Genomic DNA, 144,179 nt, shown 5'->3' on the forward strand with positions numbered 1-144,179 from the left:
CTTTGATTTCTGACACTTTGAAATGTAAGTAGATCTAGTCAGTCTAGTGCTTTAAGTATACTAGTATAATACTAGTATACTGTTTTGTTTTGTTTTATTTTTTAATGCTTTAAAAGGACATGTTGATGATAATATACGTGCATAAATGCTAATTTTTTATCTAAATCTTGATATACAGATTTTATTATTTAAAAAAACCTTGTCACGCTAACTTTATGTTTTAAAATTAAACGAATAGGGTTTGTTGGACTAGTCCGTTTCGTTTCTTTGATTAAAAAGTATTGGGCCGGAAGTCGCTTTTTTCCCTATAATATCTTTGTATTTTTCAGTTCTCTTTTTAAATTAAACTGACATTATTATGCTATAATTTTAAGTGTACCTGATAGAGAGAAAAATTCTGCACAAAAATACGGGTAGTTGGGATATAACCCGATAGAGGCTATAAAAAGAAAAGACCTGAAACTAGCGCGTGAAACTACACATTTACAGTACTTTATTTGATGAGTATTTTACCCAAGATCTGTGTTGTTTTTTTAGGACTAGCTTATTTCATGTACCCGGCATTTTCCTATACACAATTTCATACACAAAATGATTGTTGAAAAAATTGTAGTGATTTTAAACTTTAAATGATTACTTAAAAGGTGTTACTGTAATCAATTTTGAATATTATTTTGTTATGAATGTCACTGTTTATTTTGTGTCTGTTCTAGTTTCTTAATTTTTTCTTGAGTAAAGGGGTCGTTTTTCTCTAAATGGGTATACCTGATTTCTCTAAGCAGCCTTTGTAAAATATTGGTCCTAAATAATGCTATGTTTATAAACGAAAAATCGCATGGCTGCATTATGATGAATGTACGTGTTAGTTCAATATATTTTATATTACTTGGTAACTATAAATAACCGCATAAATAGACGTAAGTTTAATTTTTTTTCTGTTAGATAAAGTCATATGGCAAATTTTTGTTTATATCCTAATTCTAAAAAGGAATAGTAATAGAATTAGACAGTAAAAATAATCACTAAGTTTTTCTTTTAATAGTTTTGAAAGTCTAACTGAGTTAGTGTTTTTGCAGATGTACACAAGCTACAATATAAGTCAGTCCATTTCTTCTAATTGTTTAGAAATGAGTGTAAAAATGTAGGCTTCGATATTTTTAGCCTGAATTTAAGAAGTTACAAACTTCAAACAACTAATATATTGCCTCTTCCATAAAACTTTGTACTTAAAAAATTAATTTATCCAATGCTCGAAATCCTGCTTGTATATTTAGGCCCTATTTAAATCGATCCGGTATTAAGTAGCAATAACCTCGCAAAAAAATTAAATGAAAGAAGATTGAGATATACATATATTTTTGTGACGGTACGCACCGGTACAGGGTAACGGCACATTTTTTCAATGTCGGGAAAAATTATTACTTTTCTAGTAATTCAACGTTAATTGCTAATTTATTATTAGTTGAAAGTTAGACAATCTATCACTGAGTACCGGAGCCTCTTTTTTATTTTTACAAAAAAAAAAAAAGCAATATACTTTCAGCCGACATGCCGTATTATTAAAAACACCTCTATGTGAACTTCTCAATCATCTAGAGTCTTAGACAGTCATTATTTTAGACTAGATTTAAGTAGAGTCTAGACCTAGATTTAGTAGACCTATTATTATAAAAAAAAATAATAAATAATCAGTCATTATAGACATCATTCGCAATTTTATTATTAGGTCTAGGCAGTGAAAAGTAAATCTATTAATAAACTATAATAGATCTAAGTCTAAGTACTACCTTTTTAAATAAGTAATTGTATAGATCTAGATTGATTAGATTATAGATAGATCTATAGATAGATCTCTAGTTTAGTAGATTAAGTATAGAGTATAGTAAACGTATTACAGTATTATCAGATCTATGTCTTATGTCTATACCTCATAATTACAAATTTTTAGTCTTTATTAATATCTAGACTTTTTTCTAATAAAAACTGACTATAGGCATAACATAGGCTAGACTCGGCAATCTAGTCTCAAGATAGAATCTATACTATTACTAGATCTATTCGATTTTTATATATAGATCTAGACTAGTATTAGATAATAGATCTAAATATAATAACGGAGAGATGATATGAGGTGTTAGCGAATAGCGTTGCACAAGAAACAAACCTGGGTTTTTCTAAACTCTAATACTTGGTATGTAATAGTAAAACAGCACCTACCTAAATAAATCGTAACTAGCAATCAAAAACCTATATTTATGGTAGTATATATAGGTCTGTGGTTGTATTTTATATAGCCTTCGTAACTTCTTCTATAGAGAAATGACTTTTGTAATTTCTTTTACTGAAAATTGGGCTATTCGCGTCTGACACATATATAATTTTTATGTTCAGCAACAAACTCTATTGAATTCTTAGTGAAACGTACAACACGTATCGGTATGTATCTCTCCAATGAAGAAGAAGTAATCTCAAACATACCGCTAATAATACTGAACCTAAATAAACGCAATGTAAATACGAAAGAGAATGTACATTTTTATAATTTTACATCATTGTAAAAATTTATTCAATTTGTTTTACATGTATGGTATGTTTAAACGTTTATTCCTTAGCGATACCACGCTTATTTTAACTGTATAGTATTTGATGGAAGAAGGTTTTTCTTCTTATGTGTAATTTAAATAATAGTAAAAAGACACAATTAAATACATTTTAATTTATAATCTGAAGTAATACGAAATGTTTACTGATTCATTGTACTACTAACTTCCAAAAACATTGGTAAGATTTCATGCAGATAGATAAAGTAAAAGTACTTATATGTCATTTTGTAGCCTGTAGGTAAGGCTTCATGATCTTATATACAGATACTTATAGGATGGGTAAAAGCTACTAAAACACCCCACCCATTGTCTTCTATTTAATCTTTTTAAAGTCTGGGGAATTGCACGTTTTCTTGGACTGTAAGTTTAAAATTGTTTTTTTACGGCTACAAAGAGATGACACATTTTTTTTTGCATCTTTAGGAAAGTTTTAATATCGGGCTGGGTGAATTTAAAACCGATCATAAAGTACGTCGATCACCACAAGAATTTGTGAGGGAAATTATCAAATGTTGTAAAGTGTCCATAAAAAATGCTATGTTTGTATAGTTGCTATTTACATTTTTCGTAATTCATTTATCGCTAAAATTATAGTAAGATCTAAACTAGGCCTACTAGACAAAGGCATGGACAAATAATCAAAAGCATTTTTTTTCTCTAAAGTTTCCTATTTTCAATGTAATAAATACTATTAGTAAAAACTATACAAATAAGTAGGGAGGTTAGGGTTAGGAATGGGAAATGATGTTGTATTCACTTCTTTTATATATTGTTTACTGGACACTTTTAAAAAATGATTTCACCTTGTAAGCATTACATTTAAATGTAAAGACCAAAAAAAATGTGTAAAACATGACTCTAGATATATTTTTAAAAATAATGTTTTACATCGTTTTAAAATAAACCAACAACAAAATAAACAACACAATTCATGGTATTCTACAGAATGTCCCGCAGATATTCACGTTGTGAATCAAGATGTAGCAGGAGTTATTCTTCCTGTAGTGACAGTAGTGAAGAAAGAGAATATAGCCGACACAAACGTTTTGACAAGTTTTCCAATGAGCGGGAAAAGTATGACACGTTGAGTTCAAGTCGCAAAAGACAATATTCATCCACATCTTCAGACTATAGTTCTAGTGGGGAACCAATGTCTAAGAGAACAAACACAGGTAAGAGAGAGAATTTTTAGATAGTGTTTACATTCTAAATATACAGATTGTTGTAGTTATAAAATGTTTCAATAATCTGATAATATAAAACACGTTAACAATTTTCAAAGTGTCGTATTACATTTCTCGAATTAGAATATCGACTGACTTCCTGTAAAAAGTAGTGCCATTATTTATGACATCTACAAACCGGAAAAAAACTTCCGAAACTTGGAATTAGTTGTTTTTTTTTTACTATTTAACTAAGTGAAATAAGAACTTTAGAGTGTAAGACTCAAATGTCAGCAGTCAACTGTCTCGTTACCAAGTCATTACTCTCTTAGATCGGTATTCTTGGCTGAGAGACATAAAACACATCGCTGAAGGGGTTGAGTTCAAATCCTGAATCGAGATAAGTTATGCTTATTGACCGCTTTATGGCAAAATTAAAACATTCATCCGCAATTGGTATGCCCACAAAAGAAAAAAGTACTTTGGCATATTGTGCTTGCTATCGCGAGACAAATTACTACATAAAAGCAACACAAAAATAAAATAAAAGAACTAATAAATGAATCAAAATTTATTATTCAATTCAATCACTGGTTCCAATTTAGTCTTTCCTAATAAAATCAAAAATAAAATTAATTATTAAAAAGAAAAAGTTTAAACTATTCATAGTTAATGTTTTATTTATTCATTAATAATTTTTTTATTTAATTTGTTCAGATCAAAGTTCTCATAATGTTAACTCCCCTGGAGTAAAACTGAGGCTCGAGACAGACTCTCCCTGTCAAATCTCTCTAAAATTGAACAGTGTCAGCTCTAGCCAGACTGATGCCTCAAAGGTCTTGCCCAAACCAGACCATAAACCAAAGACACAGAAAAGAAATCGTCACAAAAGACAATTACGTAAAAAGGGAAAGCACTATGAAGGTAAGATTTATCACAACATTAGTCTAGACATTAAGTGAATTTAAGTTAAGTGTACATTAAGAGACACGTTAGCAACAAGTATAGTACAATTGTCTAGATAAAATCTATGAGAACTATTACCACCAAATCAATGACTTGATTTAAAAAACATAGTCAACAATTTTTGTTTTATAGGTTTTACCTTTACCTTTACCTATCCCTTAGTCTGTTGGACCGTTGGGGCACCAGGCAAGATTTGCCGACCGTCTTTCTCCATTCCTCCCTTTTTTTTTTTGCCTTATTTAGAACCTGTCTCAATGGCAGGCCTGTCCATTCTTTAATGTTGTCCTCCCATCGCTTTTTCTGTCTGCCTCTTCTTCTTTTTCCTGGCACTGTTCCCTGAACGAAGGTCTTTGCAAGCCCCGTAGATCTTGTAATATGGCCAAAGGTTTTAAGCTTTCGTCTTTTCACAATAGTTAGCAGGTCGTCATGGGTAGAGAGTGGAACTATTTTTTATTGTACTTTTACTGATGGTCATACCTCAACCTAACTAAGATTTTATAATTCGTAACATTAACTATCGAAAGTTTTTTAAAATAAAGTTAATGTATACCCCATTAGTGTAGCGTTTTTCAAATTTATATTTTTCCGGGCTATGAAAATAATTTATAGCATTATAACCAAATAATATTTACTTCAATAGCTTTTGTGATTTCTTAATCATATATTTAATTCAATTCAATTAGTTCTTTGCCTATTTCATTATTTTAGATAGACAAGATACTTTGAGACATCAGTATAACACAGTGTACCCCAGAGAGAACGAAAGAGTTAACATGCGCGATGATCTACCAAAGCATGAGTCCAGATACAGCAGAGAGTTTAGAAGAGATAACATGGCTGATCATCTACCCAGGAATGAGTCTAGTTATAGCAGACAGAATAGCAGAGACTTGTCTGATCCTATTCCCAAACATGAGTCTAGCTACGGCAGAGAGTATAGCAGAAATCAGTATGATTATCTACCCAAGCATAAGTCTAGTTACAAGCAAGAGAAAACTGAAGGTAAAAAATCTGAAGGTAAAAAATCTGGCAACAGCCGAGAGAAGAAAAGAGACACCAAGTATGAAGATGACAGGTATCCCAGGTATGACTTCAGTCGAGAGAACAATAGAGTAAATGTCAGTGCCTTTAGATCTAGTTCAGAAAGTGACCAATCAGAACATGACCAATGTTATCGTAGAAAAGACTACAAGTAATTAGTATTTTTTATTTCTGTCTTGAATCTGTATTGTGATAGTACCAATAATACGAATGATTTGACATTAGACTTTTTCAGGACAGCTCTTGTTTTAAACATGAAACTCATTTTGTGTTATTTTTAAACTGTCTATGGATTAGTGAAATATTTTATTATTAAATTTCCCATATTTTTAAAACAAGTATCAAAATGTTAACTTGTATTTTTCTTCATAAGTTATTTCGAATATAGCTGAGTCTGTTTTTATTACTGCAGATTTTATGTCATATGTATATTTGTTGCACTTATTTCTGGAACAAAGTATGTAGACAAATAAAGATGAATTTTAAACGTTTTTCTAGTTTTATTTTGTATAGTCCTGAATATGGAATAAATATTGATTCTGTCATTAAACTATGTATGACATTGAAGTTAAGCCTAAGAAAAATAGTTAATATTAAACAATCAACTCAATAAAAAAAATGTAATACAAAAAATAATGCTTTGTCAATAACTAAATAGAATAAAACTGAAGTTTATGCCATATTGCTTGTTAAAAATATTCACAAAACTTTAATTTACAAGTTTAAATTTTCTTATTAAAAATAACGGGTTGCCTGAATCAGCCAAAAAAAAACAACAATGTCTTATTAGAGTTTAAATCACTGATCAACATGCTGGACTAGATGGACATATGGAATGCGTAGGACGTAATTATGTTCTCTTTGATGTAATGTCTGTGATCTATAAGAGGAAGATGTTGATTAAATAGAATATGCTAAATGGATAAAGATCCGATAAAAGCTTGCGTTATAAATTAAATCAAAATAAACAGCATAAATAGATCGGAGAATGCACATTTAAAGAACCACTAGTTGATGAAAGGTGATCTACAAGAAATTATTTAGTAAATCGATAAGTAATACCGTTCTAGTGTAGCCTACAAGAAAAAGATTAATTCGTGAGTTGATAGTACTTTAGGAAAGTAAAACAGTGACATTGTGGAACAAAAAATATGTATGGGTCTCGAAAACAGCACTTACACTTCTCTAGAAACTCAACAGTTTATGTATATTTTTGGGAAAAAACTACTAGTTAATTTAGAATGCATAGAAAACTCTGTTGTGATAGTTCTACATTTCAAAGTGTAATCATCTTCAAGTTATCTTTCAATTACGTCTTGTTATTCTGAACACGCGTCTATGGGAATTTCCGCAAGTATTTTATACATTTTTGGATAAATAACTAGACATTCATGAATAGTCTGCGCACCATCATATGTAGATATCTTTAGCTGGACTGCTAGAATTAATTTCTAACACTATATAGTAATATATTTATGCAATTTATTTATACACAGTATCATTTCTATAAGGCTATACATATATTTAGATCCGGCATAGCAATGTAAACAGGTTCTATATCACCAAACAAGAATTTCTAGAATTAAAGAATTAAACGTGGGTTTATCTGGATTTTTGTTTTCGTAAGTGTGTAAACTTTATACAATTCTAAAAACTGGCCTTTAGATCTAGACTTAGAAGATAATGCGCAAAATGTTCCTAAACATTAATGTATTAAACTCTTCAATGACTAGGGTGTTACAAACAGAAATACCCGAGGAGGTTCAGTCTATTCAAGAGCAATATTTTCTCGTTCTCTGACCAAATTTAAATTTATTTTGAATTTTTACTTTATTAACAAACTATTACGGTCTTTTTTGTCCAGTGTCGCCAACAAGCTAGTAATTATTTTCCCAACGATATAAAGCAACTGTAAAATTTCTAGAAAATTAGTTAGAGCCGTTTTCGATATTCCTGTTTACATTTTGAGCCCACCTAACGTAGAAGAGTTAAGGTTCTATGAAGTTGAGTTGAATAGAGGCATTTAAAAAATATATACCTATCCATAGCAGCTGAGATTGCATGAAAATTGTGTTGATGCTTTGTAGGTCCGCTGGAACCAGGACTCTGCATGGAAGGTGATATTTAAAAAACGGTCCTAACGATTTTCTTAGAATGTAATTAGTGGATGTATATAGCTGAGAACAGAATTACTAGTTCACTGGCCACGGGGCGAAAACTCGAGTTTGGCGTTATCATGTTTGAAGTAAAAATGAAATAAATTTAAATTTGGATATCAATTGGAGCGAAGAAAAAAAACATGGCATAGTAAGCAGTGATCTACTGATCACTGAGATGTTTATTAAATTTTAAGCTGCTTAAAGTTTATTGATGATCATCTAAGCTTTGTAAAATTTATATTTAAATCTAAAATAGATCATGTCTTGATTGTAGATCTAGAAGTAGCTTTTTGTGTGTGTAAATGTGACACGCATCTTGAGTTCTCTTCCCTGTATCATTTAGTTCAACAAGTCGAACTTCTGAGTTAAGCCAGCTCCAAAAAACTTTTAAATTAAAATTAAAAAATTGCATTTGGCATTGGGGAAGAGGACACTCGCTATCAAACATTCCCACTGCAATGCCAAGTATCAGCTTCTGTTGGAGTGTAAAGAAAATGATAAAACATATCATTTATCTAAAGTTGATCTTTAAAAATAATGATTCCATAAAATGTATTGAGTTTAATTATTGATATTTATTTCAAAACGTTTTTTTCAGATAAACAAAAAAGAATATTTGAAAAAGAAAAAAAAAGTATAAAAATGTGTTTAAAGTTTTTTTTTAAACAACTTATTAACACATCTACAAAAACATTAGACAATTTAATAGACAAATTGTAAATTAAAGTTCCACTATATAAACAAATTAGCAAATTATGATCAGCTATTGTGGCAATTAGAAAAAAATGTTGGAACTAACATGTTAGTTTTCTACTTAATTAGTTCTAGAGTATATTAAAAAAAAAAGATTCGACTATCGGGTCCTAACTTCAGATGTTTGTATTGTCCACGGGTCAACTAGATAAACATTGACACAGAAGCGACATTAGCTCGCGTGGTTTTCAAAGCGGTGCATTTGTAGTCACGCCAGGTCACGCTTGAGTAAACAAAGACCTACTTCTCAACTGTTGTGTTGAACAATAAACCAGCACAAGTTTTTTTTTCTAGCCAATGCTGCGATAATTGAACAGAGTTATAAGAGACTTTGGTCTTGGCTTTGTCGTTTTCTCCTCAAATATTTTGTTTCGGTGACGTTTGTATTATATTAAAGAACACAAGTAAATACTGGACATTTCGTTAAAATCATGTTGGTAGAGCTCAAGGAATCAATGTGCCTTTATTTTTATTTTTTTTTACTATATGTAAGCATGAGTATGTGTGTGTTCAAGTAAGTCTTGGTGTGTGCACGGGTGTGCTTCTGCTGGAAAATGTGTGTGTATGTCTATAAAGGAAAAAAGAAAACTAAAAAAAAATACCACTCCTGTTATTGTAATTTTGAATGTAAAGAAATCTGAACCTATAGAGTTGTGTTGCACAATACACCTGCACATATTTCTTCTTCTAGCCAATGCTACGATAATTGAACAGAATGACTTGACCAAATGCCTTTACGAGGTGAAATAATGTGACTTTTGAATTTTCCAGATGTCGTAGGACTCGATATCAGATAAAGGTTATTATTTTGTGCATACATTTTACAGAATAATTTGAATTTTTTTTTCTAATGACGGGAAATTAATACACATGTATCACCTACAAAATATTTTCAAAAATGAAGATAATCACGCTTGCATTTTTAGAATTAGGATTCGGTTTACATTTGTATTTAAAAAAAAAATAAAAATAAAACATTTAGAAAGAAAAAGAATAGTTTTAGAGTTATAAATAATATATAAAGAAATGTGAGGAAAATGTAAGGACAATGTGACGCATGAGTAAACAAAGACCTACTTCTAAACTGACACTGATTAGGGACTTTGTTCTTGGCTTTAATACTTTGAAAAAAAAAAAGATTCGTCTATCGGTCTAAGCTTCAGATGTTCGGGTCAACAAAATAAACATTGACACAGAAGCGACATTAGGTCGCGTGGTTTTCAAAGCGGTGCATTTGTAGTCACGCCAGGTCACGCTTGAGTAAACAAAGACCTACTTCTAAGCTGACACTGACAAGAGACTTTGTTCTTGGCTTTGATACTTTGTCTCTTTCTTCTCAAATATTTTGTTTCGGTGACGTTTGCATTATATTAAAGAACAAAAGTAAAAACTGGACATTAGGTTAAAATCTTGTTTGTAGTGCTTAAATAATCAATGTCACTATGTCTCTTAAAGACGGTCTGACTGAAAACATTTGTTCTTTGTTATTTATTTTTATTTTACTATATGTATGTATGAGTTAATGTGTGTGTGTCTCCCAGTATGTCTTGGTGTATGCACGGGTGTGCTTCTGTTGTCAAGTGTGTATGTCTATCAAGGACAAACAAAAGAAAAAAAAAACTACTTAGTTATTCTAATTACTAGTTTTGAGAGATTCGAACATATAGAAATGTATTGCTCACTGAGACTTCACAACATTACTATATATGAGTATTAGTGGTAGTAGCTGTGATAGACCTGAAGAAATGGACTTTATCAAATTCACTTTGAAAGCGAAACAAACTGAGTTTTGAATTGTGTGCATGTCTTAGGCTACGATATCAGATACAATTTTTATTTAATACGTACATTTTACAAAATAATGGGGATTTTTTTTTCAATTACGGCAAATTTACATATTTTTTTATTTTACAATACAGAATACATAACTGTACAGTAGTGTTACGTTCCTTAGCTTTTTGGCTTCTTGCAAGATGTCATTGTTTTTCGTGTGTTTCTTTGTTTTTGTCTATTTCTTCCGTTTGCTTCATAGGAATTACAGTGCAGCCTTAGTTGAAATGTGTTTGTGTAGATGATTTATGCAGATGTATGCAGATACTTTCTCAATTTTTCTTTTTCTCTTACATCTTCACCAAAATGTCTCCATATTTTTTTTTTTTGATGTAAGGCTGAAGCTTTCCAAATAAAGTTAAATTGCACTTTTAGACATCAAAACTAAGAAATTAATCAATGGACGACCCTTTTCTTTCTTTATTATTCAGTTTGTGTATCACCTATAAATGATTTTCAAAATTAAGATAATCACGGTTTCGTCTTTATGTTTGCGATTCTGTTTACAATTGGGAAACTTTAGGGTTCAACGATAAATACACTTAGAAAGAAAAAGAATTCTTAAAGAAAGAAAGTAACGTGGGGACATTGTAATGGACAAATGATAGATAGATAGAGGAATTTTTTAGGTGATGTGGTGGGCGGGTAAAAAGTCAAAGTTAAATCCTGCTTACATTCGATGTATTGTTAGTCATAAAATCTCCATATGTTTACTAAGTACTCCAAAATTATTGTCACCAATTTCGACTATGGTTTATAGAAGGCGCTTAAACATTACTATAGAACTATAAATCTATAAGAGGCTCTGTACAGAGAAAAAAAATCAGTTAAACTTTTAAAAGAATATAAAAAAGTTATGTGTACAATCTTTGAGACCGAACATTCCTTACAACTAAAAGTTTGCAAGAACTAATAATAGAAATATAACGAGAGCACTGGCGGATCCAGGGGGGGGGGGCTACTAGGCCGACCCCCCTCCCCCGAAGGGGGGGGGGCGGACGAATTTTAGTATAGAATTCACACAATTTGTATACGAATTCATTACTTATGTTAATAATTATATTTCAACCTATTTTTAGATTATTTCGCCCCCCCCCCCCTCTAGTATGTTGGCCGATTTGGTGGGGTCGGGAGGGGGCGATTGTATCAATCCCACCCCCCCCCCCCCATAAACTTTCGAGTGTGGGGGGGGGGGGGCGGTCCAATTTCTTTGTAGAAATCACAGCTTGCTAACAGAATCAATTACATATCTATGTGATTAAAACTTGTTATTGATATTTTAACCGATCTTTGTATTATGTCGTTCCCTGTTTGCCAATTTATCTCTACTGCCCTTCCCACTTAAACCTTTTGAGGGGGGGGGGCGGTCCTACTTTAATGGAGAAATCATAGTTTGTGAACAAAATTAGTTGAATTAATATATAGATTTATATTATGTCGCTCGCCTTCTTGTATCTTGGCCGTTTCGGTGAGGTTGGGGGAGGGGGAAATTGCATGTAATGCCCTCCCCACTCTAGCCCTCTGAGTGGGGGGGGGGCGATCCTATTTTTGTGGAGAATCATAGTTTGTGAACAAAATTAGTTGAATATCTATATAATATAAACTACATATTGATATTTGAACTCATTGTATATTATGTCGTACCACACTCTAATCTCAAATTTTATCATTAGTAAAATTTAAATGAAAAAGGGTTGTACCAGGTGGGAGGGGCGATTCATGCAATCGCCTTTCCCCCATCGGACAAACCAATACTTTTTCTTTTTGTATTACAGTTAGGAAATTACAAAGCAAAAACATCTGTCACTAATATAATTTATATATACTATAAATTAAATTCTTACATCGAGTCGCCACACCCCTATTCTTTAATGCCAAATGCAATCTTTAGCAGAAATTATTAAAGGTGCGAGGATTAATCGTTTTCACTCTACCGCCCCTCCCATTTCCAGACAGAGTTTATGTAATTTCACATGAATTTATCATAACTATTTTAAGAAAGACTTTGCATTCAAAAAATTAGAATTCAAACGAAATTTTTCAGTATAAGAGTCACGATTGAGATGAGTTCTAAACCCAAATCATTTTTTCATAGTCGCCTTTTTCTAACCTTTACTGAATCTGATATTTTTCTAGTTAAATAAATTTGGGACTATAACTCACAATTTATACTTTGATTTTATTGAATATTATTTATCGAATAATTTTTTTTCGGGGAGATCCTCAAAGCCAAAATCTAAATAAGTGGGGTATCTTATCTTTTCAAGGAACAAATCGGATTTTTTGCAATGTATTAAGGACCTATAAATTCATATTAGAATATTATAAGTACAACATTATTCAAAAGGTCCTTTTTAATAGTATGAATAATGAGTTTTAGGTCAGGAGAATATCTTTCTTCTGTGAAGTATGCAAGAAAACTCTTTTGGCGGCGGGGCTTCACCCCGAACTCCATGGATGAATAATGAGCTGTAGATGTCAGGAGAATGCGTTACTGCAATGAAGAATGCAAGAAAACACTTTTGGCGTCGGGGCTTCGCCCCGAACTCCATTGATAAATAATGAGTTGTAGATGTCAGGAGAATGCGTTTCTACAGTGAAGAATGGAAGAAAACGCTTTTGGCGGCGCGGCTTCGCCCCGAACTCCACTGATGGATAATGAGCTGTAAATGTCAGGAGAATACTTTTCTGCAGTGAAAAAAGCAAGAAAACGCTTTTGTCGTCGGGGCTTCGCCCCGAACTCCATTGATAAATAATGAGTTGTAGATGTCAGGAGAATGCGTTTCTACAGTGAAGAATGGAAGAAAACGCTTTTGGCGGCGGGGCTTTGCCCCGAACTCCATTGATGAATATTGAGCTATAAATATCAGGAGAACACTTTTCTGCAGTGAAAAAAAGCAAGAAAACGCTTTTGTCGTCGGGGCTTCGCCCCGAACCCCACTTGAAAACCTTATAGCGATGCCCCAGTTGTTTTGTTTTTCATCAAAGGTTGAGAAATTCTTACACATATATATATAGATATATATATATATATATATAAATATATATATATATATATATATATATATATATATATATATATATATATATATACATATATATGCACGTTTATGCATAGGGTTAGGGTTTACTGGGCATTAGGGTTAGGGTTTGGAAAAAAATCGCCACCCCACTCAAAAGTTCTGGATCCGCCAGTGAACGAGAGTCTTAAGTTTTACAATATTTTCAACATTGCATTATTTTAGTTGTAAGAAAATTAAAGAATGAAAGTTTTCTTTTAAGGCTTTAGTATTTGCATTTATACTAAAATATTCATACACTATTCAGTTTCTTTTCATTCCATTTCATTTACATTTAGTTTCATAAAGGCATTCAGTGACAGGATAAAATTCTGTAATATTACTTCCTCATTATGCAAAAAAAAAAATAATAATAAAATATCGCTGTAAAGATTAACATAAAATTTGTTTGTATTTTGTTTTAATACTTTTTTTTTCAGATTTTTTTTTCTTTAAAACGATAGTTCTGCCAACCTTTCAAAATAATCCTACATAGTAACCCTAAGGCAATGCAACATCACTTAGGAGGCTGCATTTCTAGACAACTTTTTTGCAGAAAAAATACGTTACCTTTCGTTGTTTACTAAATTAGATGTATATCCGAATGTAAACTAGTCTAGATGGATTTACTGCTATAGATGTATCTTCCAATATATACAAGCTTACTAGTCTAGATGTATTTTCTAACGTATAATAGTCTACATGTATCCTTCACCTTTTATAAAATATCTTTTCGGGTTTTTATCTTAATAATTTAAAATCGTGCAAGCATTTATCTCCAACCTTGACAATGGTGAATCAAAATGGCAAACTTGAGGTTAACTTTGTCGCTTGTTCTGTTCTATGGTTTACCTATGAAGCGTAATAAAAGTATTTAGATTATAATGTCATAATAATTTGTTAATTATTAATTTATTCAAAATTTTCGCATTACAGATATATTTCTATAAGACTAGCGTTTGTTTGTTTCTAAATGGCTAAATTTAATTATCTGAAGCCAATCAAACGACAGCTTTCAATAGCTGAGCGGTCATTGCTTGACTGACCATTGGTCTCCATTAGTGGAGGGGATAAATAGAGATCCACGTTCGCTTGTACATATCACTTGTTTCATTCAGTGACTGTAATTGTTTCATTCAGTGACTCAAATTGTTTCAATCAGTGACTCAAATTGTTTCATTCAGTGACTCAAATTGTTTCATTCAGTGACTCAAATTGTTTCATTCAGTGACTCAAATTGTTTCATTCAGTGACTTTTGTTTTCTTTGGACTCAATTAGATCGTGTTTGTTCTTATAATGTTTCTTAGTGCTTTGATTTCTGACACACAGAGAACATGTAAGTACATCTAGTCAGTCTAGTGCTTTTTTAAACTGTTTCTTTTTTAAATACTTTAATAGACCTACAATGATGACAATAGAAGGGCCTACATCTTAATTTGTATATAAATCCCGATATAAAGACTATTATTTAAAAAAAAAACTTTATCACGCTAAACTATTTGTTTTAAATTCAGCTAATTGAATTCTTAATGAACGTAAAAAAAAAAACGTATTAGTATTATAACTATAAAGAAGAACAATTAGTTAATCTCAAACAGATCGTCACTATTGCTTGACCTACATTATCGCAATGTAATTGCTAACGAGATTGGACTTTAATTTTTACATCAAAGTTAAACTTTATCCCATCATCTCTGTGTGATATTAATAGTAACAAGACAAAGTTACATAAATTCTAATTATAATCTGCAATAATCTGGGATGGGATATTTACTGAACATATAACACTATAATGCATTTTACGGATGACATCCAAAAATATTGGAAGAGTTCATGCCGGTAGATAATGTTAAAGTACTCATATTTCATTGTGCAGCCTGTATGTAGCCTTTATGATCTTATATACAAGGCCGGCCCTAAAAATTGCGGGGCCCTATGTGAAACGACAGGGCCCAGTCTGTGTAGGGATAAGCATAATGTCAAAATTAAGGATTTGTACTCAGAAAATTAAATTTGTCTTAGCAATAAATTTTTATTAAATGAAAGCTGACAATGCCGTATTTTTTTATTTTAATTTTTTTTTACCGCAAAATGACAATTTGTCTAATTTTGGAGAGATTTTTTTTTTTGAGTTTTCAGGAGATTTTTAATTTTAGAAGATTTCCAAGACTTTTTCGTATATTTTACAATTACATGACATTTTCAGGAGCCATGAAAAATCAGAAAGCCGTAGAATTTCTGTTAATATTTATTAGTTATAATGATTTAATAATTTACACCTAGAATTAGCGCGGGGCCCACTGCTTATATACAGATAATTGTAGATGGCTAAAAGCTAATGAAACTTTTTAGTCTAGCTAGGCCGTGTGACGTAGTGTTTTTTTTCCCTCTGACGTTATATGGAATTAATTCTTCAAATGAAATGAAAAAAGAACTCGGTATAGTAATGTTTATTAAGCCTCGTTATGTGACTCGCGTTTAAAAAAGGAATGATATCTTGATTTGGATCTAATCTAGATTTTTTAAACTAGATCTAGATTTTTATTACAGTATATCTAGATCTGGATTTATTTTCTAATTAAAATTATTTTAAAGTCTATATCTAGAATTTCTAGATCTAGTTTAGACTAAAATAGACTAGATTAAGATGTAGAATTTCAATTTCTAAACTTAAAGTGTAAAAAAAAAAGTGTAGATTTTCATTTCCAAACGTTTTGATCAATATTGTAATGTTTTAATATACTAAAACTAATGTACTATTTTTTATTTAATTTAAATTTACGGCAAATGAATCTTTGAAACATTATTACTTTTGACCATCGGATGGCTGCCTGGTCGTGCGGTTTGTGCGCTGGACTGTCGTTCAGATTTATGGATGGTCCAGGGTTCAAACGCTGCCCGCTCCCATCCCCCGTCGTCCTGCGGGAGGTTTGGACTAGGAAGTAATTATCTTCAACTCTGAAGGAACATCCGAAACATGTAAAACATTTTACATCAAAATTAAATCACCTCTTGAATATTATTTGCGAATATGCAGATCCGACAGGGATCCGACTTCGACGGGGGCCGCCTCTGAGTTTGTGTAACACAAACTCTCTTTGTAATCTTGTTTCTTATAGGTACAGAATGAAACAATTGTATTGAACTTTTATTGATGGACATTCTTCAACCTAACTAATACAGGATTTTATAATTCGTAGCGATAATTAACAAATGAAGTTTTAATATTTTCTATGGATAGAGATGAATAATTATTATGACTATATAGTTACTTTTTAGTGGTTAAACCGAATATTGGTGGCGCGGTGGCTGAGCGGTAAAGCGCTTGTATATCTTTGGGCGCCTCTGAGTCCACCCAATTTTAATGGGTTGGTCGTTGTCCTGGCCACATGAAACCATCATAAACCGTAGGCCACAGAAACAACAACTGCCCTATAGACCACAAGATCTGAAAGGAGAATTTTAAAACCAAATATCATTTAATTCGATAGCATCCCAATGTAACTTAGAGCTTGCATTTTTTGAGTTACTTTTGTGTTACTTTTGAGTTACTTTTGTGTTAGTCTTGATATATTTGTTAACTAGTTTGTTTTGTTTTGACTTTAGAAAGACAAGATACTTTGATACATCAGTTTGACACAGTCTACTCCCGAGGGAATGAAAGATTTAAAATATGCGATGATCTACCAAAGCATGAGTCCATATACAGCATGGAGTATAGCAGAGATAATATGTCTGACCATCTACCCAAACATGAGTCTAGATACAGCAGAGAGTTTAGAAGAGATATAACACGACTGATCATCTACCCAGGAATGAGTCTTGTTTTAGCAGACAGAATAGCAGAGACTTGTCTGATCATATTCCCAAACATGAGTCTAGCTACGGCGATCCCTTACCCAAGTATGAGTCTAGATACAGTAGAAAGTATAACAGAGCTTGGTCTGGTCATCTACCCAAGCATAAGTCTGGTTACAGCCAAGTTCATTTCCTGCAGGACAACCAAGAGAAAACTAGAGGTAAAAATCTGGCAACAGTCGAGAGAAGAAAAGAGACACCAAGTATGAAGATGACATGTATCCCAGGTATGACTCTAGTCGAGAGAAGAAAAGAGACACCAAGTATGAAGATGACATGTATCCCAGGTATGACTCTAGTCGAGAGAAGAAAAGAGACACCAAGTATGAAGATGACATGTATCCCAGGTATGACTCCAGTCGAGAGAACAATAGAGTAAAAGTCAGTGCCTTTAGATGAAGTTCAGAAAGTGACCAATCAGAACATGACCAATGTTATCGTAGAAAAGACTACTAAGTAGCCAGTCTGTATTTACCCTTTCCATCTTGATTGTGTATTTATTCTTTTCATATTAAATGTTTTTTTTTTCCACCTTTAATCTGTAAATTTTGTTTCCATCGTGAATTTGTAGTTATTCTTTCCATCTTGACTGTGTATTGTGATTGTGATAGCAATACATTTTACCTACGCAAGTGTATCATGATATTCAAATGTCAAATCCCTAATTTATTTTTTTAAGCACTTTTTTTTATTTTTTTTTTTGTTTTACTATTTGTTGATGAAGGAAATATTTTATTATCCAAGTGCCCATATTATTTCTTGCTATCGAGACATTTTCTTTTTGAATAGTGAACCAGTTTGTCTGAGTTCAGAATTAATTTTTTCTTTGTGTATTCTTTTTTGTATTTGATGTAGTATACTTTTTTCCCGTCTTTCTTGTGAATAATGAAGTATAATTATACAACTGACATGTTAAAAAAAAACAACTAATTCAGATTTATTCTTGGTATTTCCTTTTTATTAATAAAAAATAACTTTTTAAAATATCTGACATGTCAAAATGTTCAATGTTATTATTCCTAGTGATAATGTTGGTATGCGTAATTTATTTTGTCGGAGTACATGTCCCGCAAACCTCATGCGACGCTCTGTCACAAACTCACTAAGTGGTCGACTCCCAGTTCGGCATAGGATTTCCTTGTTTGGGAACTGATCTCTATAACCGACTTCTAAAATCCGTCTTAGCCATTTTTGTTGAACCACATTTAGTATTTTCTCAGTTTTAGCAGATGACTTCCAAGTCTCACATACATATGTTGCTACTGGGATGACGACATCGTTAAAAACACACATAAAAAACAACAACATTAGATCATAAAAAGCTGTACAAACTGTATGCTGCGTGTTGGTTATTCCAGCCAAATTGTATTGTCTGACTCAATCTCTTGTGGATTTGTTCACCTTCCCTGCCCCCGCACTTCTATAGTTGGAGTAAGACATTCTAACAAGGACATTTCAAGAGAATTTAAAAACAACACGATGGCTGAGCAATGACTATGACATTTTTTTCTTAGTTTATATGTGATTAATTGATACAACCTTTAGGTGAACATAGTTTATCAAACTGTAAAGTCTGTTTTTAAAGAACACTATGATGTCAAGAATTGTGTTTTATATATATATATATATTGTTATAGACCTGGTGGTGGCACAAATGGGGGTAGTGGTGTGTGTGTAGTCAGCCGACGCAAATCGCCCCAGGCCAGCGCTAGACGAGCGGTCAACCGTGACGAGGTACGACTGTCAGCCGAGTCGTGTCAACAGGACGGTTCGGGAAGGATCGCAGCGTCACGAGAGTTGTAGTCACCTGACCACCTAGAAACGTCGAGCGGCGTTCTGTCCGGTTCTAGAAGGCCAGTAGGGACCCTATATAAAGAGCGGAGGTGTCGCAGTCAAGACGGTTCTCGACAGAAGGTCTACGACAGGGCTCAGAACACGGTCGACTACAGCACAGTTCAACGGTGTGGTTCTGTACGGAGCATTACGACGGTTCAGTGCGGAGTACTGTCAAGTACAGTTGAGACGACTGGCGTCTTGATCTTGGTCTGCGATCGAGTCCGACACAACGAGCCCAAGTGTGTGAAGTCAGTCCCGAACTGTTAAACCCAGTGCAAGCCCGGAACAAGACGGAGAGGCCAGTGCAAGACTTGATACGGTGGAACGGTGTTATTGGAGAGATATTTGTTATCGCAGAGCTATTTGTACTGTTCTACGTGCTGCCAATAGTACAGTATTGGCTGTTATTTATGGACATTAAACCTTTACGTTATTTTGGAGCCCTGACTTGTCAAGTTCTTTAAGTTGGTGGTGTATGGTGCAGTTTGCAGAGAGCCTGGATAGTGAGATTCGTAGCAATATATATATATATATATATATATATATATATATATATATATATCACTGAATTAGTAGATATGTAGCCTTATTGTATCGTTTTTATTTCTTTAAATATTGAAAGCACGGGGATGGATTTATATCAATGTTGACAGTGCATCCGCCCTCAGAAAAAGCTCCAAATACTAAAACAAACTTACACTTACAAATATTTACAAACATTTTTATACGAATGAAAAGAGAACAATGATGACTTTATTCACCATGAAAAGTAGCCGACTAGAATGTATGGATAAAGTTCATTTAACTTGGACGGGAGCGTCTATGAGAATCCTGAATAGCCCCCCCCCCCATTTACAGAGGCTTAGCTTGGTGGCTGAGTGGTAAAATCCCCGGCTTTCTAGAGGTCCCGGGTTCAAATCTCGGTGAAGACTGGATTTTAGGTAGCATCAGAGTTCACCCAACTCTAATGGTTCCTGAATTTAGTTCAGGAAAGTAAAGCTATAGGTAGTTGTGCTGGCCACATGACACTTTAGTTAAACGACGGCTATACAAATGGATGACCTTTACATCATCTGCTCTATACATCGTAAGGTCTGAAAGGGGATACTTTCTATCTTTTTTTATATTCACTTACTTATATCCATTTCTTCGTATGCAACAAAAAAAGTTCTGACATGAAGACGGTCGAGATTTTTTTTTATTCTTTTCATTAGGTTGTTAATACTTCTACAATTGTATTTATTCAGCGGTAGCTTAGAACTTTTCGAATGACCTCTGGTCAACTAGATAAATATTGACACAATAGAGGTTTGGACTCGGCGGTTATCAATGAGGTGCGGCTGAAGTCACTCGGCTGGCACGCCACGGTTAAGGAAACAATGAACATCTTCCAGGCTGACACTCATTAGAACACATTGGGTTTGATATGAAGTCTCTTCAAATATTGTGCTTCAGCCGCTTTAGTCTTTTAGTTTCAAAGATTTCCTACGAAGGTGTACAAAAAGGTGTAATTTTTTTAATTTGTTGTTAGATTATAGTAGAGATCCATCTAACTTTTCTTCAAGGCAATCTGTACTATTATTCTGTATTGTAATTTTTCATTTTCTATCATTCTTACAAGACATGTTGCTTTTAAATGTGTGTGTGTCATGATCAATGTCGAGTCTGAATTTTCTTTTTACTTTTTCTACTTCTTGCCACCACATGAAACTAAGCAACTTAAAAACTAAATAACTAGTTAAAGTTTTTGTTGTCTTGTTTCACTTTAACATTGAACTGTAAAATTATTGTTTTTTAAAAAAAAAAAAAACAACAACCTTATCTCTAAACACACACACACACATTCTGATAAATCAAAAAGACAACAACTAATAAAGAGATCTATTTAAAAATTAAGAGGGGGTGGGGTTTGGGTCATCACTATCACTCAATCAAGAATATCTCTTATATATATATATATATATATATATATATATATATATATATATATATATATATATATATATATATATATATATATATATATATATATATATATATATATATATATATATACAGAGCCGGTCTTAGACCACTGCGGTCACAGTGGGTCCTACGCTTTCATAGGCCCCGCGCTATTTAATTAAACCATTATAACTTATATATAATAAGAAGGTTTCCACGGCCTCATGATTTTCAGGAAATTTCCCGAAATTATTAAAGTCTCCTAAAAAACGGACAATATTGTCATATTTCGGGTGCCATTAAATAAAAACAGCATTAGAGAGCTTTCATTTAATTAAAGTTTTTTGCAAAGACGAAAATATTTTCTAACTAAAATAATCTTAATTTTATCATTATGCTTATCCCTACCCAGACAAGGCCCCGCGCAATCCGTTTCGCATAGGGCCCCGCAATATATAAACACTTTCATAATTACTAAGTGTACCAAAAACAAATAGATTTCGTTCAATCGTTTTGTATGAAATCTCGTTGCGTTATAGAACTTATTAGAACTTATAGAAGTTTTGCAGAGTTCTAGAAAAATGAACATAGGAAAGTAATAAGGCTAGTTGGGAAAGTAATAAGGCTAGTTGGGAAAGTAATAAGGCTAGTTGGGAAAGTAATAAGGCTAGTTGAGAAAGTAATAAGGCTAGTTGGGAAAGTAATAAGGCTAGTTGAGAAAGAAATAAGGCTAGTTGGGAAAGTAATAAGGCTAGTTGGGAAAGTAATAAGGCTAGTTGAGAAATAATAAGGCTAGTTGGGAAAGTAATAAGGCTAGTTGGGAAAGTAATAAGGCTAGTTGAGAAAGTAATAAGGCTAGTTGAGAAAGTAATAAGGCTAGTTGAGAAAGTAATAAGGCTAGTTGAGAAAGAAATAAGGCTAGTTGAGAAAGTAATAAGGCTAGTTGGGAAAGTAATAAGGCTAGTTGGGAAAGTAATAAGGCTAGTTGAGAAAGTAATAAGGCTAGTTGGGAAAGTAATAAGGCTAGTTGGGAAAGTAATAAGGCTAGTTGAGAAAGTAATAAGGCTAGTTGAGAAAGTAATAAGGCTAGTTGGGAAAGTAATAAGGCTAGTTGGGAAAGTAATAAGGCTAGTTGAGAAAGTAATAAGGCTAGTTGAGAAAGTAATAAGGCTAGTTGGGAAAGTAATAAGGTTAGTTGGGAAAGGAAGGGTGGGAGTTCAACCCCCCAAAAAGAAAATTTAATAACACTCTAAAATGGCACTTAATAATGGTGTCAATTTAAACAGAGCTAAGTTTTGGTGTAAACCTAAAGTAAAGTTTCACTTTCAGACCTTGCGATCTATAAGGCAGATAATGTTTAGGTCATCTGTTTCTTTGGCCAACGGTTAACGAGCAGGGTGTCATGTGACCACCATAACGACCAACCGCCTTTATTTTCCTGAATTAAAGTAAAGTACCCATTAGAGTTGCGTGGATTCAGTGGGGCCCTAAAAATCTCGAAGTTCAAAATCCAAGTCTACACCTAAATTTGGATTCATGAACGTAAGTTCGGCCAACCACTCAGCCACCATAAATTTAAAGAGAGCTAAGCATTTGGATTGGTATCTCATCACAGTGGTTCAAGTCTTACTGTTGAAATGTTGCATTTAAATTCTGACTAGAACTGTCAAATATTCATGTAAAAGTATAAGCACAACATTATGATCTGCGATATTTTATTTTGAATTTCCTGTTTTAAGCCACTTTGACGCGGGTGGTGGAGAGTATAGAATGGAAACAATCAGTTGCCGCCCCTCTTCTCTTATGTATGTAATTAATTGAATATTGCAGAAGGGGCGATGCCATGTTTTAAAAAATCAATAAGTGTATACACAATTTAACACGATAAATAATTTCGTCTATAAAATCTCCCCAATCCAGTCCAGCGTGAAGTTTTTTCTTGCACAGCTGCAAAATGTATTATTATGGCGACTACAGTGCATTACTCAGCCTAAAAAAAATATTTAAATGACAGGTCAGTTTCTCCGGTACAGCAAGAGATACGCAAGTCTGAGGGGTGGTCATGGTAGATGGTGTGTAGCTACTTCTCTAGTTGGCCTGAATGTCCTAAAATCAGCGTCCTGTAATGCGAGTCGTGTTGTGGCGAGTCAGCTGAACGACGTTACGAAGTGCAGGAGATAATACGGAAATACTTCATGAGGTAACAGCCCCCCACCTCTCCATTTTAAGTTATGATTCGTTTAAAAATTTAAAATGTATTTGTAAGGGGGGGAAGGGAACACAATATTAGAATGAGTTAAAATATTAATCAAATGAGCAATAGTTGAGATGAGTACCTTTTTTTTTCCACGTGCCAGTTTTTTTAAAGGGAGGGGGGGTGCGCCCACCGTCTAACCTCCACCCCTTGGATTCTACAGTGATCTTACATGGTGAAAAAGGGAATCCCAGAAAGCTCAAACTTACATTAACAAAATTGATTGAAATCTAATAGAAACTAAAATATACAATGGATGCAACTAATGTATTTATTTTATTTTAATGAGAAAATTTAATGACCATAACATTTAAAAGACTAAAAAAGTCTAAACAATTAAGTGCGACAGATTCTAGTGAAAGCAAAAGGGAACCAATCTCAAACATTTAGATTAGTTTAGACTTTTCCAATAGAGAAACCAAGATAAGTTAAAACTTTTTTTCTGTCTCCTCACTAAGCATTGAGATAGACTGGGCGAGGCACGGGGTACTCTGTATGTCGTTCTTAAGTCTGGCTCGTAGACTTTCGCTGGCTCGCAGTTTGATCTACGTCATTATTACCTGTAACCTCTCCCCTAAAATCCATAAATCACTAAACAGTTTAGTTATTGAACTTTTCTCGTTGAGCTTGTAAACATTGGATATGGATTGAAAAGAAAAAGTGTTTTTAAAAATGGAGATAGGCGTTGTGTCAGTTTTAGTTTTGGTAAGTTACCTTCCTACTAGAAATAGTAATAACATGTTGAACTATGTTTAGTTTTGGTAAGTTACCTTCCTACTAGAAATAGTAATAACTTGTTGAACTATGTTTATGTTTGGTAAGTTACCTTCCTACTAGAAATAGTAATAACTTGTTGAACTATGTTTATGTTTGGTAAGTTACCTTCCTACTAGAAATAGTAATAACTTGTTGAACTATGTTTACGTTTGGTAAGTTACCTTCCTACTAGAAATAGTAATAACTTGTTGAACTATGTTTATGTTTGGTAAGTTACCTTCCTACTAGAAATAGTAATAACTTGTTGAACTATGTTTATGTTTGGTAAGTTACCTTCCTACTAGAAATAGTAATAACATGTTGAACTACGTTTAGTTTTGGTAAGTTACCTTCCTACTAGAAATAGTAATAACTTGTTGAACTATGTTTAGGTTTGGTAAGTTACCTTCCTACTAGAAATAGTAATAACTTGTTGAACTATGTTTAGGTTTGGTAAGTTACCTTCCTACTAGAAATAGTAATAACTTGTTGAACTATGTTTAGGTTTGGTAAGTTACCTTCCTACTAGAAATAGTAATAACTTGTTGAACTATGTGTATGTTTGGAAGGAATTATAGAGACAAGACACCTGCAATGTAGTGTACATTTAGTGCTTGACTGTTCGTTTATTATATAAACATCTTATTGATACATGGATAGAAAGACAGAAAGATAGAGAGACAGACAGACAGACAGACTGATAGATAGATAGATAGATAGATAGATAGATAGATAGATAGATAGATAGATAGATAGATAGATAGATAGATAGATAGATAGATAGATAGATAGATAGATAGATAGATAGATAGATAGATAGATAGATAGATAGATAGATAGACAGACAGAAAAATAGACCGACAGACATTCAGACAGTCAGGCAGATAAAGAGACAGACAGACAGAAAGACATATATAAACAGTTAATAAGTCTGTGTGTTATGTATGGCGTATGAATGTTTGAAAAGTGTGTATGTAATAATAAATGTATGTATGTCCATTTTCTTTCAATGTAATTTATAGTTCAACAGAAAAGGACAGATCCTAGATCTATATACATATAATTCTAGGCTACTTTATCGAGGATGTACGTTTTTATACCAATGGAGAAGAGAATGTTTACTTCGAGTTTCAGTTTAGCTTCTGTGCTCCACACCAATGGCGTCACTACAGTGGGTGTCACCAGGTGCGGTAACCTAGGGGTATCATCCTCCCACCTCAAGGAAAAAAATCTCCCACCAAAAAAACAAAAACAACAAATAACCATTATGGTTATTTTGTTTCGTTATGTTGGGCAATAATTCTGTTAGCTAATGAATTGGATGGCTCGTATGGTTTTCTTATAACATTTTAAAATGTTGGTGTTTTTTTAAATAGTTTATCAAAAGTTACTACATACATTGAAAATATACAAATATTGAATTTAGAAACCTTAAATTGAACATATTTTTATTAGTGATTATTTAAGACCTCCTACGAAAAAATGTTTTAAATTATACTAGTGTTTCTCAGCTACTTCTGAAAAGACAAATCAAAACACTGAACAGGTTTACGTCCTGCTAAACATCGCCGAGCAAAGCCTGGAATACCAACCAAGTTTTGTAGATTAAAAAAAAAAGTTTCATTGCGTCCATTGGAATCATACTGGAAAAAAATAGACAGACAATAAGGAATCTGGTAACAATTTGTCCAGATTCAGCGACATGTCTAAAGGAAATCAAGCTGTTGTGTCACAACAGACGGTGGTATCTTATCTCCATTTCTCGTTCTTGTAGTCATCGATGATGTCATAAAAATACATTAAATAGGCTGAATTCGTGTACACATGGCGTGAACCAAACCGAGTTAGATTTTGCTTACGACATAGCAATACTTTGAATTACAATTAAATGTATAAACGAGATGACGGATAAAGACGCCCTCAAAGTTATGCATACTGGATGCAGGTTACCCGGCCGGTATCCCATCAACATGGGTACTACATATCTTACAAAAATAGACCAGTTGACCTATTTAGGCTGCAGTGTTATCTCAAGCGATGGTGATGCATATCGTGGGGATGCATGTCGTATTGGAAAGCAGGATCCGCTATCAATAAGTCAAGCCTATCTGAAAAAAACAAATCAATTAGCCTGGAGATTAATCCACCTACTAAAGACAATAACTTTCCCAATGGCCACCTAAGCTTCGAGACGTGATAGGCTGAAAAGAGGCTGAGCAGTGATGGTTGAGACAGATCCTAAAAATGACATACCGAGATAATGTTACCAATAGAGAAATCCTTTCCCACACATGCATTCGCTGTATCAGGAAAGAGGCAACAGAACGTTGATTGACATTTGTGAGACATTTCATTAGACAAGACAAAACACGTTTACCAAAGTCAGCCGTCCACGTCTAACATGGCGTCACACCTTTTGGAGGTCGTGGGCATCACCTGGGCAGTGGTTGTGAAAGTTACCTTAGACTGATTTCTGTGGAGAGACTTTGCAGCCCTCTGCGTCGAATGGCCCTTGAGGGGCTTAAGTTTATGTGTTTCTCAACATTTTAGAATAAAAAATGTTACGTTCGCCACTCAACTGGTCAGATTAGATGTTTGGGGGAGCTATAAAGCTCACTCAAAGTTGTTCGGGGTGAAGTCCCGGACGCTAAGCACCCATCGCACCTTCTCCACTGGGCAGAAGGGAAACATTTTCTTAAATAACCTAACCCAACATTTTGTGTCAACTAAAGATTACATTTATCATAAGACATAGACACGAATAATTCTCGAATTTTTAAAATACTTTTTTGACTAAACTTATTGAAATTGTTAATATTTCAAAAAAAAAATACTCAGTACTTTAAAATTATTTTGTAGGTAATTTCTCAAGCAGTACAGGTAAGGATATTTTCTTGACTTTTTCATGTATTATTTAAAGTCCATGTTATTATTATCTTTAACAAAAAAAGCAAGAATTACATTTTTACGAAATTTTCCTTTCTGGTTGTAATTGACTAATTTTTTTTTTTTAACTACCTTAAAATTCAATTGTAGTTTGTTTGTTTTTTAATTTTTTGAACATATTTCTTGCGTAAAATGTTATGCACATTTACATCGGAAACATATGAGTTAGTCCAGCAGAAACAACCTGACTTGAACGTTTTATCTTTCTATTATTCTAGGTACTCTCTGGTAAGTAAACGTTACTTCACACTCTTTATAACAACAATAAATGTAATATTTATCTTATGTTAAAGCATTATAATGTATAGGTTTCTCTTTAACGATTTCCAAACTTGGTAGTGCTCAGAGATCATTGTTAGGTCATGGTTTTAATCATATCAATACAATAAAAATACATTTATGTTTATTTATTGCAATTTGTAATATCGTTCGAAGAGGGGGGTAACTATTGACTTCATGAACATCTTCCAGGCCTGTGAAGATTCTGACTTAAATGTCTCTATCTGCATACCAAGCTGAAAAATATTTCATTGTGAACAAACTGCCAATGGATCTGTATTGAATTTGTTTTCTGTGACCAATCTTTGTCAGTCAGATTAAATCATAGGATTTTAAAAAGATTTGACATATATTCATTAGGAAAGCTCCTTTTGAATAGTTTCTGATTTTTTTACAATCTAGCTCAGTTGATATTGATCTGGAATGACCAAAAAACGCTGTGAATAGCATAGAGAGCTATATTGACTTGGTGTAGGTCCAGTTCAGTTTATTATGTATTGACTTAAAGGCTCAAATATCACGAAGACTTTCCGGTTATCCAGACAAAGGAGAAAGAGTACATGATGTGCTATGAAAATGTTGACAGTGCCTCCTGAAAGACTTAAGGCGCTGAACTCAAATTAGTGGAAGATATATAAAAAAAAAAACCCATAGGCATTAACTATTAATACATGCTCTGAGGCTGTAGCAGGACATTCCGAGCAATAATGGGCCTCACTATCAACAAGCGAAGACATACCTTGTTAAGCCATCGGGCTTATGAAAAACAAAAGTAGAACTAGTTCTTACATAGAACGATAGACGAAGAAAGTCACCTAGAGCTTTCTACTCAACATTTGTAATATTTGAATGAAACCATTTCTATGAGTATAACGTACAAGTCTACTCCTATTCTGGCAGTTCAAGTTAGTCTACAAGGTCCCATAAACTGCTATGGAAAACAACAATAACAAAAAAAGATACGAGATAATTAAGAAAGGTGTAAGAGCAGAGTAGAACTGTGACGAAATATACTTTTATAAGTTGTATAAAAAATTTGTTTTGCAAATACACATTCACTAAGTGATCTCACATGTCAATACTTTCCTAACACAAACTTTTCTTCTATTTATTTTACTAGGAATCTTTTTTTTAATGAAATGCATACAGTATAGTGAAATACTTTCCGTTTCAGTTATTACTATTTCTGGGGGCAGTCGATGTAGAGCTCATTAGTCCCCATGGCCTACGGTTAACGAGGGTTACCTTGATTAAAACGTAACTATTGCCTGCGTCGATTTACAGACTTTGTTCATTGAAATGACTTAATACTTATAAACAACACAAAGTTCTAGACAAAATCTGTGAAAACCTAACTCAAGGGGCCATGTCCTTAAAATAAGCAAATAAATATATCATGCTTCAAGTAGAACAGAGACAAAACATAGACGGGGAGTATTATGTATTTAAACGCTATAAATTATTTTTAAAAAACATCATTACGTCACTTTCTATTAATACTCTTATGCACACGTTAAATGTCCACGTTTTCTCCCCCACCTCTCTTTAGTACTGCTTTTTGCTTTCTGCAGTCGTAAAGACAGTTTAAAAGTATGTTCTCAGCAGAAAAGAGTTTAAAAGTGTTGGGCCTGGTCACGGATCATCGCCTGGCCTACTTATGCGTACGACGAAGATACCTGGAGCCATTAAACAGTGCCACACCGTCAAATAGATAGGGTCATTCAAAGCACTACGTTAGTTTTTTCAAAGCAAACAAACGTGAAATAAACCGTAAGCCAGTTCTATACAGGGACAGTGTGAGAGAGGGTGACGGGAGGTTGGGGGGGGGCTATTGGTACAAGATTTCTTGATATAGATATAGGTATGATATACTTAGGTCCACAGTGTGTGTTGTACTAGTTTTAAAATCAAAATACTGTCCTAGAGATCCAGCTAGAAGCTCAAACAGTGTTGTGTTCAGGGGCGTAGCTAGGAATTTGAAATCGTTTGGTGGCCCGGGGGGGGGGGGCCTTTGCTTCTTTTGGGGCCCCTGCATTTTGCGTAATATTTAATTTTTGATGTAAAAAAACACTCATTTGGAGGCCACCCTCAAGTGGGGGTCAGGGGGAATATTCGAATTCTCCCCCCTCCTCCCCCACCCTAGCTACGCCACTGTGTTCTAAAAATAATATAACGTTAGAATGAATAGTTGATTGATACAGAAAGTAGTAAGCGTATTATTGTAAAACCACTTGATAGAAATATTAAAGCTAAAAAAAAAATTACAATTTACAAAGACAACTTTTATCGACAGAAAGAAAATAAGGGACAGACAAGGTGGAAAGACAGAGAAAATGAGAAGATAAATAGTGAAGACTAAACAATTACCACGAAGTGATACGATTTACACTTAATTGTTTTTTCCATGCCAAACTTAATTAGATACATTGAAAACAAAAACAGAGAAATATACAATAAAATGTCAATAGCTATTCCCAATATCAGGTTTTTTTTTTAATTCATAACAATGCCTCTCTCTCTCTCTCTCTCTCTCTCTCTATATATATATATATATATATATATATATATATATATATATATATATATATATATATATATTACTAGACATGTATTACCCGCGACCCGCGGGTCTTTATTTGCGCATTACTTTCGATATAGTCACTGAGAGTGTTTTGTAAAAAATTAAACGAAATAATAATGTAATAAGTAAAGCGAATGTGTCATGTAAAAATAGTGTGAATGAAGCTATCAAATCAAAATAGCTAATAGGTTTGAATCCATTTTTTTTTTTCAAATTAAAACATTTGCTTGTAGGCCTACATATATTTGATTAAAATTTGAGATGAATAGACTAAATTTTGTATGTTCATGTGTTAAAGTATAAAGTAGATCTTAAGGTAGACATAGATCTAAATCTACACTAATCTAGAGTTAAAAATTGGCTTTTATAGAGTTCATTCTGTGCTCCGCATGCGTGACCTTTTTTTTCATGAATGAATATAGGCCTATCTCAACACGGCTACGCAGCTTTAGCGAACAGCGAACGAATGTATTAAAAATGCTTTAGAAAAACAAATTTGAATGCTAATTTGATTAAAATATGAAATGAATGGACAATAATTAGTATGTTTATGTGTTAAAGCATAAAACTATCTTTGCGAAAAGAAGTTTTATCATCTTAGAGTTCAATAAGAGTTTTAGACCTAGGCCTAGGAATAAACTCAGTAGAGAGATGTGTTAATGTGTAACCATTTGGTAATAGTAATGTCTAATGAAAGAATGTTCACCAGGAAATCAGTATTTATACAGATATCAGGAACTAATTTATGTAAAAAATGCTTTTGAATAATCTAGTGGATTGGATTTATATGTATGTTAAACGTAGCTAATGATCTTTTTACGTTATTTCTCTTTCGCTACGAAAATAAAATTAGTTTTGCGAAAATGGGTTTACCCAAAGTCGATACATTCTTATCTATTAAAAACGAAAAGAGCGATAGCTTTGTTAAATGAATGGGATTATAAAGTGAACAATTAAACGAAATAATTTTTAGTACGCGATTCATGAATGAATATAGATCTAGGCCTATCTCAACTCGGCTTCGCAGCTTTCGTAAACGAATGTAGCTTTAGAAAACCAAATTTGAATGTTTATTTGATCAAAATATGAAATGAATGGACTTTAATTAATATGTGTATGTGTTAAAGTATAAAACTATCTGTGCGAAGAGAAGTTTTATCATCTTAGTGTTGAATTAGAGTTTTAGATCTAGGAATGGGATTATAAAGTAAACAATTAAACGAATTAATATTTAGTACGCGATTCATTACGGTATTGTCTAATGAAAGAATGTTTGTCAGGAAATCTGTAGTCACAGATATAAGAAACTAATTTATGTAAAAAAATGCTTTTGAAACACAAAATTGAAGGTTAATTTGATTATATAATGAAATCAATGGATCTTCTTTTGTATTTTCATGTGTCAAAGTAAAAAACTATCTGCGCAAAGTGTTCTTAAAATTAGATCTAGGTCTAAATCCTTTCTATTTTTTCTCATGTCAACATTGTAGACATGGCCTAGATCCATAAAATACTTTAGCTGTAATAGAGTCGGACAACTTTATTTTTTTTTTAGGGTCTTAAGTTTGTTTTAGGGCTACAATACATACACTAAGCTCTAAGTTAGTACCCAAGGAACATTCCTGCCTAGTTTAATCAAGATTGGCCAAGCGGTTTTGATGTCTATAAGTAACATCCATCCATACATACATACATACATACATACACCTCACATTCTACTTTATAATATAGATAATACACATTTGAGACCAAACGAGAATCCGCTTCCGAGGACAGATGTAGACGGCGAAAAGAAAATCTTAATCGACCACCGGTGGACAATGGTTATGCTTGCCCTAGATATGTCAAAATATGTAGGTGACAGCTGGTGCTGCGTAGCCACGGGAAACACTGCATTCCTCATGAAACTTCGGACTCGAAGACAAGCTTTATTATATTATTAAAGTGATTCCAAGTTCCAGAATAAAAGCTTTGTATTTATTTATAGAATATTTCAGTTTAGAATTTATACTTTGAAGAAGTATCTCGGCATCACGATATTGAGAAGTCTGGAATTGTGTAATAGGAAATACGCTACAAAAATAGGGCACGCATTGTCTGATCGACACAATCTTATCGTAACATCAAACAAGACATCGTAACATCAAACAAGACATCGTAACATCAAACAAGACATCGTAACATCAAACAAGACATCGTAACATCAAACAAGACATCGTAACATCAAACAAGACATCGTAACATCAAACAAGACATCGTAACATCAAACAAGACATCGTAACAACCAGCCGCAAAAGTATTTAGTCATCTGGCACTCAAACATATCGTCCAAATATACATAGTATAGATAGCTAGATATGTAAATCATCTCATCATATATATGCGTGTATCATATTATATCATTATATCATCATATATCATATTGTGTGTGTATTGCCTATATCAGCGAGTCAAGATCGATGCGCCAGTTATGAATGTCGCAATGGAGGCACATGTATCTCTGTGGATGAGACTCCTAGTTGTAACTGTTTACCTGGATATTTTGGGGCCCAGTGTGAGTGTAAGTACATCAACATCTGGCTGATCAATCTCCTACAATCTTAGCCCTTTATCTTAGCACTCTATCATAGCACTCTATCATAGCACTCTATCTTTGTACATTATCCTAACTCTTGCTCGTAGCACTCTGTCGGACCTGAGCTAAGGTAAGACTTGTCAGAACTGTGGCTGTTAGTGTGTCAACAAAACTAATATTAGGTCATTCAGATCTTAAGTTTCGCCAATTGTTTGTAACCAAATTGACTTTACAATTTGAGTGTTAATTCATAGGAAGAAATATCCCTTATTATTATCATTATTATTATTTTGTCTCACTAGATAACAGTGACCCGTGTTATAACTATCGCTGCTTAAATAAAGGCGAGTGTATTGCCCCATCCGGCACACCTCGTTGCATATGTCCACCGGGATTCAGTGGACTTAGATGTGAGACCCAAGCCAATGGACAATGTCCGGTAAAATTATTTATTTGACTACAAATATTTCGATTTAATTATTACACGACTGACTTCATCTTGACTTTACATTTATATCTGCTACCTTAATTTAGCCATCTTTTACAAAGCTTCTATCTACTCACTCTGTCTGTCTGTCTGGTAAAAGGTGTGTACACGTCACTTCTCCCACAATCAATCTCGGACCTAGCCGAAATTTTTCAGTTATTTCTTTTACCTGACAACACAAAAAATCAATTTAAAAAAATAACAAATTAGTTAATAAAATATTTGTAACTAGACATGTATTACCCGCGACCCGCGGGTCATTATTTGCGCATTACTGTCGATATAGTCACTGAGAGTGTTTTGTAAACAATTAAACGAAATAATAATGTAATAAGTAAAGCGAATGTGTCAATGTAAAAATAGTGTGAATGAAGCTATCAAATCAGAATAGCTAATAGGCTTAAATCCATTTGTTCAAATTAAAACATTTGCTTGTAGGCCTACATATATTTGATTAAAATTTGAGACGAATAGACTTAATTTTGTATGTCCATGTGTTAAAGTATAAAGTAGATCTTTAGGTAGACATAGATCTAAATCTACACTAATCTAGAGGCTTGTATAGAGTTCATTCTGTGTTGCGCATGCGTGACCTTTTTTCATGAATGAATATAGGCCTATCTCAACACGGCTACGCAGCTTTATTTAGCGAACAGCGAACGAATGTATTAAAAATGCTTTAGAAAAATAAATTTGAATGCTAATTTGATTAAAATATGAAATGAATGGACAATAATTAGTATGTTTATGTGTTAAAGCATAAAACTATCTTTGCGAAAAGAAGTTTTATCATCTTAGAGTTCAATAAGAGTTTTAGACCTAGGCCTAGCTAGGAATAGACTCAGTAGAGAGATGTGTTAATCACTGTTAATGTGTAACAATTTGGTAATGTCTAATGAAAGGATGTTCGCCAGACATTACCCGCGGCCTGCGGGTCTAAGTTTGTGTTTACCACTCTAGTGGATTGGATTTAGATGTATGTTAAACTTAACTAATGATACTTTCAAGTTTTTTCTCTTTCGCTACGAAAATAAAATTAGGTTTGCGAAAATGGGATTACCCGAAGCCGATACATTCATATCTATTAAAAACGAAAAGAGCGATAGCTTTGTTAAATGAATGGGATTATAAAGTGAACAATTAAACGAAATAATTTTTAGTACGCGATTCATGAATGAATATAGATCTAGGCCTATCTCAACTCGGCTTCGCAGCTTTCGTAAACGAATGTATTCTATTAAAAATGCTTTAGAAAACCAAATTTGAATGTTTATTTGATCAAAATATGAAATGAATGGACTATAATTAGTAGTATAGTATAAAACTATCTGTGCTAAGAGAAGTTTTATCATCTTAGAGTTGAATTAGAGTTTTAGATATAGGAATGGGATTATAAAGTAAACAATTAAACGAATTAATTTTTAGTAAGCGATTCATTACGGTATTGTCTAATGAAAGAATGTTTGTCAGGAAATCTGCAGTCACAGATATAACAAACTAATTAATTCAAAAAATGCTTTTGAAACACAAAATTGAAGGTTAATTTTATTATATAATGAAATCAATGGATCTTCTTTTGTATTTTCATGTGTCAAAGTAAAAAACTATCTGCGCAAAGTGTATTTCTAAAAATTAGATCTAGATCTAAATCCTTTCGATCTTTTCTATGTCAACATTGTAGACATGGCCTAGATCCATAAAATACTATAGCTGTAATAGAATTGGACAACTTTTTTTTTTTAGGGTCTTAAGTTTGTTTTAGGACTACAATATATACACTAAGGTCTAAGTTGTTACCTAAGAAACATTCCTGCCAAGTTTTATCAAGATTGGTCAAGCGGTTATGATGTCTATAAGTAACATACATACATACACCTCACATTCTACTTTATAGTATAGATTAATTAATTTTGTTTGGTATCTCAAACAAGGGAAAGAAATTGTACTTGACTGAGGTGGTGGTATAAGCTAAATTAGTCCCCTTTATAGGTCGCCACTTTAAAGTAAATTGAAATAATCAATAGAGAGCTATACAATCTTATATTTTTATACACACCTAACTAGCAGAGTGGATAGAATGTCGGCTTGAGGAGGCTTGCGTCCTGAGTTCGATTTCAGGTAATATATATGCGGCCATCATATCAAAAATAAATGTGTATGCCCCCTCCCAACATACAGATTGAGCACCCCTGATCTAAACTAACTAATATAACTAAGCTTAATATAAGCTGTTTAAGTTTTTAAATTTGAAAGTTTGTGAAAGCAGGGAACACTGTTTGCATGTAAAATGATGTTTTGTAAATCAAATGTAGCATAGAGAAAGTGAAAAGAAAAACAACTAGACTCTATAATTATGTTGAAGTTTAAATAACATTTAATGTGCCCGTTTGTATTGAAAACTACAGCGCTAGTCTTTAAGTGACTGCAAATCGTTTCTTTATAAACATTTTACAAGTATTATATTTCAAACTAGTTCTATTATCCTTTGAGTCCCAGTCTTCCGCTCCGCCTCTTCAAACAAAGAAGCCACTGGTTTTCACAACAAAATATTCAGATATTAATTAATTAATTAAAAAGGGGGATGCACAGTGAGAAAACATAGATTTAGGTCAAAAATATCGATATTTTAAAATTAATTGATTTTAATAGTTTAAAATGTCTAGAATACGAATTCCCTATCAGAATACTAAAAAAAATACGTTTTATACATCAATTTTGTATTTTAAATGTATATATATTAGCAAAATTTTGATGTTTTGGTGAAAAATCAACATTTTGTAAGCTATAGTTGATAAGCTAATGTACGCTCTCATCCCTAACAGATGGTATCGATACAAAGGTCTACTTTTCTAGTTCCGATTATGTGCATGGTTTCTCATTCTATAAATAAATAGTACTGCAATAAACTTTCAAAATACGTCACTACCTCTTTTTTTTTCCCTATATCCTCATATACACACCCACAAAGCCATATTTACGCATGCGCACCATCAAAGCTTCTTTGGTTACTGTACATACACGCATGCGCACTGAAAAAGCTTCCGTAACGACAAAGTATGCACGCATGCGCACATGACGTGAACCGGTCCTTCTTCTGTAAACTTCCATCACATCAACAATCGATTCATTATTGAAACTCAGAAATGCCAACAAAAGGTTATATGTTTGGAAAGAAAAAACGTTACTGTAAGCCCAGAGGACGACATGCTTCAAAGACAAATGCACAATTACAAAGGTAAGTCTAGATCTAGAGTTTGCTTTTTTTTATTTACTAGACAAGCGTGTGCTGACACATAAAATAATCATTATAATGAAACCTTGGCTCTTTGAGTTCGACAACTGTTTATCCAATGAATCACATCTAGATCTAGATCTAGAATCTAGATTCTATAGACATTAAATAAATATCATGAAAATGATTGCAAACATAGAGATCTATCCTTTTATAGAGCTAGTCTATATTAGGAGCATAGATCACATTAGAACTAGATAATCTCTAGAGATTAGATTATCATGTATGATGATGTATTGAACAGTATTGTAGGACTTCAACTCAAGTCTTGGTCTTAGTTTTTTTTTTTTTAGATCTAGTACATATTGTCATATATAGATCTACATTACATGTAACATGTCTCTATACATTCTTTACTTTTTATGATTAATACAATATATGATTTCTAAAATGCATTATAAAATTTAAAATAATCTTCATGTTGTGATAGATGTGACGTGTACTTTCATACTATTGAATTTTTTTTTAAAGACCCTCTAATTTATTTTTTATTTGTTTGCAGCTCTGTTTTGGATACAGCTGGATCTGAAGCAGCAACAACACAGCCTGCAAGTGCAGCTGAGCGAAAAATATCCCTAACTGCAGTTACTAACGCTGATAACACCAATAAGAGGCTGCCTGAAGATTTCATATACGTCATGATGAATTCAATGCAATTGACCACAATGGTCTCCTTGTTGTGCTGTCCACATTGCTTTGACAACAAATTAACTATGTGCATCACACAATCAAAAGGCATGGCTCATTTGATTAAAATCAAATGCCTAAATTGTGAAACATATTTGTGGTCCGACTGGACCTCAAAAAAAAGTAATGATGTTCATCTGGATATTAATGTCCGCGCTGTCGCTGCATTAAAAGAATCTGGAATCTCGCATTCTAAATTTGATAGGTTTTGTGGACTTATGAGTATGCCCTGCATGCACAGAAATACTTATAACAATCTAGCTAACATAGTCAATACTGCTATAATTGAAGCTGGTGAAGAATGTATGATTAGGGCATCTGCTGTTGTGCATGGAAGAAACATTTCACAACCTCTAACTACAGATGAAAGAATAAGTTCAACAGGCTGTCCTGTTATTACAGTTTCTTTCGATGGGACTTGGCATAAAAGGGGCCACTCATCTCATTCAGGAATTGGCACAGTTATTGATTTTGATACTGGACTCGTCATCGACACCGAAGTCCTATCAAATTATTGCCATGTTTGTGATTCAAACTCTGCAGAACTAAACTTTGATGCCTCTAAGCATATGTGTCAAAAAAACTTCAGTGGCTCAGCAAATGCAATGGAGGCCGCAGCAGCATCCAAAATCTTTTCGCGCTCTGTGGCATCCAGAAAACTTGTTTATGGCACGATGCTGTGTGATGGCGATAGTAAATCGCATTCATCTGCCATTACCAACTCAGGATATGATGTAGAAATCTTAAAAGAGGACTGCATTAACCACATCTCAAAAAGAATGTTTAATGCTTTGAACAATTTAAAAATGTCTAACAAAAAAGAACTAAATTATAGGCTTACAAAGCCAAAAATTGAAAAAATTACAAATTACTATTCCAAAGCTCTGCGCCAAAATGCTCCCGACATTCAAAAAATGAAGCTGGCTGTTATGGGCTCATTTTTTCATATGATGAGCTCAGACCTAGATCATAACCACAGGTTGTGTCCTGATGGCGCTACATCTTGGTGTCACTTTAAGAGATCAGAGGCACTAAAACAGCCATATAAAAAACACAACCAGACCATCACATCAGAAATAGGTAAACTGTTATTTCCTATAATGAAAAGACTAACAGACACAGATCTGTTAAAAAGATGTTCTAGAATGGGAACACAAAACGCCAATGAATCTTTTCATTCCCTCATTTGGCAAAGATGCCCCAAAACAGAATTCGCAACATTAAAAACGGTAAGGGCTGCGAAATACCTTGCTGTTTTAGCCTTCAATAATGGACCTGTTGGCATCAGATCAGTTTTTGACATATTAGGCATTCCCTGGACACTAAAAAACATTTCTTCTAGTGAGAAAAAGCAAAATGTCAAACTACAGCTTGTTAGAAAAAGAAAATCAATCGCATTAGTGTCCAGGAGAAAAAACTTGAAAAAACGAAGAATTGAGCATGAGCACCGGGCAGAGGTTCTAGAAGGTCCAACCTATCAATCAGGCCATTTTAATGAATAGTTTTTTTGTTTTTTTTATTATCTATTATGTTGTTTTATGTTAATATTCCCTTTTTTTTTCATTTTTATGGTTACAATAAATATTTTATATCATTTTAGAAACTTTAAATGCGTTTTTCTCAAAATGTATTTTTAGGTGCATGTTGTCCACAAGAATCTCAAAATCTTTAGTTCTGTATAAGTTAGACTAATAATTTTTCACATGTAGTTTATTGATAGTATATCATAGGTAATAGGCTGCAAAAATTTTCAATATGTATAATAAATTTCATTAAAAAATAAAAATAATGATGTGACCTCAGATGAAAAATGGGGTCGGAAAAAAATAAAAATTTAAAAAATTCATAAAAATTAAACCAGTAATAATTTTCAAAACAAAATTAGCCAGTTACCTATGGGATTCAAATATCTATCAGGTGCAATCAAAAAATTAAAAAAATTTTGAGTACTTTAGAATATTTTAAGAATTTTGTAAACATTGTTTATTTTCAAGATGGCCGCCATTTCCATAGCAACCCAAAAGGCTACACTCATAAAATGTGTATGGTTACTCATGTCTCTATATGTTCTATCAAGTCATGCATAAAGCTTTTCTATTTATCTGTAAATTACAAAAATTGAAATTTCATTGTGCATCCCCCTTTGAGCCAAATTGGAATGTCACTTTACGGGATGAATATGTCTCAACAGGAATTAAGTTCTCAACCAGCTGATGTCTGCAGTGGCTTCAACTGTACCACCAACCTCAACTGCGTAGCCCGTCAGATATGCTGTGCAAGCACCTGTGGTTCCAGAATGTGCATGGCCCCTGATACAAATGTTACTCAGCTGACTTGTCCCGGAGGATGCCCACCTGGTAGGCACACTCAATAACTTTATTCATTTTTAACGACAATTTGAATGCAAGTACATTGACTAACAAGCTTCTAGTAGGTGTCGTTCTTAAATGTTTGATCAAATATTTATTTTTATTAACACTTAAAATTATTTATTACAAAGCTTATATCAGCTCATTCTGTCTGTCTGGTAAAATGTTTAAACATGTTATTGCCCCCACACACTGGGATCAAATGGAAACTTTGCGAAGACAATACATGAATCAATTTAAAAACAACAAATTAGTCAATTAATTACTGGCAATTCATTATTTTGTTTGATAACGACAAATAAAATTAATTCTTCAGTATTCATACATATAGCTAAATGTTTGGGGTTTTGTCCCCTTTAATATTTGTACAAGATATTCACGTTATTTATCCCACACCCATTCTTTGATCAAGTTGAAACTTTTTACAATTATTTTTTGTGCCTAATAGAACATGAATCAATAAAAGAAATAGCCAATAAGTCAATAGATAATAGATAATTCATTATTTTGTTTGATATCAAATAAACGGAAATGACTTTAAGACAATTGAGAAATATAGCTGTAAATATGGAGTTCGTCTCTTTAGATATGCTTTTGTTTTTTTTTAAATAAAATATTTTAAATTTATTTTACTTGTTATGATTTAGGCTATAAATGTGAGTATCAACCTAAATATTGCCCTCTGGGACGTACGTGTACATCTGAAATGGTACCTACCTGTGTTGAGCCTGTAAGTATTAGTCTTTTCAACTAAGGTACAAAAGGTTTTTTGCATATTGTAGACTAGATTCTGGCAAACTAACTAGTACAATAAGTCTATTACAAAAAATAAATCACATGTAACTGTTTAAAAATAAATCTGTACAATTCTAAAAAAAAATTACATAATTCAACGACGCTGCATTTGTCAGCGCGTGGGCGAATCCTATTGAGGTGCGCCCTACACAGTTTGAGAAACTATTTAGTTTTGCATAGTGAAACTCTTGTTTTTAACTACTTTGTAAAACGTCTTGATTTAGAATGATAACTGTGGAGGCTGTCCAGATGGTCAGTTTTGTAAGGACCTTGGAACACTTTGCACCAAGCTGCCCTGCCAAAAGTATCAGTGCGTCACAATGGACGCTTGCGGTGGCTGTCCCAGGGGTCAGAAATGTGACAAGGCGTATCCACCTTGTGCTCGACCACCGCCTTGCAATGAAACAGGAGGTACGTGTGAGGAGCAAGAGTGCAAGCTCATTGACGCCTGTGTCCCTGATCTTCCCGAACAAACGGTAGGACTTAAGACATGTTTTAGATAGCACGATAGCACCACACAATGAAGGATTGACAATGTTAGTTAGTAACTCTGTGATCGAAGCACAGTATGAGTGAATGATAGGGAAAGTTTACCAGCAAAGTTGTTTACCTGTAGAAATGCAGCTTCTGTCCATAAAACTCCAGAGAAAGAACTGACTTTAACTTCTCTTGCAGACAGGGGCGTAGCTAGGAATTTTCATCGTTTTTGGGGGGGGGGGCTCCTCCATTTTGCGTAATTATTTATTTCTAATGTAAAAAACGCTAATTTTGGGGGTCCCCTCAGTGGAGCACGGGGGGATTTTCAAATTCTCCCCCCTCCTCCCCCACCCTAGCTACGCCACTGCTTCCAGATCATAATTCGCTAGCAGGTATGCCCCTTGGAGCTGAATCAGCTTCTGCACTAAATGGTGAACTGTGAGTATTGAAAACTGGTTCCAGGTTCTTGACGTCTTCAAATTGGCTTTCAAATTTCACAATCAAGAAATCCAAAATAAGTTTTGTTCTTTTCAAGCATTTCACTAGAAATAGATTCACCTTTCAACAACTGAAAATGGCGAAACCTTGAGCAATGGGAAAGTTTTGTTTGAAAATACCGGTATTTAACATGCACATACTTATCGTGCGCAGACAACACATTACATCATTTCCCATGGCAAACATAAAGTCTGTCTTCAATGTTCCTAAGAAATATTAGTAACAACTAACAAGGTGACAGTTTATGTCCTTCAAGGAACATAACAATTTCTTCCTTGACATTGCATATTATTCTCAATACCTTACCCATGCTAACACAGTGGCTACTACTGTGGTACAGAACATTAGAATGTTTTGATTCCCAATCTTCTATTAGGCTACTTCTCGGAACTGCCAGTATCATAATATGTTTCATATTCAATGCAGCTTCGCACAAACTTTAGTGATTATAGGTAGGAGTTTATGGTTGGCATATTGTTATAAGTTGAAATCCTAAACACTTATTCATGGTACCCAACAAAACATGAATCAATAAAAAAAACAATTAGTCAATTAATTATTGCTAATTAATTTTTTGTTTGGTTTAGAATTAAGTTAATAACTTGTACATTATAGAGAGATATAATTGAAAGAATAAAGTTTATTTTTTTTTTTACAGATTTTTAATATATTTTGCTTGTTTTTTTTGTTTTTTTTATAGCTCTAACTCATTATTCAGCAGTCGCTATTTTTAAAATGAATTATTTATTTTTATTTATTTATTTTTCAAATATCTCCTCAGCCAAAAAATGCCTGTGTTAAGTGTCAAGCTGGACAGGTGTGTAAACCAACTAAAATAGTTTGCATCAATGAGCCGTGTCCTTCATATGAATGTGTACCAAACACTGCGTTTAGTCCCCCGATGGAGTGCAACCAGACCTGTGGGAGTAACTACGTTTGCCTCTTTAAAGTGCCTGATTGCCCCACATACATGAGCTGTAGTACCACTCCTGTTGCCCAGTGCGTCCCAAGAAACAATCTTTTGGGCTTATGCCCAAGAATCGTGTCTCAAGAATGGACCAAGTCTTGCCTGGTAGACAATTACAGGCCCCAATGCTTCAATGACATGGCGTGTAACAGAAGCCGACAAAGGTGTTGCCCTGCCCAGTGTGGACGAAGCGAGTGCACTGATGTCCCATTGGCTGACAATACACCTGACACGCCAGACAGAACACGTTAACTAGCTTGACAACACCTGACACGCCAGACAGAACACGTTAACTAGCTTGACAACACCTGACACGCCAGACAGAACACGTTAACTAGCTTGACAACACCTGACACGCCAGACAGAACACGTTAACTAGCTTGACAACACCTGACACGCCAGACAGAACACGTTAACTAGCTTGACAACACCTGACAGGAGAGAACACATTCAAAATGAGAAAACACCTGACAATCGTACACACAATTTTTAAAATATTAAGAACACATCTGACACACCATACAGAACATTTGATGATACACAGAGCAATGGATACGTCAATACATTCTCAAACTGTACACTTAAACAGATGAAAACATCAAAACTGTACACTTTAACAGATGAAAACATCAAAACTGTACACTTTAACAGATGAAAACATCAAAACTGTACACTTTAACAGATGAAAACATCAAAACTGTACACTTTAACAGATGAAAACATCATAACAGTACACTTTAACAGATGAAAACATCAAAACTGTACACTTTAACAGATGAAAACATCAAAACTGTACACTTTAACAGATGAAAACATCAAAACTGTACACTTTAACAGATGAAAACAACTGCACAATTCAAACGATGAAAACATGCTAGTAACACTGTCTACTGAGAAGATGCTGAAGGAAGATGCAGCCAGGGATCTTTTGTCATTTGTCAGACAGAGTAGCGTCTATAATTTATCCTAACATGTTTTTTTTCACGCCATCAAAATTATGCCGTCAACATTCAAATTACCTTGATCTTCCTTCTAATAATTTCAGTAGTTTGTTCTTCTGATTACTCAGCTGACTCGCATTTTTGTAAAATTATTTTACTTGTTTTTAGTTAAATAAATACTCATGAAATGATGTTGAATATGCTAACACTCCGGAATAGAAAGCAAATGTATAGTTCATATGTCTCTTGTTAGTTGATTGCAAACTGTCTTTAATCTGATCAATAGCTGACTAGTAAACAATCACTTGACTTGTCCAGATTGAATGGATGAAAAAAAAATTTTGTTAAAATAAAAAGCAGGTTCCTTCTGTTTACTTAGAGATATTTAAATGCATTTGAAAATAAACTCATTCGTATGAATTAAATATGAAAAAAAATATTGCATCAGTGTTCAAGTGTTAAATATATTTTGGTCTATCAGAAGCTAATGTAATTTACAGGAGAGTCTGTTTTTAATAGCTGCACCCAAAAGGGGAAAAGACGCTATTAGTTTTGTGCGGCCTGTTTGTCCGTCCGTCCGTCCCTACATCTGTCCGTCTGTCCGTCCTTCCCTCCGTTTGTCCGTCCGTCCAATTTAGATCCCAGAAACTAGTAGAAAAAAATGAAAATAGGACATCCTGATAATTTAGATCATTCAAAGTTCTGATGCAACAGCTACTTTTTTCTTTTCCGAAAGTGAACCATCTTATTTAAAAAATTATCTATGTAAACAGATTTAGAAAAAAAATACACCACTTTTAAATGAAAAACTTCAGGAGAGGTATGTCCTTTAAAAAGGTCACAGACTTATTCTTTAATAAATCAAGCTTCATTCATAGATTCGCGCATTGCTATAAAAAATTTGCATCTTAGGTCACAATGCAAAAAGTATCAATAGGACAGAAACCCTGCTGTTTTGTGTAGTGCAATCGTGTTACTATAAAGCTCGAGAATGTGTGGTTTCCTAGACCTGTCGAGAATGTGTGGTTTCCTAGACCTGTCGAGAATGTGTGGTTTCCTAGACCTGTCGAGAATGTGTGGTTTCCTAGACCTGTCGAGAATGTATGGTTTCCTAGACCTGTCGAGAATGTGTGGTTTCCTAGACCTGTCGAGAATGTGTGGTTTCCTAGACCTGTCGAGAATGTGTGGTTTCCTAGACCTGTCGAGAATGTGTGGTTTCCTAGACCTGTCGAGAATGTGTGGTTTCCTAGACCTGTCGAGAATGTGTGGTTTCCTAGACCTGTCGAGAATGTGTGGTTTCCTAGACCTGTCGAGAATGTGTGGTTTCCTAGACCTGTCGAGAATGTGTGGTTTCCTAGACCTGTCGAGAATGTGTGGTTTCCTAGACCTGTCGAGAATGTGTGGTTTCCTAGACCTGTCGAGAATGTGTGGTTTCCTAGACCTGTCGAGAATGTGTGGTTTCCTAGACCTGTCGAGAATGTGTGGTTTCCTAGACCTGTCGAGAACGAGATCAGAAAGTCATTAGTGTCAAAAGAAGAACTGCTCAGTCAGGAAGTGAGAACAAAATGTTTAACTACATTTTACGTCTGGTCACCTAATATATAATACTGAATCCCACTACATCACCTGCCAGCAGTATTTCATATTTTAGCAGCTCAGAAGGCAATACATGTTTAAGTGTTAAGCCAGTATCAATCCATTTGGAATAGCTCCACTAAAGACATCCTCCTTGAAGACTTTGTGAATATGATGATTGATGGAACGAATTGTTTTAAAGTCACTTTTATTAGACCAAAACATGGGCTCATTCTCTAGAGATTTGCATCTTTATTAACAGTCCGGATGAATCTTCTAGTAGAGATGAACAGCAAAGTGCTATCATAAGGTAGCGAGAAAAGAATAATTTCGTACAAATTTCTTTCTTTGATTGACCACTTTAAGTTAGCAATGTCTACTAACAATGTCTGCTTTACCATCATTTGAAACTAAAATACAACAACAACAAAAAATAAGCCAAACCTCCTGTAAAAACTCATGGATCATCTGTATTCACAACATTAATCTGGGATCCGGACAGTCTAAACTTCTAAGCTTTGTCTTTTCTTAACTTGCTTTCACTCTAGAAGCGTCGCTCCTTGGTGACCAGTTCAAAGGTCATATCTAGAAATAACTAGAAATAGTGTTAGAAATGTTTTGAAAACAATGAACACAAGAGGGTAAAGTCCGAACTCGAGAATTTCTTTAGTGACACAGAAAGATGAAGTCCTCATAGCTGCACAGATAGAAAGATGAAGTCCTCATAGCTGCACAGATAGAAAGATGAAGTCCTCATAGCTGCACAGATAGAAAGATGAAGTCCTCATAGCCGCACAGATAGAAAGATGAAGTCCTCATAGCCGCACAGATAGAAAGATGAAGTCCTCATAGCCGCACAGATAGAAAGATGAAGTCCTCATAGCCGCTTGCTTTACAATCTATTAGCTGTATGAAAAGTGGGAAGCTTGCACACAGACGACCAGGACAAAAAAAAAAAAAAGCGAGTGGTTCTAATTTTGAAATGTTCGACTATTATATTTAGTTGTACCTGAAAACAAATGAATTAAATAAAAGGATGCTTTGATTCTGCTTTTTGTCCTTCTTTTGATTTTCAGGTTAACAAAACTAGATCTAGATTGGATTTTATAGTAGGAAGCAAAAGGAAAGTTTGACTTGAACTACAAACAAAGAAGAAAACGCTCTTGCATGTCACTCTGATCTAAAAACACATTAATCCTACTGGCTTTCAAATTACATCAACACTGAACATGTTGGGATTGTGTCACGTGAGTCTAGCCTGCAGGCACTCAAAAATAGCCCTTTCAGAAAATCCTTTTGTTTCATTAAAGATCAGATAACTCGTCAGTATTACATGTGGATTGGTTCCCTTGTAATTACATGTATTTGTCCTTCTTAGCATTTTTAATTTGTAGACACATACTGCTGCAGTTAGGATTCTGTTTTCTATAAAATAGAAGACACTTTTGACTGTCTTCCGCAGTATTTGTTTTAAAAAAGGTGTGGGTGTCTTGTTCAACGACTTGGTCTTGAACCTCTTGCTGTTCCCTATATTGGTGCTAGGACACCCCCCCCCCCCCCCCAATTTGTTCTTTAAACCAAAAGTTTACATCGCTTGAAGGGAGACCATCGCCGCAACTTCTCAATATTGCTAGTTTTATCTCCACTTTTAATATAAAACAAAAATTAATTAATTACCATTTGCCGATTTAATAATTTTGTTAATTTCTTGATTGCTTAATGTGTTTTCATCGACACTAAATAACAGTGAAACATTTCAGCTTGATTCGAGAAGAAAAAATGTGAGAAAAAAGTGTAAAAAGAATCCACCCAAACAGACAAACAGACATTATTACGTTTTGACTCGTTTTTTTTTTCTCCCACTGCCCATTCTCGGATCAAGTAGAAATTTAGCAAAATTATTCACAGTCGATGACAACACAGGGATCAATCCAAAAAGTAACCAATTGGTTGTACAAATTAATTAATTATGTTTTATATAATAGAAGGGGAGATAAACCCTTTAATTTACAGACACACGAAAGAAATCAGCGGTTCCTTCCCTTAACTTCGTTTATATAACAATATTCTTTGTTCAATTACTTGCTTAGGTTTTGTTTTTGTATTTGAAGAATATGGTTCAGTGTCTTATGTTATGTATAATTGCTACTTTACTTATGGGTCCATTATCATGAAGGGTTTCTAAATTTAATTATTTACTGAAGATGTTACTCTAGTCAAGTGTAATTATTAGTTGTTTTTTTTTTTAAGAATCTCATTTCTCTTTTTTATGTCTGTTCTAGTTTCTTAATGTTTTCTTTAGTTTACTACACCGAGGGACAATCATAAATAAGATACTACAAGCAATATTTAGATATAGATAATATCTTATCTTTAAAATTTTAAATACTTTAGAGAAATGATTGGTGATATGTTAATTAAGTGTATTTGACATATGAATTATTCATCTCAGAGATTATCTCGCTTGATCAAAGTCTTTGTTTACAGTTACCTTTCTAAGCTATGGCTTACATTCTTGAAGCAATAGCAAAATGAAACAGAAAAAAAAAAGTGTGAGCAGGTCAGGCAGGCGCGAGTGTGGTGGCCTATTCTCTTCTTCTGCTGAACATTAAATTCATTTTTAACAGTAGGCAGGTGGTAGCTCTACTGGGTGGGCCCAATCTGTGCACCTCGGTCTGCGACCAAGGGGCTAGAGTCGCCTAAGCAACCAGACAGCACAATTAAACTAAACTAAACTAATCTAGCTAACTAAAAGAACAAACTAAACTAAATTTATAAAACAGAACTTATATACACTTTATTTACAACAAACTTACAAAGCAATAAAAATATAGATGAATACAAAAAAATAAACTTAGAAATAAACAACTAATCCACCTGACTATACCACTACCAACACTAACAAACTAATTAAACCAACTATCTAACCAAATCACTACAATTACTACCCTAGACCTATATCTACACAATTCTACACTAACTGAACACACTACAATAAACTAGTCTACATATAACAAAAAAGGTACAAGGAGGCGATGGCAGACTAATGGCAGTCTAATGGCAGACTAATGGCAGTAAGGATAGCCTGCAAAAATAAATACATAAAACGTTAAAAAATAGTAAAAAGCTAGACTAGACCTAGTCTAGTACACAATGAGTTAGAATTTTGGTGAAAATTGAGGTTTTAAATTTTATAATTTTTAGGACGCCCCTGAGTCTTACCCAATTTAATGGGTACCTGATATTAGTTAAGGATGTAAAGCCAGGTGGTTTGTTATGCTGGTGTCATAACATTCTTTTTAACCGTCAGCCAATGTCTGAAAGTGCTACTATTGACCATTGGAGGCTTACATTAGTGAGGGAATGACTAAATGAAGAAAGATGGATTTTCGTCAAAATAATACTTTAAAAAAAAATCAATAAAAGTGAAAATATCATTACACTTCTGCCTTCAGTGACGTCATGTTTACATTACTCAATAATTTACTAGAATAAATATAACGCGCGCGCACACACACACACACAAATTGTATATACATTCATGCTGGGTGACTCGATTCCGGATACAATACTATATCAAATTTTGTACACATCAAGTGAACTGGCAAGAAGATAGTATCATTTGTCTTGCCTGAGGATATTTTTCTGAGTTAATTATCGACATTATAGACTTTCGAACATGTTTCAAATATTTCATAGATCATTTCCGGGAGACGATTTCCCATAAACTAGGTCATACGGATTGTTTTCGGGAAATCCATAGTTTAAAAATAGCAATCGACTTGCGAGACAGCTATAAATGAAAGGAAATGTTCAGTTTAGTCAAGTCAAACACCAAGGGAAGTAATCATGCAGCCAGCACTAGTTATTTTCTGTATTGTGGTCAGTCTATAATATTTAGTTCTATTTGTAGTTATTTAAAATGTAGAATGTAAAATCTAATAGTAAATGAATGTTTAACCATGACATTGTTAGACTTTACATTTACTCAACGTTACGTACATTGTTTGTTTCAGAGCATCAGCCAGAGTCTCAGTGTAAGTAGACAGATTGTAGTGGACAGATTTACACATTTACACCTTATTTTAGCGTACAGGGATCCCATGAATGCTAGAATCGGTCTGTATGACAGGGGAAAATAAAAAAATGCCAGTGACATTGGCGTAGCCGGGAGGGGGGAGTTCGGAGTTTGCCCCGCTCGCCCAAAATGAAATCCCTCCACCCCCACTAGGGGGTAGGGGAAATAATGTGAATTTTTTTTTTGCTTTATTTTAATTTTTTTATTGTTTCTTTTTTTTTTTTTTTTTTTGCTTTGTAGAGAAGATTAAAAGGTTAAACCATTAGTTACCACAGAGTTGCGGGGGGACTTGAGGTTAAAAATCCCCACTTCAATAAAACAAGAACTATAGCAAACTAAAGTCGCAAAATTCCATGAGCGAGTTATGAGTTTAAACCCCCCTCCTAAGGGTTTAAGGGTAAAAACAACTCTTCAATATGAGACATAAGCAAAAATCAAGTCACCAAATGTAATGACCATAACCAAAGGAAGTTTTGAGTTTAAAGCCCTCCTGAAGACGGTTTTTCAATATAAAACGAAAGCAAACTACAATCACCCATTTCTGTGGTGCTTAGCCTTGGTTTATTTTGAGTTTAAAAATCTTGAGTTTTAACTTCCCTTTTCGACAAAAATCTAATGCAAACTAGTCACAAAGTCCGTGAGCGTAGTTTTGGGAGGAAGGGTTGAGTTTAATACCCCCCCCCCCCGCCAATAAGATCCTAAAGCCAAAGGGGTCAAGATGTTAAAATAACCTTTCCAATTAAAAAAAAATTGCAAATCTAAAGCGACTAAATTCCTGGAGCGTAGCCAGAGATGTTTGAGGTTAAAACCTCTCTAACAAATAAAAAACTAAAGGAAAACTACAGTCAAGAAATTTCCTGAGCGTAGCCAAGGGAGGTTTTGAGGTTTACCCGCCCCTCTCAATAAAAAGAAAAGCAAAGCTATAATCACTCAATTCCACGTGCAAGCCAAAAGGGTTTATGTGGTTAACGGTTAACTTCTTCCCCTTCAATACAAAGTAAAGCCATTTCTACATAATAATAATACATCTCTGAATATAATTACTTTTTTTTTTCAAATGCAGGAAATAATGCCTAGCTGACAAGGGAACAGTGTCTATTGTTGTTCCATTAACTCCAGAATGAGAGAGAGAGAGATAGAGAGAAAGAGAGAGAGTGTGTGTGTTGGGAAAGGAAAAAAAATCACCCTGACACTCCCCCTCCCGAAAAAAATCCTCGCTAAGCCCATGACCACAGAAGTATGTGTTGCCAAAAATGTATATAAGAAAAATAGCCGTTTTCAGAGTGTACAAAAGATGTTGCTAGGAAAGAAAAATGTATTTCCAATTAAGAAAAACAGATATATTGGCAAAGAAGAAAAATCTATTTTACTAAGGAAGAAAAATATTGCCAGAGAAGAAAGATGTGTACTGTCGAAGGGTAGAAATATATATTGCGAAAGAAGAAAAATGTGTACTGTCGAAGGGTACAAATATATATTGCAAGAGAAGAAAGATATGTACTGTCGAAGGGTACAAATATATATTGCGAAAGAAGAAAGATGTGTACTGTCGAAGGGTACAAATATATATTGCCAGAGAAGAAAGATGTGTACTGTCGAAGGGTACAAATATATATTGCCAGAGAAGAAAGATGTGTACTGTCGAAGGGTACAAATATATATTGCCAGAGAAGAAAGATGTGTACTGTCGAAGGGTACAAATATATATTGCAAGAGAAGAAAGATGTGTACTGTCGAAGGGTACAAATATATATTGCCAGAGAAGAAAGATGTGTACTGTCGAAGGGTACAAATATATATTGCCAGAGAAGAAAGATGTGTACTGTCGAAGGGTACAAATATATATTGCCAAAGAAGAAAGATGTGTACTGTCGAAGGGTACAAATATATATTGCGAAAGAAGAAAGATGTGTACTGTCGAAGGGTACAAATATATATTGCGAAAGAAGAAAGATGTGTACTGTCGAAGGGTACAAATATATATTGCCAGAGAAGAAAGATGTGTACTGTCGAAGGGTACAAATATATATTGCAAGAGAAGAAAGATGTGTACTGTCGAAGGGTACAAATATATATTGCCAGAGAAGAAAGATGTGTACTGTCGAAGGGTACAAATATATATTGCGAAAGAAGAAAGATGTGTACTGTCGAAGGGTACAAATATATATTGCGAAAGAAGAAGGATGTGTACTGTCGAAGGGTACAAATATATATTGCCAGAGAGGAAAGATGTGTACTGTCGAAGGGTACAAATATATATTGCCAGAGAAGAAAGATGTGTACTGTCGAAGGGTACAAATATATATTGCCAGAGAACAAAGATGTGTACTGTCGAAGGGTACAAATATATATTGCCAGAGAAGAAAGATGTGTTCTGTCGAAGGGTACAAATATATATTGCCAGAGAAGAAAGATGTGTACTGTCGAAGGGTACAAATATATATTGCCAGAGAAGAAAAATTGACATTGTAGAGAAGAACAAAAGTTGACAACAAATGTTTAAAGGAAAAAAACAACAAATCTTCTTATCTACAAATGAGGTACTAAAATCCCTTAAATGAAAATTAAAAAAATGTCTATAAGGATAAGGTAATTTGCATTCAGTCTTTGTGAATGAAATGTGTCATCAAAATATCTCAGCAATGGACTGCCGATGGCATCAAATTCAAATCCATGAGGCGATACAACACTCTTACCTCTGTAATGAAGTCCTTCAGTTCAGTCTGCAATGAACCACCAAGAGATAAGGCGATACAACACTCTTACCTCTGTAATGAAGTCCTTCAGTTCCATCAGTCTGCAATGAACCACTAAGAGATAAGGCGATACAACACTCTTACCACTGTAATGAAGTCCTTCAGTTCAGTCTGCAATGAACCACCAAGAGATAAGGCGATACAACACTCTTACCTCTGTAATGAAGTCCTTCAGTTCCATCAGTCTGCAATGAACCACCAAGAGATAAGGCGATACAACACTCTTAGCTCTGTAATGAAGTCCTTCAGTTCCATCAGTCTGCAATGAACCACCAAGAGATAAGGTGATACAACAATCTTACCTCTGTAATGAAGTCCTTCAGTTCAGTCTGCAATGAACCACCAAGAGATAAGGCGATACAACACTCTTACCTCTGTAATGAAGTCCTTCAGTTCAGTCTGCAATGAACCACCAAGAGATAAGGTGATACAACACTCTTACCTCTGTAATGAAGTCCTTCAGTTCAGTCTGCAATGAACCACGAGGAGATAAGGTGATACAACACTCTTACCTCTGTAATGAAGTCCTTCAGTTCAGTCTGCAATGAACCACCAAGAGATAAGGTGATACAACACTCTTACCTCTGTAATGAAGTCCTTCAATTCAGTCTGCAATGAACCACCAAGAGATAAGGTGATACAACACTCTTACCTCTGTAATGAATTCCTTCAGCTCAGTCTGCAATGAACCACCAAGAGATAAGGTGATACAACACTCTTACCACTGTAATGAAGTCCTTCAGTTCAGTCTGCAATGAACCACCAAGAGATAAGGACGACGGGAGATGGCAGCGACCAGGCAGCCACCAAACTGTTGTGAAGTCCTTTATACTAAGCCTGCCTATTGTTACTACTTCAAGTGTCTCTATGCTTGTCGTATTTCCTGTCTTAATGTATCTACTCTCTTGAGATTGTTTCTCAAATAACTTTCTTAAATCTATTCCTAACAGTTCGAACTACAAAACTGTGATGTTGGTATATGTTCTTGTTTAGTAGAATAAAATATTACAGTACAAGAATGATGCATTGGACAGAAGTTCAAGCGTCGTAGAAATTTTATCACTAATTTATAAACTATTTAAGAATGGCGAACATTATTTAGTTTTGTGCGAATTAGATAATGTTAATGTGTAATTTTAGTTAGTATATAAATCATACTACAAAGTAGTATACATTAGGTAAATACTTATAAACATATTCTGTATGTCAAATACTCAATTTTATCTTAGCTTTATGAAATAGTTAAACACATGCCGATTTTGGGGCAAAAGAATAAGAAAGTGTAGAGAACATAACAATCAAAAGAGACTATCGCCATCAATAGTTTTTTCAACTTGCATATATTTTATCTCATTTTTTATTCTTCACTAAATTTGTTTATGAACAAAATTTAACCATGGAACTATACTAATGGAACACCAGCTTCGAGATTTTATGATCAGAGTGCCGTAGCGCATCTTTTTTCGCGCACCATACCAATTTGAAAAATCGATGAGGATGCCAAAGAAGAAATTTACTCCGAGAGCCACTTGGATTGACCCTCATTGAGAGTAAAACTTCCCCACACTATATTTTATTAGATCTGTAAAAACTTTATCCATTTTCTCACTATCTGATAAAATAGATACAATTTCCCTGAATAATGGATCGTCACAAAAGATTTTTTTTAAAGGCCACTTCGTTAAAATAGGTGTTTCCAGTACTTCCTCATTTGGGTATTTTACACAAAATCTAAAGTTTTTTTTATTAAAAAGTCATTTTTATCATCTGTCCCGCGCAACCAAACCATCCACTTTTCCCGGTCACCAATGTTCTTAACAAGATATCAAGAGAGAGAGGCTGGTCCATTATTTGCGTAGTCCAGCCAGCTTTTTTTTTTTGACAACCTTTTTTCGTTCTCACTCATGAAGGATATGTTTTGAAAATTAGTCTTACAAAATACAATTCCAAACCAACTCATACAGTTATCGTCTTTTCACAGTATTGAGGAGTCATCCTTTTTGCTAGCCAGAGTGTTAATTGACAAAAGTGAAAAATTCATTTGTTTAATTTTTTAAAGTAAATATTCATAACTATATATTTTATATAATAATATATTTTTAAAATAATAATCTTTTATATAGGCATGCTTTAATAGATCTAATAAATGATTAACTCGGACCTACCAATATGGGTATATAAATACTTAAATCTGGGTATTTAAAATTTCGAATGCGAATTTTTAAAAAACCGAACTTATATATAGAATCTAGATCTAGATCTCTTGTATAATATCTAGAATAATATCTACAACACCTAGACTAAAGTTAAAGACTAAGGTCTAGATTTATTTAACGTTTAAAAAAAAATCAATAGATCTAATATAGACAGTCATGAGATCCACTCTATTTTATCTAGATCTAGAATAATCTAGATCTAGACCATACACTACAGTACTACAGTTACATGAGTCAGATCAATAATTGTCAATATGAATATTTATAGATCTAGTCTAGAGTCTAGATCTATCGATCATCTAGTCTGTCTATAGATATACTGCTATACTTATACACTTTTACAGTATATAAGTATACTCATACGAGTCATACTGGCTATACTATAGTATAGAGACACTATAGTCAGTATAGTTAATACTTTTTAATAGTAGATCTATAATCTATCAATTCTATCTAAATCTAGACTTCACTTTCACATCACATTCACACGATTATTGATACAGACAGTGAATGAAACGAATGCAGTGGTTATACTGATTATACTTAAAGTGACGATACTACTTATAATTATAGATCTACCAGTTGATAAACATCATCATCATAGATAATAATCTACATCTATAATCATAGTGCCCTTTATTTAGTCAATATAGTCAAGTCAAGATAGTGGAACGTAAACTCGAAGGCTTAATACAATAGGACTCCTGCATAGCACCACCAGAAAGGAAAATCCCATCATGTTGCAAAATAAAAGTCTTGGACCAATTTTAATTTAAGATATAGATATTATACTGTAAGCTGTATACATATTTATGTATATCCTGTCATTCAGCCAACAGGTTTGGATTTAGTATTTCTTTAAATCTGTTTGATATTGTACTTAGAACTATTAATCTGAGCCCCATTAAAACAATAGGGAGTGCAGTGGATGAGTGGTAAGGGAAATTTTACTTTTTTAAAATTAAAATAAGAATCTAACAAAAGTAAACATATAAAATATGGTGCATTCTCCTTAAAACTAAAACCTGGTGCAAAGGTTTAAAATGTTGGCAAAAAAAAGCAACATCAATTAAATATTCTTAATTCCCTTTGCAAAACTTACTGAGAAGAATATGCATGTTGTTCCCTCATAAGTTTCTTGACAGAGGAAATCTTGTTTATATTAGATTTGAATTAAGCAAATTAAGAAAAAAATTATAATCATTATTTCAAATGGTTGTATCTAAACCTTATGAATTATTTTTCAGTTATAAGTATATTGAAATGAATGGATAATCATGAAATTGTTAAATAATTGCTGCTATCATTCCATTGACTAAAGAACCATAATTTTTTTTTTTAATTAATTTCAAAATGATTTTTTTCAAGCAGAGTTCACATAGATCTTGAGTGAAATTTTTCTTTTTTTTTGACTAATGCTTCAATTTTATTGTATCATTAGTTTTTTATTTTTATTACCCGGAATATTTTAAAAATGAGTACACTATTTTCATGTAATAATGTAACTTGGTATTCACACATCAAAATACGCTATAATCTTTAGGCCATATAGATTTGTATAAATATAAATTAACTTGCTGAAATACATTGTATATGTATATTGTTTGGATAAGAATAAAGTTTTTCTGTACACAATTATTGTTCAAGATTTGTTGATGCTCCTGCTTAATAAATTATATATACAGGTCATTAGTTTTAACACACTACTGACACAAGAAAAACTGGTCGCCCCCACTTCCATTACATAGATGTAATAAAACGTGACCTCAAATCAGTGAACATCAATACTGACAATTGGGAAGACATAGCTTTAGACCGCAACAGATGGAGAGAGACAGTGACCAAGAAAGCTATGGACAGTAAAAGTACATGGGTCTCAGCTGAGGAAGAAAAACGTACAATCCGAAAAACGGCCAGCTCCTCTACCACCGAAGCAAAAGCCACCTTAACCTCCGCTATCTGTGGACGGGAGTGTCTCTCCAAAATAGGGCTCCACAGCCACATGAGGAAGTGTGCTCTGAGATGAAACCTTAGTCTTTCTACGACTGAAGGAGGCCAATGATGATGATGATGATACAGGTCATTAGTTTTAACACATCTGATAATAAATGACAGTACAAGTTATTGAATGAAAATTTGTCATTATTTCAGGTGCTTTAGGCCTACATCAATGTGAGGTACCAGTACTTTGATTGTGTCATATAACAATTTAAAGCAACATTTTGAAATGAATAGTGTGTAGAATTGACAGTAAATACATTTAAGTGATGGGCTGTGATCTGCATGAATTGAGAGCTGATCATGTATTGAATTTGTGTTTTTGATCTTTACTTCAAGTAAATGTTAATGAACAATTAATTTTTAATGAATAAATAATTTAAAAATAAATACAAAGAAACCATAAACATCTACTTTATTTTAATATTTTTTTTTCATCAGAACAGAATTTCCAACTTTGCATCCTTAAAATAAAATATAATTTATTTAGAGTAGAGTCAGAACACAAAATCATAGTTTTAAAATATAAAGTAAATGAAGCTAAGCTGTGATCTCTTATAAACATTTATATATAGACTACACACAATTTAATTATTATTTTTCATCAAATTGCAGGAACTAGTACATGTACTTATGCATATTTGACAATAAAAAACCTTAGTCAATGAAATAGTAATACTAGTAAATGAGATAAAAGTAAACTAAATATCATCAATGCTATTGAAGCCACACTTGTTTCTTTTTATCTTGTTTGGTGGACTGCAATTAAAGTTGCTATTAATTTTACTGATTGTCTTAGCTGAAATGCTAGTGTCGTCTCTTTGAATCCTAAGCTTATTTTATTGGTTACTGGAAGTCCAGATGTTTGGAGTTTCATTTTAAACACCTATACTTTCCGAAATGGCCTTCCGATAGGCAAAACCTATTTGCCTAACATGTCATATGCACATAAAGAGGTACCACAGAAATGCTTTAAAGACAAGCTTAGGTGCCAACTTGCTTTAACTGACATAGAATAAGAGAGCACCTGGTTGCATACAGCTTCAGAACGAGACAGCTGGAGGTCACTTACAAAGGTGTGGTATACACCAATGAAAATTAATTGCCGAGGGTAGACGGCAAAAAGAAAAAAAAACAACTGATTCTACCACAGGTGGACAATGGTTATGCCTGTGCTCAGTGTGGCATAATATGTAGGTCACAGCTGGGGCTGAGTAGCCACTGGAAACATAGCATTCCTCTTAAGTCTTCCGAATCAAAGACAAGCCTATCATTTTTGTAGCATAGTTTGTAGCTTCTGTAAATGCATGAAATGCCATCACAAATGACACTAGTCCTCTGTGAGTTTGATCATAGTTTGATGGATTATAAACATCTTACTTCTTTGCCTTATATTAAATGGTCCTTCTCTCTACTGTTCCTCTAGGTACTTGCGTTTATCTAAATATCATTGATATATCGTAACATGTCATCAAAATAAAAGCTAGAATCTCTGCAACTGGTTTACAAGCCAGAAGTCATCAATAACACTTGCCATTTAAAAAAAACAACAAGTTAGATTACTGATTAGTCAAATTAGTGACTGATTATTCGATTCATTTATTTAGGCCTATAATTTTTTTTTATGTGAATATATAATGATCCTTTATACTTTGTGACTTTACTAGTAGATCTATACTCTATACTTTGGAGTAGACTTGTTTGTTGAGCTAAAGTCGGAAGTACACATTGAATTTTACTGTGATCTAGTAATCATCTAGTCAAATGTAGTGATCTACTAGTACTAGATACTAGATCTAGCTAGAGTCTAGTAGTAGAGTGTAGAGAGAGTAGGCCTATCTCAGTATCTGTCATATCGTGATCAGTAGGTGGCTGAAGTTTTATAAATCTATTCCATGACAAAAACCCTGGCTAGATTTAGATCTACTGGTCTAGACATCTAGATCTAACTAGAATTAAACTAGAAAACTGAATTAGAGAAGTAGCTTTCTGGATCTAGAACTAGAATCTATATATTACTAATATTAGATCTAGTTGCGTCAAACGCTTAATTTTTGGTTGTTGTTTTTAATAAATGCACATAAAATACATTGTATTTTGGCAATAAAAATACCCAGTTGGTAGTCAAGTAATTCTAATAATTAATTAATGAATGACTCTATCAGTATTTGTTTTAGAATATTTTAGATCTATCAGATTCATATGACTTATTATTTATACTTATTTTATATCATTCGTCCAAGAAAATCTAGCTCTAGATCTATTTCATCTTAGATTAGGCTATAGTTTTTTTTTTTTTTTTTTTTTGACATTTTATTTAGGCTACAATATTATCAAGATTAACTTTTTCTTTGTTTCCCACGAGACGTGTATGCCTATAGCCTAGTCCTTTCGATAATAAAAAAAAAACGATTAGAAATGCGTAACTTGGAGTGTCAAAACTGTATTAGGCCTCCTATTTTTATTTCGTGCAATTTAGTATATCGTAACAAATACGCATTTAGCGGAACGGTAGACAGGTCTTCATCCAGATTTAGTGTAAATAAACCAAACACAGAAACACTGAAAGATTGTATTTTCGGAATTTCGATTCTATTTTTTGGAAAATAAGTGGCATTTTATAGGGTGATCGAAAAAAATAACTTTTGTGACGATCTCTTATTCAGGGAAATTGTATCTATTTTATCAGATAGTCAGAAAATGGATAAAGTTTTTACAGATCTAATAAAATATAGTATGGGGAAGTTTTACTCTCAATGAAGGTCAATCCAAGTGGCTCTCGGAGTAAATTTCTTCTTTGGCATCCTCATCGATTTTTCAAAATGGTATGGTGCGCGAAAAAAGATGCGCGACGGCACTTCGACTCTCTTTGTCTTTGTAAAAAACTCGAAGCTGGTGTTCCATTAGTATAGTTCCATGATTTAACCCTTAATTCGGATTTTTCCCTTTTCCGAACTCTGGGAAAATCTGCTCCAACTAGTTTCTAGTTTTTTAGACAATGTTAGCTACAGCCATTGCAGTTTTATCATGACTTAGACCAATTGTGCATTTAGCAGGTATTTACACATTAAATTTTCTTCTTCGTATCAGCTGGACAACTGTGGTGGATGTCCGTATGGTCAAGTGTGTGTGGACACTGGGATTCGCTGTATCACAGAGCCATGTCCGACTTTCAGATGTGTAGCTAACGACTCTTGTGGTGGTTGTCCACCATGGGCAAAGTGTGAGATTCTATTTCCGCCATGTCCGATATGTGTCGATAGACCGCGCTGCATTAGACCAAAGTGTTCGCCTGTACCAACATGTGTGGACATACCAGTAAGTGTATCTTTGATTGAGATCTATGAGTCACGTAGAATCGTTTTAATTTTATCTATAGATAAAAAGTACACCTGTTTTATTTGAGATTTAGTTTTGCATATCTTCTGCACATACAGCAGTACATAGATGGGCGCCCGAAGTATTTTTTCCCGTTTGGTACAATTAGCCACCTCAAAGTCGTAGCTTCGACTTTCTAGTTTCGGAGGATATAAAAGAAAAGAACTAGATAACTTGTTCAAGAAAACTTACACATTTTCCACATTAAAAGACAGCTGGCAAGGAGTTCTCCTTTAAGGCAAAAAACAATAAACAAACAACATTTATCCGATTCTAGGCCTTTAATAAATATAATTAGAAGTAGAATTATGTGCAAATGAAAATAAATCGCCACGACTAACTTGCTATAGAATATTTTCCACTTTTATAGTGCAAAGAAATTCCAGTCTATCATAAAACGTAAATGGTCGGTCATCAACTCCACAGTAGGAAAAAAAATTGTTACTCAGAATATTTACTTAAGATTTAATTGATTTGATGATGCCGAAATTGTCTCGAATTTGGCTACTCAGGATCCAGGGTGGTGCTTGCAAAGACTATGATGTAGAGGCATTTTGAGTTTCTAAATAGTTACATTTTTCCAAAGTAACAAATACTCTTGGTATTTGTAGTCCCCGAAGAGAATTGAGTGAATCTCATTTTAAAACATCATTTTTACTTGTACAGATGCAAATAAAGAAAACAATTAATTTACATTTTAAATAACTGAAAACAAAAAGTAAAGGTTCCTCTTTCAGACCTGCGAGCTCTGGGTGCAAATGATGTAAAGCTCAATGAGATGGTTCTCATCACAACGACCAACCGCCTTTACTTCTTCAACGTATTTGAAGTACCATTCAAATTGCGTCCTTACAATCCGGAAGCTATAAAACTCCAAGGCTGTAATGGGAATGAAACTCGAGACCCTCTTGGCCGCCTTGCACCTTTAATTACTGAACCACTTCTTAGTAAGATCCTGGTCTTATTATTCATGACATTAGTTTCGCTGATTGAGAACCTCATCATATGTTTCTTTCTTTCATTGTAACGGTAAATAGAATGGTCAATGCATATTAAAAGAAGTACTTTATCATTGCGCGCTGTTCTCCGGGTTTAAATCTTAACATAAATTTGAATTACTGTAACTTCTGTAAATCTTTATCGAGTTTCTTTTTTTTTAATTTAGCCAATAGACGAATGTGGAGGTTGTCCAGCTGGTCAAGAATGTCAGCCAACGGGAATCGTCTGCAAGAAAGCCCCGTGTCCAACTCACAAGTGTGTCCTGGATGCTCCTATTAGACCCTGCACCCTATTCTGCGTTAAAGGATTAAGGTGTGTGGTCCGACCAAAAGAATGTCCAGCCGGTACTTTGTACTGTGACAAGACTCCTGTGCCACAGTGTGTTCCAATCAAGCTAGGTGCATGCCCAAAAATAAATTATAGTGGGATAAAACCTGGTGTATGTTTATTTGATGGGACTTGTAATACAGACGATGACTGCAGCCAGTTTGAAAGATGCTGTGAAACAGGATGCTACGAAAAGAAATGTGTGGGCGTTCCAGTAATAGATTAATTCACACACTTTTGAACACGCCTTTAAGAACGCTCGAGATTTCTCAGTCAACTGTTTGCTGAAACTATGGAAGAATAATTGTGAAAAGATTTGCTGAGTCTTATGTTTAATCTTCTTTACCTTTACTAATACAAAATACAAAAATAACTTTTTCTGTGTTTGTTTCAAACTATATAGAGTATTATCATTATTATTATTATCATTATTATTACTACTACTAAAAAATCTATGATTACATTTTTCTCCAACAAATTAAATGATGTGAGCATATTATTACTCCTTAAAAAAAATCTTTTCTGTATCTTAGTCGTTTTAAAAAAGTGTGAAATAGAAACAAATATTTTCTTCTTTTGAGATGCCATCCTATAGAAAGTAGACTGTCTGTATGTGCAGGTAATATACACAATGTTAAGAGCAATGCAAAGCAATGGAGTGCTTTATTGTCTTAGGAAGTAACGTTGTAGGTAGAACCATTGAAATCTACTTGTCAAACATCGCTCAATCTAAGACGTCATCCGCCACTTGATCTTTTAATGACAAAACTTAACAAAAAAAAAAACAACAGAAAATCTTTTTGTTCCGTTATTTTGCAGTTAATATCAGGGGCGTAGCTAGGGATTTGGGTTCCTGGGGGATCGACCTCTTTGGGGGCCCTTGCATTTTGACATTTGGCTTCATGACATGAGATGATCTGCTTAATAAACATATAAGCCTACATTCAAATTCGTAAAGTATATCAGTAAAATTAACAAGAAATAATCATTAAGAATCTTTTAATGAATAATACCTTTGTTTATTGGCAAAATAATGGCGAAAGAATGCACAAGTGACAAATCTCAATTGATATCGCTTCACGTCGTGCTTTCTGTGCATTAAAGGCATCTATAACATCAGCTACATCGATACAGTATTTTATTTGTGTCTTCACTTAATTTAAAGCCATCCTAACTAAGCCTTTCTTGTGTCATTGTGTCACTGACATTAAAGTCATGCTAAGTCTTTCTTATATCATTGGGCTCCTGAGATAGTTTTTGATTAACTTGAGCTTTGAAATTTTCTTTCACATGACGCAATGGAAATTGCCTAAGTTAGCAGATTTCGGATGCAGGTTGCAAGGTTTGAGCACACATCATTACCATATGAAGCCAGCTTCCTCAATATGTCAATTGGTGATTGTGGCACTGGTTTGTTCATGAAAAGTGCTCGTGCATCAATGATATCATTCAATAAGCGATTTGCCTGTATCAAACAGGAAAAAGTAACACAGTTGTTCTTCATCGTGTCATCATCCATAGACCCCAAAAGGTGTCTTGTTTCAAGAAGAAACCCAAAGGTGTCCACATGGTTTTCCAGCCTTTGGAATCTGTCCTTCATCTCCATATGAAGTCTGTCCAGCCTTTGGAATCTGTCCTTCATCTCAATATAAAGTCTGCCCAGCACTTCTGTCGCAACACATTTGAATTGCAGTTCTATTGACAGTCCTACATCAGAACTCAACTCCCCATCAAGGTTTCTTTTTTATGGTTATTTTGATTACAGGAAATCCATAGCATTCACTACCTTCTTTTGCTTTATCGATGGATTGTGTGATCAGTTTCGTCCGTTTCTCATCATTTTGCAGAAAGCATGAAAGGGTTTTGATTTCTTCAGCAGCTTCCTTATGTGCAGTCCAGACTTTTGTAGATTCTTCTGAACTATATTAATTTGGCGCAGGAGATTTGACCAGTATTCCAGATAAGCAAAAACTTCATAATTTTCCAATGCATGAAGACAATTTTGTGAACTGCTTCTAGTGTCCATTTTTTCAGTTGTTGATTCAGAAAGTTTCTCCAACAGTTTGATGATTTTGTCGAGATGCAAGGAAACTGCCGACGTAGCTTCTTCTCTTGCCGACCACCTTGTATTACTTTCTTCAAGCCTCGAGGCTCCAGCTTCTTTCAGTTTGGCCCATCTCTGGAGTGAATTTGAAAAAAAAAAGTTGAACAATTCATGTAGAAATCCAAAAATAGGTAACAATTGCTGGATTTATCTCAGCAGAATGAAGAGCTGCCAGGTTCAGAGAGTGACTATCACAGTTCAGAAATGTTGTCTTTGGATTTATGTCTAAGAGACGTTTCTGCAGGCCAGACAGACGTCCACTCATTGTGGCTGCGTTATCATAGGTTTGACCTCTGCACAGATCAAAGTCCAGTCCAATGTCTTTAAAAGTTTTCAGAACAAGTTCTTCATAATGTTGTGAATCAGGTTTACACATTTTAAAGTAACCAATGAATGACATTTTCATTTCCAAATGATCAATATCCAAGTAACAAACTATTCTTGATGAGAAACATCTGGGGTGGAATCAAGCTTCATTGAAAAGTAACAAACTTGCTTGACTTTCCCAACAATTGATTCCCTAACTATATTACCCATCAAGTTAATGAGCTCATTTTGAATTTCTGGTGACAAGTAATGTTTCTTCCCATATTCGATTCTATGTAAGTGGTGTTTCGTAACATCAAATTCTGCAAAACATTTCAATGATGCTAGGAAGTTCCCAGGATTGGGTGAATTCAGTTTTTCTTTGTGACCACGTAAGCTTCTGGAGAAGGTGATTTTGGAAGTCCATCGCTTGACTCATCTTCACTTACTTCAGATGTTTTCTATGACTGTGGTAAAAGGGTATTCCCCTGGAGTTTCTTCAGCACTACTTCTCTCATCAATAAACATTGTCACTTCTTTGACTGCTGTATCTTTGTATGAAGCATCTGAATTGTGATACTTTTCTTCGACGCGTTCATGGTGTCTTTTGTTTTCGGTGCTCTTATCAGGTTTCTTCTTAAATGAAAAGATAATGAAATAAACTACCCTATATACCAAGTTACTTACTGAGAGTTACATGGCTATAGTCAGCGCTACTCTTTGAGATTTAGAGTAACCCCGCACGGAAAGAGTTAATAATTTGTGTTCAATACATACAATAGGGTCACTAACTTATATAACAACGTGAAATGCAATATTACATGACAGTGACGTAATATTTAATTTATTTAAAAACAAATTTCGGACACTTATTTGGGGGTCCCCCTGAAGTGGAGGCCCGGGGGGATCTTCAAATTCTCCCCCTCCTCCCCCCACCCTAGCTACGCCACTGGTTAATATATAACAAACAAATAGTGAACAAAGTGCACGTACTATTCGTTGTTTACGTTTCAACATCCACTCAACAAACACTATTCCATATTGATCACACTCTAACCTTCTCCTACTGCTGAAATATGGGCTGGCGTTAAGGTCATCTAACAAACACTATTCCCTATTGATCACACCCTTCTCCTACTGCTGAAATATGGGCTGGCTTTAAGGTCATCTAACAAAGTCTTAACATAGACATAAAGTTTTACCAGTTCAAAGTGATGGTATCTGAATATGGATCAGCCCGCATACGGATAGGCAAATGTTCACAAAATATTTGCTTATAAAAGTGTGCGAATTTTTTTTTTCCATTTAGGTTGATCTCTACTGATGCCAAAATATCTATAAAGTATTCCGTTTATTTTTTCTAGCTTCCTATGTGTAATCAAATTATCTAATTTGGCATCCTTTATAAACTTGAATTTAGAGCAACAATGCTGAATTGTGTATTTAGTCTCCTGCTTCTAGTGAGACTTGGATCAGAAGCTTTGCTAGAAGGTAGTCTTTTTTTTTAATTAGCATTTTAATTTTACTGTTCACTATTCAGTTTACTAATGCCACATATTTTAGGAACTGTCACAGGCGTACAAGTTTAAAACGTCATTATGAAATTATAAAAAAAAAGTATTGAGTTAAAAACTCTACTTTTCCCATAGGAAAACTATTCAAATAGTTTCTATAGAAACACTTCTGCGACATACGACTTATATGGAGTCCTTCAATCGCGACTATGGATCCTCTCATTGAATGCCAGGGCATTAGCTTAAAGCTTAAAGCTTAAACGACTTTAACTTCCAGGCCCAAACCTCTCTCCGAATACCTGCAGAGAGGAGGGCATGATTCGAACTTGATATCATCGCTGTCACAGCCTTGAGAGCACGCCACCTTATAGCTTCTCATCAAATGTCTATCACCTCTAGTGTTTGGGTAAGAATTATATCCCCAAAAGTTTAGATAAATTATATTTCTTTAAACATAGCCTCTCTTTTCCCATCCTGAGTTTGAAAGTTTGAAACTTTGAAAACATGTTCTTGTCATCACTATCACTATTTATTTCAACCAACAAATGTGATCTGTGCACTGATTCATTAACTGACTTTCGTTTCCATCGTAACCAGTTTCAGAAGCTAATTGTTACGTTTTCTGAAGTATTTTGTCTTTCTGCCATAAAAGCACAAAGCGGAGTTGCGGGAGAACAAAACAGTTTAGGTCTCTAACATGCACGACTAGATCAGCACATGGATACGAATAGGAAGTCATTATCTTCCTCTCTTTTGACAGACTGTCTGGAGTATCTAAGATAAATGTGTACATAGTTCAGTGCTTCATGTCTGTCTGTCATAAAGGAAAATAAGAGAAGACAAAGTAAAACACAACAATACACACATTGGAACAAAACAAAGATGATATTATGTCTAATTGTATCAGTTTGGATTAGTCATGTAATAAATTTGTGATAGATCTAGACTAACAATAAATGTGTGTGAATAGAAATATTTTTACCAATTGTTTTAGCTAGGCGTAATTTTCATTTTTTTAGCGTTCTCAATAGGCTATGAGACTATCACTTGTCTGGACCAGTTGAGGGAAAAAAAGTGGGGGGAGGGGGTAAGAAAGGTGTATCTGTGTAGGTTATCACAATGGATTTTTAAAATGCATTGGATCAATTAAAAATAAGAGTACTACTTGAATAGGAGCTCGAGGGCTCAAAGCTTCTCAAGCCAAAACACTAACCACTGTGGACAGCTTATGAAAAAAGAAGGTTTTATAGTTATGTATTGTTAGTTTCAATTCTTTAAGCCACGACCTACTTTTATACACAAAGTATAAAGGGGATTAATTTAACTTATGCCACCACATCTGTCAAGTACACATTCTTTTCCTTGTTCGATACCATACAAAATAATTAATTACCGATAGTTATTTAACTATTTTTTTAAAAATTCATCTCTCCTTTACAACAAATAATTATAGTGAGAAAGTTTCAACTTGATCCGAACTCGGGTGTGGGAGAAATACCTTGTATAGACTTTTGACCAGACAGTCAGAGGGAGTTCATATAAGCTTTGTACAAAATTGAATTATAAATAAGAATTCTTTTTTTTTTCGCATTAAAAATATCAAGTAGAGATTTTCATCACTAGCTCATTATACGTTCATAGTATTGGTGTTGGACTACAGACAGGGGTCAATCTCTTGTGTGATTCTTTCCACAGATGATCCATGTGAAGGTTTTTGTTTCCATGGTGGAACATGTGAAGCGCCTGCTTCTATTCCCTATTGCAAATGTCTTCCAGGCTTTACTGGCAAAAGATGTCAAATATTAACAGTTGTACAAGGAACATGTCCAGTTAGTGACATTAGGGCAGACGTGTTTATGTCATTAGGGATTAGATGTTATACCAAACAAACTTCGATCTTATTTGCAAAAAGATAAAACTATTTGTCAATTTTCTCTCCTTTATTGTAATCTAATGCAATACTATCTATCTCTGTATCTATCTCTGTATCTCTGTATCTATCTCTGTATCTCTGTATCTATCTCTGTATCTCTGTATCTATCTATCTATCTATCTATCTATCTATCTATCTATCTATCTATCTATATATATATATACATATATATATATATATCAACCTATCTATTGTACTAACTTACTTTCTATTAATCTGTTTGTCTGTCTGTCTTTTTGTGTAACTATCGTGTAAATTTTTTTAAAATCTTTAAGTCGATATTTACAATGTTACATGTTTCTCTCTCTTTTTAAAATCTAATATTCAGCACACTTTAACCTTTAAACTGAGTCTTTAAAGCAAACTATTTCTAATCTAATTCAAGTCAATTTGAATTCTAGACCAAAGGATTATGTAGCGGCGACCGCTGTGTCTCTGACTCTGATTGTGATGACCAAAGATGTTGTCCCTCAACCTGTGGAGGCAGTGTTTGTACTCACGTCCCTGAAGGTAAGTTTACAATCAATGGTTTGAAACATGCGTGAGATTTTAACTCATTACCTACTGTTGTCAAGATGATTAGATCTGTCATGGTCCTTTTGATGCCGAAAAATAAAAGAGCTTAGGTGAAATTAGAAATATTTGTTGACTTGATGGGTAGTTACACTTTTTTTTCACTCTTTTTATTTCTATTTAAACTTCTGTTTTTATCCGCCAAAAGAGAGAGAGAGAGTGAGAGAGAGATAGAGAGTTGTAGACCTGTTTCCAACACTAAAAAAGAGCTGAGAGTTCCTATATTGGACTGATTTGCTTAGATTTAGATCCTCTCGCACTCTCCACAAAGCCTCTTCCCATCTGGTGTCCATTGCTCTGAGGTCCTCTATGAAAGTGTGGCGCCAAGTTAGACGAGGACGTCCATGTTGGCGCTATCCTTATCATTGTAACTCAATGGACTGAACCACGATCAAATAGGTGTCAATATTTAAAGCCCTTGTTTTACAAGCTTAAGATCCAGCAATGTGTAAAGTTACATTTCTAATGAGTAAATACGTTTCAGATACTATATACTAGATACTATTCTCTGTTTTGTCGTGTACTAAATCACTTCATTTTTTTTTATTGAATAATGTAACTCTATAGTTTAAAGAAAAAATTGGTTGTTAACAAAGGTTACGAAAATAGGTCATATTGATATTAAAAATTATGAAGGTTTATTAACTTATACTTTTTAATATCAATATGACCTAGTTTCTAATACTATTGTATTAGACATGGATTGGTTGAGAATGTAATCATGTTTCTTCCATCAACAGTTCAATTTCCTTAAAATACGTAAAAGCTCATCTAGCTTCTCTTTTTTTATTTGTATCCCAGCATTCTCCTGGAGGGTAAAGTGAGAGATATTTTGGCTTAAGAAATCCTGCGAGGCCTTTGATTTATAGTCCCCAAGTCTACACTGTTTCATTGGATATAGTTCCTTTGTTATCTATGACTGGGAGAAAGTGACGTAATTGGTATTAAGATAATCTAATTGTACCTCTTTCAGACCTTGCCCTGTAGAGTGTAATGGTCATCTGATGGTTAACGAGGGAGTCATGTGAAAAGTTCAACGATCAACTGACTTTTATCCAACTAAAATCAGGTCATCTCATCTCTGCCGGCCAGCTTTCTCCAGGCGTCTCTGTTCTGGGCGATTCTCTCCAACTGTCCCAACGTCTTGCTCGTCTGCTTGGCAACTGCTTTCAAATCGAGGCGCCGTGTATTCCTGGGCCGTCCCTTCTTTCCTTAGGGGTTCCAGGTAAGGGCTTCCCTTGTTATGTTGGATGCAGGCTTGCGAAGGGTTTGACGTATCCAGTTCCAGCATCTCCGAAGGATATCTACTTCAATGGGCTGCTGCTTTGTTCTTTGTCATGGTTCCTTATTCCAGATATTGTCTAGCCAGAATATTTCTCCGGAAGGAATTGTTGAATACCTGGATTTTTTTCAAGGTAGTGGTGGTGGTTCTCCAGGTCTCTGCTCCATAAAGTAGTATTGGCTTAACAATGGTATTGAAGAACCTGATTTTGGTGGTGGTGCTTATTTCCCTAGATCCCCAGGTAAAGTCTAATTAAAGTATTAATTACACTAGATTTTACAAGAAACTTCACTTTGAATTTGATTTTGTTCTCGACTTCATAGTCGATGTAAACCTGGCGGCGCTTTGCAAGTCTGTCAAATGTCTCCTGAATACATCCTGTCGTTTAGCTGTCAGCTGTGATGGATGCCCGCCCCTTGTGACATGTATTCAAAACCATCTGCTCGAAGAAGGACACAGCAGCATTCTTCCATTGAAGTGACTTCAATACTGAGCAACGCTAGCACTTCAAGAAAACAGAAGAGCAGAAGCTCAATACATTTATATAATGAGAATATAAATCATGTGTTTGTTCTTCATGTTATGTTGTACTAGTATTGAAATATGACTAATAAAGGACATGAACAAATAAAAAGGTTTGATTGCAAGACATAAGAAGGGAAATGTGAGATTATACAGCAAAAATGTTGAATTTTAAATGAAGTGAATACACAAGTTGAGTTAATTATGTACTAAACATATTGTCTTCAAATCTTTCCTTACAAAGCTCACTTTGTCTGTATATCTGGGTGATATCTTTTATAAGTCATTTCTCCCACGTCCCATTCTCGGATCAAGTTGAAACTTTTCACAATTATTCATTGTCGATGACAACACATGTTTCAGACAAAAAAGTAACAACGTAGGTGTTCATCAATTAGTTCGTAATGAATGCATTTTATTTGGAATAGGAAATGTCCAAAGCTAAGGAGAAATTCGTGGTAATGACGTCATGATCTTCAAATGTGAAGAAACCTTGGAAAGCCTATACTACAAACAAACAGAGTCAGCGAACATTCAACTAAACCTATACTACAAACAAACAGAGTCAGCGAACATTCAACTAAACCTATACTACAAACAGAGTCAGCGAACATTCAACTAAACCTATACTACAAACAAACAGAGTCAGCGAACATTCAACTAAACCTATACTACAAACAGAGTCAGCGAACATTCAACTAAACCTATACTACAAACAAACAGAGTCAGCGAACATTCAACTAAACCTATACTACAAACAAACAGAGTCAGCGAACATTCAACTAAACCTATACTACAAACAAACAGAGTCAGCGAACATTCAACTAAACCTATACTACAAACAAACAGAGTCAGCGAACATTCAACTAAACCTATACTACAAACAGAGTCAGCGAACATTCAACTAAACCTATACTACAAACAAACAGAGTCAGCGAACATTCAACTAAACCTATACTACAAACAAACAGAGTCAGCGAACATTCAACTAAACCTATACTACAAACAAACAGAGTCAGCGAACATTCAACTAAACCTATACTACAAACAAACAGAGTCAGCGAACATTCAACTAAACCTATACTACAAACAAACAGAGTCAGCGAACATTCAACTAAACCTATACTACAAACAAACAGAGTCAGCGAACATTCAACTAAACCTATACTACAAACAAACAGAGTCAGCGAACATTCAACTAAAGAGATATCATCGCACATATTTTTACAACGCTTTTATTGGTTATATATATTTGTTGCTATGATTTAAAAAAAAATAGATCTTCTTAGGTTATTTTATTTATAGTGATTTACAGTGGTGTATTATTTTATAAAAAAACTGCTTTTTAAAAAATTAAATTAATTGCTTTCAGAAAAATAATGTTGCATCAAAACTTTGAAAGAACTAAAATATCGTGATGTTCGATTTTTCATTTTCTTTTTTAGTTTCTGTGATCTTAAAGGAACAGACGGATAGACAGACCGACCACACAAAACTAATAGCGGCTTTTCCCTTTTTTTTTTTGGGGGGGGGCGCTAAAAAATTAACCATATAGGTAATCAATTAGTGGTAATTAGTTAATTCTGGTTTATATAAAAATAAGGGAGCATATTCCTGAAGTATTGAGATATGTGGACGTTATTTGATTTCCATTAGGTAAACTTTTTTTTTTCCAATAATGTTTCTTTTTTTTTAAAACTTTAATTTTAAAATGTCTACAACTTCATAGTGGAGCACATATTTATACAATTGAAATTTTAAAAGTTTCTAAATCAAAGAAATAGCTTAAAAAAGTTGTATATTGCAAACGTTCATTCTTTTAAATATATATCATATCCCTCTGTATCCAGTAAGGCTCAAATGAGATATAAATCAATTAGTATTACGGGATTAAGAAACGCCCCAAAGACAAAAATTTCTTTTATGATTAAAAATCTTTTAAATGTATATATTTTATGAATAATATAAAACTGACTTTTCGAGAAAATAGAACTCATTTTTTTCCTATTGTCACTATATTTTTACCATTTGTCTTTGAGGCGCGTCATTTCAAAGAGAAATGTGTTTTTGTAAATTCTACTAGATTACCCAATGTCTTGCAAACCTGCATAGCTTGTTGGGCTTTACTTCTACTACAAATAGACTTTAGAAAAAAATCATAAAAGTGCACTGCATGTCGTACATCACACTGTAGCCTGATGTTTATGTGCATTCATGTATTGATCAATCCATCATTACAGTTTCAATATCTTAAATCTAATGTGGAGAGTTACAGTCGCTTACACTGTCCTGGTCACACGTTGTTAAGTCTCGAGCAGTAAATCATTTTTTTTCTACTTTCATTATAGTAGACATTTGTGCTATCTCCTAACAACATGGATGTGATCCTCTCTACATGAGACAGAGACAGGCAGAAGTCCTATCTACCTCCTAAAGCAATGGGATGTGATCCTCTCTACATGAGACAGAGACAGGCAGAAGTCCTATCTACCTCCTAAAGCAATGGGATGTGATCCTCTCTACATGAGACAGAGACAGGCAGATGTCCTATCTACCTCCTAACAACATGGGATGTGATCCTCTCTACATGAGACAGAGACAGGCAGAAGTCCTATCTACCTCCTAAAGCAATGGGAAGTGATCCTCTCTACATGAGACAGAGACAGGCAGAAGTCCTATCTACCTCCTAAAGCAATGGGAAGTGATCCTCTCTACATGAGACAGAGACAGGCAGAAGTCCTATCTACCTCCTAACAACATGGGATGTGATCCTCTCTACATGAGACAGAGACAGGCAGAAGTCCTATCTACCTCCTAAAGCAATGGGATGGGATCCTCTCTACATGAGACAGAGACAGGCAGAAGTCCTATCTACCTCCTAAAGCAATGGGAAGTGATCCTCTCTACATGAGACAGAGACAGGCAGATGTCCTATCTACCTCCTAACAACATGGGATGTGATCCTCTCTACATGAGACAGAGACAGGCAGAAGTCCTATCTACCTCCTAACAACATGGGATGTGATCCTCTCTACATGAGACAGAGACAGGCAGAAGTCCTATCTACCTCCTAAAGCAATGGGATAGGATCCTCTCTACATGAGACAGAGACAGGCAGAAGTCCTATCTACCTCCTAAAGCAATGGGAAGTGATCCTCTCTACATGAGACAGAGACAGGCAGATGTCCTATCTACCTCCTAACAACATGGGATGTGATCCTCTCTACATGAGACAGAGACAGGCAGAAGTCCTATCTACCTCCTAAAGCAATGGGAAGTGATCCTCTCTACATGAGACAGAGACAGGCAGATGTCCTATCTACCTCCTAACAACATGGGATGTGATCCTCTCTACATGAGACAGATACAGGCAGAAGTCCTATCTACCTCCTAAAGCAATGGGAAGTGATCCTCTCTACATGAGACAGAGACAGGCAGATGTCCTATCTACCTCCTAACAACATGGGATGTGATCCTCTCTACATGAGACAGAGACAGGCAGAAGTCCTATCTACCTCCTAAAGCAATGGGATGTGATCCTCTCTACATGAGACAGAGACAGGCAGAAGTCCTATCTACCTCCTAAAGCAATGGGATGGGATCCTCTCTACATGAGACAGAGACAGGCAGAAGTCCTATCTACCTCCTAAAGCAATGGGATGGGATCCTCTCTACATGAGACAGATACAGGCAGAAGTCCTATCTACCTCCTAAAGCAATGGGATGGGATCCTCTCTACATGACACAGAGACAGGCAGAAGTCCTATCTACCTCCTAACAACATGGGATGTGATCCTCTCTACATGAGACAGAGACAGGCAGAAGTCCTATCTACCTCCTAACAACATGGGATGTGATCCTCTCTACATGAGACAGAGACAGGCAGAAGTCCTATCTACCTCCTAAAGCAATGGGATGGGATCCTCTCTACATGAGACAGAGACAGGCAGAAGTCCTATCTACCTCCTAAAGCAATGGGATGGGATCCTCTCTACATGAGACAGATACAGGCAGAAGTCCTATCTACCTCCTAAAGCAATGGGATGGGATCCTCTCTACATGAGACAGAGACAGGCAGAAGTCCTATCTACCTCCTAACAACATGGATGTGATCCTCTCTACATGAGACAGATACAGGCAGAAGTCCTATCTACCTCCTAAAGCAATGGGATGGGATCCTCTCTACATGAGACAGATACAGGCAGAAGTCCTATCTAGCTCCTAACAACATGGGATGGGATCCTCTCTACATGAGACAGAGACAGGCAGAAGTCCTATCTACCTCCTAACAACATGGATGTGATCCTATCCACATGAGACAGAGACATCCATTTGTGCTAGCTACTTCCTAAAGCCATGGGATGTGATCCTATCTACATGAGACAGAGACATCCATTTGTGCTAGCTACCTCCTAAAGCCATGGGATGTGATCCTATCTACATGAGACAGAGATAGAGAGAGAGAGAGAGAGAGAGAATGAGAGAGACAAACAGAGAAAGAGAGAGAGAGACAAACACAGCGACAGATAGAGTTTAACAGAGAGAGTCAGAAAGACAAGAAAGAGGCAAAAGGACATGAAAGAATTAGAGCGTTCAGATGACTAGACCAATATAGGTGATGAACTGCGAAGTGGTTTCCATATCAGGGAGCTCTAGTTATAGTTTTCTTTCTATTGGTTTATTTTATGGGGTTAGTGTCTCGTACGGGCCTCATGGGAAAGAGAACAGTTTTGAGGGACTTGGTCGGCATTCTCTGGTGACACTCCACATGGGCAGATTATTTTAGTCCCTAATTTAAATGTTCTTTTGATTACACACACAAAAAAAGAAAGAAAATGAGAAAAGAGAGAAAATGTAAAGAAGAGTTACATTGGTGTGTGACTATGTCCATACCCAGTATCAATTATGCGAAATTTAAAATATTTTTGTTTCGCAGGGGGTGAAGCAGATAGATTAAATACCAGTATATATAAATATAGATATAGGTCAATTATTGAATTATGTAATTCTTTCCGTACTGAGTAGTTCATTGTAATTCTATTACCTTATGTTCTACTTTTTATTGACGTTTAGAATCTGTTTCACAGCAATAAAAACATTGAGGAGGTAAATTTAAAGAGAAAAAGTAATAGCAAATTACGTCCCTTGCTTAAACTTTTTTTTAAACATTGACCTACATAAACAGGTGCGACATTGCAAAGTAGAGATTACTTGGGAATAAAATTTGAACGAATTTTGATTCAACTTTTAGAGAGACTGTAAGGAATGCTAAGAATTATTTCTCTAGTTGCTCTGGTGGTAAGTTTTGCACTAACTTTCATAATGTAAGAACTCAAACCATACCATCTGACACTCTACATCTTATAGTTGATGCAAGCTTGATTTATCTACCTGTTATTTTTACCACACATTTCCGAAATATCTAATTTTGTATATATCTACTCATCGGTACATGGTATACTTTGTGTGTTTACTTGCAATATCTTCCTTCATGATTTATTGTTATGTGTTATGCACAATTGTAAGACAAATAAAATAAAGATTATTATTGTTATTATTATGTTAGAAACGAACGAGTATTCATTCTCTGGCGCTGCCAGGGTCGAGTTTCGTTAAAGAGAAAATTCATTGTAGTCCCTTTATCAATTTTCACTGAGGAATTATTATTATTCATATTATTACATGGACTTTTTTCCCAAACGAATTCGATGAGGATAAATTTTTATTTTTAATTTTAAAAAATCACTTTGAAATCTTAAATAACTGAAAATCAATTTATTTCAAGCTAAATACTTTAAGATCTACAAACATGACAGCATGATAGTAGGCTAGATTTGTTGCACATTGTTTAGAAGAGTTTAGAATCCTGAGAGTTTAAATAAATAAATACAGCTATTACCAATGCTAGTGATTACAAATATTTTCCAGATGAATGGCTCCGAAAGAAAGTGTATATCTAGTATCGAGGTCAAGGAAAATCAATGAAAAAAATAGAACAAATGAATCAATTATTTTATTCTTTTTGAAAACAAATTATAAAGTTTTGATCCCAACTATATCGAAAACTGTACTAGATAAATGAGAGAGTAACTCTGGCTGGCGCTGAAATACTCAGATACACTGGGGGGGGGGGGGATTTGTTGTTATTTTTGTTTTGTTCATCTTGAGCTTCTTCTCAACCATCCAGTTGCTCACTCTTGCAATGATATTTACTGCCCAATACGACATCTGTAATGGTACTGAGGAGTCGTATAACAGTGAGTCAATCGGCAAGGAAGTGGTATAAGATGCCAGCTGGCTGTATGACACCGCTTAGTGGGTATTTATACATAGGGAACAATGCTGGGCCTAGAACTGATCCTTGGGGTACTACGTACTTCAAGAGTAAGCTTGTTGATTCTGTCCCGTTAACAACGACGCTTTGGGTGCTTTCAGTCAGGTACAATCCAAGCCACTTTAGGACGATTCCTACTAATTCCTAAGTGGCAGAGACTTTGGTCAACATAATCTTATGGTCCAGCGCATCAAAGGCTGCGGACAAGTCCAGCATGGAGAGTATTGATATGTGGTCTATGTCGGAATTGTGAAGTAACTCATTAGTACACTGACCACTGCAGTCTCTATGCTACAACATTTCCTATATAAAGATTGAAATTATTCAACAGACAGTATAGTTTTAGATGAAAAAGAATTTGCGCTAACACGATGCGCTCCAGAAGCTTTGACATGAAGAGAAGATTTGCTACCGGGCTATAGTTTTTAGACATTCCGGGTCAAGATTGGATTTCTTTAATAAGGGCCTGACAAGTGCTATCTTAAATTGTCTGAAGTCAGTGATGAGTTCACAATGTAAGTAATTGTGGGTACAAGCTCATCTAAACATTCAAGGAGCAAGGAAGTTGGAATGGAATCAAGGTCACATGACTTATTTGGCATCTTTAAAATAGTACTTTTGACATAATCTTCAGATACACGCTGAAACTCGCAAAAAGGATAATTTTGAAAAATTGGAGAGTGGTCAAGCTGTGATGAGAGGGATGGCATGTCATTTCTAAATCTGCTCAATCTTCCCAATGAAGAATCTATTGAAGGAATCAGGAAGTTCAGATACTGGGATAGATGACGGCAAACGTTCGTTATTTGCTCCCCCTAACATTTTAGCGGTGATCCTGAATAGCGTGTGCTTGTGTGTGTGGGTGTTTAATTATCTCGTCATTTTTCATTATCTCAATAAACATTCCCAGACACACATATGTGTGTGTGTGTGTGCGTGCGTGTGTGTGTGTGTGTGTGTGCGTGCGTGTGTGTGTGTGTACCCCTTTCTGTTGAGTAGGTTGCCTAGATTTTAAAACTACTTGATTCTGTTCCCCCACGAGCTCCTATAAATATTGGATTTAACAGACGACATTTGAACTATGAAACATTTTCTCTTGTTTTGTTTTTCAGACTATGACTGTCACTGTGGAGGTAATTATTATTAGTTAACTAAGGCGTTGATATTTAATGATTTCACACTAGATTAAACTCCCTTCATGGGCTCGGGGAAAAGTTGAGCAGGTGTAAGACTGGAAACTCCCAAATCTTGCAATTCGCTAATAACGCAAATTTCGAGGTTTCGATCATCTTACTGGCCAATTTTTTAATGACTATCCGATCCCAAATGATTTGGATCATATATGATTCAGGATCCTCTCTGAACAAATCCTGTTCGCATCAGATCCGATCTAATTCGATCCGATATAATATTCGGATAACATTTATTTCGATCCTATCGAAGCCTATCAAATCAGATCCAATACAATCTGATCCGATCTCATCTCATGTATGTCAATCCTATAAGATCATAGACAATCAGAACAGAGACCAGCATAAGCTTCATTTAGTATCTATTTCAATATATGAACTGATTAGTAATTAGCACAACCATAAGGGCTATATTTTATTTATTTTTTATTTTATAATGATGTCCTTAATTGTTTTACAAAAGTTATCTACTCCTTTTATTAATCTCTTTAACTTTTGAAACTCCAGGCAAAGAATTGTAAGTACTCTTTTCTTTTTTATAGAACTGCTTTTTTTTTTCCTTCGCTTTGGTAGAAAAGGGAGGCACTCATGTCTGACAAACTAATTCATGCTAATGACTTTGGTGAGAGTGTCCATTTTGTTGTGGACAGTGAGTCCATTTCATATAGATTTTGCATCTTGATTAAACCAGGGTCGGCTTTAGGCATAGGCAAACTAGGCAGGTACTTAAGGCCCCCGATTGGTGTGGCATCGCACAGGGCTCACAGAAAAATATTTTTTTGGAGAGAAAAATGCGAAAAAAGATCAATCTCAAGCATAGCATCTCATGAATCATCCATGAAGCACATTTCGGCGCTATATGAATTTAACTTTGTTGAATTAGATACAGATACTGGAAGGTTTTTAATTCATTGCGATTTTTTTCGGTCTTAATTTTTTAAATTTCATTTGGGGCCACTCTGATTACACATTTTATTTATTTAGTAGTCAAGTATAAATAATTAACTGTCATCACTACATATGTAGATATAGATTTGTAAGCTGGATGTTGGGTTTTGTGAATGTGTGTGTTTAGTAATAATGGTTTATGTGAAGCATATGTATCATTTAATAATAAGCTACTGGTGCATTGTTTTTATTCATATACATACATATTTTTAGTCTTATAATCATTCTCTGGCACTGTAAGGGCTTGGCTTCGTTATAGAGAAAAAATTCATTGTGATTCCTTTAAACGTGTCAAATTTATTTTCAAAATCTTTTTACTTGGGTTTTTTTTTAGATAAAAAAAACAAATATGCCACACAAAACTAATAACGACTATTTCCCTGCTTGGAGCAGTTACACATGAGATTTTCTGTTTATGGGCTTGTTTTTGTTTATATATATATATATACTAGACATATGTTACCCGCGACCCGTGGGTCTTTATTTGCGCATTACTGTCGATATAGTCACTGAGAGTGTTTGTTTTGTAAACAATTAAACGAAATAATAATGTAATAAGTAAAGCGAATGTGTCAATGTAAAAATAGTGTGAATGAAGCTATCAAATCAGAATAGTTAATAGGCTTAAATCCATTTGTTCAAATTAAAACATTTGCTTGTAGGCCTACATATATTTGATTAAAATTTGAGATGAATAGGCTTAATTTTGTATGTTCATGTGTTAAAGTATAAAGTAGATCTTTAGGTAGACATAGATCTAAATCTACACTAATCTAGAGTTAAAAATTGGCTTTTATAGAGTTCATTCTGTGTTGCGCATGCGTGACCTTTTTTCCTGAATGAATATAGGCCTATCTCAACTACGCAGCTTTATTTAGCGAACAGCGAACGAATGTATTTAAAATGCTTTAGAAAAACAAATTTGAATGTTAATTTGATTAAAATATGAAATGAATGGACAATAATTAGTATGTTTATGTGTTAAAGCATAAAACTATCTTTGCGAAAAGAAGTTTTATCATCTTCAATAAGAGTTTTAGACCTAGGCCTAGAAATAGACTCAGTAGAGAGATGTGTTAATTAATGTGTAACCATCTGGTAATGTCTAATGAAAGAATGTTCGCCAGGAAATCTGTAGTCACAGATAACAGAACTAATTTATATAAAAAATCCTTTTGAATAATCTAGTGGATTGGATTTAGATGTATGTTAAACGTAGCTAATGATCCTTTCACGTTATTTCTCTTTTGCTACGAAAATAAAATTAGTTTTGCGAAAATGGGTTTACCCGAAGTCGATACATTCTTATCTATTATAAAACGAAAAGAGTGATAGCTTTGTTAAATGAATGGGATTATAAAGTGAACAATTAAACGAAATAATTTTTAATACGCGATTCATGAATGAATATAGATCTAGGCCTATCTCAACTCGGCTTCGCAGCTATCGTGATTGAATGTAGCTTTAGAAAACCAAATTTGAATGTTTATTTGATCGAAATATGAAATGAATGGACTTTAATTAATATGTTTAAGTGTTAAAGTATAAAACTATCTGTGCGAAGAGAAGTTTTATCATCTTAGAGTTGATTAGAGCATGTAGAGTTTTAGATCTAGGGATGGGATTATAAAGTAAACAATTAAACGAATTAATATTTAGTACGCGATTCATTACGGTATTGTCTAATGAAAGAATGTTCGTCAGGAAATCTGTAGTCACAGATATAAGGAACTAATTTATGTAAAAAATGCTTTTGAAACACAAAATTGAAGGTTAATTTTATTATATAATGAAATCAATGGATCTTCTTTTGTATTTTCATGTGTCAAAGTAAAAAACTATCTGCGCAAAGTGTATTTCTTAAAATTAGATCTAGGTCTAAATCCTTTCTATCTTTTCTCATGTCAACATTGTAGACATGGCCTAGATCCATAAAATTATAAATACTATAGCTGTAATAGAGTCGGACAACTTTATTATTTTTTTTGAGGGTCTTAAGTTTGTTTTAGGGCTACAATACATACACTACGGTGTAAGTTAGTACCCAAGGAACATTCCTGCCTAGTGTTATCAAGATTGGTCAAGCGGTTTTGATGTCTATAAGTAACATACATACATACATACACCTCACATTCTACTTTATAATAAAGATATAAATACCTAGGCACAACCATCAACAACAAACTGAAATGGAGTAAACACTGTCAAAACCTTTACATCAAATCATACCAACGACTTTTCTATCGTAGAAAGCTAAGGAAATTCAACATCGACAAAACAATCATTAAACTTTTGTATACAGCAACCATCAGCAGTCTAATTAACTTTGCCATCACCTGCTGGTATGGTAACACTTCACTGGCACAAAGACCTAGACTGAATAGACTAATTAAAAAAGCATTGTATGTCACTCAAACACAGCTATTATCTCTTGTAGAGCTTTTCATGAAAGATGCCTTTCCAAAACAGTCACGATTCTTAAAGACAACCTGCACGAATTAAACCACTGTTGCATCAGTACTGAACGAAGTGGTCGTCTCCTTTCCATTAAGACTAAAACAGAAAGATTTAAAAACTCCTTCATCCCATTTTCGGTAAGAGTGTTACAAGATCATCTGTCATCATCGAGAAGTACATAGAAGTCTAGTTATAAAGCGCTGGTTATGATTGTGTATATGTTTCGTGTGTGAATGTTGTTCCTATTTGCATCTATATTGTTATTGTACTGTAGTCACGCTGAGGTTTTCAATTGTAGTCAAACTGAATTTCCATTTGATTGGATCAATAAAAATTATCTTATCTTATCTTATCTTTGGGAATAAATTGATATGATTATTTAGATTAGTAATCTGGTATATTTCTGAGTCAACCCTCTCTACTTAAACTAATTTCTACACAAAAACAAATAGCCATACGTGACCCTTGCGCAAAATTCAAATGTCACAATGGAGGATCTTGTATTGCCCCAGCGGATGTACCGTATTGCGTCTGTCCAGAATATGTGACCGGAAGTCACTGCCAAACAATTGCAAAGTCAGGTAAGTTTTGAATTGAATGAACTCACAATACATTAGAGTTTAGACTTTATTCGGAAACTTATTTAAATGTTCTACAACAGTGATGCCCAAAATACGGCCCGCGGCCAGATACGGGCCGCGACGTGGTTCCATCCGGACCGCCGAAACGTCGGCACAAAGTATAGAAATCCCCCTTCCAAACAAAAAAAAAAGGGTGAAAAAATGTCTCTCTTTATCTACGTTTGGGCCCCTTACTTTTTCTTCGATGGATTGGTATTATGACCTTTAACATTTGTGTGTTTATGAGTTGGGACTCTGAATGTAGAATCTACCATGAAAAGTGAACGTATCTTTACTTTGTTGAATATGATAATAAGCCAGCATATTTATTTTATTAAGAAAGTGTGGGCTGTTTAATAAAACAACAACATAAAAACGGCATTATAAAATAACTATGGCGGCATCCTTGGTTTGAGTCGCGGATAAAAGATTGTTAAACTATGCCTATAGATTGGAGGATCCATGAGAGTATTTACCAAAAAGAGATCAGAAAATGAGTTGGTGGTAATCTACCTACACTGTCACATTTTAAGTCGAGAAATGAAGCTAAATTATAATTGTCCAATTAATTAAGTAATTAAGTATTAAATCCACAAGTTTCTACTAAAATAGTTTCACAACAATTTCATTTCTTTTTTGTAACTTTTCGGTCCTGTGGCCCGCGAGACGAGTGTTGGAAATTAAAACGGCCTGCGGATTGAATCATGTGGGCATCACTGTCTTACAACAATGATTCCTAAAAATTTTTTTGACTCACGAATGGCTTGTAAAAATTTAGTTTTTTCAAGTTACATTTTTTTTAAATTTTCATCAATGTAATCAAAGTAATAAGTTTAATATTGGAAAAACAAAACTATTATCGCTCTTGAGGCTTGAGAAGTTACTGTTACTGCGACACTGTAAAGCGAGAGAACTCCTTCTTCATGATAGAAGATAAGCACCAACTCATTTCTTCTGAACTCAAAGATGTCTATGAAGTCCAATCTGCACTCAGTAAAGACACCAAAGGCACCGATTGGTTGAGTCTGTTACATAGGTGCCTGGATTTGATCTTAGTTTTCTGTATCTGTCTTCGATCTTTGCTGCTAATTCTTTTCTTTGCCTCGTAAGTTGGTTATAGGACGTAATGATCTTTTTTGAAGTCACGTCCTCGTCAAGAAGAGCGATCGAGGGCTAGCATTTCCTAGTCATAGTTGTAGAGTCCTCATTCCTTGAGCTAGCTGTTGAGAGTGTCACCAGATCTTTTGTGTTGACCTCAGTAGACCCCTTTTCAACGCACAGTGCTTCCTAAAATGTTGCACCCGAGCCACTAGAGGACACGTGTGTGTGACAATAGTTGATGACATTACAAGAAGAACTTCAAGCAGTTAGTCTGATCCATTTTCTGATCAACAGGCACACGTAATCCCTGCAGATATTATAGATGCGCCCACGGTGGCACCTGTGTCATGGAGGGCAAGAAACCTAAGTGTAATTGTACCAGTAGCTATACAGGACTACACTGTCATTATAGTGTCCAAATAAGTAAGTCAAATACATGTGGTCAGTTTGGACTTTTTGATAATGCGTTCTGTTGTAATACTTTAAGTCTTTTTAGGTTTTCAGTCCTCAAAACCCATTTTATTAAGAATACCAATACCTAAAAAATATCTCAACAAATCCAAAGTCATAACAATTATCGGTGTTGTATCTCTAGTCTCTTTCTCTCTCTCTCTTCTGTTTCTCTCTCTCTCTTTTTCTTCTCTCTCTCTCTCTCTAACACACACACACACAAACACTTATACATTGTGGCAATTGTGCTTTTATTTTCAGATAAACGTAGACCTTGCCTAAACCTCACATGTCTGAATGGAGGTAACTGCACCTCTCCTGCTGATGTTCCTGTCTGTACATGCCGTCCAGGTTTTTTCGGAAACAGATGTGAATGTGAGTTTTAATGCAGCTAATTTATCAGACTAAGTGATGTGGACTGTGTTGTCAGACTGAATGATGTTGGACTGTGTTGAAAGCCTAATTGATGTTCGGCCGTGTTGTCAGACTAAGAGATGTTATGCGGTGTTGTCAGACTAAGTGATGTTTGGTCGTGTTGTCAGGCTAAGTGATGTTGGACTGTGTTGTCAGACTAAGTGATGTTGAACAGTGTTGAAAGCCTAAGTGATGTTGGGCCGTGTTGTCAGACTAAGTGATGTTAAAGATAGACTGGCAGTGGCGTAATATTTAATGTACGAAAAAAATTCTGACACTCATTTGCGGACCACCCTCAAAAATGATCCGTGGAGACTTTCAAATTTGGACCCCTAACTACGCCACTGTCATTCTGTTGTGCTGCTATACTTTTAACGAAAATTTTGTATTTTTGTAGTTCACCGTGATCCATGTTTCAACTTTGATTGCAAAAACGGAGGGAACTGTTCTGCTCCAGCTGATGCCCCATTCTGTAAATGCCCCATTGGTTTTACGGGCAACAAATGCCAGATAAGAATTGAACCGAGAGCTCGTTGCCCGGTAAATGTTTCATTAAATCTCAATGTAAAAATACAAAATAGGAACATTGGAATGGACCTCATTCACCAATCGTAAACAAACAACATTTAGCCACGTGATTCTCTATCTCTTCTATACAAATTACGCAATCCATAAAGGCTGTCACGTGATGTGTTTTTTTCATTGTGTTATCAATATTATCATTATTATTTTAAAATCATTTCATTGTTTTATCAATGTTATCATTATTATTTTAAAATCATTAATTAGACTGGGTAAATTTAGGGCGTCCTAAAAAAATTCCCAAACTCGAAATCCAAGTCTTCACCGAGAATTTAACCTAATACACCCAGGTTCGAAAGCCAAGAGTTTTAATACTCAGCCACCACAACCCATAAAAAATGAAAAATATATTACTGGAATCGGAATACCTTCGTGGATTCACTTCATTCCACAAGTACAGCTTGTTTTAATTAGCTACAATACCCTCATAACTAACATCGCGTTTAGTGCTGCTATATTTACTGAAGTAAAATAGTCATAAACTCAACATTCTTCTATTGAAAAAATGTATAGAAGATTCGGACTGAGAAAAAAGCGTTGATTGTTTTTGTTGTGTGCACCGTTTCAGATAGTTTCTCCAGGAGCCAATGACGTCTGTGGTGGAGTCTTCTGTGTACTGGACAATGAGTGCAAACCTGAACAGAAATGTTGTCACAGCACTTGTGGTGGAAAAATTTGCAAAAATGTCAGTGTTGGCTAATGTGTCATTTGATTTGTTTCGGTTTCTAGGCTGTCATAACATGTAATGTTTAAGTAACGGAATACTGCTTGTAATGACTGCTTGAAAAGCTAAGTAAATCAAAGATTGTTTGAAGTTATTAAAGATGCAGTCAATAATTAATTGTTTCGTTCAGTTCCCAGGGTTAATGCATGACATGAAAGTATTAAAAACACTCAAAATAATATCTTTCGTCTGTTGTTGTTTTTTTTTGTACAAATAAAATGTATTTTCTTAAGCTAACGAAATTTTGAAAAAGAATACATCTTACGTTTGCGGAGCCCATGCAACGACTACACCGATGCATTCAAGTTTAAATATTTTTTTCAAATAATAGAATGGTAAAATAGAGTATGAATAAGTTGTTACGACTCTAACATCCATACACGCGGCCCCTCGAGTCCATTAAATTGGTGAATCCTAGTAAATGGAAACAGAAAGTCTATTAATATTGCTATTATTTTGATTTAGGAGTTTAATCCTCTAGTAAAACAAAAAGAAAACAGACCATATCAAATATGCCAAATAGAATGAATCAAACAGCGACTTCATAAAATGACTATAACAGGGTTAGGGTTAGGGTTAGGAAATATTGAAAATATTAGAAAATATTGTATCTTTACACAAGGCTATAATGATAGTATGTGTAGAAAAACAAAATCTAAATCGCCCCCCCCCCCCGCGAGTGGTCAAACAGAGACCGGTAAAAGAAAGTTAGGTTTTAATACTTTAGCAGGAATATCAAGGGCTAAGAACGCCAAGCTATCAAAAAACTGAATATCAGGAGCTAAGTGCTCCAAGCTATCAACAACTGAATATCAGGAGCTAAGTGCTTTAAGCTATCAACAACTGAATATCAGGAGCTAAGTGCTCCAAGCTATCAAAAAACTGAATATCAGAAGCTAAGTGCTCCAAGCTATCAACAACTGAATATCAGGAGCTAAGAACTCCAAGCTATCAACTGAATATCAAGAGCCAACAACTCCAAGCTATCAACAACTGAATATCAGGAGCTAACAACTCCAAGCTATCAACAACTGAATATCAAGAGCTAAGAACTCCAAGCTATCAACAACTGAATATCAAGAGCTAAGAACTCCAAGCTATCAACAACTGAATATCAAGAGCTAAGAACTCCAAGCTATGAACAACTGAATATCAAGAGCTAACAACTCCAAGCTATCAACAACTGAATATCAACAGCTAACAACTCCAAGCTATCAACAACTGAATATCAAGAGCTAACAACTCCAAGCTATCAACAACTGAATATCAGGAGCTAACAACTCCAAGCTATCAACAACTGAATATCAAGAGCTAAGAACTCCAAGCTACCAACAACTGAATATCAAGAGTTAAGAACTCCAAGCTATGAACAACTGAATATCAAGAGCTAACAACTCCAAGCTATCAACAACTGAATATCAAGAGTTAAGAACTCCAAGCTATGAACAACTGAATATCAAAAGCTAACAACTCCAAGCTATCAACAACTGAATATCAAGAGCTAACAACTCCAAGCTATGAACAACTGAATATCAAGAGCTAACAACTCCAAGCTATCAACAACTGAATATCAAGAGCTAACAACTCCAAGCTATGAACAACTGAATATCAAGAGCTAACAACTCCAAGCTATCAACAACTGAATATCAAGAGCTAACAACTCCAAGCTATCAACAACTGAATATCAAGAGCTAACAACTCCAAGCTATCAACAACTGAATATCAAGAGCTAACAACTCCAAGCTATGAACAACTGAATATCAAGAGCTAACAACTCCAAGCTATGAACAACTGAATATCAAGAGCTAACAACTCCAAGCTATCAACAACTGAATATCAAGAGCTAACAACTCCAAGCTATGAACAACTGAATATCAAGAGCTAACAACTCCAAGCTATCAACAACTTTAACTTGTGTCTCCACCACAACAAAACGATGAGACGTGCACGTCTTGAAAGTGTTACCGATACTATTGTCTCTTGTTAGGCCGACTGACGCCATCATACCACAGGAAACAAGATTTAGTATTGTTATTATCTTATCTTATCTCATAATATACAATAATTAATTTAAGGACCAATCTTTCATTCAACGCTTCAAGAAAGAAACCTGTCCCTTTGGTTGAATGTTATTATGTTTGTGTACTATATATGTTCAGCTCCATACACTCATAATAATCCAAATGAAAACGAAAAAAAAAGTAATAATGATGTAAGTGATAAAACAAACTATACACAATAATAATAATAATAATAAACAACGGGCTAGCTGGCTCGATATAGTGAAACAAGCTATAATTACTAGGATTGTTTAATGGTACATTTTGAGATTTCAAAAAATGTGTAGAACTTGTCAATATTAATGTTATTATTGACAATCTTTTTTTTTCTGAATACTACGTCCTGGACTTTGTGCCTTTTAATGTTGTTATAGTATTGAAAGTATACTCAGCATGTTTGTTATGGCAGTGTTCATAGCAATTCTGTAGGTTTTACACTAGGGATTCCTGAGTTTAAAAATTACTATTGATTCTTCTGACTTTTAAATATGCACTTCTTTCTGTCTACACTCGTATGTAGACCAAGATTTATTACGATTTATTTTTATTCTTCTATTTATTCTATTACATAGTTCTTTTATTCCGAACATTTGGCGTCTGCTTGTATTTGAATATTATTTATCTTTTCTACTATGTCATTAATATAATCAGGTGGAATTACCCGAATTTATTTTTAGATTTCTATCAAGTTTAACATTGACATTCCACTTATCTATTAGTTCAACATTTCGACTATACGAGTGAGCTTTGGCTGGTCCCAGGGTTTGATGACATAATGCTGCGTCGTGTAATTAGTTTCCGTACGCTGTCTACCTGTAGGTTTCTAATGGCTACGCATAGTCTAGCCAACCCCCCCCCCCTCTGTAGGTTTCTAATGGCTACGCATAGTCTAGCCACCCCCCCCCCCCTTTTTTCCGATCTAGTCGACTGTTTCGGGCTTCTATATTTATCGTATAAGGTCAAGTGCTGAAGACTACTTTTATCAATAGCTTCCATTTTATCATTACCCACTTTAGTTTCAGAGAATCCTACTATGTAAAATGTATCAATCATTCTTACCAATTCTGGTTAATGTAATGTTTCTCACTAAACCACCGATACATTTACATAGGCACATGTTAACGATTCCGTTTTGCTAGTGGCAATGGCGTGGTTCTATGGCTTTGAATCACTTTTGGTAATGGCTGCTGATGCTTTGAGGGTTGCTGTTGGGTAAATGCTGTTGCAAATAGTGATAATGTTGTTGGTTTTAATGTCCTGGCTAAGACAGGTGATATTGCTGGTGCTGTTGTTCTTAGTGCTGTCGTGGTGAATGTTGTTGGGATGGTTTCCTTGGAGATAGCTGGTACTTATTACGTTCTAGTGTTTCTTTTTGTAGTAGCTGGTATTGTTGGTACTGATATTGTTCTAGTGCTTGTTCTTGTTGCACTAGCTGGTATTGTTGGTACTGATATTGTTCTAGTGCTTGTTCTTGTTGCACTAGCTGGTATTGTTGGTACTGATATTGTTCTAGTGCTTGTTCTTGTTGCACTAGCTGGTATTGTTGGTACTGATATTGTTCTAGTGCTTGTTCTTGTTGCACTAGCTGGTATTGTTGGTACTGATATTGTTCTAGTGCTTGTTCTTGTTGCACTAGCTGGTATTGTTGGTACTGATATTGTTCTAGTGCTTGTTCTTGTTGCACTAGCTGGTATTGTTGGTACTGATATTGTTCTAGTGCTTGTTCTTGTTGCACTAGCTGGTATTGTTGGTACTGATATTGTTCTAGTGCTTGTTCTTCTTGCACTAGCTGGTATTGTTGGTACTGATATTGTTCTAATGCTTATTCTTGTTGCCGTAGCTGGTATTATTGGTACTGATATTGTTCTAGTGCTTTTTCTTGTTGCCGTAGCTGGTATTGTTGGTACTGATATTGTTCTAGTGCTTATTCTTCTTGCGCTAGCTGGTATTGTTGGTACTGATATTGTTCTAGTGCTTATTCTTCTTGCACTAGCTGGTATTGTTGTTACTGATATTGTTGTAATGCTTCTATTGTTGCCGTAGCTGGTATTATTGGTACTGATATTGTGCTAGTGCTTATTCTTCTTGCACTAGCTGGTCTTGTTGGTACTGATATTGTTCTAGTGCTTATTCTTCTTGCACTAGCTGGTATTGTTGGTACTGATATTGTTCTATTGCTTGTTCTTGTTGCATTGGCTGGCATTGTTATTGATGTTGCTGTTCCCTTAATGATAAATGATACTGCTGGTACTGTTGTTGTCAAGGCTCTTGGTATTGGTAGGCTTGTTGTTTCTCATTTTTCTTTTTCAGTTGATTTTTCAGCTCTTATTGATTGTTGGTTGTATTTCTCGTGCTGCTGTTCTTGATGCTGTTGGGGTAATTTTGTTGGCATTTGATTCCTTGGAGAAAGCTGGTACTGATTGTGTTGTAATGGTTGTTCTTGTTGCATTGACTGGTATTGCTGTTAATTTTGCTGTTCTCGTTGTAATAAATAATTTTGCTGGTACTATTGTTGTCAAGACTTTTGGTATAGGTTCGTTTTTTTTTTTTTGTAGTTTTTTTTTGTTGTTGCTGATTCTGCTGATTTTTATGATGTTGTGGAGATATCAGTTTCTGATGCTGTGTTTCATCTTGATGTCTTTATATTGTAATAACTGAAGGGAGGCAACTCAACGAGACATAGATGTTTATTTACTTTGAGACAAGACAAACACATAGGACATCTGCCTTGAACACAGCATCTTCATCTCGGTTCTAGACTTGGGGTGGAACTCGTTCTCTCTTCTACTGTCAACATCATTCTAGTCTCTAATAGTGCGCACCTTCTGCACTATCTTAGATGGCAGTGTGCATGGCGGGGTTAGAACAATGTATATGTGTTGACGCCCTAGAGAACGCTTTCCAACGCACAGTTTTAGCATAAAAAACTCGTATGTAAACTAAAACTGTATGTAAACTGAACTAAATATGTACCCTATATCTGCACACTAAACTCATTATTGTTATGATTCTATGAGTTGTTGAGAATTGTGCACTCAAAGCGCACCGTGTTGAACTGTTGATGAAAAGAATATTTGTTCAGACTACAAAACATTTTCCGCCCAGCAGACCAGGGGACACGAAGAACATTAGGAAAAAGAAGCAGGACATTAATTGGAACTAACTGAGAACTGTAAGTTATTTAAATCTACATTTATATTACAAATCAATATAAGATCCTGATCTAGAGTCAAGATTCATAAATTATTTCTATTAATTCTCATTAAAACCAGAACATCCGGCGAACATATCCGAGCCAGCGCAGGCGGCGTTGCCTGAGGACTGTAAAGATGCTGGGAAGGCCCGTCCTTGCTAGGATCTCAGTATTACACATTCTTTCTTTCCATGTTATTTTGGAGATCCTTCGAAGACAGCGAAAGTGGAATGAGTTTAGTTTTCTCTCTTGCTTTGTGTAGGTAGTCCACGACTCACTGCCGTACAGTAGCGTGCTAAGAACTCATGCCTTGTAGACCCCCATTTTGGGCGCTGAGTTGAGCTTCTGGTTTTCCCAAACTGTTAGTCGGAGTATGCGAAGGTTGATGAGGCTTTCCCTATGCGTTTTTTTTTTTAAATCTCCTCTTCTAGAGACATGTCATTTTGCATTGTAGATCCAAGGTAGCAGAATTCATTTACGTCATATCCTTCTTGTTATCGTCAATGTGGATGGATGGTGGTGCTGTAGCAGGTGGTCCCATAACGTTACTTTTCTTTGTGCTAATGGTTAGGCCATACTCTTTGCAAGCCATAGAGAAGCAGGACATTAATGACTCAAGCTCCTCTTGTGAGTGTGCCACTACCGCTGCGCCGTCCGCGAAGAGCATATCTCTTATGAGGGTGGTTCTGGTTTTAGATTTGGCCCTCAGTCTTGCAATATTTAGAATAATAATAATTATAACAATAATATTATTTCAATAACCAATTTCAAAACCTAAATGCACATATTTGTCTACGACCAATGTTTCGCATTCGATCACACTCATAATGAATGCATGATTGAGTCACGTGACTACGAAATGATACAAAAAAGTGCAGGATAAAATTAGATTCCAGTCCGAATACAAAATCAAATCTCTCTGCAACACTTGCTATGCAAAACAAAAAAAAATCTAATTATTTTAAACTGAAAACATTGTGTTCGTTCGGTTAGTATAGAAAGCATTTTTTAGTAATCTCTATCCACTGACTGAAAACATGTCCGCCTCACAACTTACTTGTCAACTATTTGAATAAATCTATTTTAAGACTTTCACGATCAACTAAACAATGTCAAGGACGCTTTATTTAAAAAAAAAACTTAAAAAAAAAACCATAGCTTATAAACCCTCTGTGACATAATGGGGAAATAACTATTTTTGATTACTTGTAAAGACAGGACTGATTCCCCTTACGTAGTTTATAAACAGGCCTTGCAAACTGTACTTAATTGCCACTTGCTCCTGAGTTACCAGCTTGACCACTTGACCTGTGTTGTGAATAGTATTTTTTTCTGTTAGTGGTCGTGTGTCATGGAGTACTCGGAAAAGTGTGCCCTGCTCTGGAGATCTTTGGGCTAAGTATGTCTTTAGTATTATTGTATTTTCTATAAGGTATTTATAAGTAGATATAGCCTCAAATGATTTCCAGGCAGTATATTTTTACCATGATGTTCTGCATCCTGGGGTACTCTCAAACGTGACATATTTTTATAGCCTTGTCTCTGAGGGATTCAACCTGTATTGAATCATCAGATGGACTTTACATATTTTTATTGCCTTGTCTCTGAGGGATTCAACCTGTATTGAATCATCAGATGGACTTTACATATTTTTATAGCCTTGTCTCTGAGGGATTCAACCTGTACTGAATCATCAGATGGACATTACATATTTTTATTGCCTTGTCTCTGAGGGATTCAACCTGTATTGAATCATCAGATGGACTTTACATATTTTTATAGCCTTGTCTCTGAGGGATTCAACCTGTATTGAATCATCAGATGGACTTTACATATTTTTATTGCCTTGTCTCTGAGGGATTCAACCTGTATTGAATCATCAGATGGACATTACATATTTTTATAGCCTTGTCTCTGAGGGATTCAACCTGTACTGAATCATCAGATGGACATTACATATTTTTATAGTCTTGTCTCTGAGGGATTCAACCTGTACTGGATCATCAGATGGGTTTTACCAAACGGATGTCTATAGGTGGGATTCTATGAAGCTTGTAGGCTCATAGGTTTCCCTGAAGCCTATAGTTCATCATGACCCTTTTGTTGTTGTTTTTTTTTTTGGCTAAAAGTGGCTAGTGTCAGCCTGAAGCTTGTAACCCCAGAATGGTTAAAAGTGGTCATGTGTTGACCTGAGGCCTGTGACCTTTATATTTACACATGTAAATGTAACATATGACTAGGGCTGTGTGCCATACTCATAGACATAAATAAATATAGACTGGCCGAAGGAAGTAACTTCGTGTAACTTGAAAACATGTACATCTATTGTATTCGGATTTCCGAATTTTGAAAAATTGCATGATCTTCATTCTTAGAGATTTAAAAAAATACTAGTGAAAATAATCTTATCTTATCTTCTTATATAATACAGACGTTACTTCAAAAAAGAAGATGATTACGTCCTACGCTTAATGCATTTAGTCATGCATATTAACCAATGACTTAAATTCTGCCAAGTCACTGGTTTTCCTGGCTAGCTCAGGCAACCCATTCCATGCTCTAATAGCACTAGAGAAGAAGGAGTATTTGTACAAATTTGTCCTAGCATATGGGACGAGGAATGTGCCTTTATCTTTGTGTCTTTCAGAGTATTTTATTAAATTTTGTTTTTGTATTTGAAGATTATGGTTCAGTGTTTTATGTATAATTGCTACTTTACTTTTGAGTCTTCTGTCCTGAAGGCTTTTTAAATTTAGTGATTTTACTAAAGGTGTTACTCTAGTCAAATGTGAATATTCGTTTGTTATGAATCTCACTGCTCTATTTTGTGTCTGTTCCAGTTTCTTAATGTTTTCTTGAGTTGAGGGGTCCCAAACGGAGGATGCATATTCTATTATTGGCCTAACCATGGTTAAATAACATTTTAGTTTTATGTTCTTATTTGATTTATAGAAATTTCTTTTAATAAATCCTAATGCTTTGTTTGATTTTTTTTGTAGTTTCATCAATATGTGGATTCCATGACAGTTTTTCATTTATTATAACACCTAGGTATTTTGCGTTTTTAGTCTGTGTTACTGGTTTGCCATGAATAAGATAAGTGGAATTAATTTGTTTTAGTTTTTTTGTTACTCTAAACAACTGACATTTTTCTGGGTGGAAAGACATGCTCCAATTTGATTCCCATTTCTGTAATTCATCTAATTTTCTTTGTAAAATATCTGTGTGTTGTGTTGTTTTTATTGTTCTATATATTATGCAATCGTCTGCAAATAATCTGAGTTTTGTTCCTGAAGTAATGCAATTTGGTAAATCATTTATGTAAATTAAAAATAGTAGTGGACCCAAGACTGTTTCTTGAGGTACACCTGAGTTTACTGTTATCGGTGTTGATTTAGAGCCATTTATTATTACAGTTTGTTCTCTCCCTAACAGAAAATCTTTAATCCACTGATGCAGTGGACCATTAATGCCGAAATATTTTAATTTTTTAAGCAAACTATGGTGGTGAACTTTGTCAAAAGCCTTAGAAAAATCTAGTAAGATAGCATCTATTTGTTCACTATTATCTAAACCTTTTGAAAAATCATCAATTAGTCCTATTAGTTGTGTTTCACACGATCTATATTTCCTAAAGCCATGTTGGTATGGTGTGAGGACATTATGTTTGTCTAAGTGGTTTATGATGTTGCTACATATTATGTGTTCTAGGATTTTACATGTGATGCTGGTAAGTGATACTGGTCTGTAGTTTCCTGGGTCATATTTTTCTCCTTTTTTAAATAGGGAGGTGACATTAGCTTCTTTCCAGTCCTTTGGTGCTCTGCCCTGGTTAAGTGAAGCCTGAAAGAGTATTTTGAACACTGGGGCTAGCTCATTGCTTAGTTCTTTGAGTAATCTAGCTGGAATACCATCAGGTATATATGTTATGGCTGAAATAGATATGAAAACTTAACTTTTATACTGCTCATAAATGCTGTATAATAAAGTACACAAAATTGCAAGTCACAAATTTTCGTTTCATAAAACTCCTTAATCGGCCAGTCTATATATATTTATGTCTATGGCCATACTATTTTTGAGTATCTTTTGTGTACTTTTTGTTGTGTCGGCCTGTGAGTTGATGTCCCTTTATTTACACATTTATTTTACTCACAAAAATAAACTTTGTAATTATGTTTACCTGCGACTTTGTAAAGTCTTTTGTTGCATACTTTAGTTAATTGTATACCTGGAGGCTATACTTAATAACCTAGGCAGTACAAGAAGGGACCAGTACACCTTTGGACGAACGTGTCAGCACACTTTTAACACTGACCTTTTGATCTAAATACCTAAATCTAGCTATAATTCTGATTGAATATTTTTAGCTATACCCGCTAATAGGTAAATTAATTGATCAAAATTTTGTTAAATGGAGTGGGGTGCTTTTTTAGAATCAATCTCCATTAATTTGTAACATGGGGTACTCTTACAAGCAATCTCATTTCATTTGTAACATGGGGTACTCTTACAAGCAATCTCATTTCATTTGTAACATAGGGTACTCTTACAAGCAATCTCATTTCATGTGTAACATGGCGTACTCTTACAAGCAATCTCATTTCATGTGTAACATGGGGTACTCTTACAAGCAATCTCATTTCATGTGTAACATGGGGTACTCTTACAAGCAATCTCATTTTATGTGTAACATGGGGTACTCTTACAAGCAATCTCATTTCATGTGTAACATGGGGTACTCTTACAAGCAATCTCATTTCATGTGTAACATGGCGTATTCTTACAAGCAATCTTATTTCATGTGTAACATGGGGTACTCTTACAAGCAATCTTATTTCATGTGTAACATGGGGTACTCTTACAAGCAATCTCATTTCATGTGTAACATGGGGTACTCTTACAAGCAATCTCATTTCATGTGTAACATGTGGTACTCTTACAAGCAATCTCATTTCATGTGTAACATGGGGTACTCTTACAAGCAATCTCATTTCATGTGTAACATGAGGTACTCTTACAAGCAATCTCATTTCATGTGTAACATGGGGTACTCTTACAAGCAATCTCATTTCATGTGTAACATGGCGTACTCTTACAAGCAATCTCATTTCATGTGTAACATGGGGTACTCTTACAAGCAATCTCATTTCATGTGTAACATGGGGTACTCTTACAAGCAATCTCATTTTATGTGTAACATGGGGTACTCTTACAAGCAATCTCATTTCATGTGTAACATGGGGTACTCTTACAAGCAATCTCATTTCATGTGTAACATGGCGTATTCTTACAAGCAATCTTATTTCATGTGTAACATGGGGTACTCTTACAAGCAATCTTATTTCATGTGTAACATGGGGTACTCTTACAAGCAATCTCATTTCATGTGTAACATGGGGTACTCTTACAAGCAATCTCATTTCATGTGTAACATGTGGTACTCTTACAAGCAATCTCATTTCATGTGTAACATGGGGTACTCTTACAAGCAATCTCATTTCATGTGTAACATGAGGTACTCTTACAAGCAATCTCATTTCATGTGTAACATGGGGTACTCTTACAAGCAATCTCATTTCATGTGTAACATGGCGTATTCTTACAAGCAATCTCATTTCATGTGTAACATGGGGTACTCTTACAAGCAATCTCATTTCATGTGTAACATGGGGTACTCTTACAAGCAATCTTATTTCATGTGTAACATGGGGTACTCTTACAAGCAATCTCATTTCATGTGTAACATGGCGTATTCTTACAAGCAATCTCATTTCATGTGTAACATGGGGTACTCTTACAAGCAATCTCATTTCATGTGTAACATGGGGTACTCTTACAAGCAATCTCATTTCATGTGTAACATGGCGTATTCTTACAAGCAATCTCATTTCATGTGTAACATGGGGTACTCTTACAAGCAATCTCATTTCATGTGTAACATGGGGTACTCTTACAAGCAATCTTATTTCATGTGTAACATGGGGTACTCTTACAAGCAATCTCATTTCATGTGTAACATGGCGTATTCTTACAAGCAATCTCATTTCATGTGTAACATGGGGTACTCTTACAAGCAATCTCATTTCATGTGTAACATGGGGTACTCTTACAAGCAATCTTATTTCATGTGTAACATGGGGTACTCTTACAAGCAATCTCATTTCATGTGTAACATGGGGTACTCTTACAAGCAATCTCATTTCATGTGTAACATGGGGTACTCTTACAAGCAATCTCATTTCATGTGTAACATGGGGTACTCTTACAAGCAATCTCATTTCATGTGTAACATGGGGTACTCTTACAAGCAATCTCATTTCATGTGTAACATGGGGTACTCTTACAAGCAATCTTATTTCATGTGTAACACTCTACTTTATTTTGTACATCGGATACATCCAAAAAAAAGCTTGCTGTTTGGGCAATGTATGCAAATCTTCACTGAGCTGATACTGAACCTTTTGTTTCTTTTTTATCCCAGGCTAGTGGGAGAATCAGAAAATAGCTTTGACCTCTTGAGTTGATGTGTCTCAGTCTGTCTTATGGGTCACGATTAACCAAATTAATTGCTTTCAGACCGAGCTACAAGATCAATGCGAACAAAATACCATTTGGCTACTGTCGTCAAATCTTTTCCTGAACAGTTATTAGTTCTAGAAATAAAACATTTTTTGAGGCAAGCTTTTGCTGTCATTTGAATGGTAGGATACAAGAATAGATAGAAAGATTGATCGATGGCTAGGCTTAAGAAAGATTGATACAAGGCTAGGTTTAAGAAAGATTGATACATGGCTAGGTTTAAGAAAGATTGATACATGGCTAGGTTTAAGAAAGATTGATACATGGCTAGGTTTAAGAAAGATTGATACATGGCTAGGTTTAAGAAAGATTGATACATGGCTAGGTTTAAGAAAGATTGATACATGGCTAGGTTTAAGAAAGATTGATACATGGCTAGGTTTAAGAAAGATTGATACATGGCTAGGTTTAAGAAAGATTGATACATGGCTAGGTTTAAGAAATATTGATCCATGGCTAGGTTTAAGAAAGATTGATACAAGGCTAGGTTTAAGAAAGATTGATACAAGGCTAGGTTTAAGAAATATTGATCGATGGCTAGGTTTAAGAAAGATTGATAGATGGCTAGGTTTAAGAAAGATTGGAATGCTTTTTTTTCAGTGACATAGTATAAAACCATGGTCAACGTAGACATGTCCGAGAACAATGTGGAAACTCCCCAGAGGACATCCCCTGCTCCACCAAAAACTCCCCAGAGGACATCACCTGCTCCACCAAAAACTCCCCAGAAGACATCACCTGCTCCACCAAAAACTCCCCTGATGACATCACCTGCTCCACCAAAAACTCCCCAGAGGACATCCCCTGCTCCACCAAAAACTCCCCAGATGACATCACCTGCTCCACCAAAAACTCCCAATGAAAACGAAGAATCAAAAAGAGAATCTAAATCAAAAAAAGGATTGATACTCATTGCCTCTGGTCTAGCTGGAATTGGAGCTGTAGCGATGGCCCCTGCAGCTCTCACCGCTGCTGGTTTTGGAGCTGCAGGAATCACAGCTGGGAGTCTTGGTGCTAGTATGGTGTCTTTAGCAACTAATTCTGGGTAAGTCAACTTGACGTCTTTGTGCAGACTTGGTGCTAGTATGATGTCTTTAGCAGTGGCGTAGCTAAGATGGGGGAAAAGGGGGTTTGAATTCAAAAGTCCCACGGGCGTTCACTTGATGGGGGCCAGAAATAAATGCCCTATATTTTCGTTTACATTAAATATAAAGTATTACGCCACTGCCATGTATTAGTATTATTGCTATTCACGTGGAGTAAAAAATACTAGACTACATTCCAACTAGATTTACATATCTAGGCCTATATGTAGATCTAGAAGATTATGTTGATTATTTAATTTCGTTTTCAGTTTATATTATTAAATCTGGCCCTAATTTTTTCTACATCTATCTAACTCTATTAGAGATATTTAGATATTTAGATCTAAAAATAAACTTACATTTTCAAGTACAAGTACGTTTATATTAGCAAGACTAAGGCCTGACTAGGCCTATATCAAGTTGAGATCTAGACATTGTTTTAGAGACAAATGTTACTACTGTTAAACACGGCCCAATCGTTCTATCGAAATGTACATCTAGATATGAGATTGGTAACATAAATCATCATTAGAAACTGCTATTGAATTGTTATTAAACCTTATGTTCATCTACTTTTTCTACATTGTTTTATTTCAATACAATTTTAGTTTGCATGTAACGTAAAGCAATGAATCTGAAAAGCATAACATGAAGTATAACTGTTCCACATTTCATTGACAACCATAACATGAAGTATAACAGTTCCACATTTCATTGACAACCATAACATGAAGTATAACAGTTCCACATTTCATTGACAACCATAACATGAAGTATAACAGTTCCACATTTCATTGACAACCATAACATGAAGTATAACAATTCCACATTTAATTGACAACCATAACATGAAGCATAACAGTTCCACATTTCATTGACAAGCATAACATGAAGTATAACTGTTCCAGATTTCATTGACAATCATAACATGAAGCATAAGTTCCACATTTCATTGACAACCATAACATGAAGTATAACAGTTCCACATTTCATTGACAACCATAACATGAAGTATAACAGTTCCAGATTTCATTGACAACCATAACATGAAGCATAACAGTTCCACATTTCATTGACAACCATAACATGAAGCATAACAGTTCCACATTTCATTGACAACCTTAACATGAAGTATAACAGTTCCACATTTCAAGCTGCTATCTATCATGGCTGTCCCGTGATGGCAAGGATTTGTGACAAATATAACAGCAGCCTTAGGCCGGTTCGTGTCTCACAGACTTGACCTTGTTATCAATGATCTGAAGGATGTTTCAGAGATATGAAAGGTTGTTTGGGTCATAATTACGCCTAGGGTATCTACGTCTTCTTTAACAGTCCCAAGCGAGAGCTAAATTACCTCTTTTGTGTGAGACACAATGGACTGAGGAATAGGAATCCATTCGCGCTTTATGTCACAACTTTGAGAAGATCTTTGACTGTTAGGAAGATATTTAAACATCTGCTATAAGTTAAACTAGAACACCTACACATGAGTAGTATCCCGAGTAAGGCGAGATTGCTGGCAGACAAACTTGGCATTGCGTTAGAGCTAACGAGAATTGGATGTGGACAAACACACCGAGCAAAAACCATCTGATTAGATTTTGGGAGTTATTACACAACACAATTCCGTATCTTGATTGGTTATTTTTAAGTAAGTAAAAATAAAGTATCCCTTTCAGACCATGCGATTGATAGGCTAAATGGTATAAGGATCTTCTGTCTCAATGACCGATGGTTAATGAGGTTGTCTTGTGGCCAGTACAATGCCCAATGTCAGGAACCCGTTTAAGTTGGGTGGACTCTGGTACGTCCTAAACCTAAACATCTCGTAATACAAAGTACCAAATATTATACATTATAGTGCGTTTACTGCACGTTATTTTGACATAATTTACATACTCAAATAGTACAAGAATCTGTAACAAACATATTGTGTTGAATTAATCAGACATTTGTATTTCCACAGTATTGGAATGGGTCTTGTCAGCGTTCTACAGTCTGCAGGAGCTGCTGGGATAGGAATGACGGGCAACACGCTGATTGGTCTAGGTGGAGCAGCCGTCGGAGGGGGAATGGCTGCTGCTGCTACGGGCTCGTCTACCAAAGTGCAAAGAAAATCCAAAGAAAAAGGTTCAGGAGATAGAGCCACTCAGACCCCAAGCCTCCGTACTGACACATCGAAAGTTGCAGAAAGTCCAGTAAAAGAACTTGGGGAGTTGGACATCAGCAAACTCAAGAGTGTCACTACGGCAGCTACTAATAAATCTCTAAAGGATGACAAAATGGAAACAAAACAGAAAGCGTCACCCAGCGCACCGAAACCAAACGTTAGGAGAGACTTGTATGTCATTGAAAGTAGAGGTGATCAATGTCCTTTAGACTTAGAGAATACTGCAGGACTTGGAGGGTTGACCTTACGTACAAAGTAATAGAATCTTTATCTACAGGCTTGAGATAATGTTGGTTGTACGATACAACACTACCCTCTTCTCAGATGGTATAGAATCTTTCAAAAGATTCATATTCTGAATGGATATGTTCAAAACATCTTGTTACTACGTGATAATGACATCTTTGAGTAAAACTGAAACGTTTGAACTATTTGATTTAAAATCTTTGGAATGACCAAGAAATAAAAGCACAATGCATCTCTATTTGAAATGTCAGAGTTGGTCTTGTTACAAAGCTTGTATCAACTATATCTGTCTGTCTGTATGTCTGTCTGTTAATACACGTTATTTCTCCCAGACCCAATCTCGGATTAAGCCGAAATATCGCACAATAATTTCTTGCTGTCTACCTATAATGTAGTGTAACTTCAAATTGAATCAAGCAAAAACAAAACCAGATATTGAAATTGAGTTCACTTTAATTCATATATCCATACATGTATTCACAAATCCTAATCACATTAAAGATTTATAATTAATATTGTTAACAAAGCAAAAAATAAATAATAAACATCTTCTCTCAGGAAATAATGACTTCCTATTTATAGTATTTACCAAGCCCAATATGGAAACTCTGATATCACACGAATATTGTTTTAACTATTCCATTCGCTATTCGAAAACAGTGTTCACACATAACAAGCTTTATTGATCTGTATTTGAAATTTCTAGTGATTCCAAGGACTCTTTTCTCAATGTAAAACAACAACAACAATATTCCCATACTAAACAGCACAGACCAAACACAGAGAAGTTCACTGAGTGACTAGACGTAGATGTCTTGATCCTTGGCACTTCCCAGGTTAACGAGTAGCGCTGATACAGTCAGAGACAGAGTAAGGAACGAGCTATTGACAAAGTTTATATCCATTCACTATCTGGTAAACACCTTGAGCACGTTAGTCTCGGATCAAGTTGAAACTTTAATTATTCAATGACATAGACAAGACATGAATCAATGAAAAAAATAAAGTAACCAATAAGTCAATTAATTACTGGTAATTATTTTGTTTGTTACCAGCGAGGGAAATTAATGCTTACGTTTCACATATACTTAACTCTATTTCTCCCTAGCGTTCTCTTCAATCATGTTGATACTTTAAGTAACTATTTATTGTACCTAACCAAAAAAAAAAACAACTAATCAATTAAAAAATACCTAATTAGTCAATTAACAATTATTTTGTTTGATATTGAATAATAATAATAATAATAATTTTATTTATAAAGCGCTGTTAACAAACAAAATGTAGGCTCAAAGCGCTGTAATAACATTACAAACACAAACACGAGCTAAAATGACAAACTAATCTAAAAAACTTTTCAACAGATAGGTCTTAATGTTCATCTAGAGCATTGATTCCCAAAGTGGTCTATATAGACTTCCAAGGGGTCTACAAAAGTGAAACAATAAATTGGGGGTCTATGAGATGTCCACGGGGGTCTACGATAATGGATTTCATTTACAGCAGGTTGTGACTGTAATTTTCAGATCCTATTCATGTACTTATGTCATGCACGACTATATGATGTGTACTTTAGTCATCCTGAAATAGTCCTGCTAATCAAAAGAAAATTGTTGTATTTAATTTCAATACCGATTTAAATAGCTTAATTGTGTCAAAATTTAACTAATGCTTAACAAAAAATAATATTTAAAATTTATTGAAAATCGGGATTCCTTACTTTCTTGTCAAACAAGCGGTTGCCTAGGTGACTAAGTATTTATGCTGGACTCCCTCTTGAGGATCATTTGAGATGATGCCACCCTGACAAAATAGATAAAGGTTTTAACACTTTCGAACTCTCAAAGATAAAAACTAATTATTTTAAACAAACCTACATCTGATATTATTTAACAAATTTCTTTAAGCAATAATACAGTTGAAGGGCACATCGGTGGTATGAGTTATACTGTTATACCATTAAAATCTTCTTATGCTTATGTAATTCTTTGCAAACGACATCAGCCGTGTCACGGGCTCTGACAGGATGTAGTGCTGTGTAGCGCTTTCTGCTTTGGGTATAGTTGCAAGGCAGCAGAGGTTTGAATTTGGTTTTTCTTCTGCTAGGTGGGTTCAAGTCAAGGCTAATGAGTCTCTCCTGACAAAGCTTAGTGGTTTAGGCTCCAGTTAGTCGCATTCGCCCCTTCTCCTGTAAATCTGTAAATTAATTAATATTTTATGTTTGTAAGACATCATAGAACAATAAATTTCTATGTGAAACATAATACCCGTAGTAACGAATGACGAAACTGCTAAGCAAGCCCACATATTTCCAGTGTGTTTGGAGATTCCAGTAATATATATTAATTGTTTAAATTTGAATTTTACCAATAAAAAAGATCTTTCTAACTTCAAATGTAGCTTTAAATTATTTTTTCATACTTGGACTCACTACAGTTAGAAATAAGTTTTAAAAAATTGAATTGATAAATTTGCAAAAATGATAAGTTAAGCAGGGGGTCTACCGTAATCCAGAACATATGGCAAGGGGATCTACGAGACAAAAAAGTTTGGGAACCACTGTTCTAGAGTGTAGTGAAGCATTTGTCTGTCTGAAATCAATGGGGAGTGAGTTCCAAACGTTTGGTCCGTGCACTGGACTTTTTTGTTAGGTATGGTCAGATCTGGCCTAATCTGCGCAGCTGCAGATAAAGGGAAATAACATTCTTGATTGATGTAATTGTAATGATAATTCTTTCTCTTTATTTAAGCTTTGTGTTTTTTTTTTATTTAAGATTTTTGTACTTTGCTTTTTTTACATAAGAACATATGTTTCCATTTGTCCGATATATTTGCCACTTAGTTATTGTTAGTATTTTTCATTAAATCATTGCAGAACTTCACGATAGTTCCAGTCTCATCTCACAGTAAGCTTATATTTAACTTTTCAATATGCAGTGCATCAATCACAAACCAAATTAATTCTGGGTTAGATTTTCTTTCATAAATTCAAGGCAAAATTCTTGGGTTTTAATCCTTATAAGTTAATCTTCTACTTTGAAAGTTTGACATTCAGAAACTTCATTCTTATCAGAGTATAAGAGTTATTAATGCCAAACAAAATGAAATGAACATCAACATTAGTTTGTGTTGGTTATAGATATTTATTTTTGTTCTTTACTATAGTTGTCATCTAATGAAACACAAAAACAAATATATAATAAATGAGTTCTGTGTATCATGAATCGAGAGGCAGCAATTAGACACAGACTAAACAGCAATGACCCGCGACCTTCACTGGGTTTGGACAATCAGGAACACCACAGGAAGACATAGCACAAATATATTCTCCGTTAGTCTCACAGTCGCAGAAGGTGCAATCGTTTGGCTTAAAGGAGGAACCAACCTTGTTTCAAACAAACAAACAAAAAACAAACTATAAAATTGTGTTGATATTCTAATCATAAGACGCATGCCAGAAGTTTAAAATCACGAGGCTGTAAATCACATTGATAATATGAAGTGTTGGACCTTAAATGAAACCTTTGAACTCAACTTTTACTTGCATTTTTTAGGGGCTATTAGAGTTTGTTGGTCATTGTACTGGCCACTTGATACCCTCGTCCATTGTTTTGGCCATTAAAAGCAGACTATCCATCTAGCATCTTTTCTGAAGCCCTAGGATTTTAAAAGAAATTGTTACTTAAGAACTAATATCAGGTGACCGAGCCTCGCTCGGATGAATAATTTGTTAAGGACGGATATATACCCGAAGTCATTTTGGGAATATTGTTGTAATTACGAAAATGAACGATCGGCTAAAGACTATCAATCCGAAGAGTTTCTTTTTCGTTCTGTCAGTTCTCAATGTAATTGTACATAGCGATTAGAATAGAAAGTCCCCCCAACAGTAGGCCTATAGAAAACCACAGCTCACGTCTTAACGTTTTACATTGCTTCTTTCGCGTAAAACTATTGGGCTATTATAGGCTTGGAAGAAAGTCTTTGCAGTGTAACTTCTAAAATGGTTACTTTCTGACATTTAATATTGCAATTAATATATTCATTATGGCTCTGAGACATGGACACTTCACCAAAGATGCTTGCGCTCCATCATGGACATACGGTGGCATGACCGCACTACAAACAGCGATGTCCTTGCCAACGCCGGTATGGGCAGTATAGAGGGACTTCTTATGGTCCGACAGTTGCACTGGATAGGGCACGTATCCGTATGGGAGACGAACTTTTGCCAAAGGTAGTCTTTTTTTGGTGAGCTAAAAGGTATTCGACGTAACAGAGGCGCCCCACGGAAACGCTTTAAAGACCAGCTTAGGCGTCAACTTTCCTTGGCTAACATAGAAGAGAGCACCTGGTTGTATGCGGCCTCCAAACGAGACAGCTGGAGGTCACTCACGAAGGCCGCGGGATACACATTTAAGACCAAAAGAAAATCTGCTGCTGAGGACAAACGCAGATGGCGAAAAGAAAATCTAAATCGACCACCAGCGGACAATGGTTATGATTGCTATGGTGTGGCAAAATATGTAGGTCACAGATGGGGCTGCACTCCTCGCTAATCTTCGGACTCGAAGACAAGCCTTATTATTATGGCTTTAGTAAGAATCATCAAGTGATGCAAAATCTCTACGTTATAGTAAAACGTGCACCTAGTAACAAAGTAAAATCGCGCATTTTTTTCTAAGAGTCTTAAAAACATTGCGTTAGTATTCTAAAAAAGCGTTACTGTTACTCCGTGTGACAAGTCAAAAACTCGCTGTCAGAGTCGCTCTAAATTATCACAGCATTAATTATTATTTTTCATTATTTATTTATTTTATTTTAATTATTTCTCCATCCTACCCCTAAATTATTCACCCGCCACACCTTTCCTCTCTACCAGGCTAGACTTAGTCCACCACCTTGGAGAAAATTAGGCCAGTCCTTTCATTTATCTTCCCTTGACCGGGGCAAAGATACGCTCAGACTCTTTGATCTCATCGGCAGGATGTCTGACGCCGCAATTGACTCCCCCCCCCCCTTCTTGGGTGGAAGGTAGGTCACTCCCCCCCCCACGTCTCTCTTTGATCTAAGAGATTACACGGGTCAACACACCGCGTGATACTCCAAGGTGCGGCTCAAGTCTACTTCACCCACGTGTAAGATAATGCTAAGCCTAGGACATTTCCGGTGTCCGCCCACACTTTTCAGGCATATATATAAAGTTAACCAACTCAAATCACCCTCTCTTTCTCATTCGAGCTGAGCTATCGAGTCTGGACTATATCACTCATTCTTTCTCCTAGAGGAATACCTGGTGGTAAGCCGAACTTAATCACAAGTTCCATCTCAATTACTCTGTGTATATTTCCACTGGATATTATCATGTGTATTTTGCTTAGTTCATTTATATTTAATTAGTGCATTGTGTATTTCTCACTGGCGTAAGTAGAAAACATAAACATGTCCTATGTATTTATTTATGTATTGCATTAATCTATTAATGCTACGTTGCTCAATTGATCGTTGATGCAACCATGTATATATTTGTACATCTTAGTCTACTTCCTTTATCTCGGTTGACCGCCTTGATAATTTTACTAGCGCACTGATACTGCGTTTAGAGAAGATATATGAATTCTCTCCCCTTTACTCATTTTACTCTAAGGAGAATTGCGCCGCTTGAAGGGACATTCAAGCACGCTCCATTGTTCTCGACCCACGGTCATATGTAAACAATCATCTGGGTCGCTGACCATCGCCCAATTCAACCCCCCCCCCCTTTTTCTTTCTCTATCCACCTGTGTTGTTTATTTGAGACTATTATTTCCCCTTCTATGTACATTCTCATATTATTATTTCCCCTTTTATGTACATTTCTATATTGCTACTATCAGCCATCTATTATTCCAAACCCCATTTGTCATCTTCTCCCAATTATGCTCTAAAGCAATTTTACCAATCTGACGAATGCACCTCAGTGGAGGGCATCGATAAGATGCATGAGAGACATGTCCTAACTTGTCTTTGTTTATCCGCAGCCTCCCTCAGGTGTCTGCCTATTTATCGGATTACTTACCTGCCTATTTGCCTATTGGCCTATCTATGTGCTTAGTGCTAATCAGCGCTGCACTTGCCTAGTTGCTATCAAGAATCACCTATTGCCTATTTATCGGATCACTTACCTACCTAATTGCCTACTGGCCTACCTATGTGCTTAGTGCTAACCAGCGCTGCACTTGCCTAGTTGCTATCAGGAATCACCTATTGCCTAGTTACTGGATCAACGATCCATTTACCTGCAGTTGTGCTTAGTGCTATTCAGCGCTGCATTTGCCTACTGAGATCTACCCAACTCTACTACTTGGCGCTATCGGCATTGCCCGCCTATTCGACAGCCCACCTGTCAAGCTATTAGGCGCGACGTCCCTATAGAGTCAGATCTGTGCGAGACGTCATAGCTACGCCAACCCTCTGCAACTCACTGGACATATCCTGTTACTCACACTGCCCACGGCAGATCAGCTCTGCCCGCAGCAACCTTGTGCCCACGGTATCCGGCCACCCGCCATACTGTGCCCACTACAGATACTAGAACTTGGGACTGAGACTCCACAAGAGCTATATCACCGGCGTCCCTCTACCCGCTAGAGCGCCACCTCCAGCTGCAGAACCTCAAGCCAGGACACAGCCAGCTGCGACATCAACAGGACAACCAGCTAAGTCAGAGGACAAAGTGACATACTCTCCTATTATGTGCAAGAGTGATGATTAAACATAGGATATACTAGAGATAGATGCAAACCCTCCCCCTTTTTATTATTATATGTATATTTATGTAAATAAATATCCTTTATTTTAACTTTTGTATCTATCTTTCATTGCTTTGTCTCGTTGCGTGTCTGCTCCCGATTCACATGCTGATAAGTGGGGGTGTGATTGCTTTCAAAAATAATCATCCCCTAGACATAAAACGTGCCAAACACACGTCACATTTCCCCACCTGTCACATTTTGGCGAGCCCGTCCGTGGATTTAACCCATTAGTACAGCAGGCACGAACAGGCAGCAATAACTAAATTCCATATCAATATTTTTTTTCCTTAAAATATTTATAAGTATCATCACTTCGCATTATCAAGAGTGTCACTTCTGTCATATTTTATATTTTATATTTATTGCATTTTATTTGTAATATTTCATTGCAGGAATTTGTGATTAACATAGGCAGACACCACATTCCTTTCGCACTCTTTCCTATAACCGGCGACTCACTTTCGCTAACCCAATTTCTTTAAATCTAGCTCAATCCCATTATCCATTCTATCTGCCCTTCCACCATCCCAGCACCCCTCATCGCCCACCCCTCATCATTATGGCCAGCGGCACACGCTCCAAAGCGGACTCTGACATGAAGCAGAGAATGGCTGAATGGAAAGATGCCGCAGCCATCATATTTGATGATGAGGCAGAACGGAAAGAATTTGTGAGAGCACGATTTGAGGCGTTTGAAAGAGAGGAAGAAAGGAGATTAGCAAGGGAGCATGAAATAGCTATGGAAAGGGAGAGAAGGGAAACTGAAACAGCATTGAAGGAAGCGGAAATAGCTATAGCTAAAGAAAAGGAAGTCACAGAGCGAGAAAGAGAAAAAGAGCAACAAATAACGGCGAGAGAAAAAATAGCCGCGGACAAAGAGAACGAGGCCGCCCGCCAGGCTTCTTCCGAGTCCCGCCCGGCTAGCCCAGCATCCTTTCAGAGTTCCTTGAACGGGCTGCCCCACATGCCAATGGAGCACTTCGACGACAAGACAGAGAACATCGAAGTTTATCTTGTCCGTTTTGAGGAAGTAGCACGCTTTTACGGTCTGCCAGAGGAGAAATGGTGCTTCCGGCTATCCCAATGCCTCCGAGGCAAAGCCTACGAAGTCTACTCTAAACTTCCCTCCGGCCAGAGAGAGGACTACACAGCCCTCAAACAGGCGCTACTCGTCCAGTTCGAGCTGACCGCCGAGGCCTACCACAAAAAGTTCAGAAGTTCCCGCCTCGAACGCAGAGAGACCTACGGAAACCTCTGCGAAAGGCTGGACAAGTACCTTGTCAGGTGGCACGCTCTCAGCCAATTGCCAGAGACTTTTGATGGCCTAGCATGCCTCATACTCTCTGAGCAGCTGTTGGAATGCATGTCCCCAGAGGTCAGAGTGTATGTCAAGGAGCAACAAGCAACCGCTCCCGCTGACATAGCCTCCGCCGCTGATAGGTACTTGAACGCCCGCAAGGACTTGAAAGGCAAAGCAACCGCGACAGATCAGCAAACAGACCAACCAAATTCTCCCGCTCAGTCTAACCTTCCTCCTAAGACTCCCCTGCATAACCAGGCACCAGGCCGACAATCAGCCCCAAACAACCACAATAACCGCCCCAACCACCAGTCTCGCTATAACCAGGCTAACTACTCTCAGCGTGACTCACGTCATAGCGCGCGTGACAGTAGACCCACTCCACAACGGCAGCAGCAGGCCCCACGGACCCTATCAATGGTGGCGCCAGTCCCTCAACCCTCTGTGATTGATCCATTTGACCAACCAGAGGAGGACACATACGTCGTCTCCACGATGGCCGTGGCTCCTCAACCCACTGCAATTGATCTCAGCAGACCAGAACTCCCACCGGTGCTACCTCACCCAACTTCTTCTCCCCCGGGAGTAGAGAACATTCTGGCTAACGGTGTCGAAGTTTTGGGCCTATACGACTCAGGCTGTTCGTTCGGCGCGGTTATCAATAAGAAGCTGATTGACCCATCGGATCTCACGGGTGGAACAGTGACAATCCAGTCTATAGACCGTGGCACTCCTCCGCAGGTTCTACCTGTCGCGAGGGTGCACGTGGAGTGCAGATACGTGCATGGCACCATCGACGCCGCCGTCATGGACACGCCAGTGTACGACTTCATTCTAGGCTCCAAATATGTCCCTCTTGGAGTAGTCAACAAACCATACTTCTCTCTGCCCGTCGGTAGATCGACGAAGCAGAGAGGTGGCCGCAACCAGCAGGTTGGAAGCCCTGGTCGCCACACTCACCCGCCCGGTCCCGACTCGTCAGCCAAGCTCAAACCACACTGCCCTGGCATTGACTCTGCTAGGAAGTCACGAGTTAAGTCGTCTACCCGCGCTCGTGAGGGTCTACTTGACCCAGGCTACTCAGCCAAAATCATGCAACATTCCTCTGACATTGACAGTGTCAGAATGCCCCGAGGTAAGATTAACCCTTGCTCTCGTGGACTCACTCCTTTGTATGGCTCCTCAGCCACCATTCCGAATCAACCTCCCCCTGGCATTGATATTGTCAGGAAGTCACGAGGTAAGCCGAATCCTCGCGCTCGTGAAAACTCTTCTCAACATGGCTCCTCAGCCACCATTCAATATCAACCTTCCCCTGGCATTGACCGTGTCAGGAAGCCACGATGTAAGCCAGATTATCGCACTTGTGGGGACGTTCTCAGGCAGAACTCCACATTCTTTATCAGGCCACTCTTCCCTGACATTGACCGTGTCAGACGATACCGAGGTAAGCTGACTACTTACTCTCGGGGAGAAGCGCCTCACAGCGGCTTCGGAGATAAGCCCCAACGTGCACACGTGCCTTGGGCACCCCGCCTAAGCCCCAATCACACTCCCCAATCCGCCCCAGGAAGGAAATACTACTCATCCAATCGCCCAATCTACTCTCCCAAGCAACCCCAAAGGTTTCACCCAGGTGACTACATATTCAGGGACGGAAAGTAGACCACGGACAGACTTGGACAGACTCTCCTTCTGGCATGGCTACCCCTTATTTTTCCAGATTTTTTTTTTCTAATGCTGTGATAACAACTGATCTTAAAGTTAGAGTGACATCAGTCTGCTCGCACTTTATGGATCTTTCTGCGATAGATCCATCTTGGCGGCGGCGTATGTGACAAGTCAAAAACTCGCTGTCAGAGTCGCTCTAAATTATCACAGCATTAATTATTATTTTTCATTATTTATTTATTTTATTTTAATTATTTCTCCATCCTACCCCTAAATTATTCACCCGCCACACCTTTCCTCTCTACCAGGCTAGACTTAGTCCACCACCTTGGAGAAAATTAGGCCAGTCCTTTCATTTATCTTCCCTTGACCGGGGCAAAGATACGCTCAGACTCTTTGATCTCATCGGCAGGATGTCTGACGCCGCAATTGACTCCCCCCCCCCCTTCTTGGGTGGAAGGTAGGTCACTCTCCCCCCCCCACGTCTCTCTTTGATCTAAGAGATTACACGGGTCAACACACCGCGTGATACTCCAAGGTGCGGCTCAAGTCTACTTCACCCACGTGTAAGATAATGCTAAGCCTAGGACATTTCCGGTGTCCGCCCACACTTTTCAGGCATATATATAAAGTTAACCAACTCAAATCACCCTCTCTTTCTCATTCGAGCTGAGCTATCGAGTCTGGACTATATCACTCATTCTTTCTCCTAGAGGAATACCTGGTGGTAAGCCGAACTTAATCACAAGTTCCATCTCAATTACTCTGTGTATATTTCCACTGGATATTATCATGTGTATTTTGCTTAGTTCATTTATATTTAATTAGTGCATTGTGTATTTCTCACTGGCGTAAGTAGAAAACATAAACATGTCCTATGTATTTATTTATGTATTGCATTAATCTATTAATGCTACGTTGCTCAATTGATCGTTGATGCAACCATGTATATATTTGTACATCTTAGTCTACTTCCTTTATCTCGGTTGACCGCCTTGATAATTTTACTAGCGCACTGATACTGCGTTTAGAGAAGATATATGAATTCTCTCCCCTTTACTCATTTTACTCTAAGGAGAATTGCGCCGCTTGAAGGGACATTCAAGCACGCTCCATTGTTCTCGACCCACGGTCATATGTAAACAATCATCTGGGTCGCTGACCATCGCCCAATTCAACCCCCCCCCCTTTTTCTTTCTCTATCCACCTGTGTTGTTTATTTGAGACTATTATTTCCCCTTCTATGTACATTCTCATATTATTATTTCCCCTTTTATGTACATTTCTATATTGCTACTATCAGCCATCTATTATTCCAAACCCCATTTGTCATCTTCTCCCAATTATGCTCTAAAGCAATTTTACCAATCTGACGAATGCACCTCAGTGGAGGGCATCGATAAGATGCATGAGAGACATGTCCTAACTTGTCTTTGTTTATCCGCAGCCTCCCTCAGGTGTCTGCCTATTTATCGGATTACTTACCTGACTATTTGCCTATTGGCCTATCTATGTGCTTAGTGCTAATCAGCGCTGCACTTGCCTAGTTGCTATCAAGAATCACCTATTGCCTATTTATCGGATCACTTACCTGCCTATTTGCCTACTGGCCTACCTATGTGCTTAGTGCTAACCAGCGCTGCACTTGCCTAGTTGCTATCAGGAATCACCTATTGCCTAGTTACTGGATCAACGATCCATTTACCTGCAGTTGTGCTTAGTGCTATTCAGCGCTGCATTTGCCTACTGAGATCTACCCAACTCTACTACTTGGCGCTATCGGCATTGCCCGCCTATTCGACAGCCCACCTGTCAAGCTATTAGGCGCGACGTCCCTATAGAGTCAGATCTGTGCGAGACGTCATAGCTACGCCAACCCTCTGCAACTCACTGGACATATCCTGTTACTCACACTGCCCACGGCAGATCAGCTCTGCCCGCAGCAACCTTGTGCCCACGGTATCCGGCCACCCGCCATACTGTGCCCACTACAGATACTAGAACTTGGGACTGAGACTCCACAAGAGCTATATCACCGGCGTCCCTCTACCCGCTAGAGCGCCACCTCCAGCTGCAGAACCTCAAGCCAGGACACAGCCAGCTGCGACATCAACAGGACAACCAGCTAAGTCAGAGGACAAAGTGACATACTCTCCTATTATGTGCAAGAGTGATGATTAAACATAGGATATACTAGAGATAGATGCAAACCCTCCCCCTTTTTATTATTATATGTATATTTATGTAAATAAATATCCTTTATTTTAACTTTTGTATCTATCTTTCATTGCTTTGTCTCGTTGCGTGTCTGCTCCCGATTCACATGCTGATAAGTGGGGGTGTGATTGCTTTCAAAAATAATCATCCCCTAGACATAAAACGTGCCAAACACACGTCACATTTCCCCACCTGTCACATTTTGGCGAGCCCGTCCGTGGATTTAACCCATTAGTACAGCAGGCACGAACAGGCAGCAATAACTAAATTCCATATCAATATTTTTTTTCCTTAAAATATTTATAAGTATCATCACTTCGCATTATCAAGAGTGTCACTTCTGTCATATTTTATATTTTATATTTATTGCATTTTATTTGTAATATTTCATTGCAGGAATTTGTGATTAACATAGGCAGACACCACATTCCTTTCGCACTCTTTCCTATAACCGGCGACTCACTTTCGCTAACCCAATTTCTTTAAATCTAGCTCAATCCCATTATCCATTCTATCTGCCCTTCCACCATCCCAGCACCCCTCATCGCCCACCCCTCATCATTATGGCCAGCGGCACACGCTCCAAAGCGGACTCTGACATGAAGCAGAGAATGGCTGAATGGAAAGATGCCGCAGCCATCATATTTGATGATGAGGCAGAACGGAAAGAATTTGTGAGAGCACGATTTGAGGCGTTTGAAAGAGAGGAAGAAAGGAGATTAGCAAGGGAGCATGAAATAGCTATGGAAAGGGAGAGAAGGGAAACTGAAACAGCATTGAAGGAAGCGGAAATAGCTATAGCTAAAGAAAAGGAAGTCACAGAGCGAGAAAGAGAAAAAGAGCAACAAATAACGGCGAGAGAAAAAATAGCCGCGGACAAAGAGAACGAGGCCGCCCGCCAGGCTTCTTCCGAGTCCCGCCCGGCTAGCCCAGCATCCTTTCAGAGTTCCTTGAACGGGCTGCCCCACATGCCAATGGAGCACTTCGACGACAAGACAGAGAACATCGAAGTTTATCTTGTCCGTTTTGAGGAAGTAGCACGCTTTTACGGTCTGCCAGAGGAGAAATGGTGCTTCCGGCTATCCCAATGCCTCCGAGGCAAAGCCTACGAAGTCTACTCTAAACTTCCCTCCGGCCAGAGAGAGGACTACACAGCCCTCAAACAGGCGCTACTCGTCCAGTTCGAGCTGACCGCCGAGGCCTACCACAAAAAGTTCAGAAGTTCCCGCCTCGAACGCAGAGAGACCTACGGAAACCTCTGCGAAAGGCTGGACAAATACCTTGTCAGGTGGCACGCTCTCAGCCAATTGCCAGAGACTTTTGATGGCCTAGCATGCCTCATACTCTCTGAGCGGCTGTTGGAATGCATGTCCCCAGAGGTCAGAGTGTATGTCAAGGAGCAACAAGCAACCGCTCCCGCTGACATAGCCTCCGCCGCTGATAGGTACTTGAACGCCCGCAAGGACTTGAAAGGCAAAGCAACCGCGACAGATCAGCAAACAGACCAACCAAATTCTCCCGCTCAGTCTAACCTTCCTCCTAAGACTCCCCTGCATAACCAGGCACCAGGCCGACAATCAGCCCCAAACAACCACAATAACTGCCCCAACCACCAGTCTCGCTATAACCAGGCTAACTACTCTCAGCGTGACTCACGTCATAGCGCGCGTGACAGTAGACCCACTCCACAACGGCAGCAGCAGGCCCCACGGACCCTATCAATGGTGGCGCCAGTCCCTCAACCCTCTGTGATTGATCCATTTGACCAACCAGAGGAGGACACATACGTCGTCTCCACGATGGCCGTGGCTCCTCAACCCACTGCAATTGATCTCAGCAGACCAGAACTCCCACCGGTGCTACCTCACCCAACTTCTTCTCCCCCGGGAGTAGAGAACATTCTGGCTAACGGTGTCGAAGTTTTGGGCCTATACGACTCAGGCTGTTCGTTCGGCGCGGTTATCAATAAGAAGCTGATTGACCCATCGGATCTCACGGGTGGAACAGTGACAATCCAGTCTATAGACCGTGGCACTCCTCCGCAGGTTCTACCTGTCGCGAGGGTGCACGTGGAGTGCAGATACGTGCATGGCACCATCGACGCCGCCGTCATGGACACGCCAGTGTACGACTTCATTCTAGGCTCCAAATATGTCCCTCTTGGAGTAGTCAACAAACCATACTTCTCTCTGCCCGTCGGTAGATCGACGAAGCAGAGAGGTGGCCGCAACCAGCAGGTTGGAAGCCCTGGTCGCCACACTCACCCGCCCGGTCCCGACTCGTCAGCCAAGCTAAAACCACACTGCCCTGGCATTGACTCTGCTAGGAAGTCACGAGTTAAGTCGTCTACCCGCGCTCGTGAGGGTCTACTTGACCCAGGCTACTCAGCCAAAATCATGCAACATTCCTCTGACATTGACAGTGTCAGAATGCCCCGAGGTAAGATTAACCCTTGCTCTCGTGGACTCACTCCTTTGTATGGCTCCTCAGCCACCATTCCGAATCAACCTCCCCCTGGCATTGATAGTGTCAGGAAGTCACGAGGTAAGCCGAATCCTCGCGCTCGTGAAAACTCTTCTCAACATGGCTCCTCAGCCACCATTCAATATCAACCTTCCCCTGGCATTGACCGTGTCAGGAAGCCACGATGTAAGCCAGATTATCGCACTTGTGGGGACGTTCTCAGACAGAACTCCACATTCTTTATCAGGCCACTCTTCCCTGACATTGACCGTGTCAGACGATACCGAGGTAAGCTGACTACTTACTCTCGGGGAGAAGCGCCTCACAGCGGCTTCGGAGATAAGCCCCAACGTGCACACGTGCCTTGGGCACCCCGCCTAAGCCCCAATCACACTCCCCAATCCGCCCCAGGAAGGAAATACTACTCATCCAATCGCCCAATCTACTCTCCCAAGCAACCCCAAAGGTTTCACCCAGGTGACTACATATTCAGGGACGGAAAGTAGACCACGGACAGACTTGGACAGACTCTCCTCCTGGCATGGCTACCCCTTATTTTTCCAGATTTTTTTTTTCTAATGCTGTGATAACAACTGATCTTAAAGTTAGAGTGACATCAGTCTGCTCGCACTTTATGGATCTTTCTGCGATAGATCCATCTTGGCGGCGGCGTATGTGACAAGTCAAAAACTCGCTGTCAGAGTCGCTCTAAATTATCACAGCATTAATTATTATTTTTCATTATTTATTTATTTTATTTTAATTATTTCTCCATCCTACCCCTAAATTATTCACCCGCCACACCTTTCCTCTCTACCAGGCTAGACTTAGTCCACCACCTTGGAGAAAATTAGGCCAGTCCTTTCATTTATCTTCCCTTGACCGGGGCAAAGATACGCTCAGACTCTTTGATCTCATCGGCAGGATGTCTGACGCCGCAATTGACTCCCCCCCCCCCTTCTTGGGTGGAAGGTAGGTCACTCTCCCCCCCCCACGTCTCTCTTTGATCTAAGAGATTACACGGGTCAACACACCGCGTGATACTCCAAGGTGCGGCTCAAGTCTACTTCACCCACGTGTAAGATAATGCTAAGCCTAGGACATTTCCGGTGTCCGCCCACACTTTTCAGGCATATATATAAAGTTAACCAACTCAAATCACCCTCTCTTTCTCATTCGAGCTGAGCTATCGAGTCTGGACTATATCACTCATTCTTTCTCCTAGAGGAATACCTGGTGGTAAGCCGAACTTAATCACAAGTTCCATCTCAATTACTCTGTGTATATTTCCACTGGATATTATCATGTGTATTTTGCTTAGTTCATTTATATTTAATTAGTGCATTGTGTATTTCTCACTGGCGTAAGTAGAAAACATAAACATGTCCTATGTATTTATTTATGTATTGCATTAATCTATTAATGCTACGTTGCTCAATTGATCGTTGATGCAACCATGTATATATTTGTACATCTTAGTCTACTTCCTTTATCTCGGTTGACCGCCTTGATAATTTTACTAGCGCACTGATACTGCGTTTAGAGAAGATATATGAATTCTCTCCCCTTTACTCATTTTACTCTAAGGAGAATTGCGCCGCTTGAAGGGACATTCAAGCACGCTCCATTGTTCTCGACCCACGGTCATATGTAAACAATCATCTGGGTCGCTGACCATCGCCCAATTCAACCCCCCCCCTTTTCTTTCTCTATCCACCTGTGTTGTTTATTTGAGACTATTATTTCCCCTTCTATGTACATTCTCATATTATTATTTCCCCTTTTATGTACATTTCTATATTGCTACTATCAGCCATCTATTATTCCAAACCCCATTTGTCATCTTCTCCCAATTATGCTCTAAAGCAATTTTACCAATCTGACGAATGCACCTCAGTGGAGGGCATCGATAAGATGCATGAGAGACATGTCCTAACTTGTCTTTGTTTATCCGCAGCCTCCCTCAGGTGTCTGCCTATTTATCGGATTACTTACCTGACTATTTGCCTATTGGCCTATCTATGTGCTTAGTGCTAATCAGCGCTGCACTTGCCTAGTTGCTATCAAGAATCACCTATTGCCTATTTATCGGATCACTTACCTGCCTATTTGCCTACTGGCCTACCTATGTGCTTAGTGCTAACCAGCGCTGCACTTGCCTAGTTGCTATCAGGAATCACCTATTGCCTAGTTACTGGATCAACGATCCATTTACCTGCAGTTGTGCTTAGTGCTATTCAGCGCTGCATTTGCCTACTGAGATCTACCCAACTCTACTACTTGGCGCTATCGGCATTGCCCGCCTATTCGACAGCCCACCTGTCAAGCTATTAGGCGCGACGTCCCTATAGAGTCAGATCTGTGCGAGACGTCATAGCTACGCCAACCCTCTGCAACTCACTGGACATATCCTGTTACTCACACTGCCCACGGCAGATCAGCTCTGCCCGCAGCAACCTTGTGCCCACGGTATCCGGCCACCCGCCATACTGTGCCCACTACAGATACTAGAACTTGGGACTGAGACTCCACAAGAGCTATATCACCGGCGTCCCTCTACCCGCTAGAGCGCCACCTCCAGCTGCAGAACCTCAAGCCAGGACACAGCCAGCTGCGACATCAACAGGACAACCAGCTAAGTCAGAGGACAAAGTGACATACTCTCCTATTATGTGCAAGAGTGATGATTAAACATAGGATATACTAGAGATAGATGCAAACCCTCCCCCTTTTTATTATTATATGTATATTTATGTAAATAAATATCCTTTATTTTAACTTTTGTATCTATCTTTCATTGCTTTGTCTCGTTGCGTGTCTGCTCCCGATTCACATGCTGATAAGTGGGGGTGTGATTGCTTTCAAAAATAATCATCCCCTAGACATAAAACGTGCCAAACACACGTCACATTTCCCCACCTGTCACACTCCGACAACCTTTCAGCTTACAAAAAAAAAAGATTGCCAAAAATATGTTCGTCCCGCATACGGAATAAGTGCCCTGCAAAGCGTGACCGTCGTATTATAAGAAGTTCATACCGTTTTGCAAGAATATCGCTGTTTGTATTGCGGTCTTTGGTGAAGTCGTTCAAGAAGTCTTAGTTGCTTTCTATAAAGTACTCCTGTCTCAGATCCACATAGAGGGGTTGAGAGAATCACTTGTTGACACTGATTTTTGTAGTCAAGCTGAGCGGTTTATTTCGCCACACTCTCGCTTGGAGGCGTCCAAAAGCACGACTATCCCTGATCACATATCAACCTCTCTTTAAAGCAATGCGTCATTTGATACTATGCTTCCCAGATAATGTGAAATTATCTACCACTTTAAGGGATGTCTATGCGCGGTGATCTTTGGGCTGAGTATGTTTTATTGGGTGACTTCTGGAACATGACTTCTGTTTTACCGAGGTTTATAGGTTAACCAAAAAAAAGCAGCAGCGTGATGAAAATTCGTTGACCGCGAGCTGGATATCATCAGGGCCAGCCTTAGGCCTATGCTGCCGCAGTGGACCCCGAAGGTTCAAAAGCCCCGCGCTAAATCTAGGTGTAAATTATTAAATTAAACCATTATAATTTATAATAGGGTTCCCGTGGTCTCCTTGTTTTCAAGGAGCTCCTGGAAATCTCCTGAAACTCATAAAAATGTCCTTAAAATAGACAAAATTGTTATTTTGGGGTGTCAATCAATATGGTAAACGCCAGTCCTACCCGTTATATAAAAAACAGCATCGTCAGCTTTCATTTAATAAAAATGTAATGCAAATACGAATTTATTTATTTTCTAATTCAAAATCTTTATTTTCACTTATTATCTTTATCCCTACCCTTACTGGTCCGCGCTCAATCCATTTCACATAGGGCCCCGCAAATGTTAGGGCCGGCCCTGGTTGTGCAAGTAAGGCATAGATAAGCTGTGTTATGACCATTTCCTATGTTTTGGTATGGGACAGTAGACTTCGAAGCTTAAACACATTGCAATAATTCATCAGCAAAATAATAACAAAGTAAAAGCTACTTACGGGTGTACGCAATGAAAGTGTAAACAATTTATAAAGCCTTTAAAACACAATAACTAATCATACATAAAGACTAAGACTAAGACAGCTTTATTGATCCTTGCGGAAATTTGTTATGAGTACAAGGACACTTTTCCCATATAAAGACAATACAACAGAAAAATACACATAAATACAACAGACAACATAAAGAGTTCATTCAGCGACTACACACAGATATTTAATTTCATTATTTTTCTTCCATAGTTTCATAATGTATCAATGTGCAATAAGATGGTGCGCAAATGTTTAATTATGCCAATTGAATCATTAAAACTTTTTCTTGTTTGCGAAGAAAAGTCTTATTGCACTGCTGTGAGTCTAGTGACGTAAGTGGTGTTAAGTTCCATTGACGTCATATAGAAAATTTCATTCTTAAAACATTCTAGCCAAAATTAATTTTTCGATAATGAGCCATTTTCAAACCGATATAACGGTCGACCTCGAGTTTTCCCGATGTGGCCAATGAGTTGAGAATTTTTTTTTTCACTATTATGCACATACCGTGAAATTTTAAAGATAATCGTTATAGCAGTTTTCGAAATAAAAAAAATATATATATAAATATATATACAAGAAATGCTCGCTTAAGAGTATAGGATTGATGTTTGAATGTTTGAGCTGATATTTGGATATGCAAAAAAACAAACAAAAAAAAACTTTAAAGTGTTGATAATTTTTTTTTTACAAATCATTATTTTTTGGCCAATCCTCGTCAGCAGGGGTGGATTGGCTATGTGGGCAACCGGGCAAATGTCCGGTGGGCCGGTATCAAAATGGGCTGGTGGGGGTCGCCGTTTGGCCAGTTAGAATGACTATAAGTATTGTAAAAGTGTTCGGCATTCTTTTACTTTTCAAAAAGTACTTTACAGACTTAACTGTGTAATACTTAACACATAGTCCCGTAATAATGGAATCACCTAGATATATAAACATGCATAATCATGCTACTGGTGATTCACAATCCTCTATATACAATAAACCGGGAGTGACCCACCCATGGAACATACGCCAAAAGTGGCGCAGTGCACAATTACTAGTGGCGCATTTGAGCCCGAAAAAAGAAATTAAGAAAAAGCATCCCTGTCCGTGTGACTGAGAGGCTGAAACCACTTGGTGAGGGCTTGGTCATCTTACAAGGGGGCTTGAGTTCAAATCCCAACTCTGTCAGAGTTGTGTTTGCTGAGTGGTTGAAAAACCTTCTCCCAGATACCCCTTCCCCCACTGTTCCACAAAGGAGATTGGACAGTTACTAATTAGTAATAAAGAAAAACACCATTATAAACTTGTCCATGACCAGTGCATTGAACAATGAAGTAACAACATGTATGGCTTTTAAAAAAGTCTACAGCTTGCATTTAATTTAATTGATGAAATACTGTAGGACATCACAAATTACTGAAACAAATAAATGTATTTGTTGTTTATTGATGTCATTACAATGTGTTGTTTTACTGAAAAAGTGTGTCCTCAGTTTGATGCCCCCCCCCCCGCTTGATGCCACGTGCGGCCCGCACCACCTGCACATTACTAGCTACGCCACTGGGGGCATATTTTGAAATCCTCATCTTGGCTTTTGAGATGGTGCATACGCAAGTAACTTGTGAAAGAAATGTTGAAAGATTAGACAGAAAACCTGACACAAGAACTCTTGCAAGGTTTCATGTTTAAGGTTGTTGATAAAGTTTGTTGATGAGGGACTTTTTGAAATCAATATCTTGCAAGAACCTTCATGTTGCTCCCTTTTCAAGTACTATGTTTCACTCTTTGAACTATATCGAATGGTTTCAAAATAATGTAATACAGTATTCTATTCAAGTGAATTAATGTTTCAATAGTGCAAGTGTTTGTATCTTTGAGATTCCCTATAACTTCTAATTCTATCTGGTTGTAGAAATACAACGCGTTAAATGAGGTCAATCTAAACCCACATTAGCAGTTTGCGTTCAGTTTTTTTATGCATTTTCATAACTTTTGAGGGCAGGTAACAATAGATGTATGCCGATAAACATCTGGGCCGGATGGTATGGTTATGCCACGGCCAATTTTGACATCCAGTCCGCCCATGATTGTCATGCTTCTCTGCTTATAATAATTTAAATAAGGAACACTGTATACTTTCTTTTTCAATTATAATACAATTATTAAGATTTTTCTTCGACTAAGGAGACTGATAGTTAGTGAAGTGTTTTATTTGGCTAGAAACTTGTGTGATCTCCATAATTGTAATATCCGCACATTTTGTTTTTTAATGACCATTTTGCAAATATAAACAACAACAAAAAAAGATTACATGAACTGAGATGATATCATTAGTTTGTATCAGTAATGTAATTAAATGTGTAATAGCTCTGGACAACAATATACATCTGTGCTATCAACAATATTTTTACCAATTGTTTTTGTTTGGCGCGATATTATTTTTTGTGTTTTCAGGTAAAATAAATAATTGTGCGAAATTTTCATTTAATCCGAGATTGGATGTAGAAGAAATAACGTGTAATAACATTTTATCATACAGACTGACAGACTGAGTGAGTTGATATAAGCCTTGTAATCGTCAACAAATATGTGCAGCATAGAGAAATTGTAATAGTCACAGAACTTAATGTGTATGATATTAGATAATGTTTATTTACTATGTTTTAAATTAGATTCGAGATTTATACATACTGTAATGACCATGTTCTGTAGTGACTCTATGGTTGCGCACCAGCGCACGAGGATGGACTAAATGAACGGGGAGAGAGGAAGAGGAAGTGCGAGAAGATTGAGATTGCAACGGTTCTTGTTTTTGGTGATCTATGTTGATTAAACTTTGTATTATCTTTGTTCTCATACCTCGTTGAGTTGCCTCCTTTAAATGTTGTAACATTGGTATCAGAAGTGGGATTATAGGCGACCCAACGAACGGGAGGGAGGTAAGTTAGTAATGGCTTCCCCTATTATGAAACAACTAGACCAACTCTTGATTAAAGAACTAAAACAAGAGCTTCGGTATCGAGGTCTAAAGCTTGGTGGTAGCAAGGAGACACTTACAGCTCGTCTCCGGAAGGCCCTGATTGAGGAAGAAGAAGACCCGGACAGTTATCAATTCGAAGTAGGGCCAGATATAACTGAACTCCTAGGTAAGAAGCAGGAAAAGATGGAACTCCTAGGTAAGATGCAGGAAAAAATGGATACACTTGATATAGGGATTAGAACCATGCAGGACAAAATAGACACACTCGATTCAGGGATCAGGACTGAATTGGTATCGGTTAACCAGAAAATAACCACGATGGAGGTCACGATGAACCAGAGAGTCGATGTGGTAGAAAAAGACATAGAAGAACTGAAAGTTCAAGTTAGAGAAGGGCTCAGCAAGGCGCCGGTGAGTAATACAGGATCAATGTTACCCGAAGGGCTTGTAAAGATGAATACAGGATGAATGTTACCCGAAGGGCTTGTAAAGATGAAACCCCCTGTGTTTGATGGGTCCGTCTCCTGGTCAGTCTACAGAAGACAGTTTGAGGCAGCTGCTAAGGTCAACAAATGGGGCAGCGAGGAGGAAAAAGCGACCGCTCTAGTACTGGCCCTTAGAGGAAAGGCTTCCGAAGTACTCCAATCCATTCCAAACCAGCAGGATTATGCTGCTCTCGTCCAGGCTATGGATCTTCGATACGGGGACGAGCACTTACAGGAAGTTTATAGGGTCCAGCTGAAGACCAGACAACAGCGGGTCAGTGAAACCCTACAAGAGCTAAAGACGGACATTGAACGACTTGCCCATCTGGCATACCCCACAGCAGCACAGGAGTTCCTCGAAGTAATCGTCACTGATGCCTTCATCGATGCCGTTCGAGATCCAGAGCTAAAAAAGGTTATTAGAGTTAGTGGCAAGCGTAAGGCCAGCGAAGCCCTTGTGTACGCTCTGTCCTATGAAGCCGCTAAGAACGCATCCATCAACAGTCATAATGGTCGGAGACTGGAAGTTCAGGAAGAAGATTTAACACAAGTACTCAGACGGATGACGGAGGTTCTTGAAGAGTATAAGCCAAGCCGGTCACAGGGAGCTCATCGTGCGACCAGGGTCCGTTGCTGGAACTGTGGTGAATCTGGGCATATACAAAGGATGTGTAGAAGAACACTTAATCAGCAAGAAGCGATTCAGCACAGATCAGAAAGGGGTGCATGGCCTGGAGCCAATGGCTATCAGGAAAACTAACATTCGTCGGCTACAAGGGGCAGAAAACGGCGATCCAGGAAATGGGAGCCCCTGTCAATGTCACTCCAATAACTGTGCTGGGACAGAGTAGGAGTCTTATGGTAGAAGGAAGGATTGGAATTCGGAAGTATCGGTTTCTCATAGACACTGGTGCTTCACGTTCTGTCATTCGGCCAAATGTCGCAAACAGCCTTACAAATGTGAGCCTTTTCTCCCTGAAAACAGCCAGTGGAGAACTGATGCCCATTAAAGGACTGGCGGACTTAGAATTTGAGCTCGGGTGTCAGTCATTCGGGCATGAATTTTTGATAGCAAACATAACTGATGATTGCATTTTAGGTCTAGATTTTCTACAGAAATTTGGATTTTCCATTAACATTAGCGGAGGAACTTTGTTGTATGGAAATGTGGAGATTCCTTTGTTAGGTGATAGTGAAGAAGGAAACAATCGAATGATGAAAATACTATTGACGGAGGATACAAATCTGCCTGCACAGTCCGAATCAATTATTTGGGGAAAGTTAGAGAACGGACATGAAAAGTCGGGAACGGCGCTAATCGAAGGAACGGAAGACTATTACGACGGAGTGGCTGTAGGGAAAACGCTGGTCATGATCGGTAAAGATCATCAGAGAGTACCTGTCAGAATCATGAACCTTGGTTTGAGGGAGAAGCATCTACGAAGGGGTAGTTACATTGCTAAATGCCACACAATAGACCTAATTAAGAATTGCAACATTAACAACGTTTCTTTTACGCCCACTGAGTCGGTCAACCCTCAAATTACCAGGCTTTTGACAGAAACCAAGGCGAACCTATCTGAAGAGCAGTATAGCAAAGCCAAAGAGTTGATAATGAAATTTGCAGACATCTTTCCATCTGATGAGTCAGAATGCGGAAGAACAGACATGGTACAACATAGGATTGATACTGGAATAAATAGACCGATTTGGCAGCCACCACGCCGCCTTCCTCTCGCAAAACAACAGGAGGCTACAGACCTGATAGAACAAATGAGACAGCAAGGGGTCATAGAGCCCTCTAATGGCCCTTGGTGTTCACCAATCGTCCTAGTAAAAAAAAAAGATGGATCCATGCGATTTTGTGTAGACTACAGAGCACTTAATGAAGTCACGCATAAAGATAACTATCCACTCCCAAGAATAGACGATACCTTGGATACGCTTGCTGGATCACAGATTTTTTCTACTCTTGATCTAAAGAGTGGATACTGGCAGGTGGGAATGCATCCTGAGGATAAAGAGAAAACGGCTTTCTCTGCTGGCAACGGTCTTTGGCAGTTCATTGTGATGCCTTTTGGTCTCTGTAATGCTCCCGCCACTTTTGAAAGATTGATGGAGTGCGTTTAACAGGGACTTCATTGGAACACGTGTCTTGTATACTTGGATGACATTATAGTCACTGGTAGGATGGTTGAAGAGCATCTGGCAAGTCTACATGAAGTTTTTGGACGGATCAGGAATGCGGGTGTGAAAATCAATCCAAAGAAGTGCTCGTTTTTCAGGAAGAGTGTCAAATATCTTGGCCACATAGTATCAGGGGACGGCATCAGCACTGATCCTGACAAGACTGAGGCAGTAAAACGTTGGCCTACACCATCCAATATTCGAGAACTAAGAAGTTTTTTAGGACTCTGTACGTACTATAGACGGTTTGTGCCAAATTTCTCCAATATATGTGCACCCCTTCATCGATTGAAAGAACAAAAGAGGTCATTCAACTGGACTCAGGAGTGTCAAGAGTCCTTTGAAATGTTAAAAGACACACTTGTCTCATCCTCCATACTTGCCTATCCGATACCAGGCATGACGTTTATTTTGGATACGGATGCAAGCAATACCGGAATAGGCGCCGTCCTTTCCCAAAAGATTGATGGAACGGAACGAGTCATCGCTTACTTCAGTCGAAGTTTGTCAAAGGCTGAAAGGAACTACTGTGTCACAAGACGTGAACTCCTGGCCGCCGTCGATGCAATAAAACATTTTCATAAGTACCTTTATGGGCAGAAATTTATTTTAAGGACAGATCACGCAGCAATACAATGGCTTCTTTCTTTTAAGTGCCCTGAAGGTCAGGTCGCTGGTGGAACTCTTTAATCGCACATTGATACAACACTTGGCTAAGATGACAGTAGAACAGCAAAACGATTGGGATGACTACATTCCTCTATTCCTCATGTCTTATAGAGGAGCCATTCATGCAACCACTGGTTATACGCCAGCCAAATTATTATTTGGTCGGGAACTTCGGCTGCCAGCAGACCTTTTATTCGGATTGCCAGGAGAAAAACAAACGACAGCTAGCGAATACGTAACAGAACTTAGGGGGAGACTTGAGAGGGTTCATGCACTTGCACGGAGTAGGATAAAAGACAGTAGCGACCTCATGAAGACCAGATATGATAGAAGAGCCAATTCTACGGGGTTTGTAGAGCATGATCTCGTTTGGCTGTACAACCCAAAGAGAAGGAAGGGAAGATCGCCTAAATTACAAAAGGATTGGGAAGGTCCGTATCGGATTGTGAAGAGAATCAACGACGTGGTATACCGTATCCAGAGGGGTCCTCGAACTAAATGCAAGGTGGTACACGTCGATCGGTTGTATCGGTATTGTGGAGAGGAGAGAGGAACAGAGTCAGTTCGGGACGAACAGACATAAGAAGGGGGCAGTGTAATGACCATGTTCTGTAGTGACTCTATGGTTGCGCACCAGCGCACGAGGATGGACTAAATGAACGGGGAGAGAGGAAGAGGAAGTGCGAGAAGATTGAGATTGCGACGGGTCTTGTTTTTGGTGATCTATGTTGATTAAACTTTGTATTATCTTTGTTCCCATACCTCGTTGAGTTACCTCCTTTAAATGTTGTAACAATACTATTGCATTCTTGCTAAACACAGCAGTCACAGATACAGACCCGGAAATATTAAAGAAGCTCCACCTGCCCCCCCCCTTTTCCGAAAAGAAAACAACAGAGGATATACTCCAACTCTGTGACAAGTGACAGGAGCTTAAAGGGAAAAAGTTGTCCGACCCAAAATGTCCACGAATACAAAAGTGTCAACAAACGGATTAGAAAGGGAATGAAAGAAGCGAAGAAAAAGTGGATAGAGAATAAGTGTCAAGAAACTAAACAGGGACTAAACAGAAATGACAGTAAAAAGGCGTACCAACTACTACAGGACACTTGCTACCTCAAAGCATGGAAGAACCAACACAATACAAAGACAAAAACAATAGATGCTTAACTGAGGACAAAGACGTGATAAAAAGATGGACGAAATACTGTTCAGAGTTGTGTAACTTTGAAATCTCAGGAGATACAGAGATACTAAATGTCCCGGCAGTATCCAACATAGACGACTATCTGATTCTACAGTCGAAAGTAGCATCAGCAGTGGAAGCCCTTAAAAGGGGAAATCGGCAGGTGTTGACAACATTCCTGGTGAACTTCTACCGGCGTGAGGAAGAACCATGATAAATGCACTTTTTATGATTTGCAACAAGATTTGGTAGACAAGAGAATGGCCAAAGTTCTAAACACAAGCACTCATCATCACTCTTCCAAAGAAAAACAATTTACAACTCTGTTAAAACTACCAGACTATCAGCGCCATCCTAGCAAAGTCCTGTTGAAAATTATATTAAGGGGGCTAAAACCGTTATCAGAAAAAATTATATCATAAGAACATGCGAGTTTTAGACAAGGTCGCAGCACAACAGAACAAATTCTAAATACTCTGTGAAAAATACCTCCAACATCAAAAGAATATTTTCCATGTCTTTATTGATTTCAAAAAAGCTTTCGATCCAGTGTGGCACGGGGCACTCTGGGCGACAATGGAAAAGTACAACATCAATAAAAACATAATCAAAGTTATCCAGAGCCTCTACAAGGATGCCACCAGTGCGGTGTTCTTCAACAATAATATTGGGGACTGGTTTAAAACCACAGTTGGGGTTAGGGCTGCCTACTTTCACCAACACTTTTCAATATCTTCCTTAAAAGGATAATGAAACATTCTTTCGTAGGCTATGATGGTACTGTGAGCATTGGAAGGAGACGAATTACTAAGTAGCTGACTTGGTGATGCGCACAGACACGACTTCTGCAGCGCATGGTATGCAAATAAATGCCGAAAAAACAACAACAGGGCTTTAAAAGGGCATCAGTATTGGAGGTGACAAGCTCTTCTAGTGACAGTAGTTTCAAATACCTCGGAGCTATTGACTCAGATGAGGGAACCAAACCTAAACTACTGGTCCGAATCGCACAGTCCACAGCAGCCCTTTAAAAACTGAAAATAATACAGAAAGACAAAAGCATAGCTCTCGGCGCCAAAATGATGCGCTCCCTGGTCATGGCTTATTTTTATATGCTTGCGAGTCTTGGACGCTGACTGCAGAGCTAGAGAGGAGGATCCGAGAAATGAATTTGAGATGCTACAATAGGATCCTAGGTATCGCATTTAAAGATCACATCACAAACAAAGACATTAGAGATAGGGTAACAGCAGCCATTGGACCCACGATGACCTGCTCACTAGTGTAAAAAACGGAAACTACAAGGTCTTCGGGGCTTGCAAAGACCATCCTTCAGGGAACAGTACCAGAAAAAAGAAGAGGCAGTGAGATAAAGTGATGGTAATACGACATAAAGGACGAGCAGGTTTTATCTAAAGCACAACGAATGGAGAAAGATGGTTGACAAATCTTGCATGAATCCCCCACGGTCCATCAGACTAAGGAATAGATAAAGTTAAAGGTAAAAAGTAAATTTTTTAAAGAAAACACGCATTTTACCAATACAAATATATTCTAGAATCTAGAAAATTTATTTTAAAAAAATGTTTACATACATATTTTAACAATATACAGGAGATCAATCGTACTTCATAATATAATGAGGTTTTTTTTTACTACTAATAGTGATTAATTGTAAAAAAAAATATTTAATTTTGTGAAAAAACAAAACAGTTTGTATGTTTAATTTTAAAATGAAATAATTCCCTTTAAAAAAAAAGTAGCTGTTGCATTAAAAGTTTAAAAGATATAAAATTGCATGATGTCGGATTTTCAATATCTTATTATACTTAGTTCAAAAATCCAACTAATGGCAACATTGTTAGTCACCACAGTTAATTATAAATCAATATACATCTCTTGTCTTACCATGTAAGATTTTCCATTGTACACACAAAACATTGCGTCATTAGGCGGTTCTATTGTAGATTCAGGACAGACTTTGTCGAGGCGGCTATATAACAAAATCACGACTACACATATCAAATTTAAAGTCATTTTGAATAGATGAAATGACACTGGATGCTTCTTACATTAGACTGTGACTAATTGATAGATATAAAGCTAATATGAAGCTTTCTTTACACCCCCAGGGGTGTAGCCAAAAGTAGACAAACAGTTTTAGTGTCACATATTGAAGTGGTAAATTTTGAGTGCTAAGTATTATGGGGCTAAGTGAACCAAGTGTCTAAGTGCTGGATGTGAATGAATCAAATGTCTTAGTGCTACATTTGTGAATGAACCAAGTGTCTTAGTGCTACTTGTGTATGAACCAAGTGTCTTAGTCATACTTGTGTGTATGAACCAAGTGTCTAGTGCTACATGTGTGTATGAACAAAGTGTCTTAGTGCTACATGTGTGTATGAACCAAGTGTCTTAGGGGTAAGTTCTTTGGTGTTTAGTATTTTATAACCAAGATTATTAGTGTTGCATGTTTTAGATCTAAGTGTCTAAGTGTACTCTTCTTAAGTGTTACATGTTTAAAGTGTTGTAATGATAAAAGTTTTGTAATTTAGTTCTAAGTTTAGAGTGCTAAGATTTTTAGTATTAAGTGTTGTATTTCTAAATGTTTTAGTGCTGATTGTTCATAGACTTTAGAGTTCAAGCGCTAAGTAACATGAAGTTATTTTATGTCGGCTGTTTCTTAAAGAATCCTAACACAAATTTAACAAGTTTACAAAGACAGTTTTTGTGGAACGCAAACTCAATATCAGCCCCCGAAGTGGTCCACCCAGGCAGGTTTCAATATTTTCAGAAGAATATCAGAATGAAATTCTATAAAAGGCAAATGACAGAGAAGAATGGAGAAAGAAGGTTGACAGATCTTGTGTGGTGCCCCAACTGTCCAGCAGACCAAGGGATAGGTGAAAGTGAATGTGAAGTTAGATGTAAACCTGGCCTAACTGATGTCTTATAATGAGTATCTAGTTGATCTAACTGTTTTGTAAAGGGTCAATCTCTTATTTAAAACCTCAAGAAAAAAGGAATTTCCGTAAAAAAAAAAATTCCTTTAGTTTAGTGTTCCATGAGGTGCTATTTACGTTGCAGTTCACGCCATATTAATTGTTGTTTTAAATTATGTTTCGCTTTCAGAAAAAAAAAAGTAGCCGTTGCATCAGAACTTTAAATGCTCTAAAATATTACGATGTCGGATTTTCAATAGGCCTACCTTTTATAGTTGACGAGATTTAAACGGACGGATGGACAGACATTCCACATGAAACTAATAGCGTCTTTTCCCCTTTCGGGGGCCGCTTACAAAAATCTAACGCATACCTAACAACAGACAAAAAAAAAAAACTAACACAAACCAATTAATCAAATACTCAGATTACCTCTTTCAAACTAATCTTCTTACGTGCTGTAGTTATTCAGAATAATCCTTTATTATGAGTAATAAAAATGACATAAGTTTAAAAACTGTCACGTGAACACAACCTGCACAATCTGCTCAGTCTTCTTTACGTAGGATACGTTTCAGAGGCGCCATACTTTTGGAACATTTATTTGCAACGTTTGTGGTGATTGTGTTTGTATGTAGTATTGTGGATGTACTTGATAGAATGTTGGGTGTAAGAGTTAACGGATTTCTAGGTTTGTTTGTTATTTCATTGGTCCATTGGCTGGGACAGAGTAACGTCCCTTGAGTGATTGTTGTTGTTGTCAGAGGCCTGAGTTTGAGACTAATAGTAGAAGTACAGGATAAGGCAGTTTTCATAGTTTGTTGTATATTTAATAGGTCATCATTAGATTGCGTTATTTAAAGATATAAGTTCATTCTGATTACTTTTATTAAATATATATTCTGTTCTTAATATATCACTGAAATTTCTTTAAATTGTTGAAATACACTCGTTTATGTTTCCCTGTCAAGGTCAAGCTAGGAGGTTTGTTTAATAAGTTTTTAAACTTTCCTTTAAAAATAAAGATTTAACTTTTTTTTATCTTCTTGCACACAAGACATCATCTTGCAGTAAGCCAGGGGACGACAGTTGACACAAGACATCATCTTGCAGTAAGCCAGGGGACGACAGTTGACACAAGACATCATCTAGCAGTAAGCCAGGGAGAGAGAGTGGACACAAGACCTCTTGCAGGGGACGACAGTTGACACAAGACATCATCTTGCAGTAAGCCAGGGAGAGAGAGTGGACACAAGACATCATCTTGCAGTAAGCCAGGGGACGACAGTTGACACAAGACATCATCTAGCAGTAAGCCAGGGAGAGAGAGTGGACACAAGACATCATCTAGCAGTAAGCCAGGGAGAGAGAGTGGACACAAGACCTCTTGCAGGGGACGACAGTTGACACAAGACATCATCTAGCAGTAAGCCAGGGAGAGAGAGTGGACACAAGACATCATCTAGCAGTAAGCCAGGGAGAGAGAGTGGACACAAGATATCATCTAGCAGTAAGCCAGAGAGAGAGAGTGGACACAAGACATCATCTAGCAGTAAGCCAGGGAGAGAGAGTGGACACAAGACATCATCTAGCAGTAAGCCAGGGAGAGAGAGTGGACACAAGACATCATTTTGCAGTAAGCCTTGAGAAGACAGTGGGCGAAGTTTGAGCTTTGCGGGTTGTTATCATAGAAATTGACTCTAGTATACATACATATTTAAATAAGGGAATGTCGACAACATATTCAGAACAGAGGACAGGTTAGGGTTACGAGTTAGGGTGATGTTTAGGGTTATGTTAAAGAGCAAAACCATTTTTTCAAATAATTCCACAAGTATATAAACACTACTAAGAATATTCCTGAGCTGATCTGCGAAACACCTTAGGGCTAAGTATTTTAAAAACAAATGTTTAAGTGCTATATGTTGCGGTGCAAACTGAGTGTTAAAGTCTTTAGTTTCCAGAGCTAAGTATTTTAGTACTTAGTATTTTAGTGTTAAGTGTCGTAGTGCTAAGTATTGTTGTGCTAAGTGCAGATGTTCTTTTACGATCAAGTGATCTAGTCAAGAGCCTAGTATCAAGGCTAGGTTCTATTTGGAGATCAGCTAATGCTGCTGTAAACGTCCACTAACAAGGCTGTGAATAATACACATCCACTAGTCAACATTGTCTTATTATGGCGTCAGTCATATCGTGTAGCATAGCGACACCACTGAGGTTTTAACATGGCGTCAGTCATATCGTATAGCATAGCGACACCACTGAGGTTTTAACATGGCGTCAGTCATATCATGTGGCATAGAGACCTCACTGATGTTTTAACAGGACTTCAATCATATCATGTGGCATAGAGTCACTGATGTTTTAACAGGACATCAATCATATCATGTGGCATAGAGACCTCACTGATGTTTTAACAGGACTTCAATCATATCGTGTGGCATAGAGACTCCACTGATGTTTTAACAGGGCGTCAATCATATCATGTGGTCTAAAGACTCCACTGATGTTTAAACATGACTTAAATCATCGTATAGCATAGAGACCTCACTAATATTTTAACAGGACTTCAATCATATCGTGTGGCATAGACACTCCACTGATGCTTTAACAGGACTTAAATCATCGTATAGCATAGAGACCTCACTGATGTTTTAACATGACTTCAATCATATCATGTGGCATAGAGACTCCACTGATGTTTTAACAGGGCGTCAATCATATTGTTATAAACCTGGTGGAGGCACAGATGGGGGTAGTGGTGTGTGTGTAGTCAGCCGACGCAAATCGCCCCAGGCCAGCGCTAGACGAGCGTTCAACCGTGACGAGTTACGACGATCGTCCGAGACGAGTATCAACATGATGGTTCGGGAAGGATCGACGCCGTGAACAGAGCTCAGGAGCGTCACGAGGGTTGTAGTCATCTGACACCCAGAATGGTCGAGCGACATTCTGTCCGGTTCTAGAAGGCCAGTAGGGACCCTATATAAAGAGCGAAGGTATCAGAGACGAGTCAGTCACAACTTCCCGATCTACAGTTCGTTACAACGGCTCAGTACAAGTCCGAGGCGAGACAGAGAGAGACCAGTGCAAGAGTTGATACGACGGAGAGATATTTGTACAGTCTTGTGTTACGTGCTGCCAATTGTACAGTATTGGCTGTTATTTATTGACATTAAACTATTACGTTATTTTGAAGCCCAGAGTTGTCAAGTTCTTTAAGTTGGTGCTGTCTGGTGCAGTTTGCAGAGAGCCTGGATAGCGAGATTCGCAACAATATCATGTGGTCTAAAGACTCCACTGATGTTTTAACAGGTCGTCAATCATATCATGTGGTCTAAAGACTCCACTGATGTTTTAACAGGGCTTCAATCATATCATGTGGTGTAAAGACTACACTGATGTTTTAACAGGACTTCAATCATATCGAGTGGCATAGAGACTCCACTGATGTTTTAACATGACTTAAATCATCGTATAGCATAGAGACCTCACTGATGTTTTAACAGGACTTCAATCATATCATGTGGCATAGAGACTCCACTGATGTTTTAACAGGGCGTCAATCATATCATGTGGCATAGAGACCTCACTGACGTTTTAACATGACTTCAATCATATCATGTGGCATAGAGACTCCACTGATGTTTTAACAGGGCGTCAATCATATCATGTGGTCTAAAGACTCCACTGATGTTTTAACAGGACGTCAATCATATCATGTGGTCTAAAGACTCCACTGATGTTTTAACAGGGCTTCAATCATATCATGTGGTCTAAAGACTCCACTGATGTTTTAACAAGACTTCAATCATATCGAGTGTCATAGAGACTCCACTGATGTTTTAACATGACTTCAATCATCGTATAGCATAGAGACCTCACTGATGTTTTAACAGGGCGTCAATCATATCATGTGGTCTAAAGACTCCACTGATGTTTTAACAGGGCTTCAATCATATCATGTGGTCTAAAGACTCCACTGATGTTTTAACAGGACTTCAATCATATCGTATAGCATAGGGACCTCACTGATGTTTTAACATGACTTAAATAATCGTATAGCATAGAGACTTTACTGATATTTTAACATGACTTCAATCATATCATGTGGCATAAAGACCTCACTGATGTTTTAACAGGACTTCAATCATATCATGTGGCATAGAGACCTCACTGATGTTTTAACAGGGCGTCAATCATATCATGTGGCATAGAGACCTCACTGACGTTTTAACATGACTTCAATCATATCATGTGGCATAGAGACTCCACTGATGTTTTAACAGGGCGTCAATCATATCATGTGGTCTAAAGACTCCACTGATGTTTTAACAGGGCGTCAATCATATCATGTGGTCTAAAGACTCTACTGATGTTTTAACAGGGCGTCAATCATATCATGTGGTCTAAAGACTCCACTGATGTTTTAACAGGGCTTCAATCATATCATGTGGTCTAAAGACTCCACTGATGTTTTAACAGGACTTCAATCATATCGAGTGTCATAGAGACTCCACTGATGTTTTAACATGACTTCAATCATCGTATAGCATAGAGACCTCACTGATGTTTTAACAGGGCGTCAATCATATCATGTGGTCTAAAGACTCCACTGATGTTTTAACAGGGCTTCAATCATATCATGTGGTCTAAAGACTCCACTGATGTTGTAACATGACTTCAATCATCGTATAGCATAGAGACTCCACTGATGTTTTAACAGGACTTCAATCATATCGTATAGCATAGGGACCTCACTGATGTTTTAACATGACTTTAATCATCGTATAGCATAGAGACTCCACTGATATTTTAACATTGTGACAGGTGGGGAAATGTGACGTGTGTTTGGCACGTTTTATGTCTAGGGGATGATTATTTTTAATGCTATCACACCCCCACTTATCAGCATATGAATCGGGAGCAGACACGCAACGAGACGAAGCAATGAAAGATAGATACAAAAGTTAAAATAAAGAATATTTATTTACATAAATATACATATAAGGATAAAAAGGGGGAGGGTTTGCATCTATCTCTAGTATATTCTATGTTTAATCATCACTCTTGCACCTAATAAGAGAGTATGTCACTTTGTCCTCTGACTTAGCTGGTATTCCTGTTGATGTCGCAGCTGGCTGTGTCCTGGCTTGAGGTTCTGCAGCTGGAGGTGGCGCTCTAGCGGATAGAGGGACGCCGGTGATATAGTTCTTGTGGAGTCTCAATCCCCAAAATCTAATATCTGTAGTGGGCACAGTAGGGCGGGTGGCCGGCTACCGTGGGCACAAGGTTACTGCGGGCAGAGCGGATCTGCCGTGGGCAGCGTAGTTGACAGGATATGTCCAGTGAGTTGCAGAGGGTTGGCGTAGCTATGACGTCTCACACAGATCTGAATCTATAGGGACGTCGCGCCTAATAGCTTGACAGGTGGGCTGTCGAATAGGCGGGCAATGCCGATAGCGCCGAGTAGTAGAGTTGAGTAGATCTCAGTATGCAAGTGCAGTGCTGAATAGCACTAAGCACAGATGCAGGTAAATAGATCGTTGATCCAATGAATAAATAGGCAGGTCAGTGAGCTAGTGCAGTGCTGAATAGCACTAAGCACAAAGATAGTAGGTGATTCTTGATATCAAACAAATAGGCAGGTAAATAGGCAATAGGCAGACACCTGAGGAAGGCTGCGGATAAATAAAGACAAGTTAGGACATGTCTCTCATGCATCTTATCGACGCCCTCGACTGAGGTGCATTCGTCAGATTGGTGAAATTGCTTTAGAGCACAATAGGGAGATGATGACAAATGGGATTTGGAAAATAGATGGCAGATAGTAGCAATATCAAAATGTACATAAAAGGGGAAATGATAACATAAAATGTACATAGAAGGGGAAATAATAATCTCAAATGAATAACACAGGTGGATAGAGAAAGAAAAAAAGGGGGGGGGTGAATTAGGCGGTGGTCAGCGATCCTGACGGCATGTTTACATATGACCGTCTATCGAGAACAATGGAGCGCGCTTGAATGGAGAGTGTGTCCGTTCAAGCGGGGTAACTCTCATAAGAGTAAAATGACTACAGGGGAGATAATTCCTTACAGGGGAGATAATTCATATCTCTTTTCTAGACGCAGTATCAGTGCGCTAGTAAAGTTATCAAGGCGGTCAACCGAGATAAAGGAAATAAAATGGATGTACAAATATATACATATATGGTTGCACCAATGATCAATTAAGCAGCGTAGCATTAATAGATTAATGCAATACTAAAATATATACATAGCACAGGTTTATGTTTTCTACTTACGCCAGTGAGAAATACACAATGCACTAAGTAAATATAAATGAACTAAGCAAAATACACATGATAAAATCCAATGGAAATATACACAGAGTAATTAAGATGGAACTTGTGATTAAGTTCGGCTTACCACCAGGTATTCCTCTAGGAGGGAGAATAAATGATATAGTCCAGACTCGATAGCTCAGCTCGAATGAGAAGGAGAGGGTCCGACTTGATTTAATTTACCTTATATACAAAGGCCTGGAAAATGTGGGCGGACACAGGAAATGCCCTAGGCTTAAGATTTATCTTACACGTGGGTGAATTAGACTTAAGATGGGAGCGTCGAGAGGCACTTTGACTCGAGTAATCTCCTAGATCAAAGAGAGACGTAGGAGAAAGGGGGGGGGGAGGAGTGACTTGCATTCCACACAAGGTGGTGTCCACTGCGGCTGTCAGACATCCTGTCGATAAGATCAAAGTCTGTGCGTATCTTTGCCCCGGTCAAGGGAAGATAAGTCGGAAGACGCGGCCTAGCTATCTCCAATGTGGTCAACTAAGTCTAGCCTGGAGAGGAAAAGGTGGCGCGGGTGAAGAATTTGGGGGTAGGATGGGGAAATAATTAAAATAAAATAAATAAATAATGAAAAATAATAATTAATGCTGTGATAAAATTGAGTGACTCTGACAGCGAGTTTTTGACTTGTCACAAACATGACTTCAATCATATCATGTGGCATAAAGACCTCACTGATGTTTTAACAGGACTTCAATCATATCATGTGGCATAGAGACCTCACTGATGTTTTAACAGGGCGTCAATCATATCATGTGGCATAGAGACGTCACTGACGTTTTAACATGACTTCAATCATATCATGTGGCATAGAGACTCCACTGATGTTTTAACAGGGCGTCAATCATATCATGTGGTCTAAAGACTCCACTGATGTTTTAACAGGACTTCAATCATATCGAGTGGCATAGAGACTCCACTGATGTTTTAACATTACTTAAATCATCGTATAGCATAGAGACCTCACTGATGTTTTAACAGGGCGTCAATCATATCATGTGGTATAGAGACCTCACTGATGTTTTAACATGACTTCAATCATATCATGTGGCATAGAGACTCCACTGATGTTTTAACAGGGCGTCAATCATATCATGTGGTATAGAGACCTCACTGATGTTTTAACATGACTTCAATCATATCATGTGGCATAGAGACTCCACTGATGTTTTAACAGGGCGTCAATCATATTATGTGGTCTAAAGACTCCACTGATGTTTTAACAGGGCGTCAATCATATCATGTGGTCTAAAGACTCCACAGATGTTTTAACAGGGCGTCAATCATATCATGTGGTCTAAAGACTCCACTGATGTTTTAACAGGGCGTCAATCATATCATGTGGTCTAAAGACTCCACTGATGTAAAAAAATGTAAACAATGCGACGCATTAGGCCTAAAACTTTTTCCAAAGTGGACAAATAACATAGCAAGGTCGATCAAAATAGAAGAAGATAAACACAAAAATACTTTTTAAAAACAAAGGCAAAAGAGAGAGAGAGAGAGAGAGAGAGAGGACTGGAAAACGAAGGCCAACAAAACGTGTGTGGTGCCCCAACAGAAAAAGGCACAAGGTGAAGGTCCGAGCACCACTTTTACAACAACTTCGTAGTGGATTCATTAAAGAAGACAAAAATGCAATCCAATTTGCCAAGATCTGTTTAGTTATTGTTGAATGTGTTTTTTACAACTTCTTAACAAGTTCCTTGCGTTGAGCCTTGCTGACGTTTACATTGGGTAAAAAGGCTTGTAGAACTGACATTGGTGCGCAAGTGTTGATTTAGATCTATTGGTTCATTTAAACTCTCTTATGTTTCACAAAGCAATGTTTTACTCTAGTGCTTGTAAGCCTGTGACATCAGCCAAAAGACGGCGGGTGTCATTTCTTTTTTCTTTTCACGTCATTCAAAGAAAAATATGTCTAGCCAAAATTAATTTTACAACAATAAAACATCTTCAGACCTATATAACGGTAAACGTCGAGTTTACGCCATGTAAACCAATGAGTCGATACTTTTTTCCTCATTTCTATACTTAGAATTTCAAATACAATAAAAATATTTCAGTGTTCAAAAAAAATATTTTTATTTCCATATTTAAACATAGAGACATAAGTATTATTAATTGCTTATTTAAGAGCATTGGATTCTCTACTTAGATAGTGCATGTTTGATATTCCACACAATTGTGATTTTAATTTTTCAAGTCTATAGTACCACACAAAAAAGTAACAGTTTAATAGTGAATTTCTTCGTTGTTGTTGTTTTTTTTAATTACTTTTCTTTAACAAATTTGTCATTTTCAAATAACATTTTACTTTACTTTTTTCTTCAAATTGTCAACATCATGAAGTGGAAAGAAGCTGCTCTTTACAAAGTGGGACAGCAGTGACCCACAACTTTCACAGGGTACGTGCAATTACAAAGTGGACAGCACTGACCCACAACTTTCACAGTGTAAGTGCAATTACAAAGTGGGCAGCATTGACCCACAACTTTCACAGGGTAAGTGCAATTACAAAGTGGACAGCATTGACCCACAACTTTCACAGGGTAAGTGCAATTACAAAGTGGGACAGCAGTGACCCACAACTTTCACAGGGTAAGTGCAATTACAAAGTGGACAGCATTGACCCCCAACTTTCACAGGGTAAGTGCAATTACAAAGTGGACAGCACTGACCCACAACTTTCACAGGGTACGTGGAATTACAAAGTGGACAGCATTGACCCAATACTTTCACAGGGTACGTGCAATTACAAAGTGGACAGCACTGACCCACAACTTTCACAGTGTAAGTGCAACTACAAAGTGGGCAGCATTGACCCACAACTTTCACAGGGTAAGTGCAATTACAAAGTGGGACAGCAGTGACCCACAACTTTCACAGGGTAAGTGCAATTACAAAGTGGACAGCATTGACCCCCAACTTTCACAGGGTAAGTGCAATTACAAAGTGGACAGCATTGACCCACAACTTTCACAGGGTACGTGGAATTACAAAGTGGACAGCATTGAACCAATACTTTCACAGGGTACGTGCAATTACAAAGTGGACAGCACTGACCCACAACTTTCACAGTGTAAGTGCAACTACAAAGTGGGCAGCATTGACCCACAACTTTCACAGGGTAAGTGCAATTACAAAGTGGACAGCACTGACCCACAACTTTCACAGGGTAAGTGCAATTACAAAGTGGGACAGCAGTGACCCACAACTTTCACAGGGTAAGTGCAATTACAAAGTGGACAGCATTGACCCCCAACTTTCACAGGGTAAGTGCAATTACAAAGTGGACAGCATTGACCCACAACTTTCACAGGGTACGTGGAATTACAAAGTGGACAGCATTGACCCAATACTTTCACAGGGTACGTGCAATTACAAAGTGGACAGCACTGACCCACAACTTTCACAGTGTAAGTGCAACTACAAAGTGGGCAGCATTGACCCACAACTTTCACAGGGTAAGTGCAATTACAAAGTGGACAGCATTGACCCACAACTTTCACAGTGTAAGTGCAATTACAAAGTGGGCAGCATTGATCCACAACTTTCACAGGGTAAGTGCAATTACAAAGTGGACAGCATTGACCCACAACATTCACAGGTTAAGTGCAATTACAAAGTGGCAGCATTGACCCACAACTTTCACAGGGTAAGTGCAATTACAAAGTGGACAGCATTGACCCACAACTTTCACAGGGTAAGTGCAATTACAAAGTGGGCAGCATTGACCCACAACTTTCACAGGGTAAGTGCATTCAGTTACGAAACAGTCAGACACTAAGCACAAAACGTCTACGTCAGTTTCACAGCAGCAGTCATCAGAATTAAAGTTGGCACCAATCTATGAAAGTAGAAAACAGCAACTAGAAAACTGTGTTTGTAGTTCAATCGTAAGACGTTTACTAGCTGAAGTCTAAAGCCACGAGACATTTTTACAATACCTCTATTCAAGTCCAAAGCAGCAGCCCGTTGAAGTATCCATCTCCTTCAGAGAGGCTGGAGATGGATAGGGCACACCCTTCGCAAGCATGCATCCAACATAACAAGGCAAGCCATAACCTGCAAGCCCCAAGGAAAGAGGAAGAGGGGACGGCCCAGGAATAAATGGCGCCGCGATTTGGAAGCAGATGCCGAACTGATGGGCAAGACGTGGGGATAGTTGGAGAGACTCGCCCAGAACCGAGATGCCTAGAGGAAGCTAGTTGGTGGCCTATGCCCCATAAAGGATCACATGCAAAGATGAACATGATGGAACGCTGATCTAAAAAAAAATTGCTCTAATGAAATTAGAAATTTAACAAATAATGTATATCACTGAGAAAAGAATTACTAGCTCGTTGGCGACACGGCGAAAAACTCTAGTTTAACCGTTATAATTTTTGAATTAAAAAATGAAATAAATTTAAATTTAGCTAGAAATTGGAGTAGAAAAAACATGGCGTATTCAGTTGTAGTTTACCGATAAATGAGTTGTTTATTAAATGTAAATTTGGTTAAATCTAAGCTTTTCTTATATTTTTAATCTAATATAGATTTATAAGTAGATCTAGATCTATCTAGATCATAAGATTTCTATATCTAGTTCAATAAAGATTTATTCAACTATAATGCCCGCTGTCCGAATCGGTAGCATCGTTCGTATAAGGAGCTGACGGGGTCCAAGAGATCGACACTCATTTAGAGCTAAAAAAAAAACAATTTTAAGAGGAAAAGACGCTATTAGTTTTGTGTGGAATATCCGTCCGTCCGTCCTCTTTAGATCTCGTAAACTAGAAAAGATAGTGAAAATCTGACACCATAATATTTTAGACCATTCAAAGTTCTGATGCAACGGCTACATTTTTCTTTTCTGAAAGCAAAAAATCTGATTTTTTAAAGCACTTATGCAAGCATTTTTTTCATAAAATACACCACTTTTAAAATTATTCACTATTAATAGTAACAAACACGGGAGACTCTTAAGAAGGGAAGTTTAACATTTACCATATTTTTAACATATTTATGCAAATGGTTTTAGAATTTTTGTCAAAAAAATTTCTTAAATTACATTTGTATTGCCAAGTTCTGTAAGTTCTGTCATACTAACTACTAGATTTACAGAAAAAAACTATTTAGCATGCATATAAATTGGACATAAATTCGTCTTTTTATTTTATTCATTCTTTACTACCAACAGAAGTACTTCACGAGCCCTGCATGTAGCAAAGTCATACAGTATATCATAAGAATTCGGTTTACTACACAGATCACGCTCAATAGCAAGAATTACCAAATGTTTCAATATGTCTACGAGAATTGTTGGCCTCAAGTAATTCTTCATTAGTCTGAGGCGCAAGAAGCTTCTTTCGCCTGATTCCACAATTACGGGTATTGCATAATGCCATTTTTTATCGCGCTTTTTCCATATTGAATCACACCCCAAAATAACAATTTTTGTCTATATATTTCAGGAGTTTTTTATGAGTTTTCAAAAGATTTTAATAATTTCCGAATATTTTCAGGACGTTTTCGTATATTTTGCAATTTCAGGATATTTCCAGGAGCTCCAGGTAAATCAGGAAGCAGCGAGAAATCTATTATAAGTTATAAATGGCTTAATTTAATAATTTACACATAGAATTAGCGCTGGTCCTATGAAAGTGTGGGACCTACTGCGTTCGTATAGGTTGCAGTGGCCTATGGCCGGCACTGCAAAATAGCGGTGTATGCTACTCCGCCGGTCGACTATTTGTTTATAAACCATCTTTTTTGAGTCCTTGTCATGCTGCTTTTCTATCTACTTGTTGATATTTATACAATACCATTATTCTACTAGTACCTCCGTAGAGACTAAAACCTTCTGGTGTGCTCAAAAACCTTGGTGGATACGGAACTCGAAAACGACTCTAAAGACAATAGTCTCTCCTAAAAATTTGACTATTGATGTATATCATTGGTGAAAGAATTACTAGCTCGGTGGCCACACTTGGAAAACTCTATTTTAATTTCTCAAAGTAAAAAAAATAAGAAATAAGTTTATATTTTGCTACCTGAGATGAACTCCTATTGAAAAATCAGAGCAGGAAGGACTCTATCCTCCCGTAGTCCTCTGGCAAGAAACTGGGCCGTTCGGCGTAATGTCTCGTAGCGACCATACTAGTCGCGTCGTGACTTCTCTCTACGGAGTAGGGGCTCTAGGTTTAACCCCCCCCCCCCCGAAAAGAAATACCCTCGGATGTGGAGGGAGGCGAATTTTGTAACTTTTCTTTTCGTATTGTTTATCATTTGTTTATCGTAGGTGAGATTTTAATGTTAAACTATCACTTGCCCCAACGCAGGCAATGCGGTTTAGAGTTTAAAATCCCCCGGCAGGGGTTTTTGAGGTTAAAATCCCCTCTTCAATAAAGCTAAAAAATAAATCAAATGACTGCCACCAAACGCCATGATCGTAGCCAAAGGGGGTTTAAGTTTAAGCTCCCCTGCATATTTTTTTGCCGCTAAAAATATATATATTAAAAAGTACATAATTATCTAAGCAAGGGGTCTAGCGAAAACTGGCAAACGTGGCCATTAGTCTACGAGACAAAAACGTTTGGGGACCACTGATCTCTATTTGACGTAGCCTCCGTGTTTTTAATGGTTCTTGTAAGAAAAAAAAGTTCTTCATTGATTAACCAGATTAAAAAAAAAATTTCGTATTAATCAATCTTCTCCTCATGCCTTACCTTGTAAGATGTTCCATTAAAGACACAAAACTTAACTGGTTGTATTGTGCATTTGGTAGAGGCGTGGTCCACGCAGTAATACATCAAAAAAAGGCCAAGCCATATCAAGTTAAGTCGCATGGTGAGAAGAGGAGGTGACAATGAATGCCTATTACATTCGACTCTGACGGGTATATTTATCTATATATTATGAGAATGTATCATTACAGGCCAGGGGCGCAGATATAACAAAAGAAAAAATATTGTTTCTGACCCATAGAAGCTCTGTGTTTGTAATGTCACGTTGTTGCATCGCGTCGACATGCAAATATTATGAATGTAACATGACTGTATAATATACAAAGTACTGCCCGCGGACCGCACCAGAACGTTTTATGTGGCCCGCGGACACCTACATTAGACTTTTTCAGATATTTGATGAGGTGAAACCTAAATTTGTAGAAATCGATGAATAGAAATGATAACGTTACAAAATGTCCTGACCACACAGTCTTACCTCTTCACTGTGTCATCTATCAGGAATGTCCTGACCACACAATCTTACCTCTTCACTGTCATCTATCAGGAATGTCCTGACCACACAATCTTACCTCTTCACTGTGTCATCTATCAGGAATGTCCTGACCACACAATCTTACCTCTTCACTGTGTCATCTATCAGGAATGTCCGGACCACACAATCTTACCTCTTCACTGTGTCATCTATCAGGAATGTCCTGACCACACAATCTTACCTCTTCACTGTGTCATCTATCAGGAATGTCCTGACCACACAATCTTACCCCTTCACTGTGTCATCTATCAGGAATGTCCTGACCACACAATCTTACCTCTTCACTGTGTCATCTATCAGGAATGTCCGGACCACACAATCTTACCTCTTCACTGTGTCATCTATCAGAAATGTCCGGACCACACAGGAAAAGTTTGGGCAAAGAATATCACGCCAGCTACTAGACTTAGGGATCTCAACTGTTTAGCGCAATTTCATGCGTTTAGCTTTCTCAATACACTATGATCCAATCACTTGTCTGGACCAGTTGGAAAGGGGGAAAAAGAATTTTAGTGCCATTTGTTTAAGTGCTATGTGTTTAAGTGCTATGTGTTTAAGTGCCATGTGTTTAAGTGATATGTGTTTAAGTGCCATGTGTTTAAGTGCCATGTGTTTAAGTGCCATGTGTTTTAGTGACATGTGTTTAAGTGACTTGTGTTTAAGTGACATGTGTTTAAGTGCCATGTGTTTTAGTGACGTGTTTCAGTGACTTGTGTTTAAGTACCATGTGTTTAAGTGCCATGTGTTTAAGTGCTATGTGTCTTAATGCTGAGTATTTTATTGTTGAGTGTTTTCATTCTGAAATATTTAAGGATAAGATTTTTAATGTTTAATGTTACAATGCTAAGTGCTAAGTATTTTAATGCCACATGTAAATATTGTAAATGTTTTAGTGTCCCATATAATTGCGTGATCTATTTTTAGAGCTTCGGGTCTTAATGATTAGTGTGTCTATATTAAAAAAAGATAATAATAATAATAATAATTTTTATTGTAAGTAAGAAAATTTGTCTTACAATTTGTGCATTACACCAAACAAAAAACATTATAACTATAAGAAACCAAAGTGTACATTCACACCAGACTCACTCATAATTTACATGTGACAAAGTTTATACCAGGTTGTTCTTATTTAATGATTTGACTGCCATGGGAAAAAAAGAGTGTTTGTGTCTGTTTGTCTTTGCTATCGGTGTGTTGTATCTCTTTTGTGATGGTAAAATGACAAAATCCTGATCAAAAGGATGACTCTTTATTTCTAGGATCTTTTCAGCTTTTCTATGAATGTTTGTCTCAAACAGCTGTCCAAATGGGGTTTGTTTTTTTTGGCAATGACTTTACCAGCAGCATTTAGGATTCTATAAAGTTTATTTTTATTTTTAATGTTCAGATTGCCATACCAGGCAGTGATATTGAAACTTAAAATATTGCAGATGTGAGCGTGATAAAACATAGCAGAGATCTTTTCACAAACATTAAACGAAGACAGTTTTCTCAGTAATCGTAATCTTTGCTGCCCTTTTTGCTGATAATCAGTATTTGCAGTAAAATTGAGTTTATTATCTAGGAAAGTACCAAGGTATTTAAAAGTTTGCACTATTTCAATAGTCTCTCCAGCTACCGAAAAAATATTTTCCTCCTTTCCCTACGAAAATCGATTGTTATTATCATATGGCACAAATATACATCGCGACAGCTTTAAAAAAACCAAGCAAACAACTCCACATTTACAGCCACAGCTCTCTATATTGTAACATTTTTTCCCTTTTAATTTCAAACAAATTTATTAATTACCACTTTTAAATTAATTAATTGGTTAATTTTTTTTTAATTGTGTAAAGTTTTGCCTTGATCCGAGAATTGAAACTGGGAGAAATATTGTGTTCAAAATGTATACCAGCTAGATAGAGGGAGTTGATGTACCAGCCAGACAGATGGAGTTTATGCTTTGTATCCGTCAGAAAGAGTGAGTTGATGTACCAGTCAGACAGAGTGAGTTGATGTACCAGTCAGAAAGAGTGAGTTGATGTACCAGTCAGACAGAGTGAGTTGATGTACCAGTCAGACAGAGTGAGTTGATGTACCAGTCAGACAGAGTGAGTTGATGTACCAGTCAGACAGAGCGAGTTGATGTACCAGCCAGACAGATGGAGTTTATGCTTTGTATCCGTCAGACAGAGTGAGTTGATGTACCAGTCAGACAGAGTGAGTTGATGTACCAGTCAGACAGAGTGAGTTGATGTACCAGTCAGACAGAGTGAGTTGATGTACCAGCCAGACAGATGGAGTTTATGCTTTGTATCCGTCAGACAGAGTGAGTTGATGTAACAGCCAGACAGAGTGAGTTGATGTACCAGTCAGACAGAGTGAGTTGATGTATCAGTCAGACAGAGTGAGTTGATGTACCAGTCAGACAGAGTGAGTTGATGTACCAGTCAGACAGAGTGAGTTGATGTACCAGTCAGACAGAGTAACCTGACGTACCAGTCAGACAGAGTGAGTTGATGTACCAGTCAGACAGAGTGAGTTGATGTACCAGTCAGACAGAGTAACCTGACGTACCAGTCAGACAGAGTGAGTTGATGTACCAGTCAGACAGAGTGAGTTGATGTACCAGTCAGACAGAGTGAGTTAATGTACCAGTCAGACAGAGTAAGTTGATGTACCAGTCAGACAGAGTAAGTTGACATACCAGTCAGACAGAGTGAGTTGATGTACCAGTCAGACAGAGTGAGTTGATGTACCAGTCAGACAGAGTAAGTTGATGTATCAGTCAGACAGAGTGA

The 144,179-nt window shown here is 36.8% G+C and overlaps 7 protein-coding genes and 1 long non-coding RNA gene across 13 annotated transcripts; 7 read left to right on the plus strand and 1 right to left on the minus strand.

Annotated features, from left to right (window-relative positions):
* Nucleotides 1–3,549: 3,549 nt before the first annotated feature.
* On the plus strand, nucleotides 3,550–5,928 carry LOC129925931 (uncharacterized). The gene is made up of 3 exons (XM_056027525.1): nucleotides 3,550–3,775; nucleotides 4,484–4,690; nucleotides 5,441–5,928. Exons 1-3 carry the CDS (start codon nucleotides 3,550–3,552, stop codon nucleotides 5,926–5,928), a joined length of 921 nt encoding a protein of 306 aa, XP_055883500.1.
* A 21,463-nt stretch (nucleotides 5,929–27,391) lies between these two features.
* Nucleotides 27,392–42,847, plus strand: LOC106050609 (keratin-associated protein 16-1-like). The gene is made up of 7 exons (XM_056026999.1): nucleotides 27,392–27,397; nucleotides 32,476–32,589; nucleotides 32,907–33,043; nucleotides 39,262–39,427; nucleotides 40,087–40,169; nucleotides 40,459–40,710; nucleotides 41,991–42,847. Exons 4-7 carry the CDS (start codon nucleotides 39,367–39,369, stop codon nucleotides 42,426–42,428), a joined length of 834 nt encoding a protein of 277 aa, XP_055882974.1. The 5' UTR covers nucleotides 27,392–27,397; nucleotides 32,476–32,589; nucleotides 32,907–33,043; nucleotides 39,262–39,366; the 3' UTR covers nucleotides 42,429–42,847.
* LOC129925855 (uncharacterized) lies at nucleotides 35,671–38,628 on the plus strand. The gene is made up of 2 exons (XM_056026993.1): nucleotides 35,671–36,326; nucleotides 36,886–38,628. Exons 1-2 carry the CDS (start codon nucleotides 36,235–36,237, stop codon nucleotides 38,570–38,572), a joined length of 1,779 nt encoding a protein of 592 aa, XP_055882968.1. The 5' UTR covers nucleotides 35,671–36,234; the 3' UTR covers nucleotides 38,573–38,628.
* Nucleotides 42,848–48,472: 5,625 nt separating the features above from the next.
* LOC106066768 (neurogenic locus notch homolog protein 3-like) lies at nucleotides 48,473–68,790 on the plus strand. Of its 2 annotated transcripts, XR_008777582.1 has the most exons (6): nucleotides 48,473–48,574; nucleotides 58,831–59,058; nucleotides 60,284–64,345; nucleotides 66,064–66,197; nucleotides 66,703–66,811; nucleotides 68,480–68,790. XR_008777582.1 is itself a non-coding variant. In XM_056027000.1 (4 exons), exons 1-4 carry the CDS (start codon nucleotides 64,282–64,284, stop codon nucleotides 68,635–68,637), a joined length of 465 nt encoding a protein of 154 aa, XP_055882975.1. In that variant the 5' UTR covers nucleotides 63,992–64,281; the 3' UTR covers nucleotides 68,638–68,790. The 2 variants fall into 2 exon arrangements, 1 of the variants encoding a protein (XP_055882975.1); XM_056027000.1 differs by lacking the exons at nucleotides 48,473–48,574; nucleotides 58,831–59,058 and having other exon boundaries at nucleotides 63,992–64,345.
* Nucleotides 68,791–69,072: 282 nt separating this feature from the next.
* Nucleotides 69,073–69,884, minus strand: LOC129925857 (uncharacterized). The gene is made up of 3 exons (XR_008777585.1): nucleotides 69,589–69,884; nucleotides 69,303–69,550; nucleotides 69,073–69,264 (listed from the first exon to the last, which is right to left on the minus strand). It is a non-coding gene; the product is annotated as an uncharacterized LOC129925857 (long non-coding RNA).
* A 4,022-nt stretch (nucleotides 69,885–73,906) lies between these two features.
* On the plus strand, nucleotides 73,907–83,671 carry LOC106066772 (fibropellin-3-like). The gene is made up of 7 exons (XM_056027002.1): nucleotides 73,907–73,976; nucleotides 76,125–76,145; nucleotides 80,060–80,188; nucleotides 81,623–81,751; nucleotides 82,040–82,153; nucleotides 82,590–82,732; nucleotides 83,343–83,671. Exons 4-7 carry the CDS (start codon nucleotides 81,676–81,678, stop codon nucleotides 83,472–83,474), a joined length of 465 nt encoding a protein of 154 aa, XP_055882977.1. The 5' UTR covers nucleotides 73,907–73,976; nucleotides 76,125–76,145; nucleotides 80,060–80,188; nucleotides 81,623–81,675; the 3' UTR covers nucleotides 83,475–83,671.
* Nucleotides 83,672–88,578: 4,907 nt separating this feature from the next.
* On the plus strand, nucleotides 88,579–99,075 carry LOC106066769 (forkhead box protein B2-like). 5 transcript variants are annotated; one of them, XM_056027150.1, is made up of 4 exons: nucleotides 88,579–88,730; nucleotides 92,538–92,668; nucleotides 95,934–96,378; nucleotides 98,388–99,075. In XM_056027150.1, exons 3-4 carry the CDS (start codon nucleotides 95,951–95,953, stop codon nucleotides 98,848–98,850), a joined length of 891 nt encoding a protein of 296 aa, XP_055883125.1. In that variant the 5' UTR covers nucleotides 88,579–88,730; nucleotides 92,538–92,668; nucleotides 95,934–95,950; the 3' UTR covers nucleotides 98,851–99,075. The 5 variants fall into 5 exon arrangements, with proteins under 5 accessions (XP_055883125.1, XP_013081300.2, XP_013081302.2 ...); XM_013225848.2 differs by lacking the exon at nucleotides 92,538–92,668 and adding an exon at nucleotides 95,331–95,455 and having other exon boundaries at nucleotides 88,632–88,730; XM_013225846.2 differs by lacking the exon at nucleotides 92,538–92,668 and having other exon boundaries at nucleotides 88,588–88,730.
* Nucleotides 99,076–120,004: 20,929 nt separating this feature from the next.
* Nucleotides 120,005–120,953, plus strand: LOC129925866 (uncharacterized). The gene is made up of 2 exons (XM_056027152.1): nucleotides 120,005–120,465; nucleotides 120,496–120,953. The coding sequence occupies exons 1-2, from the start codon at nucleotides 120,270–120,272 to the stop codon at nucleotides 120,765–120,767; spliced, it is 468 nt and encodes a 155-aa protein (XP_055883127.1). The 5' UTR covers nucleotides 120,005–120,269; the 3' UTR covers nucleotides 120,768–120,953.
* The last annotated feature ends 23,226 nt before the right edge of the window (nucleotides 120,954–144,179 follow it).

The sequence above is a fragment of the Biomphalaria glabrata genome, chromosome 4 (assembly GCF_947242115.1).
Source record: "Biomphalaria glabrata chromosome 4, xgBioGlab47.1, whole genome shotgun sequence".
NCBI lineage: Eukaryota > Metazoa > Mollusca > Gastropoda > Planorbidae > Biomphalaria > Biomphalaria glabrata.

Excerpts from the sequence above, each read along its gene's own strand:
- LOC106066769 (XM_056027150.1), top strand. The coding sequence starts at position 95,951 with ATGGTCAACGTAGACATGTCCGAGAACAATGTGGAAACTCCCCAGAGG. Across the intron at positions 96,379-98,387 it reads TCTTTAGCAACTAATTCTGG|TATTGGAATGGGTCTTGTCA; the intron begins GTAAGTCAACTT and ends GTATTTCCACAG.
- LOC106050609 (XM_056026999.1), top strand. The coding sequence starts at position 39,367 with ATGTGCATGGCCCCTGATACAAATGTTACTCAGCTGACTTGTCCCGGA. Across the intron at positions 39,428-40,086 it reads TCCCGGAGGATGCCCACCTG|GCTATAAATGTGAGTATCAA; the intron begins GTAGGCACACTC and ends GTTATGATTTAG. Across the intron at positions 40,711-41,990 it reads CTGATCTTCCCGAACAAACG|CCAAAAAATGCCTGTGTTAA; the intron begins GTAGGACTTAAG and ends ATATCTCCTCAG.
- LOC106066772 (XM_056027002.1), top strand. The coding sequence starts at position 81,676 with ATGGAGGGCAAGAAACCTAAGTGTAATTGTACCAGTAGCTATACAGGA. Across the intron at positions 82,154-82,589 it reads TTTCGGAAACAGATGTGAAT|TTCACCGTGATCCATGTTTC; the intron begins GTGAGTTTTAAT and ends GTATTTTTGTAG. Across the intron at positions 82,733-83,342 it reads AACCGAGAGCTCGTTGCCCG|ATAGTTTCTCCAGGAGCCAA; the intron begins GTAAATGTTTCA and ends GCACCGTTTCAG.
- LOC129925931 (XM_056027525.1), top strand. The coding sequence starts at position 3,550 with ATGTCCCGCAGATATTCACGTTGTGAATCAAGATGTAGCAGGAGTTAT. Across the intron at positions 3,776-4,483 it reads GTCTAAGAGAACAAACACAG|ATCAAAGTTCTCATAATGTT; the intron begins GTAAGAGAGAGA and ends TAATTTGTTCAG. Across the intron at positions 4,691-5,440 it reads AAAGGGAAAGCACTATGAAG|ATAGACAAGATACTTTGAGA; the intron begins GTAAGATTTATC and ends TCATTATTTTAG.
- LOC129925855 (XM_056026993.1), top strand. The coding sequence starts at position 36,235 with ATGCCAACAAAAGGTTATATGTTTGGAAAGAAAAAACGTTACTGTAAG. Across the intron at positions 36,327-36,885 it reads ACAAATGCACAATTACAAAG|CTCTGTTTTGGATACAGCTG; the intron begins GTAAGTCTAGAT and ends ATTTGTTTGCAG.
- LOC129925866 (XM_056027152.1), top strand. The coding sequence starts at position 120,270 with ATGGCTTCCCCTATTATGAAACAACTAGACCAACTCTTGATTAAAGAA. Across the intron at positions 120,466-120,495 it reads AGATATAACTGAACTCCTAG|GTAAGATGCAGGAAAAAATG; the intron begins GTAAGAAGCAGG and ends TGGAACTCCTAG.
- LOC106066768 (XM_056027000.1), top strand. The coding sequence starts at position 64,282 with ATGCTGAATTGTGTATTTAGTCTCCTGCTTCTAGTGAGACTTGGATCA. Across the intron at positions 64,346-66,063 it reads ATCAGAAGCTTTGCTAGAAG|ATGATCCATGTGAAGGTTTT; the intron begins GTAGTCTTTTTT and ends TTCTTTCCACAG. Across the intron at positions 66,198-66,702 it reads TTGTACAAGGAACATGTCCA|ACCAAAGGATTATGTAGCGG; the intron begins GTTAGTGACATT and ends TTTGAATTCTAG.